The sequence below is a fragment of the Triplophysa rosa genome, linkage group LG1 (genome assembly GCF_024868665.1).
Source record: "Triplophysa rosa linkage group LG1, Trosa_1v2, whole genome shotgun sequence".
Classification (NCBI taxonomy): Eukaryota; Metazoa; Chordata; class Actinopteri; order Cypriniformes; family Nemacheilidae; genus Triplophysa; species Triplophysa rosa.
In genome coordinates this window covers 21,826,723-21,970,901 of record NC_079890.1, presented here as the reverse complement: position 1 = coordinate 21,970,901, position 144,179 = coordinate 21,826,723, and the positions used below count along the sequence as shown (strand labels likewise).

Genomic DNA, 144,179 nt, shown 5'->3' with positions numbered 1-144,179 from the left:
CAAAAGTCTTTGCACTGAAGTATTTTGTTAAACTGTACTGTACAAAAACTGTAACTTTTGACCAGCAGATTTTATGGGATTCTGCTAGTTGTATGACTGATGCATTGTTAATAATGCATTTGAAATTAAACAATAATAATCTTATTTTTATGAGTACATTTATATTTTTATTATAAAACAATTAGATAATAAAATTGCTAATAAATACACCATTTAAATTAAGCAATGGACTTATATTTCAAATGTGTGGGAAATATAATGGTAACACCAGTTATGAACATATGAACAAATATGATTTATGGTAAGCTTCAGAAAATATCTTTAATTATGTAAGAATATTTTGTGATGACTGCTGCTGTCTATTTATAAAGGCTAGGTTCTTATTGTTTGACTTTCTTATTTCATAATTTCCTTCTTTCAGTCCGATGTTGGATCAGAACATAAATGACACAAATTATTCAGGTGAAGAATATACCTTTGAAATGACTTTTCATAAAAATTTAACACTGACTCGATGTTCAGGTTGGTTAAATTATGGCCTCTCTTTAATCTCCTTCACTAATGATTTACCCCAGCGACTCATCCTGTTGGTTAAAGAAAAAATGGAAAATATGATTCTTGACCTTTCAGAGAGGTCATTTCACTAGCATGGGTGCAAAGGTCAAACTGTGAATAGCACAAATGAGGCACATGTCTTATGATGAGTTTGAAACATGGTGGATATGACCGGACAGATAGAGAGAGAGAGATTAGAGTAGGGTGGAAAGAAGTTAGTCACGCTGAGTAAAGATGTTGGCTTTATTTGTTTAATACGCATAAATAAAAAAAGGTGGGTTGACTTTCCAAGAAGAAACATTTCTTGTTATATGACGTCTGACCACATGCCAAAAAAACTAAATGCAAGATTGTTTTTGTTATAATTAATTGAAACCAATTGAGCTGTTTGATATGCAAATTCACTGAGGAAAAAATGTATTGTGTAATGAATGTTAAATCACTTATTTGTTCATTTGTGTGTGAAGGGTCTTTCCGTATTATTTGTGAAATTATTGAAAATTAGATTGTTTTGTCAAATGGTGCATTACAGAAGCATCTCGTATGCATGTGTTTGTGTTCACATGATAATGTACTTCTGTGCAGGTTTGGGAGTGTTCTGCTACCTCATGCTCGGTCATGTTTGTGTGTGAACTTCCTTCCCTCAAAGATCTGATAGTTTAAAGTCATCATTGCTGCAGGCTGCTGTCCTCTGGCTCCACAATCACTCTCATAAAATGTTGGCATTAACAGTGCCTCTAATTTATGTTCTTGGACACATTAATTAAATCACATTAGTGAGAATTCACAGTCTCTCTGATTTGTATAAAGTAGAATGTGATATGTTGTTTGTGTTATGATCAGCTTCAGTTTTGATGATGATGTGTGTATGATTTTGTGTATATTTTCGACAGGCAAAGACTGCAGTGTGAAACGTTTTCTGGGGTTAGGATTTCATTCTGTATTTTCATAATTTCCCTTTACTGTAAACATGGCACAAAATAATCTAACTCGCACAATAACTTCAAATGATTGAACCCAATGTTAAGTTGATTTTGCCATATTTATGACCAAATCATACATATTTTTAGTTGATAAAGCTTTTTATATTGCAAGAACGAGGGACACACACGCCTGGCCCAAAGTGATAGTTCACCCGAAAATGAAAATTCTATCATCATTTACTCACCTTCTTGTCATTTCAAACTTTCATGACTTTCTTTCTTAAGCAGAACACAGAAGAAGATATTTTGAAAGAAGTTGGTATCCGAACACCAATGGCCCCATTCACTTCTATTGTAAGGACACAAAACCAATGCAAGTCAATGGGTGCCAAATAACAACATTCTTCAAAATATCTTCTTTTGTGTTCTGCGGAAGAAAGTCATACAGGTTTGAAATGACAAAAGGTTAAGTAAATGATGACAGAATTTATATTTTTGGTCGAATTATCACTTTAACTTCCAGTCTGGCTAGTAATATAACAATTTATTTTATATTTCATTTATATTAATAATTTATTGTACAAGTATATTAATTGTATTAAATGACATTAAAACTACTCAACAGTTATTTGCAGTGGTCTACCGGAAGTTAAGTTTGACCCCTTAACATTTGTTTATGCTGTTGTCGCTGAAACTGTCTATGTGCTTGGTATAAAAAGAACCTACAGTGGAATTTCTAGGCCAAAATGTTTTTTATGGTACACTGCGCAGGAATATTTGGACACAAAAACTGTGTGAGTTACTTGTTCACAGTGATGTAATTATTTCAGTTTTAAGTTAAATAATCATATGCCAACTTCACCTATCAGAGATGTTAATTATTGAAGTCTATGTATGTGTGTGACCATACTGATCAATATGGGTCTTTATGTGTATGACCCGACTTATCATAGTGTGTCTGTGTTCTCGGCTTATCAAAATGCCCTCTGTCTGCCGGCAAGTATCTCATCTGCGTGTTAAGAGCAGCCTTTATCTCGCTCAGCTCTACCTTTGCACCCAGTGTCACTGCGTCCTGTTTGTCCAAGCCCATATCTGCATTCACAGTCTTCTCTCCCCCCTCTCTCTCTTTCAGCGCACACAGAAACACATTCCCTATCACTCCCTGTCTGTCAGCTTGATATTGATGAAGAGCTTGTGTTTTTGATTGTCGACTGAGAATGACCATTGCACATGTAGGTTACTTTGCTTTGCACTGTTTAACACATTATTTGCTAAAGATCAGATGCATGAATCATCTTGTTGTATTGTTTGCTATTCACTTGGATTTGCCCGGCGTTGTTGTTAATTCACATTAATCTGTTTAATAGTGAATGTTTAAGTCTGTAGATTTATAATTTGTTAAGATATGAGCTGTTGAAGTGTGCCAGAATTGCGCTTTAGGGGGAGCAAAAGGTTCAGTGTGTGGATGTCTATAGGACACTCTTTATAAAGACTCTGCTGCTTGTTGTTAGTATGAGTTTATGACATAAACTGTATTCATGAAGCCAGAAGCTGAGCTCTGACAATATTACAGCAGAGAAAATTGGAAAAGCTTGTTAACGTTCAGTAAGTTCCAAATGAACAACTTTTTCAATAGTGCCTCATTATAATAATTAAAAGAATCATTTTGAATTACAAAATCAATTTGTCAATTTTATAAGTAATAACATTGTGATTAGTTTACATCTGATCAAATTAATATTATTTTGTGTAAATATCTATGAATGTACACGTTTGTGGATTTTCCCCATGTGCCAGCTGAAGAAATGGGCTTCCCTTATTGAGACTTGGTTACATGGGTCTCCTCCTTAAACATATTAAATCGTTTTTGCTACTGTTGCATAGAAGAAAACAGGGATATTTGTATGGGACTATATTTTGTACAGCTTCTAAGACAAAGTCTACAGTTTAAATACACTCTTAAAAATAAAGGTGCTTAAAAGGTTCTTCACAGCGGTGCCATAAAAGAACCATTTTTGATTCCACAAATAACCATTCAGTCAAAGATTCTTTAAAGGACGATTTCTTTCTTACCTTTTTATAATCTGAAGAACCTTTTTTTTCGCCACAAAGAACAAGAAAAAAAAGAAGTTTTTCAGATATTAAAGGGTCTTTATGAAATAATTTAGAGAAAAATTTTTTTGAAGCACCTTTATTTTTAAGAGTATGCCCTGTATCAAAAGTGTTCAGTATATTTAATAATACCAAACTTCAGTGTGCAATACAAATTATTTTGGGCTATAAACACTCGAGAGAGAAATGTTAAGTTTGTCTGAATCTGTGCCATTGTTCTTAAATATAAGACAGAAAGAGATGTTTAGTACAGAACCCATGCTCTTACCTGCCAACACTAATATTTCATTGATCACACCCCTCTACTTACCCGTCAGCACAGATCTTTCAGATCTATCTTTAATTTCACACACGCAAAGTGAGAGAAAGGGGGGAGAGAGAGAGAGAGAGAGAGGGAGCATTTTATTTATTTTTATTTATCTTGTTTGCTTTGACAGAAGTTTATTACAAATATTGAAAAGATGAGTATGACACCTTAAAACACCTGATATATCTTTTAATAATAAATCACACCGTTTTAGTGTCTCTGTAGGTTTGGTTTGGTCCATTAAAGGGACAGTTTACCCATACAAATGTTAATGGACTTTTCAGTGACAACAGAGCTTTTTTAATCACATTTTAACACATACTTTTTTAATGTGTTTAAATGTATTAATATAACTGTGTTGTTGGTGTGAGCTGGCGTATAGTGGTGTGTGTGGTCGTGTCTGAGATGTTCATCATATGTGAGTGGAGGGTTCAGTGGAGAGCTGATGGATGGTACTACAGAGGCTCTTGATGTAACAAGACAAACAAGTCAGAGCAGAGTAACAGAAGCATGATCATTCTTCTCACTGTCATTTTCCCACTGAAGTGATGACATGGAAACAGATCACCATCATACACCCCACCATCTGCCAATCACCTACATTCATTTCTGTTGTGCTCTTAACTGGTCTAACAGGTCTACGTTGACATTAACTCCAGCAGACAGACAGACCCCCCCCTTCCAACACCACACCGCACACGTCTTAACAATCCTTCCCAAGCATCTGTAGTCTCCAAACGTATAACACATCTAAATTATTTTTAATTTACAGTTCTCCCAAGCATCGCAAGCCCTCCAGCAGCCCCGCCTCCCCGCAGCGGCCCATCCGGCATCGGCGCCCTCCCAGTCGACGTCCCGCCAGAGACGTAGACCCCCGCGGAGGAAGGCTTCAGCCCCCCGTCAACAGTCCGCTAAGAAGACAACTAAGCAGCCCTTACGGGATGAGCCCAGAGAGAGTAACATCTGGCCCGACCCCTCCGGCCATTCCATCACCGGCAGGTCGGAACGGGACGCTACCTGCTGCGTCTACACTAAAGCCGGGCCTTTTTCAGGGCCTGGCGCCCACTCTCTCACAGAAAGAATTGGGTTTTTTCCTCTCCCCTCAGCACTCTCAACACGACAGTGTCTCGGGCGAGTCCACACTGCGCTGCCTTCCGCAACCTCCACTGGACGTTGCGTCAGCCGGCGACAACAAGCAGGTAAGACGCAGAGCTGTCAACCTCCCCGGGGTTGCGCCCTGCGTGAGGTGACCACTCTGCTAGCCACCGAACCACCCCCCCACGGGACGGTGAAGCAGATCGTCTCTCTAGTTTCTCTGTCACGGTACTTGGGTGCTTGGGAGCGCACCAGCCCGTCGTGGTGGCTACAGAGAATGATCCGTCTCGGCTATGTGATCCAGTTCGCCAGACGCCCGCTCAGGTTCGGGGCATTCTCCACACCTCAGTCCGAGGGGAGAACAATTCCGTACTGAGGGCTGAGGTCGCCGCTCCTCTGGCGAAGGGTGCCATAGAGCCCGTCCCTCTAGCCGAGATGTCTTCCGGGTTTTACAGCCCGTACTTCATCGTTCCCAAGAAAGGTGGGGAGCTGTGCCCCATTTTGGACCTGCGCTCCCTGAACAAGCACGTCCACAGGTTGCCGTTCAGGATGCTGACTCAGAAACGCATCCTGGCTTCGGTTTGTCTCCAGGATTGGTTCATGGTAATCAACCTGAAGGACGTGTATTTCCACTTCTCCATTCTTCCTCGACATAGGCCGTTCCAAGGTTCGCGTTCGAAGGGTGGGCGTACCAGTACAAAGTCCTACCTTTCGGTCTGGCCCTGTCTCCCCGGGTTTTTACCAAACACGTGGAGGCTGCCCTAGCTCCCCTCAGGGGACAGGGCGTGTGGATACTCAACTATCTTGACGATTGGCTTATCTTGGCTCACTCGCGAGATCTGTTGTGCACGCACAGGGACCTCGTGCTTTGGCACTTAGACCATCTGGGCCTTCGGGTCAGCCAGGAAAAGAGCAGGCTCTCCCCAGCGCAGAGCATCTCTTATCTCGGTATGGAACTCGACTCTGTCCCTCTGGCAACACGTCTAAACAACTAGCGCGCACAGTCGGTAGTAATCTGTCTGAAATGTTCAGACAGACACCAGCGGTCCCCCTGAAACTTTTTTAGAGGCTCCTGCGGCTTGATGACGCTGTGATGGAGCGTGGAATGATGAGATCTGTTCTCTTCAACTCCACCGCTGATGGCCATCAATCAGATGGGAATGTCTGTTAGCAGATGAGGTAAAGTTTTATAATTGTTGCGAATAATTGTGGTCCATAAATAAGTGACTGCTTTAAACAAGTTAGTGGCTAGCTAGATGCTAGACACAACTTCCGCATTTGTCCACGTCACTGTTGTTATGCGGTTTCTACGTCAGTAAAGGCTGTAACAAAGGGGAACGCGGATATGACGCCATTGACAGTCGACTGCACAGCCCCGTGTCACTGTTTAGAATGGCGATTTTCTCACGATTTACAAGTAGTTGGAAACATTTGAGATATTGTAAGTACTCAGCTGAACAATTTTACTGCAAAATTGTTACAAACTGCACCTTTAAGTGGCGCCTCTTCTCGTCCTGGTGCTCTTCCCGAGGTGAAGACCCACGGAGATGCCTGATTGGGTCAGTGTTGTCCTTCCTGAAAAAGACTCGAGAGCAACCTCTCCCCATCCACTCTGAAAGTGTATGTAGCTGCTATTGCCGCTCATCACGATCTCGTGGAGGGTAAGTCTCTGGAGCAACATCAGGTCACGAGGTTCCTCAGGGGCACGAGGAGGATGAATCCACCTCGAATGTGTTCCGTACCCTCTTCAGACCTTAATATGGTCCTACAGGGCCTTTGTAGGGCCCCTTTCAAGCCCCTGAGAGATGCCAGTCTTCCTCATTTAACGATGAAGATGGCACTCTTAGTGACGCTTGCCTCCATCAAGAGGGTAAGGGACCTCCAGGCATTCTCTGTTTCTCACGAGTGCTTAGAGTTGGGCAGGGCGATTCTCACGCTATCCTGAGATCCCGGCTAGGGTACGTGCCCAATGTTCCCACCACTCCCTTTAGGACCAGGTGGTGAGCCTGCGGGCACTCCCCCTGGGGAGGAATACCCAACCTCTACCGTGTTGTGTCCAGTACACACCCCGCGCCTCTGCTTGGACTGCACGCAGAGCTTTAGGAGCTCTGAGCAACTCAGCTTTGTCTGTTTTGGGGGACAGCACAAGGGAGGGCTGTCTCCAAACAGATATTGGCTCACTGGATCGTGGATGCCATTACTTTGGCATACCGGTCCCAAGATCGCCCATGCCCGCTTGCAGTGAGAGCCCACTCCACAGAGTATGGCCTCCTTGTGGGCACTGGCCCAGGGCGCCTCTCTGGCAGACATATGTAGTGCTGCGGGTTGGGCTATGCCCAGTACCTTCATGAGGTTTTACAATATCTGTGTGGAACCACTGTCAGACTGTGTCTTACACGTTACCAGCAGGTGAGACCAGTGACTGGGTGGGCGTACGCCTGCGAAAGCGCCTTCTCCGCCCTTCGTTGAGTCAATGTGTTATTGAGCCTCCCAACTTCCCCCACAGGGCGAAGTATAGGCATTCCATCCATCACTAAGCATTGGTAAGATTGGTAGTAGACCGGGCAGAGCGGTCTGTTATACCAAGGTTATACCAAGTCCAGTTGTGGTAGAGTCACCCCTATTCCGGTGACCCCTGTACTTGGACTATTGCCCCATACGTAGTGACTCCCCTGCAGGGTCGTCCCATATGTCGACTTCCTCACTCACCTGGGTCATGTGCTCCCTACTCGGGCTCGCGCATCATATCCCATGTAGTTCTCCCCACTGGTGAGACCATGTTAGTGTCTCCACATGTAACCTCCCCTTGCGGTAGTGTGGTCTCCGTAGCACACTCTTTCAGAAGAGAGAGCAGTGCTTCCCAGTGTTCCCTTATGGTACCGGGCGGCTATCTCGCTAAAATAGAAAACAACGCCACCGCCCCCGAGACTGCCGTCGATACGATCCTCTCAAAGTATGCTACTAGTTACCGATCCCACTGGAAGATTACTTCTCGTGGTAGCGCTCACTTGTGACTCGCTAGTCCAGTCAGTGTCGCTCCGCTTGAGCTCGTGATACGGCTCAGCGCCGTGGCGTATAGGACCCCAGTCTGTCTCTCAACACAACGTCGAGAGACCGACTGAAACGGAACGTCTTCCGGCCACAACGCTTCGTCGGCCTGCTGCAGCGACCGGTAGATGTCTCTCATGTTCCTCAGCCCAAAAAGATGAATGAATGGGCGCCGCCATCTCCTTTTATACCCGTATGCATGGGGCGGAGACTGGTGTGCGCGTGCCATTCACCAAGTTCATTGGCATTTTTAAATTCCTCTTGGAGATGATAGGTTCTCAAGATCAAACCCCAGTCTGTCTCTCAACACAGCGTTAGGCCTATAACATGCATATTTTGGTTTTGGAGTATTCTACGAGTTTTGGATTTGACATATTTGATTCTGTTTGTGTAAGCCCTAAATAAAGATATGCAACTCTGTGCACTGTCAGATAATACGCTGAAGTCACTCAATAAGTCTTCTGAAAGAGTCCAGCGAGAAAAGAATAAATTTTTTGCACTATACATCATCGACAGCTGTAAAATCTCTTAATGGCTTGCGCTAATTTGATTGCTACCAGCACATTCCCCAGAGGTGCAGGGTAACAGGAGAGTACATGAGTGATTTGTTGCTTTTCTGCATTCTGAAGCTCACATAATAATTCTGTCCAAAAACCATAACTCAAAGCGGGGTGAGGGCAGAAAGGGGGAAGAGAGAGTGAAAAATATGTATGTAGAAAGAAACGGAAGTGTAGGAGTATGTTTGCCAAAGGGAGTTTTCTTTCAACGCTGTTTCTTAACTTTTTGAGTCTTGAGATTCAACAGTGAACCCCCTCAAACCCCCCCATCCCCCCAACCCTCCTGCAACTTTTCTTTCTTTTTGTACTACTGTGTCTTTAAAGAATGATAAATGTATTATTAGCTATTAAGATCATTAAGTGCAATGTTTGTTTATGTTTAAAAAGTGTTGTTTGAAATTGAGACCTCCTCATTTTATACTTATTTTGACTTTCTCTAAAATAGTGAGGAATTGCATTTCCACTTACGCATGGTGTAATCACTGTACAATTTCACGCTGTTCCCTGCATCAAATTCTCAGCATGGTTAGCTCAGTGCTTTCCCAGTAGTTAGCGAACTAGCTAGTTGTTAATATTTGCTACAACAGACGCATATACTGTATTTACCCTTATTGATATTTGGGCAGGCTTTCCTATTCTGAATTCATATAGCAACACAGTGGAAAAAGAGATCATAACAGCGCCAACTGGCCCACATCGGCACAGAACGGCACAGTTTCGCAACTAGAACCGTTCGGCTCGATGGTGGAAGAGTGCTATTTATGTTCTCATCTAAACACAAATGTAATGCACAATTTCTCTGCAGTTTCATAATCAGCTATGATTGTGCTACACTGGTTAGAACAAAAGTCATCTGAGGTTTTTAATCTGAATTGATCATTTTTTTATTGGATCAGTAGAGTCTGCAGCAACCATATGGCTGTAAGCCACTTTGGAAACATGGAAAAGTTGTGGTGTTTTTTAACATATTTATTGCTGCAGTCTCTTTAGCATCACCTGTGAATTGACATATCAAGACACATTACATGAATCAGTGTAGATCAAAGACAATGTTCGAAATCTGTAATTTCACTTGAAATAAGTTGCATCAAACCTGTGGCTGTAGGTTCAGCATGTTACTACACAAGTTTTGGGGGCAAATAGAGGAATGCAGTGATCCATACAGTGATTCAGTAAAGTGCAACGTTTGCACATTCGACTTAAGAGATTCACATTTCATTTAGTGTACCAATATGTTTATTTGAAGGATCTAAATGGTTCATTTAAAAAAACTGTACTTGCAACACAATTTCAATTTTTTTGTGTTGAGAAAGAGCGGGTTTGGCACCTGTATATCCCTTATGATTTCACAGAATTGCCAAAGTGAGTTTAGAGATTTATAGATTTCTGACCATTTGAAAGAACTGTGTCCGAATAATAACTTTAATATTACAATATACCTCAGTCTGCATGACAGTTGAAACAAATACTGTGCAAAAGAAGGCTCATACATACACATCATACATCTTTGTGGCAGGTGCAACACACAGCTATAGGAACAGCACAAGGTTTGATAGATCTTATTAATTTGTGCCTTTTGTGCATTCATATGTGAATGTTCTCAAATGTTCAGATGTGCTGTGTGTGCCTATATACAAAATAGAAGCATTAGGGCCTGATCAGACAGAACGTGTCTTTTGCTGTGAGATGCGCCTCTTTTGAATTGTTTTCAGTTGGCAGGGAGCGTTTTGCGCGCTGCTTATGCGCACCGGGCGCCTCGCGTTTCTGCCGCCTGCTGCGCCTCGCGTTTCAAGGCTTCTTTATACTCGACGCGTCCGCAGGTTCGCTAGGGTGCGCGCGGCAAACATGACGTCATCTCGGTGTTGGCGGAAGTTCGCTTTGAGTGCGCGCGACCTCATTTCGCGTGGCGGTGTGAACGAGGAGTATACGAATCTAGCCGAGCAGGCACGTCTATACATGCATCTCAATGATTAATCCACGCAGAACAATGCAGACTCTTTATCCAATACATTTTAAATAGCATATGTAAAGTTTAATATGTGAAGCACTTCTTATGAAAGGTAACTATGGTTTTACTATAATACAAGTGTAGAAACATGTTTTTGGGGGACTGTTCTGTTTATATTACCATAGTGTTATAAGAAACATCATATGTGACCCTGGACAACAAAACCAGTCTTATGGGTCAATTTTTAAAATCGATATTTTTATATAATCTGAAAGCTGAATAAATAAACTTTCTATAGATATATGAGTTGTTAAAATAGGACAATATCTGGCTGAGAGACAACCATTTAAATCTCTGGAATCTGAGAGCGCAAAAATAGGGGTCTAATGGTTAGAGAGTCGGACTCGTGACCAGAAGGTTGCCGGTTCGATCCCCAGGGCCGGCGGGTAACGACTGAGTTGCCCTTGAGCAAGGCACCTTACCCCTACTTGCTCCCCGGGCGCTGCAGTGATAGCTGCCCACTGCTCCGGGTGTACGTGTGTTCACCACTTGCTGTGTATGTGTTCACTACTCTCTGGATGGGTTAAATGCAGAGTCACATTTCGGGTATGGGTCACCATACTTGACAAATAATTGAATTTATATTATTATATATTATATTAAAATATCTAAATATTGAGAAAATTGCCTTTGAAGTTGTTAATCAGGGGCACTGTGGCAGACCATCCACTCACAAAAATAAAGTTTTTATATATTTAAGGTAGGAAATTTACAAAATATCTTAATGGAACATGATCTTTACTTAATATCCTAATGATTTTTGGCATAAAAGAAAAATCTATAATTTTGACCCACACAATGTATTTTTGTCTTTTACTAAAAATGTTCCCGTGCTACTTAAGACTGGTTTTGTGATCCAGGGTCACATATAACTAATGTGCCTGTAGTGAGACAATAGTAAATTTGTGGCCACTATTATTTATACTATACTGTAAATACAAAAGTAAAACCATGGTAAATTGCGTTGTTCAGGCAAACTACTTCTCCACGCTAATACGTGCTGGTTAGTTGAATCGATTACTCCGAGTCGCCCTCTGTTGTTTCAAAGAATAGCACATCGGCATGCGCGTCAACTATAAACGCCTCGTCCGTTTGCGGAGGTACGCGTGCAGTCAGCGGAGGCACGCATAGCGGACCTAGGCGAATGTATAAATATCGCTTTAGGCGGAGCGCTCTGAGCGCCCTAAGTTGAAAGAAACTCAACTCTGAGCAGAAAAGCGCTTGACGTCATGTGCGCTTTTTTCATTGTCCAATCGAATGAGTGGAGAGGCCCTTCCCTTGTGGCAACGGAAGTTTACAGATGCTCGGAACGCCTGGAGACATGGAGGAGAAACTTGTTGTGGCTGTTTCGGGTTTCCCGGAGCTCGCGCTATAATTCGGTGGTTACCTAGCAACATAAAATAAACGCTGCGCGCTGCTCTTTTCAAAGAGTCACCAAAATAGCAGCGCGGCGCGCCTCGCATTTTCGAACATGAAAAGCGCGTTCTGTGTGATCGCACGCTTATGCAACAATAAAAACTCAATTCCAAACATCACTTTAGCAAAACTGTTTTTTTTATAAGTAAAAACTGCGCTTGGTGTGCTCTGTTACTGCACATTGTGGTAAACAACAGTAGGTCCCCAAAGGATTTCATAGAACCAGAATATTTGCATAATAATCTGACGCATTTGATATACAGTTATATCATGCAGCAAGTATGACCCTCACGGCAGCTAACACGACTCGCCCGACGCCTCCTCCAGTGGAGTCCGCAGGTGAGCAGATCCCTGCGAGCCACACATATCCCAGGCGACCTGAACCAGACAGCCGATGCGCTCTCTCGTCAGTTGACGCCTCGCGGAGAGTGGCGACTCCACCCCTGCGCAGTCCAGCTCATTGGGTACAGTTCGGGCGGGCTCAGGTAGACCTGTTCGCCTCCCTGGACACCACCCATTGCCCGCTAGGGTACTCCCATCCGAGGCCCCCCTCGGCACGGATGCTCTAGCGCACAGCTGGCCGTGGGACAACCGGAAGTACGCCTTCCCCCCAGTGAGCCTCATTTCACAGACTCTGTGGAAGGTCAGGGAAAAGGAGCATCAAGTGTACTAGTTGCGCCATACTGGCCCAACCGGACTTGGTTCTCGGAGCTAATGCTCTTGACGACAGCTCCCCCCTGGCCGATTCCCCTGACGAAGGACCTGCTTTCCCAGGGGAAGGGCACGTTATGGCATCACGGGCTAGACCTCTGGAACCTCCATGTCTGGCCCCTGGACGGAACGAGGAGATCCTGAGTGGCCTAACCCCTGCGGCGGTTAAGACCACTACTCAGGCTAGGGCCCTGGCCACTAGGCGACTATACGCCTATAGTGGTGCCTCTTCTCATCCTGGTGCTCTTCTCGAAGAGAAGACCCGCGGAGTTGCTTGATCAAGTGGGTGCGGTCCTCCCAGAGACTCGAGAATAATCTCTCCCCTTCCACACTGAACGTGTATGTAGCCGCTGTTGCCGCTCATCACGACCCAGTTGCTGGTAGTCTCTAGGACAGAACAACCTGATCATTTGGTTCCTAAGGGGCGTGGGAAGGCTACCACCTCACCCACGCTCCGTACCCTCTTACGACCTTGATGCGGTCCTGGAGCCCCTCGGAGATGCCGCTCTTTCTCACTTCACGATGAAGACGGCTCTCGGGAGGACGCTCAAGAGGGTAGCGGACCTACAAGCATTCTCCGTGTCCACAGATTGCCTAGAACTCGGGCCCGGTTATTCTCACGCTATCCTGAGACCCCGGCCCGGCTACGTGCCCAAAGTTCCCACCACTCCCCCGAGACACCAGGTGGTGAACTTACAGGCGCTCCCCACCGGGGAGGAAGACCCAACCCCATCCGTGTTGTGTCCAGTACGTGCATTGCACCTCTGCTTGGACCGCACGCAGAGCCACAGGAGCTCTGAGCAGCTCTTTGTCTGTTTTGGAGATCAGCAGGGAGGGCTGTCTCAAACAGAGATTGGCGCACTGGATCATGGACGCCGTCACTATGGCGTACCTGTCCTAAGATCGCCTATGCCCACTGGGTGAGAGTTCTCTCCACATGGAGTACAGCCTCCTCATGGGCACTGGCTCGAGGCGCCTCTCTGGCAGACATCTGCAGAGCTGCGGGTTGGGCTACACCCATCACCTTCGCGAGGCTGCGGACTTTGCCAGGGGAGCGAGAGCATGGACGAGTACATGGAGAGGTTCCTGGACGTCGCCGAGAATGGCATCTTCGGGGATGAGGAACTCGCGGTCCTATTTAACTCCGGTCTTAGGGACCCACTTTCGCGGGCGGAGATGAGGGCATTGAGGCCGCTGGACTTTGATATAGGACTTCGCAGTCCACGGCCTCAGCACATACCAGCTACCCATCTCCACTGGTCACGATCCCTGAGTGTGGTTCCCTGCAGATCGGGGTTGTGGGCACTGCCACGCCATCCTCCCCACTCTCGGCAGCCTCTCCATGTCCACCAGCCTCGTTGGCAAGCGGGGGAGGCGAGCATCCTGGGGGTCCACGTCCGAGGAGTCCCAGCCGGAGCCAGCCGTGCCATTCGCCTCTTTCCTTCAGCCGACCTCCAGGCGGGTGGCTCGGCTGAAGAAAAAGAGGCAGCGGCGGGCAGCGCGGGCCTCTTCCCAGCCGGTGCAGCAGCCGGCATCCCAGCCGTTGCAGCAGCCGGTGCAGCAGCCGGCGTCCAGTCAGGTGTCCAGTCCAATGTCTAGTCCGGTGTCCAGTCCGGTGCAGCCGGCGTCCAGTCCGGTGCACTGTCCTGTCCGGCCGGTGGACCAGCCGGCCTTCCAGACAGCAACGCAGCCAGCTCCCAGCCTTGTGCGGCCGGCCTTCCAGCCGGCACCCAGCCTTGTCCCGCCGACGTTCCAGTCGGCGGTTCCCCCCAGGACTTCCCGCACTAGGTCCCCCAGAACTCCGCGCCCGCAGGCATACTCGGGGACTAAGACTATTCCCCCCAGTCCCAGCCCCTTTGGACTTCCCCCTATGAACCCTTGTCCCTTGTCTGTCCCCACCCCCCCTCCCATGTTTGTTGTTTTTGCTGTTCCACCCCAACCCAGTTATTGTATTTTTTCTGCATTGCCCTTGGTTGTGTTTTCTATGTGTATTTGGTTCTTGTCTATGTCCCAGTCTGTCATGTCTTGTTAGTCGACCCCTTGGTGAACACCTGGGGGTGTTCATTAAAGGGGGGGGGGGGCTCTGTCACGGTCCTGCCTTCTTGTTCATGATTTTCTAGTCGTGTGGCAGGATCGGGACAGATCCCTTATGTTTTATGTGAGAAAGCAACATTGTGTTTATGTTATGTGTGTGTTTGTGCGTAACGTTAGCCATGTGAAGGAAACTGATAAGTTACTGAAGTGTGCTGAGCTGAAAGAAAACGCAATAACAGGTAAGACTTTTAAAGAGTTTTATGGTTAGACATTTCATATTCTTTATAAGATCCATTGCAGGGCAAGCTGCAGCAACCAATGTCTGAGAATAAAGGGGGCTTTGTGCAAAAAATGCCCTCAAAATTCAACATAAAAGGCCAAAAAATGCCCTTGAATAATACATCTGAAAGTGTTATAACTGTTATGATTAAAATTAAATGTGAATAAAGTGTCTTATTACATCTGATCACTGTGCATATTTCTTTTACATGTGTTATCACAGCAGTGAGCCTTACAACCCAACCCGGTCTCATGAATTGCATATAAATAACATGCTGTTGCATTATCGTGTAATATGTACGCCATGAATGTAATGGCTAGATGAGTCACCGCTTGCTTATAAAAACAACAGGTTGCAGATACAATGCAAATCAGATTCATTTATTATAATGGAAGTTTAATGCAGTCAACCTCATTAATTATAACATGAGATTAAAACTGCAGTCATTTACTTTTTCAGTTATGAGTTGTTAAGTTTTGTTTATTCCTAGTTTGAAAAAAAAACGTTTTTATGCTACTAGAAGAAGATGTATTAATGCAAGAACAGCAATATCACCCATACACTATTTGTCTTTATAGTCAATAAGAATGAACTGTATGAATGGCATGCTAAACAATTTTAACGTATTATATTATTTGACAATAATCATGATTAAAATATCAACAGTAATATTAAGATAATGTTTTTAATATTTCAGTCCACTGCAAAGAGTGCCTGTTTCTTATATTTATTACATGTGATATGCTTCTCTAACTCAGCTTAAAGACAGCATCAGCCTTAAACTTTGTTTTTGTCTTTTTTTATCTTTTATCTTTTCATAATGTATTCACATGCATTTAAAATTACATGAATCTTTATTGGGTTGTAGTGTAAATACAGTTAAATACAGGTAGTCTGTGTAATAAGCCAGATGCAGCTTCAGCAGATTGAACATCACTGAATATAATGACTCTATGGATGCATCCGAAATCGTCTACTTCCATACTATATAGTAGGCGAAAATGAGTATGAGTCATGAATAGTATGTCCGAAACCTCAGTATGCAAAAAACAGTAGGCGAGAAATACCCGGATGGTCTACTACTTCCGCCGAGATTCGTGAGTGTGGATCGGATGGACACTTATCTATCCCAAGATGCCACGGGAGCTGAGCAACGGTCAAATTTAAAAAATAAATCAAATAAATATAGCGGAAAACTTTAACGCGGACGTCCGTTTTTAATGTAAGTGCCAATAAATGAATTTCTCCTGACTAAATTATGTTTTTATCAACGCTCACGTGTAGATTGTTGTTAATACATCATAGGTCAAAGAGCATACGGGTCACATGACCATAAAACATGGCGTAAATGTATTCATACTACTCCCACTCATACTAGAACGTACTGTTTTAACGGCCGATAGGCAGGTACTTATTCAAATTCAGTAGACTTCAGTCCAGGAGGATGACTCCAGTTAAAACATACAGGACCAGAGTCAGTTACAAATAATGTTTTTTTCAATGATACGTATATTGTATAGATCTAACAATGTTGTTTTTTATTATAAACATGTAATGTATATTATATCATTTTAAAATGATTGTGTTTTATACATTTTTAATTTTACAAAATAAAAAAATATATTTACAAAATAAATAATGTTTACATGTTTACAATCTATTTTTATGCCTTTATGCATTGTCACATGAGAAATGTTGTAAATCAATAAATGTCATTTTTGTGGTAAAAGTGGTGTCTTTATTTCACAGTACACAAAAATTAATGCAGTAATGCATGTTACACTAGTGTAATAATTGCTGTGATAAAGAACACAGCATTCTAATACTCTAATTGCAATTACAGAACTGTGATTATTACTGTAATAAAGAATTACAGTATTTAATAGTACTGTGATTAAACTTACAGTCAGCATACTGTGGAATGTTTTACAACAACTTACTTGCCAATTGCTGCCAGAAAGTTGCTGTAAATTACACAGTATTCTTTTTACAGTGAAGGCTTGTAAGCCGCAATGCGTCGGTGCACATGTGTGATGTGTTTTTAGATAAAGCCATGTGTTAATAAAGGCTTTTTAACTTTTCATTTTTAGGTGAATTATCCCTTTAAAGGCAGGAAAACTTATACTCTAGTATTGCAAGTTTTAAGAAATAGTGCTTATCAATTAAACTTTCTCTGAAGAGAATGACAAATAATTTCCTGTTTTGTAGAAATCATTGAGATTATTTATTTGATGTCTCATTCTGAGGCGTTACTTTCCATGGGAAAGTTACACTGGTCAACTTTTACAAGTGTATTTCTTTTCAACATGATGTCTATTTGCAGGAAATGGCTACGCTACTGTTTCAATAAGCTTGTGCTAAATGAATCCATCTATTCGATCCAGAGGTTTTTCATGTTGAAATCTAGCACATTTACAGTGGCTTGCAAAAGTATTCATCCCCTTCATTTTATTCACATTTTGTTATGCTGCTGCCTTATCTTAAACTACTTTAAATTTTTATTTTTTTACATTAATCTACACTCCATGCACAATAATGACAAAACAAAAAACAGATTTTTGACAGCTTTGCAAATTTATTAAAAATAAAAAACAAAAATAAGTACATTGCATAAGTATTCATACCCTTTTCTGGGACACTTGAAATTTAGCTCAGAAGCATTAGTTTTGCTTGTTGATGTTTATACACTTCGAGTGGAGTTAACCTGTGCCAAATTCAATTGAATAAGTATGATTTGGAGCGGCACATACCTCTCTATAAAGGGTGCAACAGCTGAAAATGCATATCAAAGTAAAAACCAAGACATGAGGTCAAAAGAACTGCCAGTAGAGCTTTGAGACAGGATTGTATCAAGACACAGATCTGGGGAAGACTTCTGAAAAAAATCTGCTGTATTGAAGGTTCACAGAAGCATGTAGCCTCCATTAATCCTCAATGAAAGAGGTTTGGAACCACCAGATCTCTTACTTGAGCTGACCTCCTGTCCAAACTGAGCCATCGATGGAGAAGGGTCTTGGTTAGAGCGGTGACCAAGAAGCTGATGATTACTCTGGTTGAGCTCCATGATCATATATGGAGATGGGAGAAACTTACAGAAGGACAAACATCACTGCAACACTCCACCAATCTGGGCTTTATGGCTTAGTGGCCAGACTCAAGCCTTTGCTCAGTGAAGACACATGGAAACTTGAAATATGCAAAAACGTACTTCAACGAATCTTTCAAACTGTCAGAAACAAGATATTCTGGTCTGATGAATCTCAGATTCATGCATCATGTCTGGAGAAAAACAAGCACTGCTCAACACCTGTACAATACCGTCTTAACAGTAAAGTGTAGTGGAAACAGCATCATGATGTGGGGGTGTTTTTCAGCTTCAGGGACTGTACACAAAATACGGAGATAATGATCATGAAAACCTAGCCCAGAACATTCAGAACCTCGGACAGGGCAGAAGGTTCATTCTCCAACATGACAATGATCCTAAGCACACAACTAAAACAATGCAAGAGTGGCTTATGGACAACTCTGTCTATGTCCTTGAGTGGCCCAGCTAGTGCTTGAACCCAACTGAACATCTCTGTAGAAACCTGAAAATGTTTGTCTACTGATGATCTCTATCCAACCTGACAGAGTTTGAGAGGATCTGAGGAGAAGAATGACAGAAAATTGCCAAATGCAGATGTGTAAAGCTTTTCACATCATACCCAAAAAGATTTGAGTCTGTAAAGGCGCTTTAACCATTTTCTGAGTTGAGGGTATGTACTTATTTTTGTTTTTTATTTTTAATAAATTTGCAAAGCTGTCAAAAATCAGTTTTTTGTTTTGTCATTATTGTGCATGGAGCGTAGATTAATGTAAAAAAATAATCATTTAAAGTAGTTTAAGATAAGGCAGCAGCATAACAAAATGTGAATAAAATGAAGGGGGATGAATACTTTTGCAAGCCACTGTACATGTATCGGAGCAGGAATGATTTCTCGTCATTTTTTAGTTTTCTTCAGTTCTGACATCATTGCTTTTATAACACCAATAGTGCGTCACATGGAGTGACATATCCAGCTGATTTTTTATGGCGTGTAATGTTATAAACAAATTGTCTCATAATCTGGACAGTGTGTGGGGGGTGTATGACTGTAAGCAGTAGGACATGTCAGTCCTCTGTTTTCTGTGTTCTAGAGATGCTTGTGTGTTCAGATGCCTGGTGTGAATATGCATGGTAAAGTTTATGTGTTAGGCAATGTTTGTATTTTCTTTGCTGAACACTGCGGGTGTTTGTAGCTTTGCAGGGAATGATTAAGTGGTGTAATCATTGGCTGACATTAAAAGATCTCAATGAATTGCTGTGATTGGGGTTGACATCAAGTACGTCATGCTGTGGTGGAGAACTGCTCATAGTGCTTTTGCTGTGAGTGTGTCTGTGTATAGATTTGGCCATACTTGTGAGGGCCAGTCTTTACAAATATAGTAAAATATGTTGAAAACGTAAGAAAATCTTGCTATATCGGTGACCAGTTTAGTTTCAGAGGTCTGATCTGAAGATTTGTGTTGTTAGTTCTGATAAGAACATGTGTCCTGGATTAGTGTCTGATCAGACGCATGCACAGCTTTTGTATCGCTATACTACTGACAATTCCGTACATTTTCAGTGATTTCACACCAGGCTAATCCTATTTTCTATTTTCTATCTTCTAAATGAAAATTATATGATAATTAAATGATAATGATATCTATTGATAGGGTAAGTATGTTAACTTTACAGTAACATTTGAATGAAGTGTTACTATAAATATTTGATGGTATTGCTGGCCTGTTGATACTGTCAAATGTAAAAAGTGTTTAAACTAGAATTGAAAAATTATATAGCTAAAAAATTTAAATTCACCATGAAATGGAAGTTGCGATTGACTTCTTTTCCGCATCGTAACATTTATCCGAGTGAAACGGCTTCTGATGTTTGAAAAAAAAAACCTAGGGCAGGGCTTTATTTTCCCTTTGCCTTTTTTGATTGGTTTGTTGTAAGTTGGGCCTGGAGGGGAGGGCTAAAAATGCCTGCAGTATAGCCCTACCTCTTTTTTGTTACTGACGTCATGTGGTGAAGAGTTGTTGTTGAGATGAGGAGAGGAGCTTAATGTTTTTGATTAAAGATTACAAGTGCAAATTAATTTTGAAAAAATAATGGTGTGCACGGATAAATAATTTATAATAATCACTGCAACTCTGTGTAAAGCACTTAGAATTTTCCTGTTTGATTTCATGGTGACTTAACCCAGAGAAGAGCCTTTGCATTATTTCAGAAGTCCTGATATTCACCTGCTGCATTGCTGTAACGTGGGAGAACTAGAGGAAAGCCCTCCCAACAACTCGACTAAAAGATTTACAATCAAATGATTGTTCATCATGTACAGCCATGTTTTGGAATACACATCTAGAGTCCCCGAGTTCCAGAGTTAGAACATGCTGTGTCACAATGGAATCACAGTGCGTGGGTATGACCAAACACCATGTGGGTGATATGAAGTCATCTGATACCAAAATATCCACTGACACATATACTCATGTGGTCATCCCCCACCACTTCTTTTTAGTTTTTTATTTCAATAATAGAGAGTTTACAATGAATTTGGGTTTATCCATGTATATAGAAAGAACTGCATTAAAACACAGAATGTTTCTTTCTTTCTTTCTTGGATAAACATTGGCAAAGACCTGATTAGAGACACATAAGTTAAACCTGTTTAGTTGCTTTTTCTGTTCTTTATATTATTGTAGCATGAGCATTAGGTCAGCACTACATCATCTTATTTGCACCTTCTGGCTGTTTAAATGATTTGATGAATATAAACATCACCCAGTGAAATGATCAGCATTACAAATGCTTTAAAACAGGACTAGTCAGGGTCAGTGTCCTACAGAGTTTAGTTCCAACCCTAATTGAATACACCAAGTATAGAGGGTATGGACGTGTCGTCACTTTACCACTTAGCATGCCGGAGCTCGCCTCCGTGGGTGGCAAAACACTCAGCTTACAATATCAGGAAACGCAATTCCATGCAACATTTCAGTGTCCAGGAACACCTGATTCCTTTGTAAGTCATAGGGAAGTCGTAAGGATCACAATGCTTGGTCCAGCTGCTTGTAATTTCAGTCCCGGTTTCTTTGTTTCTCCTATTCTCCTCAGCCATTTTGCTGGGTGTTTTGCCACCCAGGGGAGCGTGTCCCAGGGTTGTTTACATGGGAAAGTGACGTCAATGCATACCCTCTACTCAGGACTACTTGAAAATTATGGCCAGGTGTGTTGGATTTGGGTTGGAACTAAACTATGCAGATCACTGGCCCTCCAGGACCGGAGTTGACTAGTCCTACTTTAATATAATATTATAGAACACATTTCTACCAAAAACAGAGTCATCACTGGCCATGACTCTCTATGATATTAGAACTGTGGGGGGATGACATGCTGATGTCATCAGAACAGAATGTGTCATTCTGTCATGAGGCTGTCATTAGCAGCTGTGTGTGCGTGCGTGTGTGCGCGTGTGTGTGTGTGCGCGCACGCGCACTCTATAATGGGACTGTTGCTTGTTCTGCAAAGGGGTAAGACTTAATAGCACTTATCACATGCAGAATAAACAAGCCGATTCTCCATTTTCTTAACTCCTGACTTATGCATGTTATCTTTCACTTTGATGGATGCTGCTGGCTAGGACATCAAAGATAAACATAGAGATTTACTATTTGAATGGCAAAAGGAAACACACACACGTATTCTATGTTTAGTAGAAATAAATGAGAAAGTATTTGAAAAAAGAGCATTAGGAACAGGTTCCTCATCGTTCATAGCGTTGGCCTATGATGAGACACCTAAGAGGAAATGTAAGTGAGCTCTCAGTGATGAGGTCGCTGCTCAAACTCAATAAGAAACACATGCATGAAGATGGGGGCCACTGGTGTATACACACACACACACACACACACACACACACACACACACACACACACACACACACACACACACACAGGACAAAGACACACAGATATCTAGCAGAAAAGCATGTATGCAGTGTAGATTAATAAAAAAATATTTGAATGTTAAAACACATGAATTTGCTTATTGATCCCTAACCAGAGGTATTCAGTGTGTTACAGAACCTCTGTATTGACGTGTATATGCGTGATTTGATAAAGAGGCACAAATCATCATTTCTGATTCACTTCTGTAGAACACTGAACACTGTCATGTTTAGGCCGCCGCCGAAGTATTTTAATGCAGTGCGTAAAGATATATAATTTATTAGCATCAGGCTGAGAAAGACAAATAACCTTGCAAAATCATTTAAGAATGATAGCATCAACTGTCCTGAAGCTGGATACTCTCATGCACAGGGGGAGGAGTATGCAGTCTCAGACTGGTCACTTGGTTGATAGTAGTCATAGACTTTGATCACAGCAGAACGGAGACTTTTCACTGGATAAAGTTGTTTCATTTGTAGCTTGTAATTCATTGGAATATTTTTTGGAACCTCCTTCAAATACACGATGACACGACCAGCTTCTGAATTGACCCGTTCAACCAGTGGTGCGTATGAATTGGGTGGAGTTCAATGAGAGAACTACAGACCGGTATCTCTCCTCCCCTTCATTGCTAAAACTCTTGAACGTGTTGTATGTAATCAGCTCTCATCCTTTCTCACCCAGAACAACCTCCTGGACAGCAACCAGTCTGGTTTCAAGAGCTGTCATTCCACTGAGACTGCGCTGCTCTCTGTCATTGAAGCCCTGAGACTGGCAAGAGCTGCCTCTAACTCATCTGTACTTATGCTACTGGATATATCTGCCGCCTTTGACACCGTTAACCACCACATACTCCTGTCGACCCTCAAGGCTATGTCTCTGGATGTTTCCGGTCTTACCTCACAGGTAGGTCATTTAGAGTATACTGGAGAGGTGAGGTCTTTGAGTCCCAACATCTCGACACAGGGGTGCCTCAGGGCTCAGTGCTTGGTCCATTGCTATTTTCTGTATACATGACATGCCTAGGCTCTATCATTCGGAAACATGGTTTTCCTATCACTGCTATGCGGATGATACACAACTCCACCTGTCATTTCAGCCTGACTATCCGACTGTTTCTGCACGCATTTCAGCATGCCTAGCCGACATTTCACTTTGGATGAATGACCATCACCTGCAGCTGAACCTTGCAAAAACAGAACTGCTTGTAATCCCGGCCGACACATAGATTCACCACAACTTCTCCATTCAACTGGGCTCATCAACCATCACATCTTCCAGAACGGTCAGAAACCTGGGAGTGGTGATCAACGATCAGCTTAACTTCACAGATCAGGTTGCCAGCACCACCCGGTCCTGTTGATTCATCCTCTACAATATTAGGAAAATTAGACCTTTTCTATCCGAGCATGCTACTCAAATCCCAAACCAGGCTCTTGTTCTGTCGAGACTAGACTACTGCAATGTGCTACTGGCTGGACTTCCAGCTTGCACAACCAAAACTCTACAGATGATTCAGAATGCAGCAGCAAGAGTGGTCTTCAATGAACCAAAGAGAGCGCACATCACTCCTCTCTTCATTAAGCTACATTGGCTCCCTATAGTCGCTCGAATCAAATTCAAGACTCTGCTCCTGGCCTACAAGACCACCACTGGTTCGGCACCCCCTTATCTTCACTCGCTAATTCAGATTTATGTACCTGCCATATCCCTACGCTCTGCAAACAAACGACGTCTTGTGGTGCCATCCCAAAAAGGTAAAAAATCTCTCTCACGTACCTTCTCTGGATCAGTTCCACATTTATGGAATGATCTGCCTGCTGCTACAAGATCAGCAGATTCTGTAGCCATCTTCAAGAATCGTCTGAAAACACATCTCTTCCATCAACACCTGACTGATCAGCTCTGACTTCTATCTCTTTTCTACTCTTTAAAAAAAAAACTTAGCTCTGTATACCGTGGTAGGCTATATGAGACCAGTTTTTATTGCACTTATGCTTTTTGTTGTCCTTATGTTGTTCCAATTGCTTCCATTGTTTCTCTCATCTGTAAGTCACTTTGGATAAAAGCGTCTACTAAATGACTAAATGTAAATGTAATGAATGCTTGACACCCTCCTAAAAACTTTGGCTGGGGCAATTGACAGCGTTTTTTTCAGCTTAGATACTTTGGTTGCTATTAAACACAATATCCCAGAAATCTGATTTTGTAGGTAGTTTGTTTACAGGTCCAGTGTATGAAATTTAGCGGCATCTAATGGTGAGGTTGTAAATTTCAACCAGTGGCTAACTCCACCACTCTCTTTCGAAGCACTACGGTGGCTGACACAGAACTAAGATGTCTTCACATTTTTGCTTCTTTGCCGAAGGAGATAATGTATTTACAAAACGCTCTGTAGTGCAGTGTGTTAAGGGCTACTGTATAAATAACATGGTGAATTCCATGCAAGGGGACCTGCGGTGCATAGATAGAAATAGCTCATTCTAAGGTTATAAAAACACAACGCTTAATTACGTAAGGTCTTTATACACCTCTGAAGACAGAGTTATGTTTATTATATTGCATTTCTGTCAATAGTTCCTCCAAAAAATACACACACAAATCAACAAATAATAACATTGTGGCAATCCAGTGATGTTATCTGGTTTTCAGTCATTGTACACATACAACTAGGATTTTCTGACTGGTTGGTGTGGTATTTGTCCCGCCCCTCCTGCACTGTGATGGGATGACTGAGCATGCGGCCCAACTCCTTGTCCAGGCCCTGGTAATCTCAAGGCTGGACTACTGCAATGCTCTCCTTGCTGGTCTTCCTGCAAAGGCTATCAAACCACTCCAGCTGGTTCAGAACGCATCAGCACGCCAAAAGGGCTCATGTGACACCCCTTATTATCTCTCTCCACTGGCTACTGGTTGAAGCCCGTATCAGATTCAAGTCACTAATGCTTGCCTAAAGGACTATCACTGGATCTGCACCGGCATACTTCCACACCTTCCTACACTCCTACACCCCATCAAGAACCATGCGTTCAGCAAACCAACGGCGTCTTGTATTGCCTTCTCATAAGGGCAGTAAATCGCTTTCCCGCTCATTCTGCTTCACAACTTCTTCCTGGTGGAACATTCTTCCTAACTCAGTCCGGTCAACCACATCTCTCACAACATTAAAAAAACTACTTAAAACCCATCTCTTCTGTGAATACTTGACAGAAAAATGGAGAAAAAAAAACGAACCCTCTCTCTTTCCCTCAACAGGTATTGGTCTAGCTTTTGTTGAAACTAGTAACTTTGTGTTGGCACCTATTGTTTTATTGCTCCTGTATGACATATTGCTTATTGCTCCCTGAACACTCTGTAAGTCGCTTTGGATAAAAGTGTCTGATAAATGACTAAATGTAATGTAAATGTAAAAAGTGACATCGATGAGCGCAGTGCTTTTCCCAAAGTTGAACATATTTCACATTTCTGGAAAAATATGGCCTCCAAAAAAAATGCTTTTGGACACATGGCCTAAATCGGTATGACAAAACTGTTTAAACTGTAGTGTTTTCACTATGGACACTGCGGACACTATGTTTTAATGTCATACAGACATCTGATCTAATACACTTTACTTGAATATTTAATCTGAGTTAGTGAAAGACATAACAGGTCTGCCTTAATCACTTCTTCACTACTATACAGGCACAAATCACACCACACACAGACATGCATACACACGCTTTATATAACCAGTTGTTTCTGTACGATTGTATAAAATGCCAAGTTTTCCCTACATGTGCTTGTCAGAACACATTCTCTTATTCTCATGTTATTTGTCCTCAAGACAATCTTATGAATCTCATTCTCTGACAGCAGCTTTTGATCAATGCAAACAATCTGATTTGGATTGAACTGGATTTTTTCATCTATTGCGAGGAGGGGAGGGAAAGGGTAAAGTTCTTGACTGTGGTACACAACGGGCCACATATGTGCTGACCCAGTCTGGTGCCAGGCATTTCTGTGTCTGCACATGGCACAAAGCAGGTGTACATTGGGTCGGTACAGATGCTAAGAGTCTTATGGACTCGGTGATACTTTGATAAAGATTGGGAGGGCATTCCAGTGCACTACAACACAGTGATTTAACAAGCTGCAGTGTACTGGATTAAATAATACGTCACAGTTGTCCATTGTTCTTTAAACATTGAAATGACAGTTTCAGCCAGGTGTTGATATGAGCAGAGACCTTTTTGTAAAGATTTTTGAACAAAGGAAAAAGGTACAAAAAGGTTCTGCACGTATGCCATTGCTATTGATAAAAAGTGACAGTTGATTCACTTTCAAAATCACTTTACACAGGCTGAGTGACAACATGCCAACGTTTCAAAACACATGGACAGTTATATATGTCTCAGGATTGAATGTTGCAATGCATTATTGCTCACTATTGTGGTTAACCAAGAAAATCGCTAAAATAAATTACATAAATATATCACTGATAATTAACTGAATGAGAGTATACACTAACTTTCAAAAGTTTGGGGTAATTTGACTGAAATGTTTTCTATAATCTTAAAAATATTTGCTTTTAAGTATCCATGTAAATATTTGCTTGTATGTAAACATTTTCTTGTATGTAAATTTTTGCTTACAGTATTTGTATGCTTGTATGTAAATATTTGAATGTTTGCTTAAATGTTTGAAATTGTTTGGGTAAACAAAGACTATAATACAAATTTAAAAGCATCTCAGGGTAAGTCATCAAGAAGCTGGTCGATTAAATGGTTAAATAAAAAGTAAAAAAAATATGTGGATAAAATATAGAAAATGTATGTTTCTAAAAGAAAATAATAAAATATAAAGTTTAAATGAAAATAGTAACAAATAATGAATATACAGCATCTCACAGAAGTGAGTACACCTCTCACATTTTTGTAAATATTTTACAACACTGAAGAAATGACACTTTGCTACAATGTAAAGTAGTGAGTGTACATCTTGTATAATAGTGTAAATTTGCTGTCCCCTCAAAATAATTCAACACACAGCCATTAATGTCTAAACCGCTGGCAACAAAAGTGAGTACACCCCTCACATTTTTGTAAATATTTTACAACACTGAAGAAATGACACTTTGCTACAATGTAAAGTAGTGAGTGTACAGCTTGTATAACAGTGTAAGTTTGCTGTCCCCTCAAAATAATTCAACACACAGCCATTAATGTCTAAACCGCTGGCAACAAAAGTGAGTACACCCCTCAATGAAAATGTCCAAATTGGGCCCAATTAGCCATTTTCCCTCCCCGGTGTGTCATGGCTCTGCCCTATGTTGTCTTGCTTTTCTTGATCTAGTGGCAGAAGCATGACAGAACCTCTTGTTTCATGTGGAGAGAGGCATTTTGGCCCTTTTGGCTTGCCATACTCTTTTCGGTCTCGTCTCTGTTCCCGCCCTCTCGTCTCCTCATTATTGCTTGTTATTGATTTCATGCCCTACACCTGTCCCCTCTTGATTTGATCCCTTATTTAATGCCCCTTTGTTCTCTGTCCTGTGCTGGTGCATTGTGCATGTATGTGTCACTTGTATGGTGAGTGCCTGGTCTGTGGCAGTCTAGTCTAGTCTAGTCTAGTCTAGTTCATGTTTATGTTAATCTTAGTCTTGTTAGGTGTAATTAGTCTTAGTCCTGTCCTGTTGTAGATTTCCCTGTTTTGTTATGTTACCCCCACGGGGGTCTTTGTTTTGTATTTTTGTTAATAAATGTCTTGTTAATATCCCTTACTCGCTGTCTGCTTTTGGGTCCTCTCTCCTTGTCTCACCACCCGTTCATGACACGGTGTCATGACAATTCTCCCCGGTGTCAGACAATTCTGGACTCTGTGAGGGCCAAGTTGGTGAAATGGTGCAGGTGTGCAGTGATCAGCTATTAATGCCTTTAAACTCATGTGAGATCAAACTGAACAGACTGCCGTCCATTAAACTGCTTATCAGAGGTTGAAAACCAGAGGCTAGTCAAAATGACTTACACTATAAGATTTCAAACTGATTTTGCAACACCGTATCTTCTAAAGTTTATTTATGCTTTGTTAAAAAGCAATTAAAGACTTCACTTGTAGTTTTAATGTTTAGAAGCATATGCTGCTCACTTATTCAACCTCATGTCATTCCAAACCTGTATGACTTTCTTCTGCAGAAAACAAGAGAATATTTTTTGAAGAATGTTGGTAACCAAACATTGACCCCCATTGACTTCCATTTTATAGATACAAAACTACAGAGACATTTCTCAAAATATCATCTTTTGTGGTCCGCAGAAAATGGTAACATACAGGTTCTAAATGACAGAAAGTTGAATAAATGATTTCAGAATGTTCATTTTTGGTTAACTATCCCTTCCAAGCCAATCTAATCGGACCTAATGATTGGTTCGCATGAGCCGTTGTTGCTGTATCTGGTTGGTCGGGATGCTTAGAAAAACAGAGCATTGTTTTGAGTGCCATAACTCTTTTAGCATGTTACGCTGGTATTTTAACATCAAAAATACACACTACAGCTTTTTATAAGGCTATAAAATTGTGTCCCACACTAATATGTTGCCTCTGTATTTTGACAGTAATTTATGCAGTTTTCTTTTTAATGTGATAGTTTATGTTTTAAGAGTTTGTGGTTGTAAAGTGTTTGTTGCTCAGTGGACTTGTGAATCAGCACAACCTTGCCTGCCACACTGGGAAGTGGTTAACACTTCCTCTTTCAGTCTAACAGAGGAGAAAGAGAGGGAAAGAAACAGACAGACAGCATGGCTAGTCTCATGATTGAAGGCGGAGGGGTTGTTTATAAAAACACTGTCTCCAGTCTGCAGATATGTGTCTGTTGAACAACACACACATATGCACAAGGTTTACTCCTCACATACTGCTGGATATTGTTCACATTTGTTTATTTGGCTCTACAGGAAGTAGATCCTCTTACAGAGCATGTGGTCCTGCATCATCACACTGCTGTGTGTACTGTACCGTTTGCTGCTGATCTTATTAGAGTCACAGTTACATAAACTCGAGAAGAATAGCTCCAGTATAATCTTTCCTTCAGATCCCTTTCCATTACTGTGTGCCATTTCTGCTGCTTAGTAATGCCGCTATGTCTGGTGTGCATTGGGCGGCTGCTCATCAGGGTGAAAGTTGACAGGAGAAGCATTTAGAATGCTGTGCAAAGGTTCGCTTACTCATTTTTATGACTGAATAAAAATAAATATTCTGTCATATTTATTCTTAATTTGTTCCAGACCTGTATACATTTCTTTGTTCTACTACAGTAAACACAAAGAAAGATATTTGGATGAATGTTAGCACCATTGACTTCCATAATCTCCATTATTTGGAGATTATCTAATTATCTCCAAATAACAGATATTTAGACATCTCCAACATTAATCTAAATATCTTTTCTTTTTGTTCAACAGAACAAAGAAATTTATACAGGTTTGGAACAACTTGAGGGTGAGTAAATGATGACAAAATTTTGGGGGTGGAGTATCCCTTTAAAGGTGTAACCTTTTGAGGTGTACCTTTGCCCTATGGTGACAAGCCAAAAATCCAAATTTGCATATTTTTTCAGACATGTTTTTTATCACCTTTGCAATGTTTTGGTGTGGTCGTTTTATGTGAAAATCCGGGCTTGACATCAGGTGTACATGTACTCCCCCACATCCCTCACTTAACCACAATGAGCAGCTGCAACACTTGTTACTATGACAGCAGTAAAGGGAGGATTCCATATTCCTAACACCCCTTCCCACATCGGACAAGTGATAAGAGCCATTAGGGACTGATGATGGGATCCTCCTACAACAGAGAGCTATGAGTTGGACGTGTGGAATGGCCTCTTGAACCAAAGCATGTGAGAACAAGGTTTTGCTTTTGGCAGACGATGGTATAATTCACAGAGCGCTAATTCAGCAAACATGCCGCTGTGTTATATTACATATAGCTGTGCTCATTTGATAATAAGTATATTCTGGATAGGATCTTTACTGAGTTACAGGAAGTTCTGTTTTACATGATTTATACAAACATGTTGGATGGAAGAGGCTTTTTGGATGCGTGACATTCAAAACGTTCTGTACTTTTTATGTTTTGGGACGACGTTGGAACGGCAGGCTTACTTATCCATCCGCGTATTCATTCTCTGAATACCAAAATCAGGGCCTGAACCGTATCTGTTCAGTGTTATAAAATGTAAAAAAGGAAATATTTTTCGGGAAAAAATAAAAACTTGAAAAGCCTCTGATCATCGTGTTGGTTTATCTCCTGACCACATATCCAGCATAGCCTTCAGGGACAGCACAGGTCATCTGGCTTTGTTTGCTCACGTTAATATTTATCCTTTGAAGTTCATTGAAGGGTTGGTCGAGAGAACATTAGTAATTATTCTGATGAATTCCTCACATCCAGACGTTAGAGAACAAAAAGACAAATGGAAAAAATCTGTATGTGATACTGCAAAGTAACAAAAAGACAGAAGATGATAATCTGTGACAAATGAATACGTTTAATAACGTTGTGGTCTCACGTGAATATTCGATAGAGTGTTACAATGTGCTAATGCCAATCATCTCGGTGTGAGTTTGGCCTTTAGGAGATGAGGTTTTAGTGAACTTTCGTGTTTCTTTGCTGCAGTAAGGGAAATAAATCAGTGTCATCTGCAGAATGATTTTGGAAAGCTTTTCTTCTAATAACCCAAACTAGCTCTCAGAAAACAATGGGGCCTGTAAAAACGTCTCTTTTTGAATTACGGCATGTTTTAGTTGCACCAGAAAAGTAAGCATTGAGGGTTCAGGAATTCTAATAAAAATAATTGAGACCATAATATATATATGTATGAAGGCATTTATAAGTGATAATATTTACATGTTACAGAATGATGCTATGAAAACCGCACAGGGTGAGAAAGAACTCTAATAAATATATGATATAATCTGATCAGATAACATCTTTTGATATGGTTCAAATAGTTGTCCCGTGAAGGACAAGAGCTAATTACCACAGCTGAGTTTCCTTTTTGAAGAAAACTAGCCTGAGATAAAGTTTTCATATGTTTGCGTTGCTTATCAAAAATCAATTGGGTCTTCTGAACAGCCCAAATCAAGCCCACATGGTATAAAGCTTATGATGTCATCATCTAATAAAGTTTCAGCAGCGTGGAGCCTTTGTGGACATTTGCTGTGCAAGCGCTTCAATGTGCTCTCATTGCCATTCAAAGCTCTCCAACCCATTCAATATATTGTGTTTTAAACATGATTGAATGGATTGGCAGAATCTGCCAAAGCACACAGGTATGCAAGCTCAAATCTGGAAATGCTAACTGTCCTCTATGCAATTTAAACAGATTTATTTCCCACCTAAGATTTCGCATTACAAGGACGAATAACCATAATGCGCCGCTCAGGTCTAAAGAATCTCTGTGCGCCAACTCATGTTTAAAGTCCAGCTGAGCTCCTGCCAGAGAATGTCAAGCCCACGCCCTCATAGCCAAACACTGGAAAACCGCCCGGAGAGTTTACACGATAGGCCAGCTGACTGCGGCCCTTTTAGCCAATCATTGCACTTGTGGAGCTGACACACCACCACCCCCTACTCACTGGGCACCCGGGAAGGGGCACGGGGTTGAAAGAGGTTACTAGATCGGTATCGGTCTAACATGGTATTTTGGCATGGCATAGAGTATGCCGATGCACACTGTCAACCGTATTTTTAAACCCTACAGTCAGCTCAGTACATTTAGATAGATAGATAGATAGATAGATAGATAGATAGATAGATAGATAGATAGATAGATAGATAGATAGATAGATAGATAGATAGATAGATAGATACCCAAACCCATGATTTGGTATGGAGTCAAAATTATTTGATGTCTGTCATCGCAGAGCTCCTGTAACATTCATGAAGCAGTGTTACATATCTCACGCTCATTGAAGCACACACTCCTACACCCTAACCGTGACTACTTACACCTTTATTGCCAGGTAAACGCCAGTCAGGCATTTGGGCAGTTCACCGCTTCAGACCCTCATAACAAGCAACCCGGACATAGTACATTTCTCACAGCACAACCCCGTAACACAACTACTTCACAGTTCACAGGCCCCATTATTCAGAACGTACTTTCACAAACCATCAGTGACACATACAAATGCACCCGCACAGCATTGTTCAAACAATGTTCATTAATTAAGTGTTATTATGTGATTTTTCTGACCATAGAGACAAACATCACCCACTTATTTTGACCCAAACAGCCTTCTTTCTCTTCTTATATAAGACAATTCGGTTTATTCATCTGCCTTTCTCATTGTGTCTCTTGGATCAAATCTCTCTATTGTAAGGTTTTAAGACAGCAGTGTGTGTGTTCTGATTGTGTTATAGTGTTTGTGTGGGCACGATAGTGGAGATGTGGCTTTAGTATAGAAGTTACTGTCTCATAAAACAGTGAGCAGCTCTGCTGTTTAGCTTGTCATGTAAGTAGACCCACACGGATCTACGCCCACATTTAACTCCACACGCTCTGCAGATTTCAGCAGAATTCAAATGGCAGTTATTCACAAAGTTCTGCACATCCTCCAACTCTTGTGAGTTTATTAAATGTTTTGCCTTTTATTAAATAACTTAATTATTCTTTTACCTGCCAATAAATCGAGATTCTCAGCTGCATTTAAAAGCCTGCCATGTTCAAACCTGTTACACAGAAGTCTGCTGTTTCATTTTGTGTTAAACTCAGTGCAGAAAATGCAGAAAAAGATTCAGTTTGAGCTCAGTCATGAGACACAAACACGAGCCTACAACCATGTGCTCTACAGCATTCCCACTGCGTGTTTTATTTCACCTTCCATTACTTGCTCTATTCAGAATAAACACACCAAAAACTCAGAAGAGAACACAACTCTTAGCAAGTTATGGTATAGAGAGATCGAAATGTGAAATAAGGAAAACTAAAACGTTTCAGTGATGTATACAAACATTCAACCCCAACTTCCTTTTCTCTTACACATTATGTCATTAACTTAACTATTGTTTATGAACCCCATCTATATGCATGTGACTCCAACAGAGTTTAAAAGGTTAAGACACAAAACACACAAGCATGCACAGGCAGTGAAATACACGGTGAATGTTAACTCCATTCCTAAGGGGCTGATAATGCTCCGTGTGTGTGAAATGACTTACATGTAGCTGCCTCTATAGTGTACAAGTCTTGCCCTCAGAACTAATGCTAACACCTTCAGCACAATTAGGCCTTAACTCTTTTTAAATCGCATTTCCATGAACAACGCTGCTAATGCTAATCTGGTTAAAGGTCTTGCTATCATGTGGCCAGCGTCAGAAATCATCCTTTCAGTCATGTACACTGCACCAGAGATAAAATCAGATATTAATACCATATTACTGATGATACTATCTATACCATGGTATCCATTATCCGCTTTTTTCAGCAATTGACCTCTGACCTCTGAAAGCAAAACATTTAATAAGGATCATTTTAAATGATGTTTACATCAGCGTACATATTTTGCTAACGGCTCAAATCTAAAATGCACTTACCCTCAAGAACTTCATCATACGGTCAAAATAGCTATTATCTAACACGCTGCTATTACATTATGAATAATATATAATAATATTAATCCATTCAGCTGTTGGTCCAACAGACCCCCAGAGATTTTAAGCATTGTTTTTCTCTGGAAAGCGAGTCACGTGAATCGAGGATATCATTTTCCGTAAATCAAGAGTTAACCTGTCTGATCAGGTTTTGGGTGTATGAGTGATGCACATTTTAAAAATGACATTAAAATTCCCTCCTACGCTGAGGTCCATGATCACACTATCAAGCATGAAACAGATCATCTGCACTAATATTTTTATTCAGAGGAGAAAGAGGTGAAGACCAGCTCACTCTTTCCAAATCGGTGCTGTAGTTCTTTGTTTCTGCAGCTGGATGAGTGTGTGTGTATTGTTGCTTTGCTTTAGAGGTCAGATTGAAGCCATTAGGGCAACAGCTGATGGATAAACACAGGGAAATTGAAACAATTAAACCTCATCTGTTCATTGGGCCACTCTTTTTCTCTTTTTTCTTTATTCTATGGGGCTTGAAAATAAACTGTCTTCTTTACGTTTCATAGTAAACAGCTTTGCTTGTTATAAGGATACACAGGCCCACATACATGCCTTCTAACAACATAAGTGTTTTATCTCACTCTGTCTCACTTTCTCTTTTCAGAATGAATCACTCCAAAACTATGTATGAACACACAAATAAAACATGAATAAAAAAGGGATTCCTCTGGTTTAGTGAAATAAGAACGTGTGGTTTGATTTAATCAGTTAAACTACTTTAGCAGGCTGAAATCTGTTAAAATGGACTTAGACCACAAGAGAGACCACTACAAAAGAAGAAATCACATGAAGTCAAGGAGTTTTGTGTTGAATCATTTGCAGGGTTCGTGTTTTCATTTTGCTCTGTGAGATTGTGAACATCCGTTTAAAAAAGCAGAAATATGTTCTGTCGTCTTGTGCTCAATGTTTCCACTGTGGTGGGGGGTTTTAGACAACAACACACCAAAACATATCCTCTGCAACTAATTATAATGTCCTATGCCATTTACTTTCTGAAATGAAGAGCCATTTATTAAATCGTGCAACCTAGTGCAACAAGGAAGACCTAAAAACTTAAAGCACTGTTAAAGCAGATAAGACTGATCGCAGATGCTAGAGGAATGTCTGGCCTATTTGTTTAACTGAGATGAAAAATTGGGGTTGTAGATCATTCACCTCTAAACGGCCAAATGGCCAATGCCCATCCGCCAGAAGAGCCTCTCACTGCAGCACAGCTCTTCTTTGGCTCATGAGCTTTTGTATATTTCACCAAGCAGATGTATTTCATCATTGTGCTGCACTGTTTGTCCACAAAATCTGAAAAAGTGTGAAATTGCTGTGGAGGGGTTTTGCCAGAGTAACGTAGAGCAACATTTCCATCTAGAGGTGAGAGGAAGTACTGTAAAGTACTGACCCCTAATGTTCCTTCAACAGACATGTGATAGTGCTGTGTGTGTATACTGCATATATTATGAGCAACATTTCAACTTTAACCTCTGTTAAATCATAAAGACTGCATTTAGAACATATAAAACTTTAGAATGTGTATGTGCGTCATAAAAATGTGTTTATTAGTTCTTCAGTCCTTTGTAGATAAAGAGCTGTTATCTCAGTGAAAGAACACCAGATGCTGTGCCAGAGAAAACCTGTTGGATCAGGAATCAACCTTTATACACTTTAATAGGCTAATCCAGTTTTTCAATGTGTATTGCAGACTGAGAGAGAGAGAGAGAGAAGTGCTTCATAATGTTGAAATCCTGAACTTCAAACTGTATGCGATTTTGAAACATGCAGATTTGTAATGAAGTATGGGCTCTGAACTTTTCTTAAGCTCTCTCTCAGGACAGTTGCTGGGGTGAGTTGCCACGAGCTGACTAGCAGTAGGGGATCTGGAAAGGAAGACCCAGGGTCTCTAGCTCTCATTGGACACACATCGGAGTTAGGAGAGGTCAAACGTGTGGTGCAGCCAAAACTTACTTCATTGAGAAAGAAAGAAAGAAAGAAAGAAAGAAAGAAAGAAAGAAAGAAAGAAAGAAAGAAAGAAAGAAAGAAACTACAAATAAATTAAAAATAATTTTGAATTTATAGAACAATCTAAACTGCAGTCATGTTGAATGCTGGGGCATACAGGGAATGAAAAAGCATGAAATAAATCCTTTTTCATTCCCAGATTCCTAAAAGGGAATGCAGAAGATCAGACAGATTATAGACAGCAAAGGGTAGAATTTACTTACTTCAACACTGTTAAAGATTAGACATGGACTCTCCTGAAGGACTTTGTCTGTAACAAGATCAAATGCGCTTGCTTTTGATTTATATATCGTTGAGCGATTGGATCTTAGATCGAGAAAACAGATGACTGGTTTTTGACCATTCAACCATAATTCCCCTGCCAAACAATACGATTTTTATCAGTTCCCAATCCTCCCTTCGCTTTCACACCCACTTTCAGCTGCATTCCGTTTCTGACCCACTAGATGGAGCGCACGTTTATTTTTCGACACTTTTGCGACAATGTTTCACGCTATACGGTAGCGTTCGCTATCCACATGGTCGCTCGTGTTGTTGGCTTGTTGGTTATTCCATCGTAACTGATATAATATTTAAAGAGTAAACCCAGCACATAAAACACGTGTAAATGGGAAAGACGAAGAACACCAAATTCAAACGTCCGCAGTTTTCACCTGATGGCATTGCGGTAAATTCAGCTAATCAGTCTGTTGACGAAATAGAAGATGATGAAGACTCTCCTGCCGCGGAGTTTCTCGATAAAGTAAGCTGCTATGAGTTTAACGTGCTCCCGTGACAGCTTTGTTGTTCGGCAGTATATTCGGTTTATAAAGCAGAATCTCTAGAGAGACCGTATTGGTTAAATAAATAAGCACGGCGTATGTAGTGACAGCACCAGCTCTTTAAATGACATGGTGAATAGAAGCTAGTCAGCAAAACTGCTTCACACGCGAACGTCTGTCAGAAAAGTGGAAGCATTTTCTCCATATATTTATTTCTGAACCAGACAGTCTTTATTCTAACATTAATATAGAGTGTTTATAAACTATCGTTTGTTTTTCTCCGTGTGTTTAGTTGGAGAGTCCGTCAGCAGATCTGCGCGAGTATGCCTGCGCGAGTATCTCTCGTGTTGTACAGCAGAGTCAGATCATCCCAGGATTCCTGCAGAGAGATGCTGTTATAAAGATCGGACCCTTACTGCTGGATCACAGTCTGGCCGTCAGAGAAACAGCTGCTGGGGCACTCAGGTACTAACAGACACTAACATGCGCACAATCTGAGCTTTAACACACACACAAAAAAACAGACACACCATAGAGGAATGCGATCACATCCAGCCCATTGATCTTAACTACACTTTTCTCATAAACAGGCACAGGTGTGGTGTCAGTAAAATCGGAATGTGCACTAAAAGTGTCAAATTAGAGTGTCTGACGTTTGCTTGAGATTACTTTGTGAGATGGGTCATGGGTTATGAGTTCTATTCCCAGGAAACACACATGCTGGTGAAATCACTTTGGATTAAATTGTCAGCCAAATGAATGCACGCATGCATGTTAAATTATGCTTTGGTTTATTACCTTTTGCACTGGTTTAAATGAGACTGTTGTTCATTAATACCGTCTGTACACGTGTACAGGAATCTGAGCGCATGCGGAGGCCCTGAAGTGTGTGAAAACATGGTCAGACAGGACGTGCTGACGCCTCTCATTGCCCTCATGAGGGAGGTATGTATTTTTAATCTATACAGCATTAACACCTAATATCTTATTATAAGAAATGATGACCATTTTACCATAATTTACACGCCCTCTTGCCATTTTAAACCTGTATGACTTTCTTCTGTAGAACACAAAAGAATATTTAAAAAAAATGTAACAGAAAATCGTTGGTCCCCATCGACTTGTATTGGTTTTGTCCCCATACAATAGAAGTCAATGGGGACCAACAGTTTTTGGTTCCAACATTTTTTTAAATATCTTCGGTGTTTTGCAGAAAAAAACCACACAGGTTTAAAATGACAACAGGGTGAGTAAATGAAGACAGCATTTTAATTTCAAAGGTGAACTATTCTTTAAACAAAATGGATCATATTTTAGTCAGTGTGCTTGTGATGTATTAGTGCTATTAATTCATTAGTCATTATCCTATCATTTACAAGTGTATTGGGATTGTTTGATTACTTGACAAACTCCAGTCAATCTCAGTAAAATTCACCCTCCTATCTGTCTGTTTTTTGTTTGTTTGTGGATAACAGTGCTGTGCTGGGTTTGACGTGAACCCTTCTCCTGCTAAGAGAGGACAGAAGCACACGGTGGAGCATGTTGCCAATGAGGCTGTGAATTTACTTTGGAACCTCTGGTAAGATTGAGCTCAACCAGAGACTAGGATCATGTTTACACCTGGTATTAACAGCTGTGTGATAAGTGTCTCAAATGCATCAGATTGGTGGAGGGCAGGTTTTTTTTGTGACTACACTGTGAGCATTTTGGTGTCAGGCATACAGAAAATGGACAAAACAATTGTAACTGGGTTATAACCCAAACTAAATTGTCTTCGATATGCTAACAATGGATCTGTGTGTGTTTTGTGTTTTGCTGTGTGTGGGTAGTGAGAACAGTAGCACAGCAGTGTCCGTGTTTAACAAAGCTGGACTTGTAGATGCTCTTCTACATTGTCTGGAAATGCATCATCAGAATATGGAGCTGGCTCTGTCAGCAGGTATACATCCTCTCGAATAGACACAGAGACGCATGGTGATTTCTATACATTCTAATGCTTGTTTTGTGTGTGTGTTATTTGTGTAGCTCACTGCTTGCACACTGTGTCAGAAGAAAACTCAGACCTTGTGTGTGGTGTGAACTCAGCAATGTTTGGTGTCTTGGACAGAATTTTGTCCTCCAAACAAATCAGTATGGAACACACTCTACTGCGCACACTTGCTGCAGGTAAGTAACACACAACAATGAATATAAGTAAGTACATTTTATTTATATAGCACATTTCCACATAGCAGAGCTACCCAAAGTGCTGTACAATGTAAAATAAAATACCAATTAAAGGGGTCATATGACACGGCTAAAACGAATATTATTGTTTGTTTTAGATGTAATGCAATGTGTATTCTCGATTTAAGGTTAAAAAACGCTGTATTTTCCACATACCGTGCATGTTTGTATCTCCTCTTTGCCCCGCCTCTCTGAAACGTGTGGATTTTTTTACAAAGCTCATCGCTCTGAAAAGCGATGTGTGCTATGATTGGCCAGTTAACCAGTGCGTAGTGATTGGTCGAATACTGCAAGCGTGTGACTGAAATGTAACGCCTCTTACCATATTTGGAACATCAGGTTCCAAAGCAATTGTACTGACAGGTACGCCCACCCTACTTGCTTATACATTTGGGCGGTCTTAGTCAAATCATACCACGAACTGACGTAGATTTGTGGGGGTGTGGTTACACGAGGCGTTTCAGGCAGGTCTGGGTGAGCATTCGCTTTTAGATAGAATGCATCTTTCGTTCTGACACTTTAATTTTTGCAATTTTACGCATCTAATACATGCATGGGCAACTTATAACACGCAAAAGACACATAAAAACACGTATTCGCGCCAAATAACCCCTTTAACAAACAGACAAAACAGACAGCAATCAAATAAAGTAAAATAAGTTTAAAATGCCAATGAGAAAAAATAAGTTTTCAACCTCGATTTAAAAACAGTATGGAAGATGCAAGACAGATGTCCAGAGGGAGTTGGTTCCACAAACGAGGGGCAATGACAGAGAAAGCTCTGTCACCTTTAGATTTTAACCTAGACTGAGGGACAAATAACAGAGCCTTGTCAGTGGATCTTAAAAGTCTGGAAGATGACAAAGGGATAAGAAGATCTTTCAAATAAGATGGAGCTTGCTCATTAAAAACTTTAAAAACAATCAACAGAATCTTGAACTGAACATTAAACTGGACCGGAAGCCAATGAAGCAAAGCTAAAATTGAGGTGACATGGTCATATTTCTTAGCCCCGGTTAACAGCCTTGCAGCTGCATTTTGTACGTGGAGGCGTTAAATTGATGACTGAGGGAGACCTGAGTACAGCGAATTACAGTAGTCTAAATGTGAGGTAATAAAAGCATGAATGACCTCCAAATCTTGAAAAGTTTAAAATATAATATAAATGTACTATTTTATGTAAATTGTTGAAGCCTTTTTTCAGGTATATATGACCCCAGACATAGGTTTCGTTGTGGACCTTAATATAAGATGCCTCATGTGTTTATAAATGGCTAAATGCATGCAACTCACTTTGTGTTTGCTTTACACATCATCTTAAAAATGAAACAGTTTTGGTAAAACACATGGACTAAAAGAAAACTTACAGTACAATCCCAGTTATTATTACCTGCAAAATGCCTCTAATTCATTATAACTGTATTTTGTTAATAAGGTGTTTATTGAAAGCCATTAATTAGTATGAATAATAAATGTTGTAGTAGTGCTATATGAGGCTGATACACTTTTTAATGAGCCTTATGGATGTTTCATATAGATAATATTTGTTTATTTGTTTCTAAGGCTCTTTATGGAATCTGAAGAACAGTCTGTCTTCAGCACAGCAGTCTCAAACAGTCAGCGCACTGGTGGCCACTCTCTCACACAGCCTCAGTTTGGACGCTGGAGAGCTGATCCCAGATCTGTGGCGTGCTGAATCTGCCCGTCTGTCTAAAGACAGCACTTCTGCCACAGAGTCAAATCACACAGACGAACAGGCTGCAGGGCACATGGCCGAAGCAGAGATGATGGAGGAGGATGGGAAGATTAATGGAGGAAAGGCAAATGGCAGGAAAGCCAAGAAAAATAATGATATCTCAGATTTGTTGCCTGTAAGTTATAGCTTGTATTGCTTGTCTTTGTAAGATGTTAAGTTGGCACCGTAAAGAAAATATTTGCACTAGGGCTTCCAAAGTTAACATGATACTTTATTCGATTAGTAAATTTAATAGAATTCAATTGAACTATTTGCTGTTACTGCCATCTCATAATTATCTAAAAAACAGTCTGTGTTCAATAGCATCAGTCAGATACCCTCTTTATTATCAGTGTGAGAAAAGAAAGATCATTTTTGTCAAATCATACATATAAAGGCATATGAAATTTTGGGAAGGTGACATAACAGCTCAGTATCAACTTGAACCCTGCCTGTTTTTTAAAGAGAAAAATGCATTTAAATTCAATGCATATTGTAAAAGAAATAAACATTTTTATGAAAATTTAAGATGATTAGCATGAATTACTAAAAGCATAACATAATTTATATAATACATTTAATGACAGCCCTAGTTTGCACACATACTGTAAGCTAAGAAGTTTATACAGAGGTCAGCAGTGCCCTCTGACAGTCGGTCTTTACTAGATTCCAGTACATGATGGCTCTGTCTTACCCTCTGGGTAAATGTTACATGACTCACCATACTGCACTCTCTCTGTTCTCTCTGTTTACCCTCAAACCATCTTTACCATGTGATGGCACATCTGTCCCTTAGAGCCATATTATGTCTGCTGTCTCTTAACGCAGAATGACACGTCCCTTTCATGTATGAGTATGTATGGCTGCTGTAACCTCTCTGAGCTCCTGCTGGTTAGTCCAGAGGGCATCCTGGGGCTTTACATATCTGGATATGCATGGTGTGCTTTGATGCAAGCGCTTCATGTATTTGTGGCCCTGTTTACACCTGGTATTTATATTTGTTTCAGGTAAAACAACTGCAAAATATTTGGGATTCTGTTTGCGCCTATTTTTAGTTTTAGCAAACTTGAGTGTATTGCTTGAAATGGATATTGATGCCAAATGTAAAAAGGTCTGAAAAGAAGCAAAACATCTTTTGCATTTTTTTTCATTCTTAAAGGTATAGTTGACCCAAAAATAATAATTCGGTGTTCATTTACTCACCCTTGAGTTGTTCCAAGTAGGTATAAATGTATTTGTTCTGATGAACACAGAGAAAGATATTTAATGAATGCTTGTAACCAAACAGTTCTTGGCCACCATTGACTACCATAGTAGGTTTCTTTTTTTCCTTTGAACACAAAAGAAGATATTTCAAGTAATGTAGGAAAGCAAACAGTTCTTGGGCACTTTGGACTTCCATTGTAATTTTTCTTACTACACAGATTTGGAACAACTTGAGGGGGAGTAAATGAAGAGAGCATTTTCATTACTGTTCCTTTAATTTCTTTTTTTCAAACTGCCTTATGAAGGTCTCTCCATCTCTTATATTCATCAAATGTAAATTTGTTTTGTGGTGTGTGTGTTTTTAAGAGAGACAGACTGGAGTTACAGGAGGCCAATGCACTTCTGTCAGCACAGCAGACGTCCCTGGAAATCATTGTCAACATGTGCTGCTCTGATGGTGAGTGTGTGTATAAAAGGCAAGCAGATGCTTGAGGGAGCTACATAAATATGATGCCCCTCTGCAGAAGACCAAACAAGAGTAACGGGATGAGTTATTCAAGTAAAATTACTTCTCTCAAAGGATTTAAACATCTGGATTGACAATATTGATGTTGTCTAACATGTTCATTTTCAGTGAGTTTTTGTTGTGTGTGTAGAGCCGTCAGATGATGAGTGGGAAGAGATGTCCAGCAGTGATGAGAGCGAGATGTGTGCCGATGGAATGACAGATACTAACTCCTCCCTCTTCTCTCCTCTCTGCCTGTCGGCCGAACTACACACAACCCTGCTCAACCACAGCATACCTCAACAGGTAACACAAACGTGGTATTACAAATTAAGCAAAACCTACAACAGCAGGGGTCTGATTTTATGGGGATGTTTTTTTATGAGCGTATATGCTGCATTGCACTGCATTTTGTCTCAATTGTGTTAAAGAGCTTTGGTAATTATGAGGTTGACAGATGAAGAATTTTGTGTAGCATATTGCTTTTGTCAACTGTGCTAATTTGATTTACTTAATGCATTTTAGGTTTTAAAGAAGGCAGAGTTCCCAAGCCCCGCTGCCCTTGAGATCTGTAGCAAGCACCATTCATGGAAATGCCTCTTGAAAAAGTATTTAGTCCACACATTCTCTATTGTTTCTTGTATTGAGCACATCATCATCCATATGTATTTTTACAGGTGGTCGTTGCGTGGTAATAAACTATGAAAATCCAAATCTTACATGCTTGTTTTGTTTCTCCCAGGATGCACCGGGTGCAATGTCGGGCTCTGACATGTCTCCATAATATTCTTGCCTCTATGGACACAGATTCTCTTGGTGGTGCTTCAGGGCTCCAGGCTGTCACTCAGCACCTCTCCTCATTGGTCTTCAGCTCATCAGGTCGGTGCCAATGGATTCCATACAAAATCTGTCAAGCCATTAATATGACTAGCCAAGCTTACTTCAGGGTGTAATTTGTTGTGGTTTCATTTCTAGAGGCATTAAAGGATGAGGAGTTCCTGGAGGCTGTGACCAGTGCTTTGCGCTCTCTGCTACAAATCATGGCTTCCAAAAACATGCCTCAGGTGAAAGCTTTGACTGGTTTTATCTTTTAGTACATAATTGTTTGTAGCTGTTGCTTGTATTTTTTTTACTCTTTGTGTTTTTTCATGCAGTGTATGACTCCTCACCAGCTAATGAGTTTTTGTGAGGCGGCTAGCAGGTGTGAGCTGGTCAGTGTGAGAGTTAATGCTCTGGCCGTTCTCGGCATCACAGGAAGCTCTCTTGCCAAAGAGAAAGACACTGCGGACACTCTACAGGTAATACTGATAGTGATAGAATTCAGATCATATATCAATCAACATTTATATTCTGTAATATTACCTGTGCAGTATCTTCCTCATTATGCAAGCGCAATAAATCTTTTCATTTTCAAATTTTAAAACAGGGTTTTGTTTTGGCATAAAGAGAATAGGTGAAATTAAAGACTGTTCATTTGCTCTTAATGTTTTCAAAATTAAATAAGAATAGATAGAAAGCTACTTGACGGGTTTCATTTACAATAGGGATTATTTTGTTTAACCATGCTTTAGAATTAAATGTTTAACAAGACACAAATGTTTAAGACATAGAAGCAACTAAGGTCAAGCATTGAGTAATGGCCTAGCTGTTCCAGTTCATTCTAAAAAATTTCAAATAAGGGATATGTGATGGTAAAAGCTTAGTAAAAATCTTCCTTTGCAGCTGATTGGAAATGCATTATTAAATGTGGCAACAAAGGACCCTAACCTGGTGGTGTGTGGAGAGGCGCTGGACGCCCTCTTTGATGTGTTTGCCGATGGAGATGAAGCAGAGAAAGCTGGAAAACATATAAACCTGCTCTCATCTCTCAAAGCCCTTCAGCCGGGATTCAGGGCCAAGGTATCACAGAAAGGCTATAAAGGAATATCAAACATATGCAACACAATTACACACCTTTACAATTTCACTATAATACTTAGTTTCAAATCCATGTTTAATATTGACCTCTAGGTCAAAAGCACAGCTTTACAAAGCCTTTCTTTGAAAAGTAATTCTTAATTTATAGTAAATATATATTACTGGTAAGTGGTTGGGTAATTTCAGAAGTTCCACTGTGGAAAAAATGTACATTTCTGAAATCATAGTCGGGCAATTCATGGGACATTCATTGCTATGTGTCTGTATTCTAGTATGTTCCAAGGCCTTTAGATGACAGCCTTTTCACAGTTTGACCCTTTTGTGCTTTTACAGCTGCGAAAGGAAGGAAGAGGAAAATACAGCCCTGATCAGCTTTGTGTTCTGGACAACATAAGGATCAACCTCAAGCGATTCATCGGCTACCTAGAGAACCTTAAAAAATGAACAGTACATATTCTCAGTTAACGGCGAACCTTATTGTTATTTAGCTTTTTATGTCTTAAAATTTTATTGTTGAGTGTTTGTGTGAAAAGCAAAGAAATTTAAGTTTGATTAAATTAATTTGCCGTTAATGTTTGTAAAAAAACATATTGGTTCTTTAATTAAACCATAAATTATCATAAAGGTCTGGTGATGTTACATTTTATTTTAGATTGATGAGACAAATCAGCTGGGTTTTTTGTTACCTAAGCCTGTCCAGAATGTGAAATGTGTTTTTGATGTATGCACACTACACTAACCATCACACTGAACTGTAAGGGGCTGTGTCCACCGAGACGCATTTACGCGGCTGAAAACGGCAGGAGCTCGGCTGAAAACGCCCGCTGCAGGCGCAGCGTTCTGCCCAAAGTTGAGCATTTTTCAACTCAGGGCGTTCGGTCGAACGCCGGCGCTGAGCCTGAAAAAAACGCATGGCACCAGTGCACAGCGCGGAAAAAAACGTCAGCTGATGGCTTTTTTAAAAGCGCGGCATTTCCATAGGAAACAATAGAAAAAACACGCCGGCCGCAGGCGTAAACGCCTCGTTGGACACAGCCTCTAAATGTGTGAATTTAAAACATGTCACTGTAAGAGTTAGATCGCATTTTCAGCCTCTGGTTTTCTGGTTAAACCGTTCCTTGTCTTCGCATTTGAAAAATGGTGACTGATCAGTGCCCAAGGGTTACTGTTATAGACACTATGTTGCCTGCCTTCCGCTGCATCCATCCATGGCTCTCAGCAACAACAGATTAACACGTGTTCGCAAGTTGCGTCAAAATGTCTATAAAGCTGTCTAAAGGGAAATATTAAATATCTCCTAGATGTTTAGGTTAGGTATTTAATTCTCAATGTTTATTTTACTTTTTAGTCCAATTAATTATCATTTTATGGACACAAAACCACTGAAACGTTACTTAAAATATTTTCACAGAGAAGAGTCATATAAACGACTTGAGGGGGAATAAACGATGAAAACATATTTTGGGGGAACTGTACTTACATTGACATAACAGTTAAAACATAAACCTGATCATTGGTATCACGTGGCGAGACATGGGGTTTATAATAGACGTATTCAAGTTACTACAGGAGTGACCCGCTATTACGTAACAGAATATGTAATGTGTGCTCTTGCGTAACACGCTCTCCGCGCGCGTTCACGCCTCTGGCTCGCTCCCGCGCTGCCGGAGCATGCGCAGTAGCGAAGCGTATCCGCCATTGAGAGGACACACGATCTGAGATAGAAACAGTTCGGAGGCAGTCACACAGACGACAGTCACGTTTCTCTATATCCCGAGCTCTGAAGTTCGACGGTTGCTCTGCTTCTTTTAGCTGAACATCTATTTACTGCGTCTTTTCTTATATTACGGCGTCCTTTTTTCTCGCGAGAGACGTTGATGGACCCTCACAGTACCGAACGGATATTTTAGTCTAGGGCGACGAGAGCGAGCGTGTCCCTCAGCGCGAAGCCTGTTAGCGGGTTAAGCGAACCGAGCCTGGCTCTGCTCCGGGGCCAGCGTGCCTACAGCAGCTCAGCGTTTGATGGATCCTAGAATCGCCTGGTTTCAACCAGAACAGCGCGGACCTGCCAACAACCTGTGGATGCACGTCTGGGAAACGACACAGACGCTGGGAAATCTCTACTTGAACAACAACTGCAACACAGCCAGTGCCAAACAGACCAACAACAGCAGCGAGCCCACGGATCAGCAGGGGATGTCTAGATCCAAACCCGACAGTGAGGTCGCCGAACAGCTTAACTTCATCCCGCTGGAAACGAATAACAATAATAACAGCAGGGTTGTGGTGGGCATTGGAGTCGGCGGAGGGGGGCCAGTAGGTGGAAGTGAGGTCGTGGGATTGGGAAAGGGGATCCCCAACAAGAGGAAAAGAGACAACAAGGCGAGCACCTTTGGCTTTAATAGGAGTCTGCTGCTGACAGCTGGGGAGGAGCAGATATACACGGGCACGCCGTGGAAGAAACGAAACTACTTCGAGGGCATAGTGGGGTGAGTTCTGACATTTGAACTTGTGTGTGACAGCCTTTCAGCCTCGCAGGGCCCTGTTGTTTGCTCGGATCAAAGGTTAGGATTCGGGAGGTTGGCTGCATGTTTTTTTTTTATAATAAAATTTAGGTTTGTTCCAGAATTAGACTGATGAACAAATGGTGATCGCCTCATCATCAGTAGCCTACAATATTTAACTTCAATCCTATAAAGTGACAAAAAGGGCCATGTATGTTCAATACACTACAATAATTCTAAGGATCTCACACATTTGTCACTGCTTTGACATCCGAGCAGCTTCTTTACCATATTTGGCATGTCTGGAGTATCCTCGCAATCCTGCCATCTAAACGGCCTGCGTTGGCTTGCCAGATGCTTGATCCCAAAACCACCGCAATAAGTAAAAACTTTACTGAAGTTCTCATAAACTTCTATGTGGTGATTTGTCACGGACCCGTTATTTGTCACTTAGCATAAAACCCTTACGTAAACGTGTCATGAATCATGACTCATAATTCATAGACACTTCACGTGTTACAGCAGTAAAGTTGTGTTAACTTTGTTTAGGCCAACACTGTCATTAAAAAGTAAATAAAATATCAGAGACGATTCTTACACTGTTTTACAGCAGTAACAAAAGGAGTTTTGGTGAAAACTGGTTACCAGGATAACTTTTTGTTTGGAAGAATCGAGAAGGTTCATCGTGCAGTGGAATGTTTGAATTTACATTTGCTAAATTAATTTCTTGTCTCCTCCCCAAAATGTACAAACCAAACTAATAGTGGACAGTTAATAGTTATCAGTGCTTATGTAGCAAGATGTCAATCTATTTGACTTTATATACAAACTTGACAGTGTATGAACTGCAATATGCTTATTCTACTGTACATAATATGGTATCATGCACACTGCCCATTAATCATTATCTTCCTCCCTGTCATTCAGTTAGTCCCTCCCTTTCAGGTTACTTTAGCTATTCAAAGATCTGAAGTCATGCTGACATGCATTTTCGTCCACATTTTTATTGACATCACTGAAATTTTCATTTTATGCCCAATTTTAATTTTTGTTTGAGACTGTGAGCTGTATGTCATGTTTTATAGTTTAGAATATTTTTTGTTGTTGTCTTAAGTGTTGCCTGATGCGTGAAATTAAAAATAACCAGCATGCTCCCAATCTACTCTTATCGCTGGCTAGATGGTTGTGTTTAAAAGCATTAAATGTCAATATGAACACCTCCCAGCGTATCAGAGAGGTGCACTTTTAAATTATAAGTTGCCATTTTAAACAAAGCTGTTCAAGCTAATTTGGATTCTGTAGTGGTGTGATGTTAGAATGAGGTGTAGTGGGTGGGGTGGTGGTTTGGTAGGTTTTTGGAAAGTGCAGATGTACTCACTTTGATATGTGCAGCAGCTTGTGAAGCCCAGAGCAAAGTACACTGCAGGCAAACCTTATCCTCATTTATAGTAATGTTAGCAGAGTGTTTACTTAAGAGCATTCCTTTGTGATTACTCTAATACTTCAGCCCACACCTTACAGACCTTCTCACCTGAACTCCCTTTCACTCTTTTTTGCTTTTCTTATATATAAACTCATGGCAGTTTAGACTTGCAGACCTGCGTTAAAAAGTACAGATTTATATACTCGCACAACAGCTTTGTATTCATCTAGCATATTTGAGGCGTCTTAAAGATTGTATTCTGTTTATACGAGGGAACAAAACTAAATTTGTTTATTTGTCTGCTCCTTTAATTCAGTACGGATTATATCCAAGCAATGCATCCGTGTTTTGTTTGTCCTTTTTTTTTTAGCTCTTTTCTCAGTGTGTATATGCGTGTTGGAACCCGGAGGTTGATTTCCCACTATAATCATGTTGGTCTGTGATCTGCATAAGAAGAGCGATAGTTTTATGGGTGTGTCTGAGTGTATGTATAGAAAATTTTGTTTATATTCTCTGTGTGTTGAGCGAGTTCCTGCCCCTTTCTACCCAAAACAAATGCTCCCCTTTCCATCTGACACACGATCCCAGTCTGTGTGATGTCACAGTTTTTCCCACCAATCAGCTTTCTCTGAGTGAATTTTGATCCTTTATCTGCCTGACAGCTATGCTGCATTGAAAGAGGATTTCCCATAGGTTCTTTCTCCACTTGATTGTGCTGCTGCTGAATTTTTTATGTTGGGGCTGTCTGAATGTTTTTTGAGGAGGATGGTTTTAGTGTACTCTAGAAACACTGAATGAATGCAAAGTTTAGTTTTGACACAAACATATTCAGAAAGTGCTGCTAAACAGATGGTGTCGTCCTAACATCATGTCTGAATAGTTTTTGGTCATGCTTAAACTTTTTAAGAATTTTAAACGAATGCAATCTCACTCACCTTGGTATTTACTACGGTTGCAGAATATAGCAGCATGTCATTACAAAGCGCAACATTCTGGTTTTAGTCTGCTGCCTCTTCAATTAAAGCTGTATATTCAGTCTGTTTTTCTTTGATCACTGTCATTAGGTACTAGTATAATAACATGGGACATGAGGGAGGCATTACTAGTTGGTTGACAGGCTAAATGGAAAAGAAAACCAGTGCTCGTTGCCAGATGTCCTTAGTGGTTTTAAGATATTATAACAGTAATATCACTCTCGTGTATTTACCTGTTATTTACTGAAGCTTTGGCACTGGCAGCAGTGTTTGGGTGTGTGACAGTGTTATAAGATGTATGACTGTGCCAGAAATCCTTACCAAGTTAATGCACTCAGTCAGTCAGCCTCTGACTCATCACTAGGGCTCTTCCTATGGTGGGAGAACATGGTTACTCCAGGTCAAGGACAGTTTGACAGTTGTGTGCCCAAGAATGTCTATGACTCATGTTGCTCTAATTCCTTAAACAATGGCAGCAACATAACAGCAATAGCAGAAATGTTAAAGACAACATGTTATTGATAGTTTGTCACCTTGGAATAACTTTGTATCTGACATTTTGTCAAAATTGAGTTATTCACATATTCTTATTCTGTGACTTATTTACATAACGTGATGTTTTTTCTTTACGTTTTCTTTACATATTGGGACTTTTTTATAAAACAAAAAGGTCCACTGAGTCAAAAACTGAGCAACAACTTTTAAGTTATACAGTTTATCTTAAAACTGTTCAGAATGCAGATAGTACCTTATAATTCCAAGGTTTATAATTAGGGCTGGGAATCGATTATGATGTTCCGATTCGATTCGGATTCACAAGCTCTCGATTCGATTCTCGATTGAAGTCAGTGATTATAGATTTAATACAAATCCTATAGATATATGAACATCAGATTACAATGGTGATTTCAAAAAAATGAAATGAAGAGCCACAAACCTGTATATTAAACTTTTAAACAGGATCCGGTTATTTTACATTTAAGATGCAGTATAACAAACAAAATTTCACAAAATTAGCTGTAAAGAGGGGCTGCAATCATATGAACCGCATATGAACCGGCTATGATACGGCACACCCGTATCCGCCATGTTAATTAAAGTGGAAGTTCACCCAAAAATCAACTTTGTGTGATTTTTTTACTCGCCCACATGAAGTTAAACATGTTTAGAGAACTTCCGGCATCTTCGGAGCACAAATAGAGATATTTAGGTGACATCCGAGAGAGCTTTCCAGGCCTCCTGATTGAAACCATGGTGTCGGTTTTTGCCAAGGTCCAGAAAAGTACTAAAGACATCGTTAAATTGGTCCATCCGCGCATAGTGGCTCAGTTGAATTTTTTTGAAGCGACGAGAATGCTTTATGTGCGAAAAACAAACCAAAATACCAACTTTAATCGATCTATATTCTCCTCTGTCTTGTCAGTGTATGGCGCGCGTTCACGAGAGCACACAAAGTTGATTTTTGGATGAACTATCCCTTTAAGCAATGAATGAACGATATGCTCCCTGTTATAATATCCACACATTGTAAAAAGAAAAGTGACATCTTGTGATATTAGTTACAGACACATTAAACAGCAGTCATTATGCTAAAGCGTTGTCGAAAGTATTTAAATTAAACATATGTTCAGAACTAAAATGTCCATTTAGCGTACTGCCAAACGTGCAGCGCTTTTAAAAATGTTTTATCTCTTATGTATCATATATTATGCATGCCACATCTCTGTAATTTGTTTTATTTAGTTTGCTGGAAAGCTGCTTAAGAGCACAAAACTACAGCCTGACAGGCTAGACATCACATGTGTAAAGTAGCCTCTTTCACATTGTTGCTGTGTGCAGATTGGATAAAACTGAATGTCAAAGTGTATTACAGGCTTTTGTAACAGAAGGGTGGCCAAATGTAGTGCATAAGATCACAAATGGTTGAGTAACTTAAATGAGCATAAATGATTAGGGTTGGGTATCGTTTTGTTTTTTTCCGATACTGGTGCCACATCGATACTTTTAAAACTGTACCGGTGCCTAAATCGATACTTTTCAAAAAAAGAGTCACAAAACACCAGTGGATGACATTAAAGAACAAAATGTTCAATTAAAAATATTTATTAAGTAATAAAAATACACAAATTCACAATTAAAGTGAATGTGAAATGAGCATGTACATTAAAGAGTAAGTAGCATGAGATCATGAAAATTACATTTCATGCAGTGTTATGTTGCTGTGTTTGAAAGTAAGCTGTCTGCCAAGTTGTAAGTCCGAAGGTGAATAAATAACAAAGTTATTGGTTTGTAAAAATGGGAGTCGACTCTGAATCATGCAAACAAGACATGAGCTAGTCCGAGTCTCTAACCGCCGCGTATCTATGTCACTAGACATAGTCCCCGCCTACGTTTTGCTGTGACTGCCGCGAAAACTTCACCCAGTCTCCTCCCCCAAAACACTGTCGCTCGTTCGTGGCCATCAGTCAATCAGTCAGCATTTAAGTGGCACCGAAATCTGCGTTTTGATTCGGTCCAGTTGCATACCGGATACATAGGTACCGGAGCCATATTGGCACCGGGTTTCGGTCCCACAACCCTATAAATGATTGGCTTCGGGTTTAGTATGGTTTTGTTATGGTCAGCCGAACGCTGAAGCCGCAAAGGCTTCCGTATGTTCTCATCAGTCCAAAGCCCTCACATGCCTGACTGACAGGAGGTCATGCAGTGCCTAGCAACATGAAATGGATCACTTGTTTTTGCCCAGCAGCATTGCATGTCCTGAGCAATTCATTGGGTTTGGTCAGACCTAAGTTGGGTGGTGAGAATTGGGTGGTGTACTTTAAATTATGTAATAGCTTGAAGGCCAGTGATTTGTTCCAGAATGTCAGATATGCCTATGTCTTGTCAAGTGAATGGTATGGATGTTAGAGTTTAGATGTTATTATGGCAGTTGACTAATTGTAGATCATACACCTAGTTGATTAGTTGAAGATAGTTAGGGAATATGATAGATGGCAGGTATGTTAATCCAGATATACCATTCCAGGTTACAGGCGAGTTATTGTACTTGCATGCCAAGAGAATTTGCAATGATATCATAAGATGTATCTTAGCAGCACATGCTGAAAAGGAATGAAATGGTAAATTTGTAAAGACTGCAGTTGGAACATTACAGTAAAATCAACGTTAACAGAATTTACAGAACCCTAAACTAAGCTAGTGTCAACTGTCTCCCAGTAAGCACGCTAAAAGGGCAACAATGTAAGGAACCAAAACGCTGATGTATAAGTGAAGAAAAAAACAAACTCAGCTGGGAGGGCCAGTTCTCTTCTGACATGTTGCTGCAGTCTTTAACTTTTAGTTAACAAGGAAATCTTAAAATAATTATTTACACAGCCAGCCCAGGACTATGTGTAAAAACTATTTTGTTTACAGCACTCATAAAGAACAGACAACTAGATAATATTCATAATATAGTTTGTTTGGGTGTTGATTTCAGTTTTCAACAGTGTTTCTAAGACATCGCTTACTCCACTTTAACACAGATTAGTCGTTCAATTTACCCACCGACTAGTGGATTATGGAAATTGGTGGTTTTGCAAATCCCTAGAGCAGTCAAATTTAGGCAATGTTTTGGTACCTGCAACCATTAGAAATTGTTGACCATTTGGGTTTTTGTCACAGAGGTCAACATAATTTTCACTACTTGTTTATTGTGGCCAAAAAAAACCATGATATTGCTATTATAGCAATATCCATTGAATTTAATAGTTAAATAATGATATCAGTCAATTCGTTTTTTTGTCTATTCTCTTTTATGGACAATGTTTTGGGTTGCATGGTCTCACTCTCACTGTGAAGGGTTTCCTAGTGACGTAGTCTGCTAACTGATTAGCTATCAGTGTCTGTAAACCGCATGGTGCTCGTGTGTGATTGGAGGTTACAGCAAGCTGCTCTGGAGAATTGAAAGGAATCTGAACAGCTTTCCTGTGAAACGAAACTCACTCCATGTGAAACACTCAGTATGTGTCTTTTTCCCAAAGTCAGACTGGACAACAGACAGGTCGAATGTTACAATGTCTGTAAAACAGCCTGCTAGTAATAAAGCCCAGGTGCTTTAAAAATCTTGATCTTGTTTTAAAATTGATCAAACTTTGTATGGCTACTACAGCTTACTGCTGGCTGTTCTCTGTTTAGTGTCAGTGAAGATAATATGTGACCCTGGATCACAAAACCAGTCTTAAGTAGCACGGGAACGTTTTTAGTAAAAGCCAAAAAAACACTGTGTGGGTCAAAATGATCGATTTTTCTTTTATGCCAAAAATCATTAGGATATTAAGTAAAGATCATGTTCCATGATGATATTTTGTAAATTTCCAACCTTAAATATATACAACTTTATTTTTGTGAGTGGATGGTCTGCCACAGTGCCTCTGATTAACAACTTCAAAGGCAATTTTCTCAATATTTTGATTTTTTTGCACTCTCAGATTCCAGAGTTTTAAACTGTTGTATCTCAGTCAGATATTGTCCTATTCTAACAACTCATACATCAATAGAAAGCTTATTAATGTAGCTTTCAGGTTATGTAAAAATCTCAATTTTGAAAAATTGACCCATAAGACTATTTTTGTTGTCCAGGGTGACATATAGTAAGAGAAGGTCATTCAAACCCTTCTTTCCTCTTTCTGCTCCTGCTCTCAGTTCTGTTATTAAACTGAGCATACTTTGTTTCTCAGACACACAATTCACAGATGTAGACGTGGTGCAACAGTCGACACAATAATTAATTTCTCTTAAAGATAACTTACTCAAAGATGCCCTTTCCTAATTCTGTATTATCTGTTCTGTGTTTAGGATGCTTTGGTGTTTCTAATTTTTAATGACCATAGTCATTTTTATTCCTACTATGGAAAGTCAACGGGGACCATTTTTTGGGCGAACTATTCCTTTAAAAACACACAGACCCACATGCATGTGTGCAATCTTCATTGTGTGTCGACAACAGGTGTGTTATAAGTCCTGTTGCCGTGGTGGCCGGCTCTGATGAATGCTGTCCGATTGCTTGTACAGAGTATCTGTGTCTGTGAGCTCATGGCCAGGGCAGAATTTCTCATGCACGGTCAGACAGATGCTTTTAGACACCAATCAGACCCTCACCGACCACGTGTGCATGCGTAAAGTTTTGCATGACTCATTTGTTTGTGTAATTTGGGTGACCGGAGGTACTAAAGACTTTCCTTGACAAATGTGAGTGTTTCCTTTCAGAGTTTCCACTCAGATAAGCACACGGTTAGCAATTGTATTTTTCCTCAAGTGAATGACTGCCTGTTTAGGTCAGCTTTACTTTCATGCAACCAGTTCTTTTGTCAGCACAAATAAAGGTGTGAATGTGATCCTTTAGTTAGTGTACAGTTTGAACAATTCCTGCTATTTTTGAAGCGAGACTCTCATTCTTCTGTAATAACGTGAATGGAATTCCCAGGGTGCAAACTGCAAAATGATCCTTACAGCAGGTTTAACATGTGCATAGGGCTGTCACGATTATAAAATCATCCTCTCATTGAGATTGTTTCAGATTGTGTGACCTCATCGCGATGGTTTCAGATCATCGCAATTATTGCACATCTCTATAGAAGACACTAGGGGGAGCTGTAGTGCCTGCATATTGCATATCTTAGTGTGTACATTGTAACTAAAGCATGGTTATACTTGTAAAATGTACCACCACAACACCATCACTTTAAAAAAAACTAAAGCATATACCATAAAAATAACCTGCAGTATGATTTAATATTATTTATTATTTAAGCTAATCTCAGTGTGAGAAGCAGCCTACCAAAATTTCATTAACATAGAAGTAAAAATTTATTGTAGTCTTTTGACTGATAGCGTTTTAATGGTGGCTTCAATTCACTCCTGATCAATTTACTTAATTTACAAGTAGGGCGGAAACGATTCCTCGAGTAATTCGAATACAAAAAATCATCGAGGCAATTTTTGTTGCCTCGAAGCCTCGTTCATTTAACTACAGTACACACGGAGCACAACGTTTCCCCACGGCCCGTTATCACTGATGCACAGCCTGCTAAACTCTGTTCATGTTACAGGGCTCTCAAGTCTCATGCATTTTAGTCTGTTCACATGCTCACATGTATTTCTCATGCTGATAAATAAGTGATAGCTTATTGAAATGGTGAACTGCTTTTTTACTTAGTTTTAGTCTATTTTGCGAGTGAAACTTGTTGTCCGGCTGCATTGAGTCCATAAAACTAGATGCGGACTAGTGGATGCTGAATCATGTTATTTACACATGCCATCTGTCTGTTCTGCGTGTCTGCGTGAATGAACTGCACAGTTTAACGTGCTACACGTGTGATGCTCATGATTTTGTCTGCGTCTGCGCTTTATGAGGACATGAACACATGGACTTCATCTCCAGAGTTGCTCTGAGAGTTAATTTCAGAACATTTTACTGAGTGAAGCTAACACACAAAAAAATAAGTGTCTTCCGACGACCTGCCAAAATAAAAGTCCGGTTAACTCTGTATTTTTATGTGGACAAATATATTACCATTTAATAGTAAAAAAAGGAACTAAAACTAATTTAGATAAACTAAATGCGTCATGCATAAGCTGAAGTTAGTTGTTTACCTTTGAAATGATTCTTTCTATTTTTATTAATGTTTCATATGTATACATTTGTATTAGGCCTATATTGCATTTTGAATGTAATATGGCAATGAAATGTACTAAATGGGTTTAGTTTTCACAGATATGAATGTATGCAATTTTAGCAATAAATATGTACATTTTTCTAAAAAGGAAACAAATTAATTGTTCATTTTAAGAGACCTGTCTTATTTTCTCTTGTATATTTAGTATTGCTCTTTATTAAAGATAAAGTACCTATTATCCGAATACCCGATTAATCGATGGAAAAATCAGTAGAATACTCGATTACTAAAATAATCGATAGCTGCAGCCCTACTTACAATATCTCAAATGTTTCCAACTACTTGTAAATCCTGAGAAAATCGCCATTTTAAACAGTGACACGGGGCTGTGCAGTCGCCTGTCAATGGTGTCATATCCGCGTTATCCTTTGTTACCGCGTTTACTGACGTTGAAACCGCATGACAACAGTGTCATGGACAAATGGCGGAAGTAGTGTCTAGCTTCTAGCAAGCCACTAGCTTTTTTTGAGCAGTCACTTATTTATGGACCACAATTATTCACAACATTTATAAAACTTGACCTTATCCGCTAACATGATTTCTCAACCCTAATGCCAGACATCACATACATTTGTTGTGGGTTGTCTCGTCTTTTGGTTTATACCCTTCAAGTTCCAAAAGAAGCGTGTAGTGAAGTAGATTTCATTTGTATTTTTTAAATAAAAAATTACCTTGTTTTAATTGAATTTCTAGCACACATACAGTCGTGATGAGACTGTTACCAATGTAAATGTAAAAATGTCTTTGTTCACTCCTACGTAGCGATGAATTCTATTGAACAGACAGCATGTGTTGTGTAACAAGCATAATGCATACTAGGCTGCCCCCTTTCAGTCGACTATTCGTTATTTGACTAGAAGACACTTATTCAAACAAACTTTTATTAGTCGATTGTCTGCATATCATTTTAAATGCCGTTCGCTCTAATACTACCGTTAACTTGGATAAAGGAATACTATTATGAGTATGTTTAAATGTTTATTTGTCCTAGGGTGTAAGAGTAACATGGTGGCTAAAAATGAGGAATATGCAATCCTATGTTTGCCAGATCTGTTGAGCACATGCGCTGCATCCCTCCGCCATCTGTGCGCTTCTAATAGCAGCCGCATCGGCTTCATTGTGTGCGGGACACGGAGCTCAGTTTTCCTGCGGTGCGGACAAGCTTGGGTTCCTGCGATATTCCAAAAAGCTAAATTTGGCTTAATTCATTAAGATTCAGTATCCACCTTAATAAAGCGTATTATGTAAATAAACGCCTAAGAGCCTGAACGTGAACGGAAAGCGCATCAATAAAGGATCACAGGACAAAGTGTGAGCGCTTTGCATTCATGTTGGAGTGTTTAGTGTTTTTTTCATTTAGTGTTTTGGAATAAATAAATTTGAACATAAATTTGGCCTTATTGTTGGGAAAACTGATCTCCGTGAAACTGGTGCGCCTGTCTTTATGAAGAAGGGCATGATATGGCAGAGACGCAGAAAACAAAGGAAAAACTGCAGGCGAGTTAAGTTAATGGTCAATATTGTTGTAGTGTTTTTTTACTGCTTTACAATTCAATGTATTGATATTTATTTATTCCTATTTTTTTGCGTTCTGACCTCATGGATTTTCCACTGATATGTTTTCTTTTAAGTGCTTCAATTTGCTGTATTTTTATTTATTCGTTTATTTGCAATTTATTTTATATTCTACGTTTAAAATATTGCTACCATTGAATTTTGTTTTTGAAGAAAATACTCACATTACAGGCTATTTTTCACATTATGGGCTTTTTTGCGGTCTGATCCAGAGAAAAAAAGATTTTATTAGGCCTTTTTATTTTTTACACTAATATTTTAGTTTGTTAATATGTTAGTTTTGGTTCGTTTGCCTTAAATTGATATTTACTCCATCTTATTTTTTCAATTTTCACTAGAAAAATATTTTCTTGAGACGTTTAATCATAACTTGCGGCAGTGTCACAGCGGATTGCATTATGCGTGCGCTTGAGCACTTAATTTATATTTTAAAGGCTCATTATAATGGTTTGTATAGCTCTATATTTTATGTAACATTGCTAACATTGTTCTAAGTTACATTTTTTATACATGAAGCTTAAACCATCATCTGATGCCCCCATTCCCCATGTATTTTGAAATATCATAAACGTGCGAATAGTCGACTAATGGCCTAAATGAACAACAACTCCAAAGAAATCTCTAGTCGAGGGCAGCCCTAATGCATACATGTGTAGGAAGTATTTAAATGTCAATGTATTTCTCTCTTCATTTACATTTGCAGTATGTGGCAGACACTTATCTTAAGTCACTTAGAGAGCATTTTGAGCTATACATTTTAATCAGTATGTGTATTTCCTAGCCATTGTAGCTATTACCTTCATGTTGCTAACGCAGTGCTCTAGCGAGCTACAGGTTGCTCTTTCTCCATGCTCTCTGTGATTTTAGCACTACGTAGCTGTGCTGTTTCACTTAAACCATTTCCCTTGTCTTACGCAGACACTCTCGGCACATGCATAGAATTATGTCATGAAACCACGTGCAGTGTGTCCATGAAGAACAGAGGCCAGTTTGACAGTCACGTGGAGTCAAACCTGGTGACGAAATTGGAACCCAGCACAATCATACAGTCATACAGTCAACATTATAACTGGCAGGGCAGAGAACTAGAGGTTATATAGCAGGTGCCTCATTGCTAAACATTCCCTGTGTGAGATTTCAGTGAATAAATTCTAGCTTTTACAAGCAGCAGCGTGCATGTGTAGTATTACATTATATCACATACAACGTAAATGTGCAGGTTCAAGTGCACTTGAATTGTTGGCTTAGGTTGAGCAGTGTTCTCTAAGATGTGTAATAACGAGCCGTCACCTGCTGACATTCTTGCTCTCCCTGAATGTTGTAGTAACCACCATTTGAATGTTTACTTGAGCGTAACTAGGGTGTGAGTCGTGTTAACCTGACAGCACAGGTGCATTCAAACTAGAAAATGATTAATTCTCATGGTTATGATCTAATTATTTTGGATTTAATTCATCCATTCACACCCATATTACATTCACACTGCTTAGTTTGAGTTTTTGTTGGTTTAGGGCACTGAGCTCAGCTGAAAGAAACATTGCTATAGGCCTATACTTTCATGAAGCAACACAGTCACACACTCCAAAAGGTCACTGGGTTTATCATAAACACCACCTGGTTCTCATAATATGCTGTTAACGCGGTTCTCTGGTAGTCCTGTAAAAATTTTTTGAGCTTTTTAAAACCCTTTTACACACAGAAGTCACTACAGTGGACAGCTATTTAAAAAGCCATTTATTGCATATGCTTTGGTTTTGATGGCAAAGTTACCCATCAACCAGTAGAGGGGACACAAGTGTGTCATCTAGTTCCCAAACATTTTGAAAGCAAGGCACCCCTTTGTAGTGTTTTTTTCCCACGGCACCCCAACCCTGATTTAACTAAATGTACATACAGTACATATATAAAATTAAATCCAGATGAGCAAACAACGAAATGAAGTATAAACAGCTGCATGAATTTATTACAAATGCATTACAACGGACATTATATGAGGTGAAACAAATCATTTAAATTAACCATCTGTCATTTACAACTCGATGACGCATGTAAACAAATCTTATAGACTGATATGAACCATTTGCTGTATGTGGGAATTGTTGGAACAAAACACATTAGAATAAAGATTGATACTTAATTCTTTAAATAATAATAAACAACTTGCATTACATTTTTCTTTAGGTTCTTATTTGCTTTGTTCAAACATGACCTTACAATCTAAAAAGAAAACTTAAATACCTGTGCATGGAACTGTGTTATGGGTATTTTAATAGTATACACTTGCCTGCTTTTGGGAGCACAGACTCTTGATAGATTGTGGATCGTGGATATTATTTGGTAAAAATGTGTGCTTGTGTGTGTGTTTCACTCACTTTTCTGATGAGCGTGACTGACACACTCCAAGCAGAGAGCTGTATGTCTCATTTCTGTGTGCCGTCTTACTCTGAAACGGACATATACACACAAAATAACGTCAAAATTCCCATATTAACAAGAAACCTTGTAAAGGTATTCAGTTTCGTGACCAAACAGTTGGGAAACAAAAACGCATGTATGTTCCAGTATAGTGCGCAAGCTCTTAAAGGGGCAGCAGCATAATAAAGATCTCTGTTTATAATGTTCATCAAACAAGAAAGAACGCGCCCAAAAACACTCACTGATATTAAACGAATTATGTTGTCTCATAGGAGTGGTTCACAACAAATAAAGGAAGAACGTACTCACTAAAAACAGTTGGGTTAAAAATAACCCAACATATAACCCATGGATGGGTTACTATAGCACCGACCCCTTGTTGGGTTATTTTAACCCAATATATTGGGTTGCAAGTTTTACCCAGTCAGTTGGGTTATGAAATAACTAATTTGTTGGGTTATTTTTGCCAACATGTTATTTGTTGTTTTCTTATTATTGTTATATTTGTTGTTTATTATTTTTGGCCATCCTATTTATTATTATTTGATTGCAGTGTAAACAAATAATGCACAACATAGAAATACCTTTATAAATCTTTATTTCCAATACAATAAGATTGGTTGCAGTTGTTTTATTAATGTACTTCCTTTGATCATAATGTTACTAACAGTTAAGTATCAATTTACAAGAATCAAATAAATAAACAGAACAGAGGCTAGTCTAGCTTATACAATTATAAAAAGTTACAGCATCACCAGGCTTGGCATACTCCAAAATATAAATATACAACACCTATCAACTGCTTGTAAAAGACGGTCTTCCTCCAGCATCATTCTTCCCACAATAACGAAGACTTAAGAGGAACCGGCTTTATCCCCAAGCTGCAGAACATGAAAGTCTTCTATTGCTCCTGATGAATGATGTTTGTTCCAACCTATAAACAGATATTCTCTTTTGTAAATATACATACATACACATTATTATTTTTATTATTACAATAGTTATTTATAATTAAAACGGAATTGTCAAAAATGATGTACAGTCCTGTGGAAAAAGCACATGTTGATACCACAAAATTCATAGGTCTTTACATCTTAGCCTGATGACCTGTAGGGGTCACATTTTTCCTATTGACTTTAATTGTAAAAATGAGCACACAGTGTTCATTTGATGTGTCATATGATAGATTATATTAACTTATTATTATGTACACGTTTCATTACGTATTTGTTTAAATATGAAAAATGAAACATTGTTGGTCCTTTTTCACACGACTGTACTAACAAGTTTCAGACATTAATCTCTTACCTGCAAATTTGTCAGTTAAGGCTTCAGGCTCCCACTTCTGAAGATTTCCTTCGCATATAATCTCTAAAAGATAGATCAATATATTGAAAGTTTGTCAATGAAGGCCAATGCTGCAAGTCTAGAAAACGAAAATGCCACTGAGGCAAGCCCCCTCGTGTTTTGTGGTCAATGAACGCCAAAATAATGTATTTTCTGCTATTTGCTTTAAACGTATGATAAAGGCAATAAATGTAACGAAATAAAATGAACACACTCGTCATTTGAATTCCGGTGCCTTTGACTGAGTGGTAGTGGTGGGCGGATCGATCCTGAAGTATCGATACTTTCGATACTGAGGTTGTATCGAAAAGGATCGATCCTAACATAAAAATATCAATACTAATGTGTTTTTAGTTTTTATTACTGATTTTATTTATTTACTAATGTAGCTATTAATTGTATAATGAAGAAAAACTATTTCCCATACACCTAGTTTTGCACACGTTGCTCCTCCCTGCCCTGCTGTGTTTTGTAGTCCGCTATCACGTGACTCAGCAGTGCCAAGCGCAAGCACGCAGACGCTGCTGCAGCCAGCGAAAAGAAGAGGAGCATCTTGTGGAGTTTTTTCACCTCGGTGAATAAAAACACTGCGAACTGCGATGTATGGCAGTGGGCCTTTGGGGTTAAAAAGCCATAGATTGAAAGTACTTTATTGTTTGAGACACAAAGTAAATAAAGTGCTTAAATAATAGTGTGCACTTTGTTTATTAATTCACTTAAAAAAGTGTAATGAAAGGGAAACATGTTAATTTGTTCTATTATTTTGTCTAAACATAATACTGAACAAAAACGGAAAAGCAGTTTTAAAATCTTTGTTCTTGAGTAATAATTTTGTGCACTTTGTTTTTTTTTAAAGCTAGAGAAGTAGTACTGGGATAACGAGAAATTGCTTTGTTATATATCGTTTTTCTGTTCTGTTAATCTGTTATTGTTACTATTTTCCAGTAATACTTTGGAGCAAAGTTCATGTTTGCAAATTCGATTACAGGAATAAATAACTAAATAAATAGATTTATTTGGTTTAAATGATGTCCAGTGTTTTAACATCTACATGATTAATTAGCCTTCAGGCACATTAAGAGCACAAATCACAAAATATTTTAGTGGTCATGAAAATGTATTCAGATTTAGCATATTAATGATGCATTCATCTGATAAATCATGACATTTCATTTACAGGAAAGTAAATGTAAGTTCAAGTGAATGCTTTTTAAAAGTAAAAAGTATTGGTATCGGTATCGAAATCGGCAATACTGGCCCTGCATTTACTTGGTATCGGATCCATACTAAATTTTACAGTATCGCCCACCACTACTGAGTGGCACTGCAGCGGTTGGAGTCCTGACGCTTCCGCTGGGTCCTAAATTCCGCATGCGCTGCCAAATATCTAAAATATGATTTCCACAAACGTTTATGACTTACCTATAAGTTTCGTACAAAGAAAAACAAAGCGAGGGGGCGTCCCAAACAATTATTTTAATCTACTTTTGAAATAGGATGGTTATAAAAAGCAAGTGTTGGTGTCGACAGTCATGCAGATTATACAAACGGTCTACAGAGATGTACGTTTGTTTTGCTATGAAAAAAACACGGCATACAAACATGTATATATATATGCACACACATGCACGCACTTTTTATTTAATTAAAGTATTATTAATATTAACTTACCTCTCGTCTGTCAGCAGTGGCGCCGGTTGACCGTTGAAATTTAAAATAACCGCTCAAGCAGCTCAATTTTAACCCTGCTGGCTGGGTTGTTACAGAAATTACCCAATGAACGTCAGAAATAACCCAACAAAACGACCCAATATCTCTAACCCAACTATTGGGTTACAAAAATAACCCAACGTTTTAGCCAAAGTGTAGCTTTAAAGAAAGATGTGCTTTAAATATGGTAAAGTTTTGAAAGAGAGTTTACATATACAATAAAAATAATTCAATCATAAACAATTATTTGTATTAATTTCTAATTGATTTATTAATGTATTAAATACATTTTAATGAAGTTTTAGTGATTCTTTTTTCTTACCTCACCCCACGACTCTGGTGCTATCAAATTAAGAGCTTGTGCCACCAACTGAATAACTTGGTAGCACCAGTGCCACCTCTCTCAAGTGTTAGTCTAGAGCCCTGGTGTGGTGTCATTTTTTATTAAGTGGGGAACTGAATAGCGTTTTGTAACGTAGGCCTATACAGAAAATACAGAGTCTGGAAGTTGAGACGTCTATGAAATGCTTTAACATTATAACATTATCTATATACTTGGGATGCCACAATACTCAATATATTGAACCGTTCAATACGACCTCCACGGTTCAATACGTGTAAGTGAATTGCGGTTTTCAGGTTTTGCGTTTAAATTATTTCCGTGCGCTCAATTACACTCTGAACTTGGTCTGTCCGTGTTTGCCTGTATCTAATAGCGAGTGGTGGTCGGGCAGTGAAGCGAGGTTGCCTGCAACACGAGAAGCAATGTGCTGTTGAGAGATGCGGGCTGGCTTTATTGCATGCCCGTTGTACTAAAGTGATAATCTCCGAATTTGGCACATGTCAAGAAATGTATTTTTACACTGCATACAAAAGCAGCACGCTCACGTTGCTCTCACCCAGCACATGCAGAAAGAGCTTCTACGGCACTATGCCAAAGTCCGTTTAATGAAAGTCATGCCAAGTTTTGCATTACGTTATTTTAAATACTTTGATGTGCAAAACCTCTTCAAGAATCTTATTTTACTGGCATGTTGATAAACAGTAAACCAAAAACTGCGACGAAATATCATGTGATTTATGCACAGCTTTTGAGTGAAGTACGGGAAAATGCTGTTGCATCCGAAAGCCAGAGGGCGCTCTCGTGCAGAAACTCCAAATACGCACTGCAGAAGAAGACCATAACACGTTCAAGAATCTAGGAAATGCCTATGGACATCTTTTTATCTCTGTTCCTCAAGCCTCATCAGGTATTTTTATGATAATAAAGTATATTTATAATTATCATGTGTGACGGGTGTTGCTTTTTCAAATGCACATTATAAGCAACTCAAACTCGCACTGCTTTTAGATCGAGCAGCATTTCCTACTGATCCCAAAGACGTGCTTCACGGACAAGCTACGTATTAAAAAAAATTGACACATTGCATATGCAGCCAGCTCGATTACCACTAAATTTAGTGGTATCGCGATAAATTGTCATGCAGCCCTAAAAATAAGTAAAGTTAAATAAAGAGAATTTCAGTAAAATTGTTTTTTCTTCTTAACTTTTTACTTTTCCTGTCACATAAGCATAGAACAATGAAAAAACACTTCAATGTGCCAAGTCATCAGAACCTAACCGAAAACCGTGGGTGAAAACCGAGGTTATTATTGAACCGTGGGTGAGCTGTATTGTTGCATCCCTACTATATACAGAGACAATAGGCCATTCCGCGATTTAATGAAACTATACAAATGGCTGATCTTGTCACTGTCTAGTATAAACGTGTTAAAGTCTCTACTGAATACTAGGGCTGTCACGATTATTAAATAATCGTCTCATCGCGATTGTTTCACCTCATCGCGATGGTTTCAGATCATCGCAATTATTGCACATCTCTATAGAAGACACTAGGGGGAGCTGTAGTGCATATGCATATTGCATAATTTAGTGTATATATTGTTACTAAAGCATGGTAATACTTGTAAAATGTACCACCAACAACACAATCACTTAAAAAAAACTAAAACATATACAAATTACCTGCAGTACAATTTAATATTATTTAAGCAAATCTCAGTGTGAAAACCAGTCTACCAAAATTTCATTAACATACAAGTAAAATTTTATTGTAGTCTTGCAAGTGAGAAAAAAACAGACTAGAAGCTTTTCTATGACTGATAGTATTTTAATGGTGGCTTCAATTCACACCTGATCAATTTACTTAATTTACAAGTATTTGGTGGTTGTATTATTGACAGGTAAAAGCCTAAACCTTAAATATATGATGACCCAATTTTTTCCGATGTATTTCCAAGAAAAAAACAGTCTTGTATTCAGAACAATATGGTCATTTCAATCGCTGAATCAAAAATGTATGAGAATTAAATGTCAAAGCTCAAAAACAGACAATTAATCGTCATAATCGCCAAAGCCCTAAAATGGACAATTAATCGTCATAATCGCAATGATTTATTAGACAATTAATCATCAATCAAATTTCATAATCGTGACAGCCCTACTGAATACATGCATTTAAATGAACTAAAACCGCAACATGCAGCGTTTGCTAAACGCTGTATGAATGACGTAGATGCTCCATCTAGTGGCTGTGCATAGAAGTCTTTTAATGAATTATTGCTGATTACAATAAAATTATGTGGGCCTAATATAAGCTACTCAAGGGGGTGGCATTTGTTAATGCCATCTTATTTGACATTAGCATAAGATATTTGCACAAAGCATCAACCTATTTAATTAAATGTTGTTTAGGTGACTGTTAAACTAATAAACATTTGAACAGATATTTCCAAAATTGCCAGTCAGAAAGAATTGGGTAATTATAATAGTTTGTTTTTTTGTTGCTAAGTGAAAAAATATATATTTTTGGCAAACAGTTGCCTGTTTTTAATAATGTAACATTAGTAAGATAAAATCAAATTTTGGGGTGGGATTGGGTGAGGGTGCGTGCAGTCTTGGCCTTGGCTGATCACATGCCTGATACAGGTCTGGAACAACTTGAGGGTGAGGAAATGAAGACAAAGAAAGATATTTGGAAAATGGTAGTCAATGATGTCCCAGAAATGTCAGTTGCTAACATTTTTCCAAATATCTTTCTTTGTGTTCAGCAGAACAAAGAAATTTATACAGGTTAGGCTGAAGGAAGTTTCATTTTTGGGTGGAGGATCCCTTTAAAGGGTTAATGAAGAAATCAGTCCTTCAGTAATAGAATATTCTGTTTTACTCTTTCTCCAGGCTACATGAAGAGATAAAGGACTTCTATGACTATATCTCTCCTCGTCCAGAGGAAGAGCGCATGAGGCATGAGGTGGTGGCCAGGATCCAGAGAGTCATCAAGGACCTGTGGCCCAATGCCGAGGTTAGTGTTCCACACACACTTTGAATTCATCTGATTGTCTACATGAGGTTTATATTATTTATCAGTATGGTTGGAAGATCAAAATGATGCCCAACTCTACAAAATACAAACATGTGTTTACTTAAAGATTTTCAGTTCATCTTTTTAATTTCCAAGAGCATGAGTTTGTTCCTGCAGTTGTTCACAGTCATTGTCATGCAAATATACTATATAAAACCTTAATGGATTCCATTTATAATCTCAGGTTCTGATTGGATCCAGTCAATAACACCGTGTAAACTCTGACTGGTTATCCACCATATTAAAAATAGTGTTTATTAATGGAGTTAGCATACTGTAAAATTAAGGCAACTAGATACCTTGGAGCCTATGGATGCTTTTTAGTTGAAAAAGAAAGAATAGATACAGAAAGTAGTAAAATAAAACCAAATGTGTGAAACTTAAACTACAGAAGTTCTTAAGGACTGATTTTTCCTGCGTAGTCTGAGATAACAGAGTTATCATCATCTCAGTACGAGTGTTTAAATATGGTTGCTTTTGTAGTTTCTGAATCCCCAAATCCTAATAAGATCCTTTCTCCTCTGAACTAAAAACTATTTAGTGGGGCTAGTGGGTCACAAACACTCGCTCAGTAACCGACCAAAAGAACTTTAGTTAATAGTATGTAAGCAGATTGAGTAATTAACTGAGCAAGGAAAGGCTTTACCTGCTATTTTTGAACCACACACTGTTGCCTCACTAAGCCTATGCACATCACTAGTAGGGGTTATAACGATAGCGATAACAATGACAATATAAATGCTGTCTTATACTCACATTTAAAATAACGTAATACGAACTTAAATTTTTGTACTGTATGAAAAGGCAGTGGTGATGTGCGCGCTATGTGAAAGCACATATGCGCTTCTGACAGGAAGTTCTGCTCACGCATCTAGTATGTATGAAATAGGCAATAAATCATATTTACCAATTTGTTGAAAGCATGCGCGCACACAGCATCTAGCTAATGTTTGAATAAATACATCAACCAAACTAAATGTTGTGGCATTTTAATGTATTATGACTATCAACAAATATGTAACAAACGAAGTAAATGAAACGAAAGTAAAACTAAACTTTAATTCGGATGCATCTACAGTGCCATCCATCACAAGAGGCAGAATTTCTACCAGTATATCGCAAACGATATAATATTATTTGATGAATTTCAGCTCAAAATGATTAACAAATGCATGCACAGTCATCCGTGAACGTGATATAAGTTACACTTGTATTTTACTATTCACAAACAAATGCTGTATGATTTGAATCTGTGAAATTTAGATTGTAATAAACATGAGGCGATTTGTACAAATAGAGACAGATTTGTGAATTCAATGTTTTTGTATCCTGCAACGCCATTCATCCTGTTCTGTGTATTTGGATTTTGAGACGTTCTTTACGCGGTTTTGCATTGGACAATCCACACACAAACAACTTCAGATCCACGCACAAACCGTGCATAAACTACGGCCTACCACTAGATGGCAGTCTCACGGATCGATGGTCTTTTACGGTCTTAAGTAATATTCTAATTTTCTGAGATACTGAATTTGGGATTTTCATTAGTTGTCAGTTATAATCATCAAATTAAAAGAAATAAACATTTGAAATATATCAGTCTGTGTGTAATGAATGAATATAATATACAAGTTTCACTTTTTGAATGGAATTAGTGAAATAAATCAACTTTTTGATAATATTCTAATTATATGACCAGCACCTGTATATACACTAAAATATGTAATATGCAGATGCACTACAGCTCCCCCTAGTGTCTTCTATAGAGATGTGCAATAATTGCGATGATCTGAAACCATCGCGATGAGGTCAAACAATTGCGATGAGACGATTATTTAATAATCAGCCCTTGTGACAGCCCTTTTTTCACCTATCTTTATTCTTAAAGGTGTCATGAATTAAGACATCAATTTTAACCCGAGCTTTTGTTTTATAAGAGGTAATCGTATTCAAGCGAACATCCTATAAGTGTCAGAACTGAAAATGCCCTTGTTACTGAAATGACAACTTTTATTGACACCAGGCCCAGCAAACGCCAGGTTCTGGAATGCACCTATCTGTCATTGATAGGTTGAACACCGCCTCCACACCACCGACACTCGCATAGACGTCCGTTGGAAGAATGGAAAGCGGGAGTAACTTGTGTCATGTAGTGACCAATAGTTCAAAACACTGCACTAAAGCCCATTCATTTCAATGTCTCCCAAATGCATTTGCTGTACAGTTGGTGAAATAACGGCATGATTATACATTTTAAAAAGTTGTCAGACATACCGGTTTCGCGTTTAAAGAATTTCCGTTCGTTTTATTACTATGTTTTCTTACGGAATGGCTCTGTCTGTGTTTGTCTTTATGTCTGCGTGCTGATGAGTAAATTTCTAATAACTATGCCCAAAAGTTAGGTATGCTTGCGATGCTGGTGACAGATTTCACACAAATCGAGCGGTGAAGCGAGGCTGACGAACAGACGCGGGCTGGCCATCGGAAGCCCCGGAACCTAGTGGCTTTTTTTTGTCCATTGTACCAATGAGATAATGTCCGAATTTGACATTGTATTTCATCTGTTTTACACTGCATTCGAAAGCAGCACGTACGTATTGTTCACCCAGTACATGCAGGGGAGAGCGTCAACAGCGGCGTACCAAAGTTCGTTTAACCAAAGTTGTGCCACTTGGCGGCTTTTTACGTCATATAAGACAGCAGACAGATATTTCTGAAATCGCTGGTAAAAAATCTGACTTAAATTGCATATTTTTCCGATTAATTATGAATCCTAACATGAACTGTACCCTAACTTTGGTTTGTTAAGCTTAAATTGCGCTAAAATCACCTTTTTCAAGCTGCCACATTGAGCGTTGCATTTCTCCCTATTTGTTGTAATGGCAGTGGCGCGTCTTGTTAATATCTATCATCTTTGACCTTGCCCAATGAGCGCTAGTTTGCAGTGTTAAATGCGCACCGTGCACTTGTCTGTTTACAGCAATCGCAAGTTTGCATTGTTATTTTAAAAACACTGATGCGCAAAACCTCTTCAAGAAGCTTATTTTACTGGCATATTGATGAACGGTAAACAAAGAACTGCTGTGAGCTGCCAGTGTAAATCTTTAATATATCTTTATTATATATTATTCAATACATCAAGAATTGTACAAGTTGATTTTTGCTTAAAGAGAATAAAAATAAAAAGTAAAGTGAAGTAAAATAAAAAGAACTGCAATAAAAAATAAAATTCTTCTTAATTTCTTACTGTTCCTGTCACATAAGCATAAAATAAGGGGAAAAAACACTTTAATGTGCCAAGCCATCAAAACCGTGGGTAAAAACCGAGAGTACATTACGTATCGAACCGTGGGTTAACTGTATTGTTGCATCCCTAATATCTTATATTCATAGATCTTATATTCATATTACTCCCTAGACAAAATTCTGCTATAAATGTAGTCAACGTGTTATTCACAATGTGCTAATATGGTTAGCGAAATGTATACAAATATGGTTGCTGTCTGTCCCTCTAAAATCCATTAAAATAGGTTGACAGCATGAATTTGTTTGGAACTATTGAGCGCTCCATGAATCACGTGACCACGCTGCGGCGAGATCAAAGTGTGTCCCAACTCTGTTTTTCAACGGCTCTGGTTGTACCTATTCTTGTCACCAAGGCAACAGAACACTATATTTCACAATCAACCTATGTATCCCATGAGGAACCTGAAAGCAATGTGGAGGACCACAGGCCAGAAATAGTGCCGGCTGGGTTTCTAAAGGCTTGTGACATGTATTGAGCAGGTTTTAGATGCATCAAAGGCCGTAAAAGTGCTCTGATGTGAAAATATAAAATAAACTAACACTGCTGCCCCCAGATCAACAGAATGCTGAATAAATGGATATTCTGCTATGAAAAGGTTGATCCAGCATCTTATAAAGAGGTCATTCTGGCATCCAGCTGCTATATTATGAGTGAATAGTCCTTTATTTGAAACTCACACCTATTGTGAGTTTCAAATAAAGTTTCAAATGAGTGACTTGTTATGCTTTCTTTCAAATCCTAATTGGGTATCTTTGCATGTATTGTGTGTATTGTTACACTGCATGAGGTTACATTGTAAAAGGTGCATTCATTTGCAAGTAGAAACTCAAAACGTCTCATGGGAATATTTGCGTTTCTTTCGTCTTTTCAGTTTTATGTCTGCACAGAGGATGAGTATTGTGGGTGTTGTTTCACAGTTTCAGTCTAACCTCTATTCTTTCTATTGGCAGGTTCAAGTGTTTGGCAGCTTCAGCACAGGCTTGTATTTACCTACAAGGTAATGACTAAAGGTTTTACTCATACTGCGTTTTTCACTACGAACAACATCTGTATGATGTCGTGAATGACCTCGAAAGTATCTATTAGTGCAATTTAAATGTCAGAGGAAAATGACGGTATGTGGAAGAACAGAGCTAAAACAAGCTTACATTGTGTTATAGGGTTTAGGTGTGTGTGTGTGTTTTGTGTACTTTGCTTATCTATTTTGTTACCATTTATGAATGTGTGTGTCTGTGCAGATTAAGATTTGTAATTTTAGCTCTGCATATCCCATGATCCACGAGAGCCAGTCATTTACATTTACAGCTGTCATTTACTCTCCCCTTGGATTACTGAACCATGGCTTACTTTAATAAGTCTGTATGTGTATGTGTATTTATTTGTGTGTGGGTGGGTGTATACACGTACTTGTCGCTAGGGATGCACCGATAACAGTATCGGTATCGGCCCGATACCAAGCTCATGTACTCGTACTCGTAATGACACACGTGACATACATAGAGCCCTATGATTTCCGCAATGCGGAAAACGCGGACAGAATCGGGGAATCCGGCCATTTCCTAACAAGAAATTAGCGCTGAACAGCTAACGGCTAACGTAACAGTTAACGAAATATTCAGATACTGTTTAAATATATATTCTGCTTGTTTTACGTTACCGTGTGTGAAAGAGTGGTGCGGTTGCGTGTACTGAACGCATTTTGCTTGTGGAGCTTTCAGCCCCAGCGTTTCACTGCACGAGGACACGAACACATAAACAAACACCATTTGCAGCGATCCGTCAAAATAAAAGTCCGGTTAACTTAAACGAACGCTCTTTGCGGCGTCCCGTCAAAATAAAAGTCCGGTTGACTTGAACAAGTTATAATACACTCACATTTTACCACACCACCCTCCCTTAAATTTTTTATAAATTGACCACAGAGTATATTGTTTGCTTTAGTAAACTAAAGTAAATGTGCTAGTAAAATTGTGCTATTTATCATAAAAAATAGAACTTGATTAAAAATAGTACTTAAATTTAAGTAGACCTAAATACAAAAGAAAAAAATAAAATGTACCAGTAAGATACTGGTTTATTAACATTATTGTACATTATACAGGCATCGGTTATAGGTATCGGTATCGGTGAGTACCAGAAAAAAATATCGGTACTCGTACTCGGTCTTTAAAAATGGTATCGGTGCATCCCTACTTGTCGCTGAAGCAGTAGTGTACAGTGCTCAAAGTAACATTTTGTTTGTTGTTGGTTTATTAAGTAAAGCCATTGGGCATCCAAAGGGACTCTTCATTTTGTGCTAGTTATTAAAATAACTTTTATGTATTTACTTCTTTTTAACCAGTGACATAGACTTGGTGGTGTTTGGGAACTGGGAGACTTTGCCTCTTTGGACTCTTGAAGAGGCGCTACGCAAGAGACAGGTTGCAGATGAGAACACCATCAAAGTCCTGGACAAAGCAACGGTACGAACACTGCTAAGCATCATGGGGGTCTTTGTGGTTGTTTGTTGTCTGTTGCTTGTGTTTAATGCTCTGCGTGTGTGTGTGTTGTAGGTCCCAATCATTAAACTGACAGACTCATGCACAGAAGTCAAAGTGGACATTAGCTTCAATGTGCACAGTGGTTTGAAAGCTGCAAACCTCATCAAGGACTTTAAACAGGTGTGTGTGGTGCTAGTGCATGCTGAGAGGTTATTTTTGTGCTTCTCCCACTCAAGCAGCAAATTAAGAGTGAAACAGATGCTGCGTAGGCTTCAGATGCTGTAATTTAAAATCAAGTACATTGGATTTTTACCAAGGGCATGACTATTCCTTAAACAGATGCATGTTTTAACGTATTTGTGTTATTGTGCGTTTCCAGCAATACCCCGTGTTACCGTATTTGGTGTTGGTTTTAAAGCAGTTTTTACTGCAAAGAGAGCTGAACGAGGTTTTCACTGGCGGAATCGGATCATACAGTCTGTTCCTCATGGCTGTCAGCTTCTTGCAGGTAACGCATGCCATTGAACCTGCTCTTGCGTTTAAATACACATGCATACTACAAACTCACTCATGCACATTAAAATGTACTTAATAAGTCATAATAATTACTTTCTTATTTTCTAGCTGCACTGCCGAGAGGAAGTGAGCAGTCCAAATCCAAACCTGGGCGTGCTGCTGATCGAGTTCTTTGAGTTGTACGGTCGGCATTTTAACTACTTGAAGACTGGGATCAGGATCAAAGATGGCGGCTCGTATGTGGCTAAAGATGAAGTGCAGAAAGGCATGTTGGATGGGTACAGACCCTCTATGCTTTACATTGAGGACCCTTTGCAGCCAGGTACACACTGACATGTGGTTGCTTTCATTTGTGTTTAGAAGGCAAACATTTCATAGCATCAAATGGAAAAAAGCTTTCGGGTTTAGATGGTTTAACATTTGTTTGCGTGTCATAGGAAATGATGTTGGACGGAGTTCTTATGGTGCGATGCAAGTGAAAGAGGCTTTTGATTATGCCTACGTTGTCTTGAGTCACGCTGTATCCCCCATTGCCAAGTTCTACCCCAACAACAAGTCTGAGAGGTGAGACAATACATGTAAAAGATTCTGTCTTTGAAGAAAATGTGTGTTCCTGATTCATTTTATTGATTTTATTTTTGAGAAGATAAAAAATGTTGAGCATCTTTTCCCAAGTTGAGATGTTCATGTCAAAAATATGACATATGTTGTTTAAATGGATAGTAACACTCAAGTGTGACTAAAATAATATTGTGACTTAACTCAGTGTTCTTTATTTTCTCTCTCCCACAGCATTCTAGGGAGAATAATCCGTGTCACCCAGGAAGTAGCAGAGTATCGTGACTGCATCAGTAAACACTGGGTCCAGCAAAGCAACAATGAGCATGTCCTCAACTGTAATGGTATGACCGTTTATCTGTGTCCCGTGCTCTTTCGGACGTGTGGTGTTCCTCTGTCTTTAAAAGATGAATACCCTTCATTTGTTTCTCTATAGGAAATGAGGTCAATCTGCTAGTTGAGACTGAGGAACTTGATGAGTGTAATAATAACTTTTCAGAGGACGTTGTGGTGCTTCCTCCAGTCCCACGGAGTAAAGTGTCATCCAATTCCTCCTCTCCTTCCCCCTCTTCACCTTCATCACCATCACCCTCATCATCGTCTCCATCTTTAACTGCTTCCAGCTCAAGTGATGGGGTAAGCTTGCCATACCCATGCAAACACATGTGTTCAATCAAGTGATACAGAATTGTATTGGCAAAATGCCATGCATCATGACCGTCTTTCTTCAGGACTCTGATGGAACGCCCTATAAGACAGTGAAAGCGCTGAGTGGGCGGGGCTCAGAGAGCACAGAGAGAAATCTGTCCAATCACAGATCACAGAATCATTCAGCGACAATACCAACTCCCACTAATAAGGGCAGTAAGGTAAGAGCCTGTTGACATATATGTATTTGCAGACATTTATTTAAAATTAAACGCAATATTTGATGTGTCTTTTATGTGTTTTACCTAGAACCGACAGCGTGTTAACAAAAGCTCTCAAGGGCCACAGAACAACCCCAACAAGATGCAACAAAACAGCAGGCCTCATCACAAGGCCAATGTAAAGAAGAGGAAACCTCAGCGTGAGGTAGCGCACGAGGACCTGTGTAGATAAGAGGCGCTGCTCTTGCAGACTCGCAACCTGCTCTTACTTCTCTGACCACAGATTGGTGCTGGTGGTATCATTTATCTCTCTTGTCCCACTGTTCAGGGACTGCGTGACTTTGTAGCTGGAAAAGAACAAAAAAAGATGGGGTTTAGTCCACTGAATTTAAATCATGTGGGAGAGTTTCGGCCTGGACTCCACTGGCTTCTGCACAGCTTCTGTTCACTGCCTATAGAGGAGCTGCTCTGCTCTGCTGAAGGACTCTCACTGGCATTGTGGAGGACCTGAGAACACAGGAGAGAGAGAATTTAACTTGAGCAATACCTTGTGCCCCAGACTTTTGCCTCAGAGAGGAAAACTGAAAAGACTTAAACGACAAAAAAAGTTATATTAAGGATTTTTAAATGTCTAAGAAACAAGATGTTGTTATTAGTACAAAAAGAAATTATGCATGTTTTTTTTTTTTTTTGAAGAGTGGTTATTTTTGGTCGTATAAGATAATATTTGTATGAGAAAAAAAAAACTTACAAAACACACAAAAGCATAAAAAAAGGATAAAAGAAAAATATATGATCAAACTTGGAAATGGTTTCATAAGACTTTTATAGCATTGTTCAATTTTGCCCATGCTATTGATATAAACATTAAAATGATAGTTCACCCAAAAATGAAAATTCTGTCATCATTTCCTCACCCTCAGATCTGTAAATTTCTTTGTTCTGCTAAACACAAAGGAAGATATTTGGAAGAATGTCAGTAACAGAGCACATCTCGTCCCCATTTAATGCCATAGTAAGGAAAATAAATACTATGGGAGTCAATGGGGGACAAGATCTGCTCGGTTACTGACATTCTTTCAAATATCTTCCTTTGTGTTTAGCAGAACAAAGAAATTTACAGATCTGAGGTTGAGGAAATGATGACAGAATTTTCCTTTTGGGGTGAATCCCTATCCCTTTTAACACTGCAGCTCCTCCAAGCTATGGTACGGGTTTGGGTTCAATTGCCAACAACTGTCATCAGCCTCTGTTATTATACTGTGTTTGTGTAATGTTGTGGTTGGGCAATGTCTGAAAGAGCGAACGTTATTAGTAGAACTGGTAGTCATGTAAACACATACAACTCTGTGCACACTCTGTGCATGTCTGTATTGGAGTGCAAGTATAAGTTTTGCTATCTGTCAAGCTGAGAGCAAGTGTGTTGATCCTAGCCATTTAGAAAACACTATCAACATTGCCACATCTGAAAAATTACAGATGTCAGTTCTCGGAGTCATTTGCCCATTACATAATAATAGTAGTAATAATTTGTATTTGTTAATGTATTTATTTTTTATCAGTAACATAAAACAGTGATGTTGGATTTATGTATGCTTTCGGTAGAGGCTTGTTTTGTGTCCAGTCTTACGGCAAAACATGATTGTTTCTTGTCATGTAGTGTGCAATTTTTTTGAATGTCAGGTTTTTTCTGATAACCACTGAGTGACCAAGTTCATTTCTGAAATCTCAAAGTACCGTTTTAACAGAGATATAGAAAAAGTGGTTTAAGTATTTTAATTTGTGGCTGGTCTACTTAAAGGGAGATAGGACTTTTTTGTGTGATTTTTATTTTGTTTATTTTATTTTTTCCATTCAACTGGATCCTGATGTTTAGCAAATGAATGCCTGTGCTCTGGAAATATTAATGCAGTTCTTCAGATAAACAGTAGATGGTGGTACAACCCAAGTTTATTTCATACACTGCAACTCCCTTTGAGTTTCTTTTTTTAAGTTTCCATATACTCACAGATCTCTGGTATCTGATTTTAAGAGATGTTGGCATTTGATGAGGTAATATTAGTTACTCAACCTGTATTGTTAAATGTATATGGGTTTATGAAGTATCAAACCAGTAACCGGATGGATAGCATTGGAATAGAGGAACACAAACAGTTTGAAGATCTTTAGTGCCACAGCATATGCTCTGACAGTTTTATTTACATTACATGTATCCATTTTTGGCTCTTTCAATCCATGCAATAAAAAGTACAGCACAACTATCATTTATCAAGGTGGTATATTTGCTATTCCTGACATTTTTAAACTTTTTTTTGAAAAGTTGATACATATTTGGTAGTGTCCTAAAGTAAATATACTACATGTTCTTTTGACAACTTTTGATAATCTATGTCTTGATACAATTGTTTCCTGACATTTAGCAAGCTAAATGCCAGGATATAGCAGAGCCATTGACTAATGCCTCTAATAGGCAGACAGTGCATCCTTATGCAAACCTGATATTATGTACACTGTCCAAGATCAATAAATGTCGTTCAGTTAGCTGTAGGTTGAGATCCAAGGCAGTTTATGTGTTACAGTGAACAGTGCCTGCTTTCAACAGCACTTTCAACATGTATCATCAGGTTCAAGCAACCACACATTACTGAATATCCAATGCCTCAGAAATTTGCAAGTACATCAAAATCAACAAGACTGAAAGCGTTGATAATCTTAAATTGGTTATTCTGAGGGTCTTCATAATGTTGCAGACACAGACCTCGAACTGAAGGATTGTGTTATCATTTATGTAATGATGCAGATTATTTGTACAGGCTGGACTCAGATGTTTCTCTTCTGTATTGTCTTTGGCATGCAAATAGTCATACTTTGATATTTATGTGATGTTTGGCTTTGGTTTGGGAACAATTGTTGCTGCTTTAGCGGTCATCTCATGTTCAAAAAGCAGAATTACCAAATAGTTCAAAGGCAGAGATACTGTTGCATAATACTTTTTGTATATTTCCTACTGATAGAGTTTGTGGGAAGATTTAAACTATTCCAGCTGGATCACTTATATGCACAATTTGCAGTTTTTCATAGTGTTTTATTGACAATAGTCTCATCTAAGACCCCAACATACATATTCATAAACAATTATATATAAACAATTAAATATACTTAATGATATTTTATTATTATTTTTATAACATTTTCATGATTGATCTGTGATTTGGAAGATTTGTGTTGAGTCATTGTATGGCGGTGTCACTTATTTGAAGTGTCATAGGCTCCTATTAATGTTTTGTATATTTTTGTGTACATAAAAATGGCGGAAAAGCTCAAATTGTACCTTTTACTTAATCAGAGGGAAAGTATGTATTCTACAATAAAAATGCACTTTAAAACACGAAATGTAGTTGTGTTAAATCAATGAACGATGTACAACCACTTTTTGGCAGAGGCTTTCTCATACATAAACTAATAAAAAGTAACACAAAACATTTAAGAGCAAAAGTCAAATGTTTACGATTGCATTTAATAAATATTTACAGAAAATGACACTTGAATTTCTATTCCTCGAAATATTAATTTATTGCTGTTTTTTAACCTTTGTGATAGCACACAAACCGTCATGTGTACATTGCAGACAATACAGTAACACTGTAAATCTGAAGGATTGTTGCACGCGGGGAGGCGCGCGCAGAACACAAATGTTTCGCGCCTATGTTTCCGTGGTGCGCGCACAGTCAGTTATCTAGCTGCTCGAGCCTCCGCGAAAGAGTCGAGACAGATAGAAGATTTTACAGTGAAAAACAGGACCGGAGGCCAAAACAAAATCTCTTGTAGGGGTGTCGGCAAGAAAGATCAGATCTTACACTGGACGATAGCGGTCAGGTAAGTGAGTTTTTTTTTACTCCAGTGGTTTTGATAACTTACCTGTAGAGTTTGGTTACCTGGACTTCTGAGGGAAGTTTCTCTTCTGTGCGTTTTCTTTAAATATTGTGATAAAACGTGTTGTTTGCCTTTTCAAAACCACGATGAAATGAAGTCTTTCCTCTTTTGTCTCGCCTTTTCAGAAGTCTCCTCTCATGTCTGTACTGTAAGGCATCAGTGCAGTTCGGTGAAAAAAAAAACATTCCTGAATAAAAACACAGTTTAATGCGAGTGTTGTTGATGCATGTGATTGTGTTGATACATGTACAGTGTAGTCCAAGTTTAACACATTTTATGAACACGTCATTTGTTTCCGATAGAGATCAACCAACTTCATTGTCCTGTGCAACATGAGTTTACACAAGGTTTCTATGATTAAAATGAAATCATGGTCATGTTGACAGATGTCAGGATGAAATTATGGTGTACAGTATCTACCAACAGTGTTAATTATTGGCAAATCATATGAAACTTTAAAATGCTATACAGTAAAGTATATACAGCAAAGCATATATAAATTATCAACCATTGTTTGGGGATAGTGAAAGCAACCCCTGTGCATTTTGCAATTGTCACTGCACAGGAAATACATATATTAGTTTGCATGAATCTTGATGGCCTAAAGCCTTATCATATGCAGTGTATTGTGAGTAAACAAAGCCACTGGGTTTGCCATCTAAATGTGAATGGAGGAGAATTACTGATGAAACAAATGCTTAAAAATCAACTTTAGATTTCTAAATTCAGTTTCAGATCTTTAGAGTTGAATTTACTAAGTTCAGAATAAACTCAATTGAGAGGGGAGCATTTACAGTCATTACTTTCTCTGGAGGTTATGCACAGATTACAGAAATGACTAAGAACTGTAGAAGTTTAGTTTAACTTTATCTGACTTTGTGACATTTGTGTTTGGGAGGACTGCTCAGTACTATTGGAGCTGCCGACTTTTTTGTGAATAAGACATTATCTTCTGACCGTTGATCCTGTGCATATCATATATGGTTAAGTTACCAGTAAATGCAAATGCTCTGGTTGCAAAAGCTAGATTGTTGGGAGGTTTGTTTTGTATGTAGCAAACAAATTTAAAAAGGCTTGGATTGAAGATGAAACCATGCATTCAGAAGAAGCATTGTCTTCTTTAATCTGTTGACTAAATAAATGTTAGTGCTGTCTAAACTGAAAATAGCTTGCACTGACAAACATTGGCCTAATTTAACTAAGGCAGAGCATATAATAGGTGCTGGTCCATGTCATATGTAAAATGTAAGTCTAAAGCATTTTTCAAAACGAAAGTGTTGTGCTGAATACAGTTTTACCAGTCCTGTCAAGAAAATAGGTTTATTTAAAGGTCAAGTGGATGAAATTTAGCAGCATGTAGTGGTGAGGTTGCAAATTGCAACCAACATTGCCTTTCAAGCACTACGGAGGCTGACACAGGGCTAAAAGGCCGGGTATACTTAACTTTCCGCGTCTGTGTCTATCTCGCGCACAAACGCGTCCACACAGCTTCTTGAGCATACTCAATCGCGCTGATAAGCGCGGATAGACGAGTTCGACACATGCGCAGTGCATCACCGAGTGGACTCGGCCGATTCAACATTTTTTCGCGCATGTGTGTTGTACACGTTCCGGACGGGGTGTGCGGATGGCGCGCGGACAGCCGGACTATACTTTAGCCTTAAGATGTGGTCATGTTTTCGCTGAAGGCGATAACATATTTACGAAACGCGATCTGTAGAGCATTTTGTCCATTTAGGGCTTCTGTAGAAGCAACATGGCGAATTACATGCATGCAAAGGCACCTGTGGTGTGTGTAGATGGAAATAGCTCATTCTAAGGTAATAAAAACATAACGCTTCATAATGTAAGGTCTTTATAGACATAGTAGTGTGTATTATATTGCATTTCTGTCAATAGATCCTCCAAAAAACTACACACAGCACCTTTAAGCCATCAAGTAAAACTATGCTTCAGAGTGGTCTCAGTTCTTCTTTGTTGTCCCCTGAGTTTTACCCCTGTCCTGTGTGTTTACCACTCCCTTCCTCCTGTGGAGATTTTCTGTAGTTCACTCTCCACATATCCACACAGATATGTCTCTTCCACAGAATGGAATGTGGTACGCTTTAGGGAGTGACTTCCTTAACTTACTTCTGCCTAAAGTCTTCTTAAACACGTATGCACATACAGCACATCTCTAAACTGTTAAGTAACTTTAATTAGTTTTTTCTTTGTGATATTTCTAAAATGATTCCCATTTTTATTTTACCTTAAATCCCCCTACCTTTAATGCCATATCAAAGGCAGTTTTGCTTTAATAATCTGTTCAGTGAAGTTTTAGTACTGGGCAGAATGACTTCTGCTGTAATGGCGATCATTATGTTATGAGTTGATGACTATTGATTCCTCTCATCTCACCATGTTTTCTTAGGCAATTACACAAAATCAATCCATCCACTAATGTAATCACCAAGCCAATATGAGACGGAACGGTGCCATTCTGCTCTTTAAAGGCTTTAGTCAGATATGTAGTTTGGCTGATCATTACTATTTTGTAGTTTTGTGTGCAGACTGTCTCCTGTGCTGTTTGACTGATATACTGGGTCCATCTTAGCTTACTTTAAAGGAGAATAAAACATATGCCAACATATTGCAAATAAACATCATTTAGAAAGGAGATAGATTATGCCATTGATGTCCATTGACAACATGAGACACATGTTGTATTAAGTCATTAAGGAAACAGTTAAGCGTAATTTATAGTAGTGCGTAGGACCTACGCCGTAGGCTGTGCGTGGCCTGGTGTGCACCTCTCCAAAAATGTAACAATAAGTCAACTCAACCGTACGCAGACCGCATGCGCTGTGATAGGTCTGTTTGAACCTCTCTCTCAGGTCAAAAAAATCATGTTTACACAAACGCATTTCTGAATGAATTATCTAAGTAAATTATTTGTTCTTCTGTATTTAACATCTCAAGCTGCAACAAAATAGCGGATAGCGGTTTACTTGCCTCTATCACTGCTAATGCTTCTTAAACCATAGACATATATATATTAACTAGATGCCTCATTGTCCGCTGGATCGTACGTCAATGCCACCGCCATATTGGTGAGTGCAAAAGCAGACTACGAAGACATACGAGTGAATGGTGGAGCTGCAGTTATCTGGATAAAAACACAACATCGTTTTCATTTCTCAACTAATTTCAATACTTTTCTATTTACGTGGCGTACAGAAACGTTTTGGCTCCAGTTAAAGATGGTTAGACTTGAAAATGTATTTATTGTCATACGGAACTGTCAAAACTCAGGCTTGTCAAGCAATCGTTTAGGCTTAATAATTGTGTACACATCGCTAATGTGAAATAATTTAAAGTAGATTAAATGCACATGATCAGAACACAGCTCATTCACTTTAAAATCATGGGAAAAATCAAAACAATTCGTCTTTACTATATGACTATATACTGCTATTTCATACTTACAATGCACGGCAGTGTTATTTGTTTTACTATATCACATACATCATGTTTTACTGCTGTAACGGGTTTACCGGATAAATAAAAGAACATCTTTTATCTTTTTATTTTCTAAAATTATTACAGAAAAAGCCATTTCCACAGTGAAAAACATTCGTTTTTATATAACTCGTAAATTAAATTATATTACCTTGGGTGTTTTGTTCGATGATTCAAATAAATCTCAGAAACAATCTCTAGGCTACATGTCTGTTTTATTCTCCACTACTGCAACCAACGTGGTTATTTATTATGTTGCTTGTCTTGTCTACAACATATCACTGAACATGGTGCCATCTAGTGAATTCTCACGAATAACAGGCACAAATAATGGATTTCACAAGCAACTAGAGACATGGTAAATTTGTACTCTATACGTATATCGTAAACCATTTAAATATGTTAAGAAATGTAAACTTGACTGTGCTTTTAATGCCGAAAAAGCGCAGCTCTTCCATTGGGTTCAGTGGGCTTTTAGTGCACTCTTGCCCTCACCAATATGGCGGAGCCATTGACGTATCGCAGCAGCGGAGCAAAGCGGCCAATGCAGCGTCTAGTTTTATATATATATACGTATATATATATATATATATATATATATATATATATATATGTCTATGTCTTAAACGAGCTGCTTCTTCTTCGGCTCTTGTCTTGGATACACAAGCAACACGCACAAGTATAAAGGAAAACCGACGTAGGTCCTACGCACGACTATAAATTATGCTTTAGTCTGGTGTGTTCTCAGCCTGACTGTCATTCAGAAGGTCAAAGCTATTGCCCCCTCAGTGCACTTGCTGTTCTGGCTCTGTGGGCTGTGAAGCATGTGCTGTATGATCTATTTTAAATTTGGTCTATTTAAGATTCTCTCTCTTACGACCTGCTCTCACACTGCTGGAGGTCAAGCTGCCAATTTGTTTGGAAGAGTTGTAGAGTTTACTACCATCTATTGAAAAAGCATTCAGCTAAGCTTGACTCCACTTCTAAAACTCATCACGTGATTGATAAGCTAAGCTTCAGTGTTTTCTTTCTTTGTTATACGTTGGGGAGCTTAGAAGGAAGCTCAGTTGAACAAAACATCTGTTCTGATATTTTGATAACATCCATAATCATAGGAAAGTTCAAAGTTTGTTCAACCTTTCAAATATTGACGTTTGTTAAAACTATTCACAAAATCCTTACATGGGTTTATTTAGTGAAGCTGTTGAGAATACCAAAATCCATTCTGAGGTCATAATATGTTATGTGAAAGGCTTCAATATGAAGAAGCATTCTTCAAAGAGTTAAATGGTAGGCCTGTGAAGATGGGATTTCATTTGCAACGTCTTACTGTTTGATCCTCTCATATAAGACTGTTTGATCCTTTTATTGAGCTAAAAGAAAAACCTGTTGTCTGTTATTGCATTTTTCCTGTAACCTCTCTCTCTCTTATTATTCTAATTTTTCCCACCCTCCCTTTTAAACCTCGTCTGCCGGAGGTTTCTACTGGTTTGTTTAATTGTTGCATATTCTCTGCCCATACCCTCAAAAATCATTCTTTCTGTCACATTGACACAAAGGTTAGCATTCCAACAGTAGTCAATAACCTCAAAAATACGTAAGGGATAATCTCAGCCAGTAGTTAACGCAAATCAGTACACCAGATAGGAGTGCATGTTACATAAATTAGTAACAAGAGACAAAAGATTCATTTGTAATTATGTAATATTGCATGATCTGTTTTTATTTTATCACATGAAACAAATTAGTCGTGGCAAAGCAGCTTCAATTCAGGATGTGTGGTGGAGGTGGATGGCATGATTCAGGGGCGTTGCAAGTCGCGTTTCAGAGTAAGAAGGCATGAAAGAGAACTCCGTTTAGTATTTTGTGCTCTGACTCTCTGGGCGCGCGCATATCTCATATAACCCTTGAGACCTTAAAGGTACTTTGCGGGATGTTTTGTATGATCTATTAACAGAAATGCAATATAACATACAAAACTGTGTCTTTAGATGTGTATAAAAACCTTACGTAATGAAAAGTTATGTTTTTATTACCTTAGAATAAACCAGTTGTATCTACATAGGGAGCTGGCCTATCTACATGGAATTTGTTATGTTGCACAGCCATGTTTCGTACAGTAAGCTCTAACGGACAAACAGCTCTACCGAGCGCGTTTCGTTTTGGTCTTCTTCGTGTGTTTTTTTTAGACGCAGCTTGCGTCATCACTGAGTTGAAGACGCACAAAGTAGTAAGTCTTATTACGGAGAGAAGGAGGAGTAGTCGTCGTCTAGCTGAAGCAATTGATTGTTCTTTCTTAGAAGTTTTGATAAAATGGAGGACCATGCGTATTGTGCACAAGAGCCGACAGAGCGTGAATCTCCGTCGTCAAAGAAGCGCAAACGTGATGCTGCCAGACGAATTAGAGACAAACGGCTGCAGAAATCCAGGATAAACATTGGTGTATCTATTACCAGATGGAAGGCACTGTTGAAAGACAAATGTTTTCAAGGCGATGCCGAAGTTTCTGCTAGACTGGTAAGATAATTCAACATTTTCAATGTTTCCACTTTTTCAATGTTTACCAAACAACTGTTTAGTAACGTTAGCATTTTATACAAATGGCCATATATCCTCCGAATAATAATGTTTTTCCGTCCCTGCGGTACGTACTCCGGTTGTTCCTGACTTTACAAAGGGGGAGACAAACGTCTACTAACTTACACCCAACTGCCTATGTCGCTGTCAGATCAAACACTTTGAACAGTGTTGCTATTTACTATTAGCTAACTTTAGTTACTTCACTACTCTCAGCGTGTACTAGATAGCACGCAAGAAATATATATAATTATAGAATTGTAACAGTAACTTTCGCAATAGAATACATGTTAAATGATTAATTACGTTAATATATTGCCTTACCTTTGTAAAGAAGGTAAGGCAATATATACCTTTGTACCTTTGTTGCTTGTATCACTACTATCCGCTGTCTCAGTGGACGACATCTTACAGAAATGAGATTCAGTGCTGTATTGTAAATAAATATAACAATTTACTTAAAAATAGCCTGGAGGGGCTCCACACATTGCCTTTGCACAGGGCACGAGATTCTGTGCTATGCCCCTGGCATGATTAACCAATCAGAACAGAGAATTCCAGAGCGCTATGTAATAATATTATTATTATTAATAAAAAATATATTGTGATGTTGATGTAGCAGACACACATTCATTCTTTTCGCAGTATGTGCTGGCTTGCAGCACTGATGTAATGTTTTGTCTAGCCTTGTCTTCATCATGTCTCCTTTAGACGCGCTCTCATCCTGAGATGGAGAAGTGGGCATTATTCCTGGTTTGTAGTCGAGTGCATTGTGGACTGTGTGGAAGTTCTCCTGTTCTTGCCCCTTTTCGTGTTCTTGCCCGTTTTCGTGTTCTTGCCCCTTTTCGCGTTCTTGCCCCTTTTTGTGCTCTTGTCTCTTTTCGTGCTCTTGTCTCTTTGTCCTAAAAGTGGAACTGGCACTTGAGGGATCTTCTGAAGATCAGGCTTTTCAGTTGCCATTGAAGGTATTTCAGGTGATTATGTGAAGCTGTGTATAGCCGCAATGATTTTTAAATGCTTTAACGCTATGTATCGTGTATGCTGTTTTTCCATGTGAAACGCTGATTGTCGCATGTATGTGCATTATGAATTGCATTGTGTTGATTTTGTGTGCTTTTTGCTCAATATTGCACTCATAGGACTTCACTGTAGGATTGGGCTAGTCAGATCGGATAGACAATGTCACATGTGTTAGTACGTGACTGTATGTTTTTTGTGTATGGTTTTCGTGGTATTTTGTACAGATTCTCTTTTCTAAATGGTATGTGATGAAACATTGGTAAGAAAACTGCTCCTGTGGCATATTTTTGTTCATTTCTTTCCATTTTCTTAAAGGCCCACAGCAATGCCTTGGAACGCGCAGCATTATTTGATGTGTTGACGTATTTTCAACTGAAAAATGCAGAGAGCGAGACATATCGATTGGATCCGCCCAGAGGTTGTGCTAGACTTTTTCATGGACCGTTGTTCTGTCACCGGCTCGTAAAAAATCTGTCATAATCTATTTTAAAATAAAATGTTAAATATAACAGGGCTGCATTTCCCGATAATGCTGTCTCTTAGCGTGCTACGAAGACTCTAAAGCAGGCCCTGATTAACACAGTGTAGTGCCCTAGGGTGACCATATTTGAAATGCCCCCCCAACTCGGATGTTAGTGTAACATGAACAGATCTCTCGCCCTTGCAGTTGCTAACGGGAATGGTTAAGAACAGTCTGAGTGCAACATGTAGTAATTTAGCAGATGCTTAGGGTCACGCAAAGCCACTTGCTGTTGCGATGCATTAAAAAAGTTTATTCCAGTAACTGACAATTACTTGTTCACACGTTTATTGCTTGGACACTGGATGCGCAAGCGGCGCATTTACAGCGCATTTATCTTCTATGAGATAACGCTAACGTGAGCTGCTGCATAACGTGATGCAACATAAAGCCAAAAGAAACCAGCGCTGTACCGATTAGAGAAGCGATGGAGTCGTACTGTAGATTAAAAGAACCAAGTATGTGATTTGCATGATTGAAGAAATGTAATGCAGTTTATGTAATATGTCTTTTTGAAAGATATTTCTCATTCATTACTGTCTCAAGCAATTGAAGCAAAGACAGCGCAGCTTCAAAGAGACACGAGCCAATAGCTTTTGAGTGTGAGCTCTGTCAGAGCGTTTCATTGGTTGAATGTACTGAATGAATTTACCCTTCACTGAACGAATGAGTCAATTGAGTCAAAATGAGACTGAATGAACTGGTACATGTCGTTCATGGTCTAATATTCTCTGTGTTGTGACAATGCATATCCAGTAGTTACTGAACTTTTCTGAAAAATAAAGGTAATGACCTGGTTTAATTTAATTCTAAGGTATAAAGTAAATGATGTCAAAACAGTTAAATCTTTGTATGGAACATTTAATTACACCATTTAAATTAGTTAAACCATATAGATTTTAGTAGACTAAATATAATGTGGATTTTGTCGACTAAAACTAAAATGATGGGGATGACTAAAATATGACTAAAACTAAATTGCATTTTAGTCAAAAGACTATGACTAAAGCTAAATCAAAATTTGCTGTCAAAATTGACACTCAGTGACAAACCTGCAGTACAGCAGGTTCAGTTAAGCCTTAAAATGTTAAAATTCTTTATTAAGTTGTATGTCCAACAAAAAAAGTTACTGAAATTGTTAATATTTAGAAAATAAATGTTATTTGAATTTCAGTTTCATTTTTTAATTTTGTTCAAAATATCGAGATGTGTATCGTATCGTGAACCCAGCATCTAGATATGCACCGAATCGTGAGCTGAGTGTATCGTTACACCCCTAATTACAGCAATTGCAAGTTTTGCATTACGTTATTTTAAATACTCTGATGTGCAAAACCTCTTCAAGAAGCTTATTTTACTGGCATGTTGATGAACAGTAAACCAAAAACTGCTGTGAGCTGCCAGTGTAAATTTTTACATTTATTCAATACACCAGGAATTTGTACAAGTTGATTTTTGCTTGAAGATAATAAAATAAGTCAAGTAAAATAAAGAGAATTTCAGTAAAATAGTTTTTTTTCTTCTTAACTTTTTACTGTTTCTGTCACATAAGCATAGAACAGTGAAAAAACACTTTAAAGTGCCAAGCCATCTGAACCGAACCGAACCGAAAACCGTGGGTGAACACCGAGGTTTGTATTGAACCGTGGGTGAGCTGTATTGTTGCATCCCTACTATGCGTGTAAACACGTGAAAACAGGTTTCTTTTTAAGTTGATTTTTGATAGATATCTGTTTATTTTGTGCATGTAAACGCACTCAATGACGGAGAATTTTCGGGTAATGCGACCTCTGGCCCCGCCCACTTTTAAAATAACCAATAGTGTTTCGTTTACGGCACACAGTCAGCCTGGCAAAGCTGCAATTAACAGCGTAATAGCCACAGTGGTGTAAAAGTGTATTGGAAAGTATAGGAAGATCAGTGATACCAGTGATGTGTCATTTGAAGCTTGTTGTTTACGTTGGTTAGTGACATGGGCGTTTGTCTTCTCCTTTACTGATCAAGGCTGCTATGTCCGATCTCTTCCATAGAGCCTTAACATTCGATATTCTGTGTATACTTGAAACGGGTCAGATACGTTTTGTTTTCTCAGTGGATTTGCGCGTATGATCGCGCAAATGATCAGCTCTGTGCTATCATGTCTCTGAACCAGAGGACACTCACATGCAACCACTCGCTTGACACTAATGCAAAATTAAGACTTTAATGTTAATGCTTACACTGTCTGGATCATCCCCCATCTCCCATCGAGTCCAATTTGTTTCATTCACCATGTAGGGCATAAGAAATGTGCTAACAACTGGCTGAGTTGAGGCGCCGCTTCCGCAGCTCTCATGTGAAGGGGGCAGGACTCTTCCGATTCAAAAGCGGATTTGATTGGACGAGAGCTTTGACAAGAGGCTGAAGTGTAGTGATGTCATGGAATTTCAATAAAAAAATTTGTGCATGTACCTAGGGTTGGGAATCGAAAATCAATTCCAATTTGGAATCGGAATCGATAAAATTGAAACGATTCCCAACCCTACATGTACCAGACTGTCAGTTTTGAACGCTTATATCTTCTAAATGGGAATTTTGTCTGCACGTAGGAGTATATCAGTTTATTGACGTCCTTAAGGCTAACTTATTTTTAATAAAAGGAAAAAAAACTTCATTTTGATTTCACTGGGGCTTTAAATCATCCTTTTTCGTGTTTGGCATGTTTACACTGCTGATGTTTTTTCACTCGTATAGAAGCTTAGAGGCATAAAATATCAAATAAGTGGGGAATAAGTAGGAGGGAGCGTATTTAGATTTGAAAGCACCTGAAGGCCAGAGGAAGTGATAGTGTGTGTATGCTCTGTAAGAAACCAGGTGTTGAGGTCTTTTTTCACATAACAATCTTTTATGTGACAAGTGAATTGCAGAGCTTGGGAAAAAAATTACTCCCTTTCATAATAATCTTTTAGAAAAAGGTTATTTGTTTTTCAGATGCACTACCTCTCAGCTCTTTTGCTTGTAATGCAATGCTTCAGTCTTGTTGTTAGGGAAATGAGTCACAGTTGCTAAGGAAATGAGTTGGTGTGTGGTTAGATTGAGTAGACATCTAAGGTTGTCCTTGATGAGAGTTTCTCTGCTTAGAAAATGGTTGAATCTGTCTTCTGCATTTTTGTGTGTGTCTGCAACCGATTATTTAAGCGTCCACTCACAAATGGCTGCTGTGCATAAATACTGATTTGTCTCTGTGTAGCATCTTTACATCGTCTAACATGTCTAAGCACATCCTTTGGATGTATGTATGTGTGTGCACTGTGCATGCATGCAATGCGTTGGTTAAAACGATGTTGGTGTATTTTTTAAGAAAAGCTTATGGTCTGAACACATCGAGCGAGTTTTGTGAGATGGGAGTTGATGCAATAGTGCTTGTTCTTTGTTCTTGGTTTTTCAGTAAGAACCAGTAAGAGCTGTTTGGTTGTAAAAGGGAAGAAATAAAAAATATATACATATTTTTGGGTTGCTCTTACTGGTACAGATGTCATGTGCATTTTTCTGTATGTGTGTGTAAGAGCAAGAGAATACGCCAAAATAGGGTGTATAAGTAGATGAGTAATGTTAAGAAATTAAAAGTCATAGTCCACCTTTCAGCTTTACTCACATACTGTACACATGCATGCACCAGTCACAGATCTGGTATTGGTGTCTATTTGAAGGCTAAGCTGACACATGCTTAAATACTGGTGAGTAATGTGTGCGTGTGTTGTGTGTGTGTGTGTGTGTGTGCGTGTGTGTGTGTGTGTGCGTGTGTGTGTGTGTCTGTCTGTATGTATGGCAGAGCTGCACATATTCCTGGCTGTGATTGGGAATTCTTTTGCCTTGTTCCAATATCCATAACTATGGAAAATGGGACGGTGTCACGATATCGTGTAGGAAAACTCACAAACACTCAGCTAAGATGTCCTTGAAAAGCTCCACACAAATGCACACACATGCAAAAACACTCCTTATGATTTTACACACACACATTCTTAGTTGAAACAGTGTAATGTAACACTGGGGCAACAGTTTCTTAAACAACGACTGCTTTCATTGAAAGGAATGGGGGGGGAACTGATACGTGGAACTAGAGGGAGCTTTATTGTAAACAAAAAAGTTCATAAAACTGAATGTCCTGCCTTTTTGGTGGGGGGGTTTAAGTTTGTTGAGCACCAAAATCATTGGCTCCGTTGAAAGTTTCAAAAATCTATCTAGGGGATTTAGGAAGCAGAACTGAGAATCAACGCACATGCAAAAATACAGACTGTGAGATGAGTCAGACATCTAGTCCCGATGAAAGCTCCTAATGAAAGAGAAAGACCAGATCGCCGGTAGTTACATCGCATATAATTACACACACAGTAATCAGAGAAGGGAGGTGTGGAATGGTTGGGCGACCTGACTCTAACCTCAGATGGAGCGTAATAATGCTCTCCTGTGCCACACTTACCTGAACTACACATCACATCAGCCTGGCTAATAATCATATTCCTGAGTGAGTATGAATGTTACTCTATAATTCACCAGTATGACCTTGTTGTGTGTCCAGGTACTTTTAAGAATAACTCATAAAGAGAAAAGGAGACAATGTAACCTCCAAATCAGTTCCTAGTAAAGTTGCTTGATATACCGGTGCTACGGTAGCCTGACTATGATATAATTTTAATACGTGCGATGCCACTCTATTTTTTAAACGGTTGTACCATAGTGGCGTGAGTAAATGTTGCATATGCTTATCAAAGTCACCATGAAATGGAAGAAGCGATCGTCGTCTTTTCCATATCGTGATATATATCGTGAAACGGCTTCTGAAATGAGAAACAAATGTAGGATGGAACTTGATTCTGTCCATTGTGAACTGGTTGGATCATTGGAAGTTGAGCGTTGCTAACAAATGGAGGCAGATTTGAATCCCAGTTTGCTGTCAGTCAGTCACTGGAGCCATGACCGGAAGTGATGAGAGGTTGTTTTGAGGGGGGAGGAGGTTAACGTTTTTGATGAATGATTATGATGGTGCACAGATAAGGCCTTTATAAAAGCACTACAATATTCCAATAAAAATATGATTTTTCAGTTTTGATTTCATGCTGTCTTTACATTTACTTACGTTTGCAAAAGCATTTTAAAAAGCCATGTTGAGTGCCTTTGCTTTGTTAAGCAGACAAAATATGCTGTTTCGTTTGTAAATGAATCCATGTTTTGAACGATTTGGACGATTCAATAAGTCATTCATTAATACACAATTCGTTCTTAAACAAATAAGCTGTTTTGAACAAATCTGTTGAACAATTGAAAAAAATGCCGTCACCTACAGGCCTTTTTAGTTAAAACAATATTGCTGTATTGATGAAATGTCACACATTAAATTAGTTCTTACCATAGTAAATATTAAAGTATACCACAGTATTTACTACAAATGACTGGTTAACACACAATACTGTAGTGTACATTAAATGCTTAACATAGTCAACTTGTCAAAAAAAAATCATTTTGGCGTATGACGTAGTATTGCTGTGCTCAATAAACTCCCCCAAGGTTCCTATAGGTTGAAATTCCGTTATGAAACATAGGAACATGAAATTCCGTTATGTAACAACTTTCTTAGTCCCTTATTGGGCAGTTCTCTCAGAAAAGCACGTCCACGCGTCAACCAGTGAGAGTAAGAGAAAGAGCATGCGCACATGTCAACCAGTTAGAATGAGAGAAAGAGCACACCCATCAATGTGCTTTGCAGAAGTTCAGCTGTGTTTGTTTGTTCACTGTATTTCGGTGGGTCTCTCCACGATTATGATTGGTTGAATGGTAAGGTTGAATCTGATTGGCTAAACAGGATGACAACTCAAGTGGGAGGGACAGCGCTGCCAAGAGAGTCTCAAAATACACACACACAAATCCAGGGCGATTCACACGTGAGTGACGATTTGCACATTCAAATTCAATGATAAACTTGTACATTTTAAACTTTCAAAATATTTGTGCACAGGTGTAAGTCTGTGAATTGTTTTAATCATTCGTGAAACATATTTTATGAGAATATATTTTTATTTTACGCACGTGAATTGTTTTTTGTGAATGTACATATATAATTTTTGCACGTGAATTAGGTTTTATGCATGTGAAACTGGCTACGCAAGTGTACATCGTGTTTTATGTGTGAATAATTAATGAGACTAAAATCGCTCCGTAGATATGTCTCTCCGTGCATGCGTCTTTCCGTGCCGCACAAGTTGCCCAGTTTTAAAGTGAATTGTTTCTCTCCGTGCAGCGCGAGGTGCACAGTTTTAAAATCAAACGTGTCTCTCCGTGCAGCGCAAGGTGTGCATTTTTAAAGTCGAACTTGTCTCTCCGTGTTGTACAAGTTGCGCAGTTTTTAAGTCAGACGTGTTTTGCATTCAGCTCTTCAAGCCGCGCAGTTTTAAAGTTTAAAGGGGAGAGGTCTTTTAAATGACAAAATTAATTATATTAGTAAAACCCAATTAGTGGCAAAATACTCTGATTTGGGGGTTTATTTGGTTCAGAGGTGGAAAGTAACAAAGTACATTTTGTCATGATTCTGCCTCATCATGTCATGTCTTTCTTGGTCTTGTGGCAGGATCATGGCAGAGCAGTTTTGTGTAGAGAGAGACATGCCATTGTTTGTTTTGACATCTCATGTACTCTCTCTGGTCTCGTCTTTGTCCCCGCCCACTCGTTTCTTCATTATTGCCTGTTAATGATTTCATGCCCTGCACCTGTTCCCCTCTTGATTTGATCCCTTTATAATGCCCCTGTGTTTTCTGTCCTGTGCTTGTTCACTGTGATTGTATGGTGCGGTCCTGTGTCTAGTCTAGTCTAGTCATTTGTAAATTATGTCAAGTGTTAACTTTAGTCTTGTTTAAGTGTAGTTGGTCTTAGTTCTGTCTTGTCATGTTATTATATTCCCCTGTTTTGTTATTTTACCCCCCTGTGGGTTTTTGGTTTTGTCTTTATTATTATTAAACGTCTTGTTAACCCCTTACCCGCTGTCTGCACCTGGGTCCTCTGTCCATGTCTCACCTCCACGATCATGACACATTTATTTGTACTGTACTTAAGTACACTTTTTGTGTGTCTATACTATACTTTTTTCTTTATATTTTTTTCTAAGTAGGCCTACTTTTTACGGTTTCACTACATTTGAATGACAAATATCTCACTTTTCATGCCACAAAAAAATAATGATTTCCTTGGCCGACCGTCCCCTCCCTCCCACATTTGGGAGAGACTATTGTCAGCTGCTTCTAATATGACATACTTGAATCAACTCATCAGCCTTGGTGTGTTTATTAGGGAGTCATCCACAACATTTTGGGAGAAGGTTAATGAGTTCAGTTGTGTATACTTTTCTCATTTCTGATATAGTTATAAGCAATAGATCTAATTAGACTTTTTATCTGTTTAATTTAAAAAATAATCGTCTAACTAACCGATTATCATGAACACATGGAAAGCCTTTTTGTTACTTTGTATTTGATAATTAAGATATCTAACAAAATAAGGAATGGATAGTGAAAAATCAAAGACTTTATACAAACATTTTGCAATTAATTGTTATTTCATTCAGTTTACTGGGCCTCTTCATTTAGGGGTCACACTTGGCTCCTGTAGCTATTTTCAGGAAAATTGATGTAATATATTTTTGTTCAAGATATTTCTTATTTTTCATTTGAGATCATTTTATGGTACTGATAAATATTTGTGCTATAATTTTTATCCATTTTACTCCCCATTGAAAACAATACAATTTATTAGATTCATTTTTTTACAATTTTGTAAAATATTTTTCAATATAATTTTTCAATGAATGCATTATTTCAGGTTATACAGATACCAGACCATTTAAATCCAATCGTTGAAAAGCAGATTAGTGCCATCTGGTTTAAAAAAAAAGTAAAAACGTGTAATGGCATGGTGTAACTTCTAAGTTCCTGTGTACTCGCGTATGCGCGCATGTCTGTGTCAGAGTGAGAGAGAGCGAGAGAGAGAGAGAGAGAGAGAGAGAGAGAGAGAGAGAGAGAGAGCCTCTTTTGTATTTTTGTTTCATTTTTTATTTTATTTAGCATATTTTCAAAGTTTGCTCTGTTGCAGCCTTACCAGTTCATTTTTTTGAGTGTGTGTGTGTGTTTGTGTGTGCGTGTGGGTGACTATTTTGCACTCTTGATATTTTAGAGTGTCACCCCTTGATTGCTGTATACTTTTTTTCTGCACAGTGGCTGATTTGTAGTTTGTACCACAAAAAGTTTCTCTGAGTTTTCATATTTTTTCATATTTCCCATTCATTTCCTATGTTGGTCATTTTTGACCGCGAAGGAGCGAAGTACGACTTTTTTTGCCCCTTTACCATTAACAAATCATGTCCATAATTTTTTGGCGTGTTCAGAGAGCTAAAATGACAAAAGTGTTCAAATGTAATCTCATTCCGACGAAGCTACGATTTTTAACATTTCAAAATGTACAATTTTTTGGTCAAAAATGACCGAAGAGTCCCAGAGAGTTAGATTAAGTTATTAAAGATGTAATTTTAACGTTTTTATTTAGTCACAATTTCACATTAAAACATCTGTTAAGTTCCTAAAAATACCCTGCAACAAAGACGGAGCGGAGCCATTGTAGTGCTTGTTTTTTTTTAAATAAAAAATATACTGTAATATACTACAGCTTACTACAGTTTACTATAGTACGATACTAAAGTATATTAATACAGTATTTATTCATGTGGATTGATTCATGCCATTTGTATGATTGGTCTTCATTTTTTCTTAAAGAAGAGTTTTCATCTAAATGCCAAACTTTTCACTAACCAACATGAACTGTGACATTAAAGGCAGCTGACTGAGAACAGGGAGAAATATTTATGCTTTTAAGATCCCCTTAAAATCGATCTGTCACTGATTATATATATGCTGCAACAAAATATTTGTGATTATATTTTGCTTGCAAAAAATTTGCACAGGATTCATCTCACTGAATACAGATCTTTGTACTTTTCTATCAAGTCACTTGAATTTGTTTTTGTGTCTGAACAACGAAGGGTTTCCAATGTACAAATGAGTTTTCCGTGTGCTTTTATTGAACAGTGGCCAATATTTTGTGGACATCATCATAGGTGATAGGTGAAGGGAAGGGTGGGGTTGCTTTGAGACACACTACTTCTCCACCTACACCAACACTACCAGAGTTTCTTTGTAGCTTGACCTTGCTGTCCCACGGGTTTCCGAAGCATAACAGTGATGTCTTGTTATGAGAATGATGCTGGAGTATGTTTCCTATAAAGAGACTATTTCTCTCTGCAGGGTGCTATTAACCACACCTTATCTATGAGTCAACAGAGAGTGTGAACATACAAGAAGATGAAACAGAGGTGATATCTTGTTAAAAATGAGTCTATGCTCTATAAAGTCACAAATTATGTAGGCCCCACTGCTCGCCATTGTTGTGTCAACAGTAATAAAGGAAGAAACCATTTAGCAGTAGAAAAGTAGAACAGTGTTACTTGCTACAACACACTTTTCAGATTTTTTAGTTAGGGGAACACTGTTAGTATCAACAACACATGATGAATGATGTTTAAAACATTACAAAAAACAAAATGTTTATGTTTGACATGAAATACACGTACATGATTAAGATATGCATGATGTGTAATTATACAAGTTAAGTTTGAGTTGGATGTATAGTAGGATGGTGTCAGGTATTTAATTTAAGCATCACATTCATTCAGTACAAAATAAAGCCACTTCAGTGACGTCTGTGTGTATATATGTGTTTGAACATCAAATAGGGTATATTTATGTGTGCGAGTGGAGAAGTCGACCATGTGCCTTTGACAGTCTAGACTTCCTGTGTTCATCACAGCTGCATTAATTAGCCAGACCAGCCTCGGATAGCATCTGACTAATCAAATCACCCCTTCAACCCCCCTTCTTATACCATCTTCCACATTAGTGCAATTCAATATTGCAATTCTCAGTGCCTGAAATTCATGTCTGCTTTGTGTAACCCATACACAATGCAGTTGAATACCTTTATGTCCACAGAACTCAAGGTGTTAGACATGTAACAGGTGTGCTGTCGGGATGATGAAGTAGGTTGGTTTAAGTAACCCTTTTACATCCTTTTACAAAGAAGCGAAAACGTGACAACATCTTAGTCCTGTGTCAGCCTCTGTAGTCATTTGAAAGGTAGGGGTGGAGTGAGCTGTTGGTTGCAATTCGCAACCTCACCACTAGATGCCGCTAAATTAACTTTAATACACTAGCCCTTTAAGCGCATTCACACATTACTTGATGCTGATCCCCAGCCCAGAGGTCAAAAGTGTGGTGTCTCTGAGGAGGTTGCATACAAACCCCTAACACTGTGTCTACACCGGACGCGACCGGCGCAACGCGACACGACAAAAGATATTAGTAACGCATTAGAACACATAATTTTAAATTTTGTCCACACCGGATGCAGCACTGCGCGATGTTACAAACCCATCAAGAACAAGCAGGTTGTCATGTCGCGTCGCGTCCGGTGTAGACCTATTATAAATAAAAACTCCAACACACTTGTTTTAGACATCACTGTGACGCTGGACTCTGAATGGACACAAACAGAATCCAATAGCACGAACTGAATGAGGTGTTTAGAGAGATAATGAGTGTAAATAGTGTGTTTGTAATTGATTTTGTTGGATTACCAGAATGGGATGTCTCTTGTGTTGAAAGGCAGCTGGCCACAGTGCTGTCCTGGGTTCAGCCTTAAACAACATTAGTTCTCACATCACATGGAGTTGATGGAAATTCAGGAGTTCTAGTGTTCTCTTTTCTCGATCACGTTTTCCACAGAAGCAGCGATGCATGAGATGTCAGAGAATGACCTTTAACCCTTGATGCGTAAGCTTTTACAAGGCTGAAAAATCACTTGAACCTTCACCTTTCCTCTTTTTAGCTGACAAGTTGCCTGGATAAGAGTAAATCTGATCTTAAACACTGTTCATCTGTTTGGTGTTGAATGATGATATTAAAGGTCCAGTGTTTGAAATGTAGCGGCATCTTGCGGCTCACTCCACCCCCCCTCTTTTCTAAGCACTACGGAGGCTGACACAGAACTAAGATGTCGTCACATTTTTACATATTACACGGTGTAGAGCAGTTTGTCCGTTCAGGAATACTGTAGAAACAACATGGTGAATTCCATGCAAGGGATCCGCTGTGCATGTAGATAGATATAGCTCATTCTAAGGTAATAAAAACATAACGCTTCATAATGTAAGACTCTGAAGACATAGTTATGTATATTATATTGCATTTCTGTCAATAGATCCTCCAAAAAATACAGTTGTTACTGTAATGTGTTTAGTGTGATGTCTTGATGAATAAGTGACTTGATTTCTCCTGCTTGTCTTTTTGCTTACTCTTCATGTCACAGTTTTAGGCCTAGTCCACACATACACAGGTATTTTTATAAACAGAGTTTTTCCCTTCTTTGTTTAAAAAAAACCCCACTTCCACACGAAAACGCAAAAACACTCTATCAAGCGCTGTCAAAAGCATGCCAAACCAACAGGTGGCGATATAACCCGAACCATAAAGTACTGCGTTTGCGTGTGGACGAACGGCCAAACCGCATAGAAAAAACTGCGCTTTTGAAAATACCCGTGTTCATGTGTGGACAAGGCCTTAGTCGATTTTGGTTTTGTATTTTGTGTTCCTTTGTCTGAGTTCATCATTAGTTAATTAGTCCCGGACGCACCTGTTTCTGTTCTACCTGATTATGTTTTTAAGCCCTGTCTGTTCCTTAGTTCTTTGTCTGCTGTTGATTGTTACGTTTGGTTGAGAGTCTCTTGTGTTTGTTCCTGTTTATCTATTAAATTCTACTTTGAATTTTACTTCGTCTTCATGCGCTTGATCACAGCCATTCCGTTACAATTCGGTGATGTTAGCTGTCTACCTAGTTACTGTCGCACACCATGTGCACTCCATCCGTATTAAAACTATAGAGTCCTAAATGGTGGAACGTGTGGTCTGGTCTTAAAAATGTGTGGGTGGTCAACATTTAGGCATGAGAATAAAAAATCATATAGTTTCGTTGCAGATATTTGTAGACATACATGACAACAGCTTACATCATTAAAAAGTGTTGTTAAAGTTAAGTATTAAGAAAGTATGTTGGAAAAGTTCACAAACATCTGAATGTTTCAAATACGTTCATGCATTCATTGCAGTTATGATAGACATGCAAACAGTCATATGCATCTGCACGTGTGGGTGAGGTAAATAAAATTGCGTCCCTCCCAAAATAAATAACTGTGATGCTGATATTTTTAATAAGCATTTATTCATGAATCGTCATTGTCCTGCTGTGTCATCGGTCTGTATTTTACAGCGTGCCGCGTTTCGCAGTGCAGTGTTTTGTGCAGCTGCATAAAGTCTGACCCTGAGGAGGCGGGCAGATTATAGAGCTGTGGTTGGGTCATGTTTAGCATCAGATTGTTATGTAGGTTCTGCTGCTGCAGAGCTTTACCACTTCATGACGGCACTTCCAGGAACTACATCAGTAGCCTGTCGAGAAGGACTTGACCCTCCCTGATTACTCACACACACACCACATGGCGACTATTCTCTTTCATTCCTTCCGTCTCTTCCACCGTATTTCTCTCTCTCTCTCTCTCTCTCTCTCTCTCTCTCTCTCTTATTGCCCTACTGGATTGTTCCTTTGCCATGGTTACTTTAGTGTGGGAACATAAAGGCTGCTTGTTGGCTTGGGTGCTGTTGTCCGGGAGAGTGAAACAGTGACACACTGCTGTCATTTAGTTTTGTAATGAGTGTCAACAAAAAGAAAATCAGGGAGCATCCCAGTTCTTTCATTCTCCACCTTTCAATCTCTGTCCCCCCCCTTTCAGCTGTTTTCTATGCTTCTTTTCAGAGGCACTTCAATAGAACAGAGTACTTGTTCTCTCTCTTCTCCTGTCGTAACGTCCTTCGCAGTCTCTCTACTTTCTTTTGCTTACCTTCCATACATTCCTGTTTGATGATACCGTTCGAGGGCAATTCTTGTATAAGAATTTTATATTTTGCTTATAAATTGCATAGGGATGCTTGATAAATTATTGGCCATATCGGTATCGGCCGATAAATTGTCATTTTTAATGTTATCGTTTTGGTCGATAATAAAATTTAGGCTGATATATTATAGCCGATAAATTATAAATCATTTCCTCTGGTTAAACTTCTTCATCTGCACGCTGCTCACAGTTAAAATACAGAACAATACTGTCTTGTCATGATCATTCACTTACTGCTATTAGCAAAACATTGCTGATGTAGGTACAGTATGTATGAATGTGTAAATTATAGGAACAAACGCATATTGTCTGAATCAGATTGCTGTCTGAATGTTTTCTGTCTTGAGACCTGTTAGACATGTGGCTATTAAGAACATTTTTCTGGGTTGCTCTGGAAGAACATCTATAATTTGTTTATTAAATAAAAAATATACCAGAAAACTAGTGTAACTAGTGTGAAGTAGGCTTGGTACATGATTTTAAGGGGAAAAGGAGAACTAATGGTTACCTTGTTTTCTGCAGTGAATGTTTTCAATTAAAAGCAGTTGTCCAACTTTTTGCCTTTTGTTTCAGTCTTAGGGAATTTTATAGTAATATTTAGATACCGTATCGGCCATATATCAGTTGTCGGCTTCCAATGTTTAAGAATGATCGGTTATCGTTATTGGCCAAAATTTACATATCGGTGCATCCCTAAAATTGTATTACAGAGTAGGGCTGTGACGGTGGCAGTTTTTTACCACCGCGGTGGTAATAGACAAATCGACCGCGGTGGTGCGGTGGTTGAGAAATATATATTATTTATATAAATAATATTTATATGATTATATTTGCATGTAGCAACCACATAACGAGTGGAAGAGAAATATAGACCTTATTTAAATACTTAAAAATGTTAAATAATTGAAATATGATACCTGAAATAAATGAGGATGAAACATCCGTCAATGTTTAACGTGCAAATCCATCAGTGAAACGGCACACTACAGCATATAAAACATTTAAATAAACATCAGTAAATAATGAAAACTTAAATGATATAAGAAAGCTAAATACTAAATAAAAACGCTCTTGTTGCAGTGACAACTTCAGTCAGTGGCGTAGTAACCCTTACAGTCCTTAACAATTCCATTTGAAACAAACTCAAATCAGGTGTCATATTTGAGACATGTTGTCAGCACTGCGTCAGCACAGCCAAAAAATCAAGGTCACTTGTATTAAGGTTTGCCGTGGTTCGTAGTGCGTGTGTGTGTGTGAGTAAGTGGATGTGAGGCTGTTGTTTACGCTTCCCTGATCATCTGCGTTGCTTCTCAAACATGAATTACCTGCAATGAGAAATCAGGACCTTTGGACACAGTTCATTTACAGAGTCTCGTCTGCTCTTCCTCTGTGGGATGTTGTTCACCTGAAAGAAGATGTGGGATGATGCATTATCGAGATGGACGTGAAGATGAATTCACTCTTGTTTTGCAGTTTTAGCCATCAAGTTATTCCTGTTTACATATGGTTTCCTGTAGGTTGTGTGTGCGTGTGTGTGTATTATGCATGTTTTCTCTCATTGAGGGATGTAACTTTTAAAGTAATATTTGAGGGGCTTTTGCCTTTATTTGATAGGACAGTGGAGAACAGACAGGAAAGCTTTGGTTAGAGACAGGGGAATGGAACCGGCAAAAGACGCTCGAGACGGGAAACTAACCACAGGGCTATTGGCGCCAACGCTTTTTCCCTCTTTCTGGCGCTTAGGCGTTTGCGCTCCCTTGGGGTCTGCTCTTACTATTTGAGCGTGATTGACGCGCATTATCATTTAAATAACAAACCTGAGTAAACAACCCGATGTCCAGTAATGCGCAACGCGGTCACGAACAGACGGAGGTGGCGTCAAAGGTTTAACTGCTACGCCACTGTATTCGAACACGTACTGTATTTGGAGGTCTCTGGGCTAAGCCCCGGATATCCACAGGTGTCCAGTCTTCACTCACATTTGTCTTTAGTAGCGAGCTCTGCGTGTCTCGATGTGTCTTTCTTTCTGTGTGAGTGTAGTTGAGGTTTGGCTGAGGATGCCATGGAGAGCAGCCATCAGCATTACGCTCTGTAATGAAGAGAGAACTGAATCCACAAATGTTGAACTCTGCCCAAAATCCTTTTTACAGATGCTGAGAGCAGCCAGCGTGGGAATGACTACACAGAGGAGTGTTTATAGAGACCTGATAAGCTGACCTGAAATTGTTCTCTAAACTTTCATGAATTATTTAGCCGCTCTTAAAATGAATCTAGGAAGTTTATAAAACAGAAAGCTTACAGAATGATTACAGAAGGTGACAGATTTGTGAATCTTTCTTTATGGTGCATCTAACAAAAATAATTCACTCTCTTTTGTTCTTTGTGTTACAGGAATTTTTTGGACATGAAAGCATCTTAATTGCATCGTATCCCCTGTCACCCGACATACACACAGAACGATAGCCATCTGCGGCAGCACTGGGAGGCACCTAAAGGGTCCATACGCTCTGCCTGCTATTACGGAGTGAGGAAAAAAGAATAGGAAAAGTGAAAGACGGAGAAAACATTTCATAAAGGACATGAGCAGAATGGTCCTTTGGAGGGGGGAGATGAAGTGTTCTGCTCTGGAATGACCTCCCACACACACTTGTGTGGTTTCTATGGGGATTTCTGCATAGCCGCACTCTTCTGGATGGAAGGAGTTGGATTTCCGTGCCATCGGATTGCTCTGCTGTGATTGGTCAGTTTTATTCGGCTGCCACACTGCCGCTGGTCAGAATGCCAGCAAAAGGGAAATACTTGCTGAACGAGCAGAAGTTGAAACAGGAAGCGCTGTACAGAAAATTTTCTGGCATTAGCCAATATCAGCCGTTCGTTCTGTTGCTGGGACTGAGCATGCTCACATGTGCTACACTGCTTGTGTTCTTCTTCAGCCTAAAACTGGTGAGATGCCACAATCATTTCTCACGCTTCCTTACTGACAAATGCTCAGACTGACACACACGGTTGCAAAATAACCTCTAAAAATAAACGGATACAGTGTAAATAAGTGTATTCATTACATAACATGCAAAGGTGTATAAAGTTTTGTCTTGCGGTTCAGATTCACTTTTATCCGTCCTCAGCTGACCTGCTGATATTTAAAACATTCTCTGTTATATAATCCTGTGACAGGTGCTGATCCTCTTTAGTACCACAATTAAATGCATAATGATCCCCGATGATCACAGTGCTGGAAAGCAAACAGGAACTGGCTGTATCCATGACAGGAAGTTGTGTTTTAATGGTTATAATTTGAAGTTTGTGCCAAGTCCATTAAAATGTTTTATTTTCTTGATGAGCAGAACATCATGTGATATTCTCTCTCCCACTCTGGGTGTATTTGGCATTTTCTCTTCTAAGTTAGGTACACACATATTCTCTGGAGTCAGCTGTTGTGAAAAAGGGTCCAGAATGCTTCTTGCATACTGCCATTGTTCATTTCTCTAGCAGATAAGCACTATACCATCTGTGCAAACTTCTGTAACCTCCTCCCTCAACACCCACCGGCCGTGGGAGGGAAAGAATAAGTCAGTGTGGCTCTGTGTGTGTGGGCATGTGTGTGTTTTTATTTTACTATCTATGTGAACTTTCACAAAGTCTGTAGGATGATGGGAGTCTGTGTGGGTGTGCATACAGTATGTGTGTGTGTTTGTGTGTTTTTGGACTGGAGGTATGTATGTCTGCTCCAGCTGAAAGTTAAGTCAGTAAAGTAGCTCAGTGATAGTTCCACATATGAAGAGAATGATTATTATAATTGAGTGATGATGAGTGGAGGACTCACTGCAGGAAGTGTGTACACGTGGGGGGTTGGTGAAAGGATGGGTCGATCTGCAATGCTGCTTCACCCACACGTCATGGCTTTTAGTTTGATAGTGTCATTGAATCCTCTTGCTTCATCATTTATCAACCTTTAAGTGTACTGTATATTTAAATGCAATCTTTAGAAAGATAGGGCTGTGCGAAGAAAAACGTGATAGATGATAAGTTGCTAAATGATACGCTTTAAATCTGTAAAATCGACTTAAACTACAGCTTCGGAAAAACTGAGACCATTCCAAATTTTTATTTAAGCAGCATTTTTATATGTATTGTGGTCAGTCCAGTCCAGTGTCTGTTGAATTTCAACAAAATCAAACCTCAGGAGTGACAAAATCATCCAACAGCAATGTGAAAGACTGACAGCATGACAAGACACATGGAAACTGTGATTACAATCAAGGTTATCATATAAAAGAATATTTTATACTTTCCCTAAATACATGTACATATATATTACTGTAGTTTTGCTTAAAAGTGAATATGAACTTGTTTTCTTTGCAGTATTTGAGGTCTGAACAAATACAGAGCATCTTTTTATTATTTTGACCTGTTCCTTCAGTGTTCATTTTCTGCAAATAAAAACAGAAAATAATATAGTCTCTTCTAATTTAATTTTTAATTTTTGCTGTGGCTGTATATCAAAATATATTGAAAAAAACCTGAAAGTTATACAACCAACATACTAGGGATGGGCATTTAAAGCAAAAATTATTATTCGATATTTGCTGAGAATTATTCGAAAATTCTTCGACATCCGCATGAAATGTATCAGGCTACACACACCATTCACGCTTTCCATCTGTATAATGACAAACTGTTTAATTCATTAGGGAATAAGCTATCTTAACTCTAGCCATATAATTATCATCTTAGGATAACGTGCTGAAACAAATTAATAATAAACAACCAAAATATGGAACATATTACGAACAGCCTGAATGATGGCACTTACAGTCAGCTGATCGGAAGCATATCTTTAGCGATCATCTTAGTGATGAGGGCCGTTGTTTGGTCTGCCCGTCTAGTATTCAACTTGGTTGATCTGATCATGAAACTTGCCGATTGCTGCTGACCTGTGGATGCTTCGCCCTCAAATGAATGTGCATCCTAGTATTTTTACCTATGATAAGCTTTTTCACTGCACTTAATTTCCATTAATTTTATAAAGGACCCCATACAGAACTCATATTTAACATCGTCCCAAGTTATCGTATATGCCACACAAGTCTACAGTGTGCGTAGCCTACGTAATGTTAGCGAGTGTGAGACTTCTTCAGTTGTCTGTTGACCGCTTTTAGTTGCGTTATTAGCAGCGCCACCGTCTGGTTACATGAACGCGTCACCACCACATTAACATGGAAAACCAAGGGAATTGTTTTTTGTTGTTTTTATTTTTATTTATCTCATCCCTACAACATACAAGTTTTACATTCTTTCTAATTATTGATCATCTTCCACACATCAGACACAGTCTGCTCTCTGCATCACCTTGAAACTTTGATTAAACATAACTTTGGAATTTTTAAAATTATTTAGTTATTGAACACAATTGCGATATTGTAATATGCACATTTGCAATATTCCGTTAATTTCAATATAAAGTGCAGCCCTATTGATAAGAGACTTTTTGTTCACACACTGGTGAAACCAAATGTTCATGAGTCAGAGGATTAGGATCAAAAGTACAGGTAAAACCGCCAATTAAATGACAAACATTTGACCAATCAAGTATCACACCCTTTATTAAGAAACAAGAACAAAAGAAAGTAACTCGGAAATCCCAGGTCAGAGTTTCTACATGCCCGTCAGACTTGTGTTGTTTACTGTACGTGTAGTGATGTGGATGTATCTCCATAGATTTGAAAATAATTCTGAGATGTGGCAGAGGGATGTTGACCTCTCTCTCTGGACCAGCTTCCTGTTTCTAAGGTTGATGGTGCTGTTATGGTGAAGTAGTTACATAATGCAAAATCTGCCACTTTCATTGTTACTCAATCTCTGGTTTGATGCCGATATTGTGGTGTTATGATTAGGGTTGGGAATCGAAAATCAATTCCAATTTGGAATCGGAATCGAAAAGCTAGGAATCGGATCGGAATCGAAAGGAATAGGAATCGGATACTTGAGATTAAAATTTGAATTCCTCTCATCAATTCCTGTGTGCATATTTTCAGAAAAGTACATGCGTTGCATGATCTGCTGATATCTCAATTAAAGCCCTTATGAAAATTAGCGATATTTTTTACTATAGTAAGCATAGTTTAGCTATAGAATTTGCATTAAAGCACAGGAATCACAAATTAACCATAGTTGCATTATAGAGTAACTGCAGTTTAACCATGATGTAGTTCAACTATGATAATACAAATTGTAATAAATCAGAAAAGGTGTGTTTCTATGTGTAAATATACACAAAACGCTGCTCATAAATATATATATATTGCAAACAAGTCAATAAGCAGGCTAAATGACCATACAGGTTGATATCTAAATGTTTTACTTCAACTGTGGAATCGAAACTGGGAATCGATAAGAATCGAAATCGATAAGCAGAATCAGAATTGGAATCGGAATCGATAAAATTGAAACGATCCCAACCCTAGTTATGATGGAATCAGGAATAGAGAGGAAAGCACAATGTCTTTTCAGGCTCTATGGCAACCAGTGTGAAAACAAATGCTTCCAATGAAGAGTGCATGTACCAACATGTAGACAAATACTCGTAAAGTTTTTCTTGAGAGAGGCCTAACACAATTGCACTTTAACAAAGTTTTCTTTAGTAAAGATATCCATGCACACATATACAAAGCTTTGAATGATCTTATGTGATGTGTATTTGGGTCTTAACGATTTGCCTCTCTGTGTGTTTCTCTTTCAGAACGCACACGTTCATGGGGCATTCGTGGGCGTTGTGGGAGGAGCATTGTGTTTGTTCTTGGCTGTATTTGTATTGGTGTGTGCAGAGACCCTCTCTCAGAGATGGAGAACTTTGCTTGGCCTCGCTGTGTGGTCCACACATCTCACAATGGGCTTCACCTTTATTTACAGCGCAGACCAAATACTACCATGGGACCAGGTAAAACATAACTATGTACTTATACATTTTTAGATACCACAAATGAACCCAGCAGGTTTTACAGTAGACATAAAAGCATGTAATATGGCCAACAATACGCATTTTAATACTTGTCAATTTTTGTATTGGCCAGTATAAACCATACTGATCCAGAAGCACTTCCTGTTTCAGTTTTTTATCTCACATATATAATATGTTTTATAAAGATCTCAAATATGTGTTTGTTTAATATTTTAATTCAGTTCTAACTATTCTATTGGTTTTATTTTGTGTAGTGCTTAAAAACTGAAACAGGAAGTGCTTCTGGATCAGTGTGTTTAGATCTTGCAGAACTCTCTACTGTATATACCTGCACTATATAAATGTTACATTTTTCCTCTTCTCTCTCTCTCTCTCTCTCTCTCTCTCTCCAGGTGCCCTTCTTCCTCTTCATCATCATCACAGTTTACACCATGCTGCCATTTCAGATGAGCTATGCTGTAACTCTGAGTATCATCTCCTCTCTGTCTCACATCATTGTTCTGTCAGTGCACCTCACAGTGATCCAGAAGGACGTCAGGCCTAGACAACCCATAACCAATCAGGTAAACTCAAACGCAAATGGAGATTCTCATTGGGTGAAAGGAGCAGGTTTATTTAAATATGTTTTTAAGTTTTAGGAAAACCTATTAGCACACAAGCTGTGAAGGATGTAACACCTCTATGTTAAAGTGTTGGTCTCTATCTCTCTTTCTCTTTCTCCTTAGCTGTTGTCAAATGCAGTGGTGTTTGTTTGTGGAACTGTAGTTGGGGCATTTCATAAGGTTTTGATGGAGAAAGCTCTTCGGCAGACGTTTCAGGATACTCTCCGCTGCCTTGGCATTCGCATGAAACTGGAGATTGAAAAGAGACAACAGGTGCTTATACAACTTTATTTCTACACACATTCACACAGACACAGCAAAAACAAACACATAGAAAACATGATGCTAGTATTTTACACACATCAGCCTTCATTTAAAAATGGATAAAGGAAGATTATTGTGTCAGATCATGTGTGCAAACATTTTTAAAGGAGAAAGTAAACAGGAACCGTTTAAATTTAATTTAACCATTTAATAAAAATTTTATTTAGTTTTTGTTAGCTTGACAAAGGTAACATACTGTTATGGTACTAACTTGAATTTGAATTTTGTTGACTGTATCTCTAAACTTTTTTCAACGTCCACCAAACTGTGCACAGTCTGTTGTTCTGACTTTGCTTTTTTTCTGATTAAACTAGTCTATTAATCAACTGCCTTTGCAGCTACCTAGCAACCATTTAAAACACCATAGTATCCGCATAGCAACCACTTAGAACACCTAAGCATTTACTTTGCTTGGTTCTAGCAACCTCCCAGAATACTGTAGCAATCTTTTAAAATATAATTCTGTGTTCAGTATGCACAAGATTGAACAAGACTTATAACATCCAAGAATGTTTTAAAGTATTCAAACGCTTTAATTTAAGCCTTAAAGGTCTTTGCACATACAGTCCGAAATTTTCGTATGCTTTTTTTCGTATTTGCCTCTCGTTTGTACGGTGTCTCTGAATGGTTAAAAAAGGCCACTCAAAATGCTTGACTGATGCGAAAACGCAGAAAATCAAACCCGGTCTGAATTTTTTTATGACGGACGAAAATATCGGAGGCAGTGTGTAAATGTGATTGACACAACGTGAGGTCGTATTTATTTTTTAACGTGGGGATATTTCGGAAATTTCGGACTCAATGTGCAATGGGTTTTAATCTTTAAGGCTTCTTTTTAACTTTATAGAAAGTCTCTTTTAAGCCATGTTTTTAAGACAACATATTGGGGCAGTTTCCCGGACAGGGATTAATTTAAACCAGGACTAGGCCTTAGTTAAATCAGGATATTTAAGACATTTTTAAAAACATAATTTACAAAAAAACATTAATGGTGTACGTTTTGAGACAAAACAATCACACTTATATATTTTAAGATATGTCATTGCAAGTTGTTTTCGATCAAGAAACTTCTATCATTTAAGTAAGTCTGGGACTATGCTTAAACCCTGTCCGGGAAACCGCCCCTTAAGGTTTGACTTCATAAACCTAACCTCTAAATAAATATGTCAACTTTGGCTTTCCGCTGTTTTATAGTTTTTTAAAGATATTAAAAATGAATCAATTTTTGTGAAGTAAGTTTATGCCATCCCTAATTCAAAATCAGTTCTTTCCTCTTTAAATGAGTCATTGGTTCTCAGTTTGTTGGGGCTGTTGTTGAGGAAGTGACATCACATAAAAAAGCACAGTTTTTTTGCACAGTTTCAGTGTAATTGCAGGCTGTTCACCTCCTTGACGGTGTTTAAGAATAACCAAGATATATTTTTTTCCCAAATGGACAGATGAGAAAATCCCAGAACAATAGTGAGCGCATAAGAAACAGTGTCCTTAGAAAACACAGCGAAGAAAATATAAGCACTGCTGTGTACCTCTGAATGATATGATCTGTCGGTTTCCCATTACGCTCTCTCACAGTCCAAATCACACAGCCCAGTGTTGCATTACAACAACAGCAGAAAGTGAGAGTGAATAGGACACTTGAGATGAGAGAGGGTCATTAGGATTGCTGTAATTATGGATTCATAGGTTGGGTTTGCGCAGCAGTAAACAGCAGAAGCAAACTAGAGACATGAAACAGTGAATGTCTGATATCAGAAGTGTTATCTTACATTTTTATGTGTGTGTGTATTCATGGTGCTATAGGAAAACCTGTTACAGTCAGTGCTTCCTGTATACATCTCCATGAAGATGAAACTGGCCATAATGGAGCGCTGCAAATGCAAAGACAAAGAGGAACAGCAGCGTATGGTGCGAGACAACAACTTCCACAGTCTCTATGTGAAAAGACACGAGAACGTCAGGTAACACACACAGAGTCATTTCAGAGTCTCTAGTTTCTCCATTCTCATTAAACCGATCCTGATATTGAATGAATGGTCAGTCTGTTAGACTCATTTCCCACTGACCCCATGAGTAGAAATGGGGGGAAGGGGTGCATCTATTAATATTTTTTTATATGTCCCATGCACAAAACGGTCAGTTCTCAGGCGATCGTTTATGTTTAAATGCATGGTCCACCTCCGTACAGCTGCCCGGTCAGGCGCACTCACCTGTGTGTGTGCTTCAGCAAACAATAGAGAGCTGTTCCCCTGCCGGGATTCAGACGCTCGGCTGTCTTTCTGAACCTGTTCATTAGGAGGGTGATGACATGCTATATGAGTGTGTGTGTGCGTTTGTTCTTGTAGTGTGCACTGAGGACAGCTAAGTCGTAAAGGTTCATTTTCATGAGCCCTCTTTATGAAGTTTTTGTTCATCCTGGGTGTTCAGACAGCTGTTACACTGAGCTGCTGCTGTTCAACACAGTGTTTTCTTGTCCTCAGGAAAAGTCATGTCAAATCTTAAATCTCTTCTTATCTGATCTGACTCAAAAACATTTTTTCTTTTGAGTTTCAGGTCAAAAGTAAGCTAGAATAACAAGTAACTGTCTTCTTTGTCTTTCTGTGACTTCCTCTGGCATTCTTTTAGTATCCTGTATGCTGACATTGTGGGTTTCACACGTTTGGCCAGTGACTGTTCTCCCAAGGAGCTTGTGATCATGCTGAATGAACTTTTTGGAAAATTTGACCAGATTGCAAAAGTAAGTATCATGTAAATGTTCCATTCATTGTGATTAGCATTCTGCAGGTTGGCTGTGAATTGTGCATTGAAATAAGTGAAGGTTCAAATGGATGTCTTTTTCCTATAGGAGAATGAGTGTATGCGAATAAAAATTCTTGGTGACTGTTATTACTGTGTGTCTGGCCTGCCCGTTTCTCTGCCAAAGCATGCCAAAAACTGTGTAAAAATGGGCCTGGACATGTGTGAAGCCATCAAGTAAGTTTGTATACAAGCACACACAAACACACACAAACACAAACACACACACACACACACACACACACACGCACACGCACACGCACACGCACAGCACGCACGCACGCACGCACACACACACACACACACACACACTGTTTCTCTATATACTGTAGTCAAGATACTGACCAAGATACTATTGCAGAGCCTGAGCTTTGTCTATTCCTCACTTGCAGGCAGGTGCGGGAGGCAACAGGTGTGGATATAAACATGCGAGTAGGTGTGCACTCTGGAAACGTCTTATGTGGTGTGATTGGCCTACGGAAGTGGCAGTTTGATGTGTGGTCACATGATGTGACCTTAGCCAATCATATGGAGTCTGGAGGGTTACCCGGGTATGAACGCTTAAATCAGAATCTCTTTTTTTTCATAATTTACTCACCCTCATGTCATTCCAAACCTGAATGACTTTCTTTCTTCTAAAGAACGCAAAAGAATATATTTTAAAGAATGTTTAAGTCTTGCATTGTCTTCCTCTGTATAGACACAAAACCACTGAGACAATTCTCAAAATAGCTTCTTTTGTGTTCCAAAGAAGAGTCATACAGGTCAAACAGCTTAAGGATGAATGAAATAATGACAGAAATGTTTCTTTTTGGAGGGACTATTCCATTAAGTCACTTTACCTTGTTACATTTACACTTAAGTAATGAGAAGACAAATTTAACAACTGCTTCATGTTTCTTTTTTTATTTGTCTCTTTTCCCACTAGCCGAGTTCACATCACGGAGGCGACTCTAAAGCATCTGAACAAAGCGTATGAGGTGGAGGAGGGGAATGGTCACCTGAGAGACCCCTACCTTAAAGAGCTCAACATCAAGACTTACCTGGTCATAGACCCACGGGTAAGAATTTGAGCTCGCACATTAGTAGCGCCTTCTGCTTACTGTATATTTGTGCACATTTGTCAGTTAAATGTGACAAATTCAGTCCTGTATATGCACACATATACAGGACTGAATGACTACAGACCCGTCGCTCTCACATCTGTGGTCATGAAGTCATTCGAGAGACTGGTACTAGCCTATCTGAAGGACATCACAGAACCCTTACTGGACCCCTGCAGTTTGCCTACAGAGCAAACAGGTCTGTTGAGGATGCAGTTAACATGGGGCTGCATTTTGTCCTGAAACATCTGGATAGACCAGGGACCTATGTGAGGATCCTGTTTGTGGACTTCAGCTCCTCTTTCAACACCATCATCCCATCACTGCTCCAGACAAAGTTAACCCAGCTATCTGTCCTGGCTCTATCTGTCAGTGGATCACCAGCTTTCTGACAGACAGGCAGCAGTTAGTGAGAATGGGGAAACTCACATCCAGCACCCGCACAATCAGCACTGGCGCCCCCCAGGGGTGCGTTCTCTCCCCACTGCTCTTCTCCCTGTACACAAATGACTGCACTGCCCAGGACCCTTCTGCCAGACTTCTGAAGTTCGCAGACGACACCACACTCATTGGCCTCATCCAGGATGGTGATGAGTCTGCGTACAGACAGGAGGCTGAGCAGCTGGCTGTCTAGTGCAGTCATAACAACTTGGAGCTGAACACGCTTAAAACAGTGGAGACGATTGTGGACTTCAGGAGAAGCTTTACTCTCTATATCTTTATCTTATGTTTATTGTATTGTATTTCTTAATTTTTTATACCCATAGGCCCTTATTTAAATCATTGTGTACTGTATTCTATTGTGTTATGGTCTCTTTGTACTGTTGTTGCTGTTTCTGTGTTCTGGATGCTCCTGTCACCAAAACAAATTCCTTGTATGTGCAAACATACTTGGCAATAAAGCTCTTTCTGATTCTGATTAATGCGTTATTTATATTTGTGTGTTTAGTCAAAAGAATCATCGCTGATGGCTCCCAGCGTTACTAAGCCTCGTGTGAGCGACGGTTTGAAGATGCGAGCTTCTGTGCGGATGACACGCTTTCTGGAGTCGTGGGGGGCCGTAAAACCCTTCGCTCACCTGCAGAGCCGAGAGGAATTCAGCGCAGATGCCATGGTCAATGGCAAGGGTCGCTGCAAGGTCAGAAACATGCACACTTTAAAAAAACAGTTCACCCACAGAAAGTCCTTCCCAAAACCTCGTAGAAAGTAAAAGCAAACAGTGAATCGTAATGCGCTCACTTTGTGTGTGTGTGTGCGTGTGTGTAAAATTGTCAATGACGACTTGAACTGTGCGCATCTGCGATGGCAGCGGGAAACATCAGTGACGCGTGACCCACGGAGTTAACTAATCACACACACACAGCCTACACTGTTGGGGTTCTAAGATCTACTCGTCTTTCCACATGAAATAACAACTGGAAGAAATTCCAAATTTGTAGGTCGTACATGCGCGAATAGGCTACTTGTAAAAATGCTGATGCTGTCTTGAAAACTGGTCGCAAAATGCGATTTGGTCGCAGTCGGGGTCCCTGATATAATTGTTTTTAATGTTTTGGCAGATAGCCATCTAGCAAACTGATATAACCCCTGCCTCGCCCCGCCCCCCGATGTCATCATCCGCAATGTTTCACTGTAGGCACAAAATCACAAAAATGGAGATTTTAGAAGGACAGCAGTGATATGGTTTCACAAGACTTCTATCACTTTATATGTTCACGTAAGCACATGAGTAAACTGAACTTCCTTGGTGGTTATTCGGTCCTTTTGGAAGGGCTAAAAACACTTGGACACTATGAACTGTATGGAAATGAGCGGAATGTAGATGTTAATATAAATTCTAGCATATGAGTTTGGAACAATTCAAGATGCAGTAAATGGATAGTCATCATTTGGTTCATTTGAACATCTAATACAGATCATTTTATTAAAGATGATACATGCTGATAAAGATATACGGGATACAACTATGTGCCAAAGATTCTCACATTTGTTTCTCTCCTCAGGACATCCCTCTTCGATCAGTACCGACCAAAATTACAGAAAGGTGAGCTGTGTTTTCTTTTATTCCAACTGCAAAAAAAGAAGTCACAAAGACAAAAAATGTCTATATTCCCATTTGAATAGCTAGGTAAACTAATGTGAAGAACATTTCGTTTAACATTTAAGGAGGTAGGCCAGAGCCTGGTTTTGTATGACCCACTGAAGAAGCAATGTTGAAGTTGTCTTTCTCACTGTTGCTCTCTGACAGCTTTGATGAGTCTCTTGAGGAGCCCTTCTCTTTACCTGCTGCTCCCTTGAGCACACATAAGTGAGTGTAGCCATACAGACTCTCAGTGACCCAGAGTTTCAACACTAACAATGCAATCTCTCATTGAGCCTCTGCCACTGGTCACACAGTTAGCATGACCATAGCTGCAGTCCCTCAATGTAACTCAGGGTGCCTTTCTGTTTTCACAAAAGATTTCCATGTGCTCCTGGCTTCCACAAGTGTGTGTGTGTGTGTGTGTGTGTGTGTGTGTGTGTGTGTGTGTGTGTGTGTGTGTGTGTGTTTTGCTTGAAAGAGAGAAAGGGGAAATAGCATTTTTCCTTCCTGAGCCGTGTTGAGGCACATTGCAAGGGGACTCTTGCAATTTCTCTCATGGGGTTTAAGCTAACACACAGTATCCTGCCTGCTGTAGACCTCACACACCCGCACACAAGCTGTGAGCACACCTACTCTAAATGTTCTTTTTTTGTAACTAATGCTTTAGATCTCTAAAGCATTACCACTAAAACAACAAGCTGAAACAAATCGCACATTTACCCTTGCTTCCCACAGTATGTGTAGGCCGCACTGCAGGTCAACTCAATAAGCGCATGACCACATCTATAACCTTGTCCTCTGTCCCACAATGCCCACGTATAGATATCACTCTATACGTGTAAATAGACATCTAAATTTTGTTTACGTGCATTGCTTTATGGGCCAAACGTGTCTAAGAGTAATACCGTCCTCTTTAGGAATAAATCTCAGAAGACGAAGTTTGATGAAGAACTTCACGACAAGATGACCACCACCATCAATGACCTGAGCTCCAGCAAGTTAGTCTTTATACAGTTTGACACGAATGCATTTAATTATTGACGCAATACAGTATAGTTTTGTTACAGAAGCATTGATTTTAAGTTGAGTAAAGAGAGATTTGATGCATGCATGTGTGCAGGCAGTGGGTGAACTCTGAAGAGATCTCTGGCCTTACGCTGTGGTTTACAAAAAGAGATCTAGAAAAGCAGGTGAGTCTTGATTTTAATAATTAATAAAACTTTCAGCATATGTATGTAATAATAATCTAACAAAAAATGTATAACTATATTTGAATATGAATGTGTGTTTGTGTGGCTCTCTCAGTACAGGACTATAGAGATGCCAAACTTTAAATACTACATTGGCTGCGCCACCTTCATCTTCATCTGCATCTTTATCATCCAGATGTTTGTTACCCAACAGTAAGTGGCATAAACACAATCAAAAGCTCTTAAAACAAGACTTTTGTAGTTCTACAAACACCAACTATGATGCTGTCTCTCTCTTCTGTCAGGCGTAAAGAGCTGGGACTGGCATTTGCAGTATTGGCGTGTGTTCTTCTTTTGACCCTGTGCATCTGTTTTGCAGGTCATATTCAGGTTAGACCACCACTGCCTTCCTTTCCTCAAGACACACACACACACGTTCATTAATAGCTTCTGGTATATTTGTGGTCCCTTCGCGGAGGGTCTTGTATCACACTGAAGGGGCTTATTTCGCGATAACAGCCGGCTGCTTGTATATTATCCCGCTTACACGGCTACTTGCCAAATGAGAAAAAACTGGACATAAAATGTGAATTTGAAATATTTTTAAAGCATTTTTACCAAATGCAGACCTTCCGCGAGGAAAAGCCGTTTATTTTCAGTTTTAAAGTAAGAAACGACGTTCAAACGTCACGAACAGGCAAATTGGTTTAATCATTTGTAAATATAATGTCATATATGTTATTAAAAGACATATTTATAATTAATACATTTTTGTGTCATATTAAACTGCCCCTCTCAAAATGATTTGCAGCATCCGGGTTACAGGGTGTTATTAGTTTTGAGCGGTTGTTATTTGAAAATAAACACTTGGAATGTCGCGACTGGCCAATCAGAATCAAGCATTCAAATGAGCCGTGTAATAAAAATACATATACAGCGAGAGAGCCACACACACACACACACACACACACACACACACACACACACACACACACACACACACACACACACACAATGCTCCTCACTGCGGCTGGCCCATTCAAACACACTGACGCCTTTTTTCAAAACATTCAGACTTTTAACCTTGAATCCAACATTCTCTCTCTTCTCTTTATTAACTGATATTTCCCTTCTGTTTCTATCTCAGAGAATGTTTCCAGAGAAACTGAAGTCCTGTATGTGGCTGTCGGCTCTATCGGATGCAGTGGTAAAGAGGCCTTTTGTGCGCCTCCCATTGGCAACTTTTGCTACCGCAGTCATAGTCATCCTCGCCATGTTCAACTTGGTAATGCTCAGTTTCTCATATGCACAACTTTTATATACATTATAAATTACATTTACATTTATGCATTTGGCAGACGCTTTTATCCAAAGTGACTTTATACATTTGTATCTGAGTATATATGGACTAAAACACTGTTAAATGTGTTGTGCATGCGCTGAAGCACTACAAACATCAGACCATCTTATTCTGACATAAAACTACTCTCATATCCCCAGTATTTTAAAAAGACAGATTTATGTGATACTCCAAGGCAAAATAACAGCAATGTTTCGGATTCTTATGTGGATGATCTTTCATATTTGCCTGTGAGTTGCAAACGCACACACATATACACCTGTAAATATTATTTTGGTTCAAACTGTATCAACAGCTAATGACAACTTCTACTTTATTTCCAGTACTCAGTATATAATTGTATATTGGCGTTGATCGCCTGTGGAGTGTTTTTGAGAGTGAGCTTGGAGCTCAAGGTGGCCTTCCTCTTCATCGTCTCTACTGTTTACTACATCATCATTCTCTACTCTCAGGAGAATCTCTTCCACAGCTACAAATGCCTGCATTTCACTAACCACAGCGGGTACACACACACAAACACACACGTACACATTAGGTTTCATGTTTTATGGGGACTTTTCATAGACATAATGATTGTTATACTCTCTCTACAAACTGTATATATACTGTATAAATCTTCACACTACCCCTAAACCTATTTACTGTTTACATTTTCAAACATGGTTTTATAATCTGTCTTTTTTGATGTAATAATTGTCAGTGTTCATCTGTTGCAGTGAGGACGACAGTCTTATACTGTCCAAATTAGGACTTATGAAGCACCCACAACACATGAGCTGCATCTACATCACACTCTTTCTCTTTACCATGCTGCTCATATCCCGCCAGGTACAAACCCTATACCCCATATAGGCCTACATCCATATTATACTATACTAAAATATATGTCTCCTGTCTTCTTCTCAGATTGAGTACCGCTGTCGTCAGGACTTCCTGTTGAAGAACAAGAACCAGGCTGATAAGGAAGAAGTGGAGCTATGCGAAAACCTGAACCGCCTCCTCCTGGAGAACGTTCTCCCTGCGCATGTGGCTGCACTCTTTGTGGGGGAGAACAAAAAGAATGAGGTGGGGCTGCTGTCCACTATCTCTTTACTAAACCAGAAATACAAGGTAGGAACCGCCATGAAGCGGCTGGGATGAGTCTGCATATCCACCCCTTTGTCTCTCATGCAAGAACAAACATATTCTAGTGATTCCCAACCAGGAGGACATTTATGAGTGGTTCTGGTGGTGTGAAGAGATACTAGCATTTAACTGGCGGGGTGTTTGGGAATGTACAGTATGTGAAAAAAATGGTTGGGAAACACTGCCATATGTTCACATAAGACCATCTCAGGATGTAGTTCATTGTATCATTCCAATGTCATACTGTACAATCACATCATACACTATACAACGAATCTTAAATTGTCCCATATAGTATTTAAAGTAACCTCCCGACAATTTCCCACTAGAGCTTACTGTATATAGAAAATACAGTGACATTTAGAAAACGGGCTGATATACGAATTTGCTCAAGAAATGTTTCCTCTACGCATTGTGGACTGTATTGGAAATGTTTGATCACAAAACTGCCATCGTGTATCATATATGTCCTCTATGAATCTGTGGATGTTCTACAATACAACTTTTTTCCCCTTATTTATGGTGCAAATGACTGATTGTAACATTGTGTGTGTGTGTGTGTGTGTGTCCATTTCTCTTCTCCAGGACCTCTACTATAAGTCGTATGACTGTGTATGTGTGATGTTCGCCTCTGTGCCAGACTTCAAAGAGTTCTACACTGAGTGTGACATCAATAAAGAAGGACTGGAGTGCTTGAGGCTCCTCAATGAGATCATCGCTGACTTTGATGAGGTCAGAGTGATATCTTGTTTCTCTTAGCATATGTTTGTTCTACTTTTATATAATCTCATGATTACCTTTTCACCTCTTATTCCCCCAATAGATAAATCAGTGAATATACATAGTGCTTGCATATTTGAGCATGTCATCTGATGCAGACGCTTTTTGTAATGCTATTTTACATTAGTGTCATAAGCCTTTGCTGGACATCACAATAGTTCTGGTTGCAACTTTTTCCAAGAAAATCCAGGCTAGTGTCATGCTTGCTTAGTTTTTGCTATTCAGTGTGGAAACTCTTGCTCTCTCTAACTTTTACTGTAGAAAAATAATTGTTTAATTAGTTTCTTCTGCTCGGAACTCTGGCACTCACTTTGCTCATTTCCTTTCCTCTGCAGTTACTATCAAAACCTAAGTTTAGTGGTGTGGAGAAGATTAAAACCATTGGCAGCACATACATGGCTGCTGCAGGACTGAGTGGACCTCCTGAGCAGACCAACCAGGTGATGCAGTGAACTCTTGAACTTATATCGTGTGTCAGTCATTAAAACCCTAAATACTGGTTACTGGAGTACTGGTTTTGAAATGTAAATCTTACTGCATGTTATAAAACCAAGTGAAAGTACCAACAGCATTTCATTTTCTGGTTACCCAGCATTTTCTGGAAGTGACACATTAGCTAAATTTGAGTATCCCTGGTGCAATGTGCAGTTTGTTCTGCATAGAGCTCTAAATGTATGTGTTGTGTGTGTGTGTGTGTTGTGTGTGTGTGTGTCCGTGTGTGTGCGCGTGTGCGCGCGTGTGTGTGTGTGTGTGCTCTCAGGACCGTGAGAGGCAGCATGCACAGATTGGAAACATGGTGGAGTTTGCCATCGCTTTAATTGGCAAACTGGATGGCATCAACCGACACTCATTCAACACGTTCAGGCTTCGCGTGGGTAAGTCTGGCTGCAAAACACTGTCACACGCAAGTCTCTCAACTCTATACTATTCTTAATTCTGCATGCTGCTTTGTTATTTTTATTGGTAATAGGGCAATTCCACCGTTATGGATGTGACACTTGAAATGTAAACTCTCAGAATGTATTTATTACCAATAAATTGAACCATCTGTTTATATTTTGCAAAACCACTGTTGAGAGAGCGTAAACATTAGAAAAATATCAGTCTATACGTTTTCTGTTTAAGATGAGGAAAATAAACATGTTATGGATGTGACAAAATGGACACAAAAACTAAAACATTCTGGGAGACAACACATAGCCACAGAAAAAATTAAGAGACCGTTTCAAGTTTTTCAGATTTTAAAATGTATTTACATTTTACATTTATGCATTTGGCAGACCCTTTTATCCAAAGCGACTTACGACTTAAGAAAACAAGTTCATATTCACTTTTAAGCAATACAACAGTAATATGTGTACATGTATTTAGGAAAAGTTCAAAAATATTTTTTTAATGCAATAACCTCCATTTTTATCAAAGTTTCCATGTGTCTTGTCATGGTGTTAGTCTTTCACATTAGTGTTGGATGACTTTATGTCACTCCTGAGGTTTGATTTTGTTAAATTCTACAGACACTGGATTGGAATGGCCACAATACATCTAGAAATGTTGATTTGAAATGAAAATTTGGAATGGTCTCTTATTTTTTCCACGGCTGTACTTTGTAGGATTTCTGTGAATTAAAATGCACAAACCATTTTCATGTGCTTATTATGAGGAAAATGGACCATTATGGATGTGACAGTTCTGAAAGCAGCACTCAGCCTACAAAAAATCATGCTTTTACAACTTTGAGACCTCACATGGGTATTTAAACCACCAAATATTGACATATGAGCTTTAAAACCTTTTACTGTTTTTTCATGGTAAGGTTGACCTTTGCAGTCAGCTGCAAATTGTATATGAAGAATATATTTTAAGATTATATATTATATATGATTCATATATTTTAGATTTGATAGACCTATAGAGTGCATTAAGAAGACATTAAGACATTAGAAAACTTTTAAAAATGTCTAAATAAAGGGTTAAAAAAACGAAAGCAATATGTACATGATGCGGCTGAAAACAGGCAGCTTATAGGAGCATTTTCAGCAGGTCAGGGATAAGAGACGCGCTCAATAACTGGCTTGAAATGCTTTATAAACAATGCTTCGGATGCTGAGAACAGATCATGCATCTGCGGCACAGATCAGAGAAATTATAATAACAGACAGAAATCCCTTAATACTGTTAGGAAAAGACATTTATTAGAAAGATAATAAAAGCACATTCCAGCAGTCAGTCGTTCCAGGTGCTCGGAGGCTCACTGAAGAACTACTTTATGATTTGAGTGTGTGGATGCCAATTATGTGTTTGAGCCACAAATTACAGTGCGCTTCAGAGAGTCTGAGCTGTAAACAATAGTGCATTCAGAGTAAATGTTGGTTAGGCATGAATGCAGTTATCCTGCGAATGTATGTGCAGGTATAAACCACGGGCCGGTTATTGCCGGGGTGATTGGAGCCAGGAAACCACAGTATGACATTTGGGGAAACACTGTGAATGTGGCCAGCCGGATGGAAAGCACTGGAGAAATGGGCAAAATACAGGTATACTTCACTATGAAGCAAAATCTTTCACATCTGAACAAATCCCCTGCTCTATTTTCCACTGATTTGGTTCATTATGACATGCTTTATTTCTACAGCTAGATATGCTGTGTAACGGCTTAAAACTAAATGAAAAGCTAATTGCCAAACATTTATTTTCAATTGGTCCCTGGGTTGTTTGTGTTGTAGGTGACTGAGGAGACATCTGATGTCCTGCAGAAGCTGGGTTACTCATGTGAGTGCCGTGGCCTGATAAACGTAAAGGGCAAAGGAGAACTCAAAACCTTCTTTGTGTGCACAGACTCCAGCAAACAGCAGGGCATGGGTCTGAGCTGAGACTCCCACTGACAGATCCACACACACACAGACTCCGGACATATATGTGATCTTTAGTTTAATGTTTTATTGCTACTGGATATGTTTTTATTAGAGCATGTCTAAAGAACTGCACATTCTCTGAAGTGTTCGCTTGTTTTGACAGCATGTGAAGAGCTGACACTTTCAGACACAACCATCTTGCATTATATACATTCAAGTATTTTACACATGACTATCCTCTTGTGGGAAACAGACCACGAGACACTGGGTAACTGAGTTCGCTGAAGGAAAACTCATTCCCAGTATTACTTGCAGACTTTCTGGGTACTGCTGTCAGTGTGCCCTTGATCCAGTTGGATTTAGACTGATTTGGGATGACTGAGTTTTGAACTTACATACACTCTCATCTGAGACTCTCATGGACCAACACATGACCCACACAAACCAATCAAAGATAATAGCAAATGTGAAAACATTTAGAATTTCTTCCATTGTTTGATCTTATTTTAAAACATTTTGTCAAGCTCAAATAGTTGAATCTACTATTTGCATTCCTTTCTAGCATTTTCACAAGGCCAAATGTTCATGCAGTGCTCTCTTGCATTGATTTGCTGTTGCATTGATTGTGGAGGTTGGATATCAGCCTTCGCTGGCTTCATAATTTCTTACAGATGAAACTATCAATGAATGTTTACTTCTACATAGACAAGAAAAAGGAACTTACTGATATACAAATCTTTTATCGCTTCAGGATTAACTTAAAGCAGTGGTAGGTAATGTTGTTCATAAAAACAAATGTGTTATACTAATTGAAAGTCTCTTTACATCAATAAAGTTATATATGTGGTTTTATATTTTTTTGTAAGTATCAGAACCACAGAAAGTTTGTTCAATCATTGCATTCAGTCCAAAAGGAGGGTGGGATATTTTTCCCTTTTGTCTTCGAAGCTAGGTTGCTATTTCTAGCTACATGAATCATGTTTAAATCATCTCGACTCTGAAATTCTGACCAAAAGGCTCTGTGACTCCTCCCATTTGAGGTTGTATATTTGCTATTCGTTGTATTCAAACATTTTGCTGTGCATCTTGGTCACGTTGTATTAGTTTTGCTCAAACTGTGTAAATGTTTCGTGAAGGTGCCATGTGTTTGGATTCCAATTCGTGTTTTATGAAGCCTTAGGTTTAACTGTTCAAATGAGATTTTAAGACAATCGTATGTGCCTCTGATGGTTTTAAGCTCTCTTAGTGACCATAACAGTATGACTGAATTGACAGCTTTCTGTACCTCGTCTGCATTGTTTATGAGAAACATGACTGCGATCTCCATTTTGTACGCAATGTCACAGAATAAAGTTTACACTTTCTATGCTTCCCACTGAAGTTGTGATGAACTGTGATCTACAACATAACCCGACAACCAAAAGGACATGCTGACCACAGGACTTTGTGGTGGGGGAAGTAAAAGCTAGTTCTATTCAGGGGCAAGCCTGTTTTTAAAGACTTGGAACAGTACATTTGTGTGTCACAAAGAGTGATTCAACCACATTCTTGTAACTTATATTAAGAAATGTCATAATCGATAAAAAAACTGATGTTTATTAAATGAAATGCAAAACACACATCAAACAGAAACAGCACCATCCCAGGGCGGATTTAGAATAAGCAGAACAGATTGAAGACTGCCTTTATGAAGGCTCTCAACACACTCCCTCCATGGGTTCAGCTATATCTCCCACTGAAACCGAAAACAACCAGAAAGTCAATTACAAAAACGTTAAAGCTTAATTTGCCTAGTCAATAAACACAAGGTATGGATGAATTATTTCCAGAAGAGTGGGCATGCTTCTATTACCTGTGTTCAGGTTTATAAAGGTGTCCTCTACAGTGCTGTTTGGGAATGAAATACCCATGGCCTTCCTGATACCATATACACTGCACACCTCTCTAGGGGTCACCTGACTGGTCAATTGGGTCAGATTACCCGTAACTTTCTCCGCTGCAGAGACGGGAAGGGGAGACAAACACATTTATTTTGTTATAAAACCTGGTTAAAAAGCACAAGGTTACACATGATCACATTACACAAAGTGTATCAGCTTCTAAAATGACTTTCAGATAAACAGGTCTGTTAATGTGCAACACCACTGAACTTTTAATGCAAATGTAAATTAGGGCCTAATCAAAACGTACTATCAAGATGTTCAAATTGGAAGGTAGTAATCAAAATACATTTTCTCAGCTGAAAGACCAGTGATACAATTCACTTGTAGGTGCAGCAAATTAAATTTAGCTACTCATGTGAAAAAATATGGTTGGTCAGAGGAAGGTCACCAACATTAAAACTAGCCCTGACCAGGATTCAACCCAGCAGCCCAAAAATTCCTGGAATGAAGCCTGTGCCATTGCAGTCATGGGTGCAGCAGTAAAAACCATCGAGCAGATGATGTATAAAGAGTTTGTGTACTAGTGTGTGTGTGCATACCAAGCTCTAGTTCTTTAGCAGTAGGAGCCAGCAGGCAGATGATGTTTGGTGGCTGTTTAGCACTTAATCTTTCTTTCTGAGCCTTCTGCAACTCCCTCAGCAACACTGTTGTCTCATCCAGCTTCTGCTGAAAATGCTCTGCTTCTAAGAGCGAGAAGGAAGAAGAATTAGTTAATTCCTATCATCTGGAATTGAATAGGATGGAAACAGATGAAGCTAGCTGTTCATTTAAGAACAATATTTTTTAAAAACAAAAAAGCAAGAGGTCTTGATGAGTCTATAATGAGTTATAATATATTATATTTCCCCTCTGAGAGGAGGATCATCATGATTTTTTAAAATGTAATAGAGACTCAAAAGAGGATCAAGAAAATATTTATTTAATTAATATTATGCTAAATATTTAAATCATAGGAGATTCTCACCTTCAGAGTCAAAGCTCTCAGGAAGAAGGTCGAGATTCGAACCGAGCACAGAACTGAGAGCAATCACATTTCTACTGTTAGGCTCTGACCCAACAACCTAAAGAGAAACACGTGACAAAACATACAAAGAGAGTTGAGTTTACTATAACTTGACATTCAGAAAACAACAGTCAAAGGAAACCTCACCCAAAAATGAAAATAATGTTTTTCCAAATCATTTACTCACCATCACATCATTTAAACCTGAATGACGGACCTTTTTCTGCAGAACACACAAGACATTTTGAAGAATGCCGGACCCCATTGACTTCCATTGTATGTGCACAAAACCACTGAGAGATTTCTCAAAATATGTTTTTTGTGTTCCACAGAAAAAATTGTCATAATGATGGCAGAATATTTATTTTTGGGTGAACCTTCCCTTTAAACTCTCAAGTTTGAAACAAGTAGCACCATCAGTCAAAGATGCCCCCATACTTACCTTTCCCTACAATACTCACTCACACATGTGTGATTTAAGGAGGAAGTCGAAACCGAAGGGAAGGTCTATGTAAATATTTCTTTCATTAGTGTGTATGTGAGTTGGTTGGTGTTGTTGACACAGCTGCTATAGTTCAGCCTGTGTTCCTAACACTGCTTTTAAATACAATACTTGTACGTTTACAGCCACTCAGGTTGGCTGTACACTAGTACTGCACTCTTTATACTTGTATACATTTGACTTGTGTTCTTTTGGTGAGGGTATCTTACCTCGTCATCTGTTACGTCTGCTTTCTCAGCAGGCTCCTCCTCTTGCAGATTATCCTAAAGTAGACAAATTATGCAATCAGTGTTTACAAACATGTTGATCAAAACCATTAAAAACATCTTTAGTCCTTCATTACATGTTATATACAGTATATATATATACATATTAGTGCTGTCAATCGATTAAAAAAATTAATCGGATTAATCACACATTTTCTGTGATTAATCACGATTAATCACACAACAATAATATTTTAAAATATACTTTTACATTTTAATAATTTCACATTTAATCTTCAAATTGATGTAGAAACAACATATTTTTTAACAGCGTCATTTTATGAATGAAAGAAAACATTTTGATATTAGTACTGTAACTGATGTCTCTATTAAATTGATTATTTTAACAATAATTATAGTCATTCAACAATATAATTGAGAGCTATCATGAAATATACAGAAATTGAAGGAAGTTCTCAAACACTTTACAGTCTTTAATGCTAAATTATCAATTAAATGCAGAAGAATTCTCATTAAAGCTACAAAATCACATTGATTTCTTCTTTTATTTTGTTCTTTGATTAACGTTAGTGACAGGAGTCAGAGCAGCACGTTTAAGAACGTGGCCCCTTTAAGAGCTGTCTCAGTTCGCAGATCTGACCGTCACCGCACTCCCATTTTCACAACTCTTTGCATTCATTTAAGATTTTATTTTACACTTAAGTCTTGCTTAAGAAAATGCTAGACAAAACGGGCTTTCTGTCATAATCTTGTATGGTTTTATCCATTCAAGCACGAAAGAGAACTTAACACGGATGCGCTGTCTGACAGAGATTCACCGACGCAAACTTCAGCCCATGACTGTTTACATCAGACTGGACCTTGCGTTGCGTTTTGCCGCGTCCCACAGTTTAGAAGCTGTCTATCTTCATTGAACGTGTCAAAGCAACTGTTTAATATCACGCTTAAGTGGTTTAAAAGCCTGTACACGAATAAGAGCGTGATTACATAATGTAACGCTAGACAAAGAATGTCAAAACAAACGGATGCTGCGTTAATTGCGTTAAATATTTTTGACGCGTTAATTTGAAAAAATTAATCGCATGCGTTTACGCTGACAGCCCTAATATATATATATATATATATATAAATAATCTCTCTCTCTCTCTCTCTCTCTCTCTCTCTCTCTATATATATATATATATTACACGTGTAGTACATTTCAACTTATTAAGTGAGGTTTCTTACAGATTCTGTCTCCTTCAGTTGTCTGGAGTGTTGTCCACCGGTTAAAGCATCCAGCATATTATCTGCTAACCTGCTCATGTGCTCCTCGGATTTGACTAGGTAATCTGCAATGCTACAAATATAAAAAAAACATTTTATATATCTCCTATCAGCACACACATGTGGGTTACAATTTTAAAGCAATATCAATCTCTGTCCTAATTTAATAAGTAGTTAAATGCTTACAATTGTGATATTGACCATAAAAATGATGTAATATTACATAATGTAAGGAAGAATCAATCATTTGATTATGTATAGCCCCACAATAGATCCAAGCACACGCACGCACACACACCAGGGTCTGACTGTATACGGAAATTCCGGGACTTTCAAGGACTTTTTCAAGCACACATTTTTCAAAACCCCGTTTTCAAGCACTTTCCAAGCACACCGTTTTCAAGCGCTTTTCAAGCACACATTTTTTTTTAAAAACCCCGTTTTCAAGCACTTTCCAAGCAGTTTTCAAGCGCTTTTCAAGCACACCGTTTTCCAAGCATTTTTCAAAACCCCGTTTTCACATATTTTTTTCAAGTGCTTTTCAAGCACACATTTTCCAACCCGACTTTTTAAGCATATATGCTTTGATTAAAATGTTTTGTCAATGTAAACAAACAAACAATGTATCTTATCAAAATAGAAACATTAAAATAACCAGTAATACTTTATTATGACAGATACATCAATTTCCAGTTCAATTTGAAAATTGATAAAGCAATATCACCTGCGGCCTCATGCCTCTGGCCTAATCACAGCCAATGATATAGAGCCCTATCTCACGACACATTTATACAACAGTTTGGCGGCACAAGTGTGCAGATAAATCGGAAACAATATCGGAGTGTCTTTAAAAGTCTACGGTTTTTAAAGGAACTGGGGAACTACTTTCTTCCGCCACGAATTCCAGCCCAGCATAACAGCTGAACAAACCTCCTTTACTAATTCCAAATGTAAAGTCTTTTAAATTTGCGCTGTGCTGCTTCCCAGGTGAAAAAAGTGCACTTCTATAATGTACTTAAAATGCTCTATTTTCGCACACTAATTTTGTACTTAATAAACTAAAATTTGATCTTTAGTACTTATGATAATCTTAAATCCATCTAAGTGTACTCAACTGTGCTATTTTGAGACACCATGAAAATGAACTAAAATATGCTTTTAACATACTATATCTGTATTTATTTGTTGCACTTGAAGTAAACTTGAACACACTATTATATGAAATATGGGTTCAAGTATCCTTCAAGTGGTAACTCAATACATTTTTAAATACAGAGATAGTATGTTAAAACTGTAGGCTGTAGGCCTACTTCAACCTGTAATCCTTGACCTCAGTTCTCGCTGATGATTAAGTAACTATCGCGGGGAGAAAAATCTTAGGTCTGTCATTTGGTCTATCAGACGGAAAGATTTTTGTTGGAAATGTGACCAAAATATTTAAGACCCGTAGAATCTGAATTTAATACTTTTTAAGACTTTTAAAGGCCTTTTATTAGGATAACTTTAAGATGTTTTAAGCCACCCTGTTCAAGTAACTCTTCTGTAAATAAGGTTTCCAGGACTTAAATTTAAAGGCAAATTTTATAACTTTTAACACCTTTAATTAACTCTGACACACACATACCTTTCATAGCCTGGCTCACTGCTGTCCTCTCCATAGAAAGAGTAAATAAGATCAGAGTCCTCTTTGCTGATATTGGCAAAACTGGAGTCATATGTAGGTGCATATGAGCTAAATGGGCCATAATTCATATATGTAACTGCAAAAAGATAAAGGAAAAATGTGAGGAGTTTATAAAATGATACACTATTTGTAGGATTTTATACACATTACAAAACTTCAGACAGATTCTAAAGATAGCAGTTATATTATAAGAATGTTTTCATTTTTGCAAAGCAAGCCATTAGACTGCAAGTACAACTAAACACAGAAGAATCTAACAGACACTGAGAGCTATAAGAGAGCATGGACTGAAGAAGGTCACATTAAACTGCTAATGCTTGTCTCCCTCCAAAACACATCAACTCTCAAACTCAACTGAACTGCCACAAAATTCTGATACACCTACATGAATAACACTAACAACTTTTTTAAAGAACAAATTTGAGTAATGCTTGCCAGTGCAAACCTGGGTGGTTACAAGAGAACTGCTATGCAACTGATCTGAGACAAAGGAGTCCATCACAAATCTCTATCTTTCACCAAACGACAATAGCAAAGCTAATCGCTTAGAAGAGAAACAGCACACCTCTTCATAATATCATTTAAGACATCATTCAGGTGCGTAGCACAGACGGTACGGGGTGGTTTCAGGCAGAGGTTTAGTACGCGGAATTAGGGATTTGAACAAGTATGAACAATAATAATGGTGTAGATGTTAGGGGTGGGAGAACAAATCAATTCACATATGAAATCGATTCAATCAGCTAGCGATTCGAATCGATTCACAAATTTGAAAAATAGATTTTTTTGAACGTAACTAAATATAATAACGTGACGTCTTTGGAACAAACAAGGCGGAAGTCAACTGCAAGAGCGGTGCAGCACCCGTACCTTTTACAGAGTGCACACCTCGAGCGCAAACATAGCGGAGCTTACTGGAGCAGTAGAGAAAGAGAGAAAACCAAATACATTTAGCCCTGTAGGACTAAACTGCAAGATCAACGAAATACATTTTTAGGATGGTCTTTCTCTCCATTTGCTCTGTGCGGTGAGTGAGCGGCAGGGAGAAAAAGCGCATTCAATTTACTATACCGCAGCTGACTTGTTAGTAAGTGCAAAATAGCATTTCCCAAAACCTGTCACTGTTTAGACTTAAAGGAGTCATCGGATGAAAATCCAAATTTTCCTAATTTTAAGTGCTATAATCGGGTCCACTGTGCATCTAGAAACCCTGAAAACGTGAAAAACAAGATCCCAGTAAGTTTGTTTTGATGAGCCTTTCCCTGCAAGCATGTGAGAAATCGAGCCGTTCAGATTTCGCTCCTGTTGTGACGTAAAAGCAGCATCTTATTATAATATTACCGCCCCTTAATCTACACAATTCCACCCACGGCGCTGCCGGCATTACTGTTTTCACAAGCGACAGCGGTGTACGTGACGCCATGGCTAAATTTCGTGGACAACATGCAATGTCGAGTCCTAAACCCTGAAGAGACAGGAGTGGATTTATTTTATTTTTAGTGGAAATCCCTCAGAAACCATAAGTAAAAACCTGCTTGTTTGTACGAATCACTTCAAGCCGGAGTGCTTTATCAACCTGGGACAGTACAAGCAGGATTAGCTTCAAAGTTGTTCCTCAAGAGGGATCGAGACCAACTGAACGAGACAAAGCTGCCGATGTAAGTAATGTTTATCAACAGTCTGAATTGATGTACATGTACCGTATATATAGGAGGATAACGTTGATGCATATGATAGCAAAGGGAGCTAAGTCAGTCACGGGCTAAATAGAACATTCAAAGCCAGTGTTAAATTTACTCTATATTTATGTTATTTGGCAAATGGGCACTTAGCTGTGTGTATGTTAATACATTGTGCATTAATATGTTCAGCTGCGGCAAGCTGTTTGTTTTGCTAATGAACAGTGGCGAATACTGCGGTTAGTTTAGTTTTAAACATCACAAATCATTCGTCCTTAGGCTGAAAACTCTGTCACAGCATACTAGTTATGCTCTCACGTTGTGTGTGTAACATTATAACTTGTCAATGACAAGCGCTAAAATCCACGCAATTCCGCTGAGATCTGCAAGTGCGCATTCCGTGGATTTTAGTCAAGCATACACGCACAACGTGAGCGCATTAGGATGCGCTGTTTGCTGTGATGGATTTTTTAGTCTCCGGACTAATGATTGGAGACGTTTAAAATTAAACTAACCGCAGAGGAGTTCAGGAAACATAATTTAGCTAAACCATTGCCATGGCAGTACTACATGTGTGTTGTGTTGACTCGCCGGACAGAAGGGGGGTGGGGTGCGCTGCGCTGTAACGTAACTCATTATTAGTTAAAGAGACATGCACCAAAACAGGTTGCTGCGAGCATAGCTGTTTTTGACGAGGCAAAAAGGGTTTTGTTTACACAGCCATTGAGTGTTTTTAAGCAAAATATGTTCCAGAAATTTCATGAAGACCCTAATAAATCATACCAACTTGTTGAAAGTGCTCATCCAATCAGTCCTTTAAGAACATGAACATACTTCTGTAAATATGCACAGTTTGTTAGCCATACGGACGCGCAGGGTGCTCTGCACGGGACTAATACACTAATATTGGTAAAATAGCCGCTCTTTTAATGTATGTGTGTATGATGATTAGGGTTGTGCAAAAATATCGCTACATGTAACTACCACAATATTTTTTTTCAAATGTATCGATAGTAGAGGTATCACTATCTATAATTTTTTTTAAATCATGTCATATACATACGGCCAAAAGTAAGTGGAAGTGAGTAGGGATGCACCGAATGTTTGGCCACCGAAAATGTTCGGCCAAAAATAGCAAAAAACGCAAGTTCGGTTTTCAGCCGAATATGTGAAGTGGCCGAATAAATTTTACCGAACATGACTCGTGATACTATCAAGCAGCAACCAGCGCAGAAAGAGAGAGAGGGAGAGAGAGAGCGAGAGACATGCGTGCGCTTTATTACTGCCGCAAACATTTTGGCAGTGCGTGTGTGTGTGTGTGGAGCATTTTAAAGTGTCAGAGAAAGACACAGCACGGGACTTGCCGCACGGAAGTAAATCTCCGAATGAAAGCGTCTTTACCGGTCGGTAACTTTACTTCAGACGGAAGCGGGCTGTCTGACAGTAGCCCCGCCACTCGCGACATCCTTTGACATCATACAGCGGTGGCGTGCACACAGTTCCCTGAACTAAACAACTTGTCAAAGTATGTTCTGTGCATCCCGGCCACGAGTGCACCATAGAACAGTCAGCTTCTGTGGGCGGAGTTTGGAGGAGAGACGTGAACTGATATGGTTGTCAGTCAGCAATGCATCAGTCAGAATTGCTTGCATTGGATTTATTTTTTCTTTAAATCTTTTTGCAATGTAGCCTATAATAATCCAACAGTTTTCTTTTATTCGTATTTTTAGTTTATAGGCCTAATGTGGAATGACACTTTTTAATGAAGTGTTTTGTTGTAGGGGTACAGATTAACTTACATTACATTATTTTAGCAGTCAGTTATAGGCCTAATTAATATAGGCTATTCATGAAGGGAGAGGGCTCAATTTTTTGTTTGAATTTACTTTGTTTTGCTCAATTTTATATTAAGTTGTATTGTATTTTATTGAAAAGCAAGACAAAATAAAAAAACACATTTTGACTACTCAGTTTGTGCAATAGTGAAAAAAAGGCTTAATAAATAGAACCATGTTCGGTGTTCGGTATTATTCGGCCTTCGGCCAAGTGTTTCACATCATGTTCGGCTTCAGCCAAGAATTTTCGTTTCGGTGCATCCCTAGAAGCGAGCATGTCGAAGAATATAAGAACGCTTGCAGCTCTCAGAGCTGATGTGTGGGTGTGCTTTGGTTTTCAAAATAAGTTATGGAGTAATGAGTTATATAAAATAATGCTGTTTGTAGGCTTCTCAAGTCATGACACAAGTCACTTGGCTACTGCAGTGCATTAGACAAAAAGTTTATTAAGAAAAGTAACAATGACATTTATTGTGCTTTCACGGATGTGACACCAGCGCATTTACAGCACGGATGAACCAGAGGTTTTATTCTGCCCATGTTCATTGTTTTAACTGTAATGCACCCACAACAGCCAAGTGACTTGTGTGAGCCACCTTATTCCCCTGCGCTACCCACTTGAGGGGCGCAATCAGAATCAGAATCAGAAGAGCTTTATTGCCAAGTGTGCTTGCACACACAAGGAATTTTCTTTGGTGTTGGAAGCTTCTAGTACAGACATTCAACACAATGACAATACAATATAATACGATTTACAGTCTAAAACATTCTAAATTGTGCATATATAAAATAAAGACTATTTTACAGAAAATGGGGGATAATAACATATAAGAGACATTGTACAGGGTAGTATATAGTAGAATAAACAGTTTGAGAACCCAAACCTCTGATCTAAAGGTCCATGCATCGCACATCATGGCCACTCTGCAGAGGTAAGGGATGTTTTTACACTTTTCCTTACAGAAAACCCCAGGTGGTGCACAGCATGTTGTATTTCTAGCTCTACTTTTTACATTTTCTATTTAAAGTATTGCAATATATCGCAAATGTGTATCGTATCGATATACATAACAGTATATTGTATCCAGGATTCCTGCCCCATCTATCGTGGTATGTATCGTATCGGGAGGCACTTGCCAATACACAGCCCTAATGATGATTTCGTCATACGATGTGGCAATGCGTGGAAGTGACTGTCGTTTAACATACAGCACTAATGAGTGACGTTTCATTACTATTATGTACTTGTTTTAATGTCGGACAGCAGAATATGTCCATGAGAATGGCTTTACTAGGCACTCAGTTCTATTAAATACAATATGTGACATTTCTAAGAGTAGAAGCCAAAGAACAAACACTAGTCTGACTCTGAGTGCAAATGTGACACGATGACATCTTAAATATGCTAATTAGTACATCAAGAATCGATTCTGAATCGAATCGTGAGGGACCAAACGATTCCCACCCCTAGTAGATAAGATCAGTAGAAATCACAGCCCAACTGATCCACCAGTTAATTTTTTCCTATTGACAGCAGGAACAATAGAATTTTTCTGGCACATAACATAACATTCCACCGGCAGCAGAGGGTGTGCAAACAGAGATTTTAATACACCCTTCCCATGATCCTCTTCACATCACAAAAGTAAAGTTCACTGAGTGAATCTCATCCCTATAGACTAAACATGACTTTCCTCAAATCTGTAATTGAACTAAAGTGACTGTGCATTACCTGGAGTGACCATGTTCCTCTTGTCCTCTTTGAAGCCCTGAAGAGTGTTGATACCAGTTTGAAGTCTTCCTCCCATCATGCCCAGTTTGACGGGGCAGTAACCTGGATCTAACATAAAAGCATTGTACATTTAGAGAACACGTTATTGCTAAATAAAACTCAATTTAACACTTCTTTGACTCATTTTCACATACCTCCAGCGCTCAGGTCAGCAGGGTTCAGGATGCCCAGAGTGGTTGAACCATCAGATTTCCTTCTCTCAAAATCCAGCTGCTTAAAAAAAGGAAACAATGGTGACCAAGAGTTTCTTCAGTGAATGATCTCTTATGCACGCTATAATATAACACTGATCTGCTCTTACCTCACACTGCAGGCTTCTGTTAGACAGTTTTCCCCCAGACTCCTCCATGAGCTTCTTGATCTCCTCCAGGTCTTTCTCTGCTTGGCCGGAATTCTTCTGAGCTTCATCCTTACCGCCCCTGCTACACATTCAACAAAGGCTTCTTGTCATTATCTTCAATCCATTAAATTGGCCTAAGGGTCATAAGGGTATGAAGATTTCTGGCATAACCATCAACATAAATCATGACAGCATCTCTGCAATTACAGATGCATGTGGAAAGAAGTCCCTCCCATTTCTGGTCTTTGTCATCATCAGTATGAATTAAAAGATTTCATGATTTCAATATATATATATATGTGTGTGTGTAAGAAACAGCTAGAGCAAGAGCCCAACTGTGAACACTGAGGACAAAGCAGCGCCTGGAGAAATACCTACACTGACCAAAATTATAAACGCAACACTTTTGTTTTTGCCCCCATTTTTCATGAGCTGAACTCAAAGATCTAAGACTTTCTATGTACACAAAAGGCCTATTTCTCTCAAATATTGTTCACAAATCTGTCTAAATCTGTGTTAGTTTTAGGAATCACTTCTCCTTTGCCGAGATAATCCATCCACCTCACAGGTGTGGCATATCAAGATGCTGATTAGACAGCATGATTATTGCACAGGTGTGCCTTAGGCTGGCCACAATAAAAGGCCACTCTGAAATGTGCAGTTTTATCACACAGCACAATGCCACAGATGTCGCAAGTTTTGAGGGAGCGTGCAATTGGCATGCTGACTGCAGGAATGTCCACCAGAGCTGTTGCCCGTGAATTGAATGTACTTTTCTCTACCATAAACCGTCTCCAAAGGCCCAGGACCTCCACATCCAGCATCTTCACCTCCAAGATCGTCTGAGACCAGCTACCCGGACAGCTGCTGCAACAATCGGTTGGCATAACCAAAGAATTTCTGCACAAACTGTCAGAAACCGTCTCAGGTAAGCTCACCTGCATGCTCGTTGTCCTCATCGGGGTCTCGACCTGACTGCAGTTCGTCATCGTAACCGACTTGAGTGGGCAAATGCTCACATTCGATGGCGTCTGGCACTTTGGAGAGGTGTTCTCTTCACTGTTGAATCCGGTTTTCTGTACAGGGCAGATGGCAGACAGTGTGTATGGCGTCGTGTGGGTGAGCGTTTTGCTGATGTCAACTTTGTGGATCGAGTGGCCCATGGTGGCTGTGGGGTTATGGTATGGGCAGGTGTGTGTTATGGACAACGAACACAGGTGCATTTTATTGATGGCATTTTGAATGTACAGAGATACCGTGATGAGATCCTGAGGCCCATTGTTGTGCCATTCATCCACGACCATCACCTCATGTTGCAGCATGATAATGCACGGCTCCATGTTGCAAAGCGAAGGAGATGTGTTGCACTGCGTGAGGCAAATGGTGGTCACACCAGATACTGACTGGTTTTCAATACAGTAAAACTGAACATTTTAGAGTGTCCTTTTGTGTACAATAATCATGCTGTCTAATCAGCATCTTGATATACCACACCTGTGAGGTGGATGGATTATCTCGGCAAAGGAGAAGTGCTCACTAACATAGATTTAGACAGATTTGTGAACAATATTTGAGAGAAATAGGCTTTTTGTGTACATAGAAAAAATCTTAGATCTTTGAGTTCAGCTCATGAAAAATGGGGGCAAAAACAAAAGTGTTGCGTTTATAATTTTGGTCAGTGTATGAATCGATGTTATAATAAACAAAATGTTAGCTGGGAATATGCCCAACCCTTTACCCAACTCAGCTGAGCAGCGTGCAAGATGATTCACATTCACTGAAAAGCTGTGTAATGTGTGTGAGGAACGTGTAGCTCTTGTGCTACAGATGGACTACAAGACACAACATGCTATAAACATTCCTTGCAACTGCAGCCACCAAACTGATTTACGCAAGCAACAAACAGAATAAAACAGACAAAGACAGTGAACACCCCAGCAACATCCTGGAATGTGTCACTGGTTCTAGCACAAAAGCAGAATGCCTCTCACTTTAAAGCAGTTACAAAACCAACGTGAATTGTTGCACAACCATGACTTCACTAGTGCTTGACATTATACTCTCAGTCAGAAAACAAAAAGAAGATTTTGACTACTAATTCAAGTTGTTTTAGAGATTCAATCATCAGTTCACATACCATGTCAATAGAACCACATTTTAATATATAGATATGACAAATTAAATACTTTAAATTTAACAAATTAATCTTGATGAGGGTTTAAAATGAACTTTCCCCACCAGTCTCAAATACTTGACGAAAACGTGCAGAGTTGTGATATTATTTATTTCTTACATATTTGTTTTGGTGGCTTATCAACCCATGGCAAATTTTCCACTGAGGTAAAAGTTATCTTAAGCTGTACAAGCTGCAACAGATGTTTCTTTTAAGTAGATCCTTTGTGTCTGTATCTGTTTCTTTTGCAAAACTTATTTTACCGACAGTCAAATGTGTCAGTCTGGCCAAATACTGTTGAATGTGCTAACTAAAGCAGTGCACACTTTACTCACATTTGCCATTTTGAAAGTGTCAATTCCATCCCTGCCTATGATTACACAAATTATTATTAAGAGGACATCTGAGTTAAAGAATTTTAATAACATTTTTGAAGCAACCCCAGGATCAGTCAGTTATGATTACACTTGACGAATGTATGACTCATACCTCGGAGTGTCTTTGTTGGCTACACGGGGTGACTGTAAATTATCACTTGTGTCCATGACAGACGAGTTCTTGTTGGCAGGGTAAGAAGCTCCGCCCTCGTCCTCTCCATCCTCTGTAGACTGACTGGATGTCTGCAGGTCAGCCATGAACTCTATGCTTTGCTTTAAACTGTCGAGTCTTTCCTAAATGTACACACATACACATACGCTTAACCATTTCCCCTGTAAAACATGTTCTAGATGAGCTTACATTACTGAGTTAAACCCCTCATTACAATAACAGCAGAAAGGAACAACACTGCCCATAGCATAACAGTGCCATCTGGTGGCGCACATTGACATTCAACGCATTCACAAAGTTATTTGGCTTACAAACAAACTTACTGATAGAATTTAAAAACAAATCCAAGTCAAATGCACCACATAAACACACTCTAAATCCATTACACTCACTGTGCTCAGGATCTTCATGCCAGAGTGAAGGAGTTTCTTGGCTGCTTTGTAGTAAATGGTATCTGGTTTGTTATAGATCATAGCATTCTCACACATTGTTTTGAAATCCAGCTGTTATAAAAAAGAAAACACACTTCCAGTTAACTTTCTAAAGTCTGCATTCATTAACATATAAATGATGTTCATTTTGATAGTCAGTGATGACATGTAAGGTATTTAGATTAAGTATGGTCTCATTATTTGGATGATAACACATTACCTTAAGCTCTTCAAGTGACTGGTATAGCTCTTTCTTTATTTTCTCCTTCATTGTGCTAAAGTCCATGGGTCTCTTTATGATGAGGGAGTATCCCGGGGCGATCAGGTCCGTCACAGGAAAGGAAAAAAATGCACTGGGGTCCTTCCTGTAAAAACAGCCGGCTACTTTCAACTCTTCTAATACTCTTCTAATTCATTAATACAGACAAGTAATACAGACATCACTATGAACCCAGACCACACTAAAATATGGAAATAGTGGAAACACTAATAAATGCAAATAATAACAGGGAATCCAAGGTAATTGGTGTCAGGCCACAGACACAAAAGATTGTATTCGAGATGAGCACTCAAGAGTCTTAGGTCAGACTAAATTCAACTTCATTTATAATATTGAGAGTGTCTATTCCTTCACACCTGTCTAAACAAAAACAGCCTATCCACCTTATTTTTTAATGCGGAAGTAAACGATGTGACGTACTTCCTATTTGTATGTGACTTCTGTTTTATTAGCTGGCCGGTGGAAAACAATGGGGTGTCGTGGGAGCACGCTCAAAACACCATTAAAACAGCTCTGGTGAATATTTTTCACACCCGCGATGTATTACACAGTGGGAGGATGAAGTGGCCTTATATATCATATGAAGACATATTCAATTATTTCGTATTTTCTCTCGGAGTTGACGGGTCTTCGATGCGCAACTATAAAAGCACAGAGACGTAACGTTATGTTACCAGTAACTTACATGCACATTGGGAAAGTCAGTCGGAATTTGTACATGACATAGACCACAACTTCGTGCTTTTAAAAGCAGATGTGAATCCCAGTCAAAGTGGAGCAAACATTCCTGGATCCTTACAACTAATAACGGAAGAATGGAGACGGCTGGTTGCTCTTGTATCACAGGTCTCGACTGAGCTGCAGCACCCATCACAACTTTCTAAAAACAACTCGAAACATATTAACCAGTAACTGTCTGTTTTATATCTATTAAATAAAAATGATTTCATGTTGTTCATTCTCTCCCTTGTTTACTTCAGCTTTAATCTTCATTGTAACATGACCTGGTAAACTAGGCTATCAGTACTGTTTAGCGTGTTGACAAAATGTTAATTGTGATTTGGATTAAAGCGTCTGCCAAATTAATGTAATATTCTGTAGCTGTTAATTTAGTCATGCAGCTGCGATCCGCTAGCAGGAAGGTTTGCTTTAGCCTGTTAAGTTTTAAACTGCTAAAAACATATAAAAAATGCGAACAGCTAAATTTTAACTGCTGCTAATATTATAATACCACTTTACCATTTGCATACTGTTTATTTAGTTGTGCTAAATATGTTTTGTTTATATATAATCTATGATATATAATAATTATATTTTTCTACATTTAGTGTCACTCTCGCCATAAATGCCTGCCTTTGAACTATGTTTATTAGTTATTGTTGTCAAGAATGTAAATTGTCCAGGAGAAAGGGCATTCAGTAGGCTAAAATAATGGATAATGGATGCAGATCATAGGGTGCGCGACATCTATATTAAGCTCTGGTGCGTGTATTAAGGGAAACACAAATGTTTTGTAGACATTTTTTGCATTTGTAGCAGCTATTATTGCAACCTCTAACTGCACACAGTAAGCTTGTACCTTTGGGTTCCATAATAAATATTAACTAGCCAGTCAAAACACCACACTTGTCTCACTCGCAATACGACTGCCATTAGTTATAGTGGCTCACCTGAAGCCTAAACACAAACAGCTCAAAGATGTTGGCGCCCACGTTTACGCCACAAATAAGATGGATAGGGAAAATATGGTCATACCTCTGGAGCTGTCGAATGAGCTGACTCAAAGCTTCCTGTAGAGGAGTCTGCTCTTTTTCTGAAGAGTTACAAATCAGTCATAATAAACAGATAATCAGCACAAAATACACAATCTCACTACTCATCAGCAAATTCTTAAATAACTAAAACTAAACTAAATTCTCTGTAAGGGTGCATAGCACTACCTTCAATTTTGGCAAGTGAAGGGGTGAGGGGCTGGGAAACATCAGAGCGAGCAGGAGTTCTGCTTTGCTCATCAAAGTCTGGATCCACAGAGTCTGGCCCCTTCCTTTTTTTGACCATCTATTAAACAAACAAACATTCTATTGTTTAGGGTCTAGCAAGCATGTAAACATCCACACCAATAAAGCAATCGCAAAGCTCACCTTTTTCTTTTTCTTCTCGTCAACTGGTGAGACTGGAGGACTGTTTCTAGCTTTCTCTTCCTTCTTTTTCTTCTTCTTTTTCTTGTCTTTATGTTTGTCGTAATCTATCGGGTCGTCATACGCGCTCTCGAGGTTAGGGCTGCCTGTGGTGACCTCATTCCCAGCCACTTTTAACACCAGCTTCAGAGGCCGCTCAGTGAACTCTGCAGGGCAGTAAAGATCATATACAACACAAGACGTTTTATGCAGAAAAGCTGTTTGGTTACTGTTTATTTATTACATGCCTGACTTATAGTAATAACTCCATATTCCTCCAAGGAGCAGCTTTACCTATACCTAACCAACATAAACAGTTATTGCGCATAAAGCAAACTGCTAACCAGCCGGCTAGCCTTAAAATTAACATAACGACAAATACACGCATTTCTACATAAACAGACTTAAATTCGACAACTGTTGTATTAGCATTGTGTTTAGGTCAGGGATGAAGAAGATACGAGACCGCCGCTCATCTGACAGCATCAGCCTATTCCCTTCTCACGAGTTTATATTCTAGTTTCATTTACGTTCAGCCTTTTTCAACCTAATTAATACATTTTCTAACCTTTTGAATAAATAATAAAAGACCTACCGTCGTGTGTGTGCTTTTCTGATTTGTGTTTCTTGTGCTTTTTGCCCATAATTTATATTAAAGCTACTGTTTTGTCAGGTCAGTGCTTGACCAGTTTGCTCTTTGTTTTGTGTCGGTAAGAGTCAAGACTACAGTGCGCCTCTTCACTGCGCTTCAGAATTTCAACAGCGACACGATGTGTTCGGTGGTGTATACGGCATTTAACCAGCGATAACGTGTTTGTGGGTCCAATGACGAGTTTTAACATAATATGTAGGTGATTGATTGTGGACTTATGCAACTAAATAGGTTTCGTTTAACAGCTCGTTTTATGGTTTTACTTTTTAAATGTATAACTATGAACCGAGAAAATGCAGTTTACAAATCTACCGCTAAGTGGCACCCTTGCTATATGTTTAGAACAACAGTGTTTTTATTAATGCCGTGACATGGAATTTAATTTTAACTTCAGTGTTTGTCCCACAATGAATAGTTTTTTTACAGTTTGTTACAAAACGTGCCACTCATTTCTCTCATATTACAGCTTTCTGGGGAGTTCCACCAACCAGAACAGTTTGACTCACAGGCCTACATCGACAGTATATATAGTCACTTTTAATTAAACAATGCTGGAAAGCTGAAAAAGTACAAGCGAATGTACCTAAAACCACACTGCTCAAAGTTTGTGCATACTATACAGTTTGGGTTAATTTAAGATTCAAAATGCATTAATTTTGAGTTCAACAGTTTCACCTTTATTTCCATTAGGGGGTGTAAACGAGTGAACATCCAGGAAAACAGAAGTTCGGATTTTTATGGTTATTTTGGTCTGTCAAAAGTTATTAAACAATTTATTCATGTGATTTTTATAGACAATGCTTTAACACACATGGAAGCATATTAATGACTTATTTTGTAACTAATATTTTTTTATCATCTGTGTTCTGTGCTGTCTTTCTGTTGCACTGTGGAGCTTCTGTCACTATAACAAATTCCTCGTATGTGGAAACATACTTGGCCAATAAAGCTCATTCTATTCTATTCTAATAAAAAAACTCATCATAATAATAGGTGGCCAGGACACTGCACGCTATGGACATCCTCATCAGGGGGTGTTTCCTCTACCATGATGGACAAATGAAGCAACAGCAGGCAACATATACAAAAGTGACCACATAAAGATGTTCTGTATTATCATGGTTAGCACTCTTAGCTTGTGGTCATTGGTTTGAGTCCAGTCTAACCGATTTCGCTCTTATTGAACACAGGGGGAACCAAGTCTGACAGTAACTTTCATGACTACCAAAAAAACTTGAAAATGTTTTAACAAGCAAACACTAAGGTCTTTTTTCTGTGAAGCAAAAACCGTTACCGCCCGTAGACAGGTTAAGGAGCAGCTCCTGCAGCTGGGCGGCGGCGTGTGTAGTCTACCACAAGCGTTCAGACTGAACAGAGAAACATGTGCTGTGCAGCCTGTGCTTCATGTGTGTTAATCATTTCTCTCATATTAAACATTCAGTTCCCATGTTTTCGCATCGCTCTCGCGGTACTATGTCATTTGGCAGAGCACGGTTTCAACCATGTTACGTGTTCCATACATACCGTATCATCGGACGCGCACGCGCCTGACCCCCAGTTAACTCCTGTTTGTGTTTGGCTAGTGGCTAATAATATAACTATTTAGTTTAATTTATGTTAAAATTAATTTAAATTATCATTTTATTGTATAACAATTGTATTAAATAAACGATTTGTTGTATGTTCGTTTTCTTAAATAAACAATTAGTTGAATGGGTCCTTTGGTCTCATTTAAAGAAACCTATGGTACTGTATATTGACATCTAGCTGTTGAGCTTGCTTGGTATCAGAGTCTAAATTCAAAATATTGGAGAGACTAGTTACGGTTCTTCTCGGTTTCTTTTGATTGTTTTCAGAAATAATCAACAGGCACTCGATTGTTTGTGAATGTGTACCGGAAGTTAATGAAGATAAATCAGTTGCTAAACTTGAGAGCATGTAGATTTTAATTTGTGAACTTGTAAAGTACTCTAAGTATTTGTACCTGTACACTAAAATGTACACTCACAGCCCCAATGTGAAAACTTGTAAAATAAAAAACTGAAGTTGAATGTTGAGATTTGCACTCGTGGACAAAACTCACAAATCTCTCTTCTGAATTTGAAGTTGAAGAAAATTTTTCACAAGTGTGTAAACTGGCATTTACAAAATACATTGGCAGATACAAATGCATAGCACATATTTACACGTTTTCCTAGATTCAGATTTGAATTGCAACCACAAATATGTGGTTCAAACCTTTCACTGCAGTTTCAAATCTTACCGTCTTGACTTTTGCTACTACTTTCGCTATAGGGTATGCATTGACGTCACTTTCCCGCCGGGACACGCTCCCTTGAGTGGTAAAACTACGGCAAAATGGCTGCATTCAATAGGAGGAACTAAAACACGCAATTATTTGCTGAAACTACAAGCAGCTGGACTCGACGGTGATCCTTACGACTACCTTATGACTTACAAAGGATAGGTGTTCTTAGACACTCAAATGTTGCGTTTCCTGATATTGTAACCATTCATTTTGCCCAGTGTTTTACCACACAAGCAGTGTTCACGTGGGAAAGTGACGACACGTGCACTCTCTATACCCGTTGCAAAGCTAACTTGCTAACTAAACTGCACTTGAGAGCCCCCTAACGGCAGGAAAATCTCAATGAAAGGAGTTTTGTAAATCACTAATACAGTATTTAATTTAAGGTGAAACTATAAATCAATAAATACATTTCCCTTTACTAAAATACTACTTACTGTCACTTTTTTACAATAAATTAACTTTTCTATTTGATTCTCTTTTACATTTACTGTAGTATATCTTTGTTCTTAGTTTTTCCTTTATTATGTTACAAAAGTGCGCATGCCCTTAACGTTTGTTTATGTTGTTAAGATGAAACCTTTCTATAGGTTGTTTCTACAAACGTTTAAGAAAAATGGTCTGAATCAACTCGCGTTTTACTTGAATAGTAGACGACTCACTCTCAGTTTGAATCGTTTGTACATGGTTTCTCACTTCAAACAGTGAAGAATGCTGACACAATCCTATGATACAAACAACAAAACCTGTTGTTGTGTGTCTGCAATGATAAAGGTTTCTTTTTTATTCAAAATCTTCATGTGTTGCTTTTGAATGTCTTAGAACTGCAGGTAAGACACTTTGCTCGGAATTCCTCATGTTAAATAGTTTATATTTGTGTATGAAAATTAACCATGTTTTTTTTGTGGCACAATTGTAGTAACCATGTTTTTTTGGTGTATTGATTACTTATGGCAAAACCATGTTTTCTACAGTAACCATCGTTTTACTATGGTTCTTAAAAACACATGGTTTTCATAACCATGGTTATCTTGTGGTAACCACGGTTTTACTACAGTAACCATGTTTTTTTTACTGTAGTAAAATCATGGTTAATTTTCATAAAGGATTGGCCTTACCGATAGGGATGTGCGAGTACAGTATGTCAGGGAAACCCACATAACAGTCTAATTGTTTAGCACTGCTTTTATCTGGCTTTCATAAAATGCCACAGTATATGATTGAGCTCTATCGTATGCGAACAGGGTTTATCCACTGACATACATGATGCCTAGGCATCTTAATGAAACCACTTCATTTCACTTTTTTAAATTCTAACTTGATCTCAAAATTGCATTTTATGCGTATGATCTTATGACCCTCAATCTATCCTTCTCTGGTCGGGCGTAAGCTTTCCAAAGCTGCCATTATCTTTAAACTGGAGCTCCCTAAGGCTGTTCTCCGGGCAGTCTCTGATGTGATTTACCTCATCTCACCTCATGTTATATAGCCTTTGGTCTTATCTCACACATAAAGCTACACACCCCTGCACACATAAAAACACAAACTGGAGATATGCTGTATCTGTTTTCAATAGTCCTAAAATCTGAGAAAGCTTTTCATGTTTAATCTTCTGTAACTCATATTTATTGTAATGCCATATAATCTCTAAGGTTGGTTTGAATGTGATTAATATTACAGTAATAACTGATAATGAAAATTTACCATTGTGATCAATAAAATCATGTCCTTTATAAGTATGAGATGGCTGTTACTCATCCTATTATGATGATATCTATTCATGTTTTGGTGAGACAAACCAAAGCTCGCAAAGCGTGTAGGTGTGAAGCAATCCCGCAACATTGATGCCATATTCTTATATACTAATCTCACCCTCCACATGCTGTTCTATAAAAGCAGGATAAATAATCTTCATTCTTTGAAACACATTCCAGGAACAGAAATTTATGGAAGCGGTCCAGCATACCAGCCATACTTTGGCTTTGTTGAAGAGATTCCAGTTCCAACAGCACAAGAGTGTGGTAGGTCAGTTTCATCTACTCCCGTCAGCCAATGTGTGTGTGTTTGATTCAACTGGCAGGTCTTTACTGTCTTTTCAATGCCATCATTTGGATGGATTTCTCATCAAAGCAGCCACAAACCCAGGAAGACAATCATCACATTTGTTCTGGTGATTCTTTTTACTGTTAATATATAACACAGGACTGGTTTTGATTTTCACTCATCTCTGGACATGAAAGGGACTAATAATTATAACACTACACAGTTACTAATGTATCAGTTACCCCGAAACACCAAACGTACACAATAATCTGTCAAACGCATGTTTACTCAGCTGGTTTCTTCTATAGTTCTATAACTTTTTTGACTTGAATTAATTTGTACCATGTAGCATTTGTTTTCCACGTGCCTTGTGTATATGTAAACACTGCTAATGGGCTCTCTGTCACTCTCTCTGCTCTCTCTGGTATTGTACTGGACATGTTCCATAAACCGACATAATAAAATCTGGTTTTGACTCTGAGGAATTTGATGAATTTTCACCCTGGTGTACCTTTGAAGTTTTGAAGTCCAGCCTGAGGTAACTGTAGGTTTGCTCAGCCTGGCTTTAGATTTATAGCGATTTGTTTTAGCATGGCAGGTTTAAGCTAGGGCCCTGCTTCTGCTTAGGACGGTACTGTCTGTGTCTGGTACTCTTAAGCCTGCATGGAGACAGACTCCTTCATCGTGTGCTTCAGAGATTCAGTGTTTTCATGAAATCTTAGAGCACTCCTCTGTGAAGTCTTAGTTTACCTTGGCTCCGAAACATGGGACTCTGCTCCAGCAAAGAGAAGCTATCTTTAACTCACTCCCAATCAAACGATTAAACACTCATTCAGAGATTCATTACAGAGAGACTAAACTCAGAACACATGCAATGAACAAAATTAGCCTCCTTCCTTTTACAGCAGGTTGTCATACTTTCTAAATAATTGTTCATATAGTTTTATTGTAATGTTTATTGTAAAAACAAGTCATAGATGTTTATTTAATTTGGGCTCAGATGTAGTTGAAAAATATGCACATTTGCAATCTCAAGGCTAGTATAATGAATCATGTTGAAAAAAAGACGACATTTTAATTTAATTACTGATATAAATGGGCAAATATACTGTAGATTGTGTTGCTTTTTATACTGTACAATTAATGTAATTACTTTTGACAAACGCTAACAGAACGTTTTGCATTTTTGTTAGTATTTTTTAACAACATTATTTACATTATTTAGAGTGTTTTAACAGATTTAGCTAACTTCGGGGGACACTTTTTTTCCCAAAGGAGTACACACACAAAAACCACATTAATACCTTATCTCAGTGGAAAAATATGAGTAAGTGATTCCGTTTGCTGCAGTCTGGGTTGAATTTGAATTGTCTAGTCATTGTCTGCTCTCTTCAATGGAATGGAAATTATTATCATTTTATCAGGCCAACAAACAGCGCATTAGACTAGAGCACTGACGTCTGTTCATAGACACACTGCTGTCATTGTAAGGGACAGTGAGACACTGCGAGGATGAAACATGATTCTTTTTACAATCTCTCCAAAATATACGTCTTCATCTGAGTGTGAAAACTAAAGGAATTTTGAAGAAATCTGCACAATTTGATTAATGTT

General features: G+C 39.0%; 4 protein-coding genes across 12 annotated transcripts; 3 read left to right on the top strand and 1 right to left on the bottom strand.

The window, feature by feature from the left end:
• Window positions 1–36,203: 36,203 nt before the first annotated feature.
• Window positions 36,204–44,683, top strand: heatr3 (HEAT repeat containing 3). The gene is made up of 15 exons (XM_057348182.1): window positions 36,204–36,458; window positions 36,770–36,942; window positions 37,335–37,422; window positions 37,953–38,056; window positions 38,307–38,416; window positions 38,503–38,643; window positions 40,267–40,574; window positions 42,011–42,101; window positions 42,301–42,455; window positions 42,675–42,757; window positions 42,892–43,028; window positions 43,125–43,213; window positions 43,304–43,447; window positions 43,872–44,048; window positions 44,400–44,683. Exons 1-15 carry the CDS (start codon window positions 36,324–36,326, stop codon window positions 44,508–44,510), a joined length of 2,046 nt encoding a protein of 681 aa, XP_057204165.1. The 5' UTR covers window positions 36,204–36,323; the 3' UTR covers window positions 44,511–44,683.
• A 1,074-nt stretch (window positions 44,684–45,757) lies between these two features.
• Window positions 45,758–74,852, top strand: tent4b (terminal nucleotidyltransferase 4B). Its single transcript, XM_057342025.1, has 12 exons — window positions 45,758–46,555; window positions 65,972–66,095; window positions 70,413–70,459; window positions 71,804–71,924; window positions 72,015–72,122; window positions 72,322–72,450; window positions 72,567–72,780; window positions 72,896–73,022; window positions 73,251–73,360; window positions 73,453–73,652; window positions 73,748–73,885; window positions 73,974–74,852. Exons 1-12 carry the CDS (start codon window positions 46,089–46,091, stop codon window positions 74,115–74,117), a joined length of 1,929 nt encoding a protein of 642 aa, XP_057198008.1. The 5' UTR covers window positions 45,758–46,088; the 3' UTR covers window positions 74,118–74,852.
• A 2,736-nt stretch (window positions 74,853–77,588) lies between these two features.
• adcy7 (adenylate cyclase 7) lies at window positions 77,589–121,052 on the top strand. 6 transcript variants are annotated; one of them, XM_057338674.1, is made up of 26 exons: window positions 77,589–77,761; window positions 100,903–101,454; window positions 105,251–105,448; window positions 105,862–106,032; window positions 106,195–106,344; window positions 108,196–108,353; window positions 109,018–109,129; window positions 109,238–109,365; window positions 109,581–109,739; window positions 110,117–110,249; window positions 111,241–111,429; window positions 112,295–112,335; window positions 113,292–113,372; window positions 113,495–113,564; window positions 113,680–113,777; window positions 113,870–113,954; window positions 114,712–114,849; window positions 115,065–115,154; window positions 115,248–115,426; window positions 115,641–115,752; window positions 115,831–115,989; window positions 116,635–116,781; window positions 117,165–117,269; window positions 117,590–117,704; window positions 119,239–119,363; window positions 119,553–121,052. In XM_057338674.1, the coding sequence occupies exons 2-26, from the start codon at window positions 101,290–101,292 to the stop codon at window positions 119,697–119,699; spliced, it is 3,255 nt and encodes a 1,084-aa protein (XP_057194657.1). In that variant the 5' UTR covers window positions 77,589–77,761; window positions 100,903–101,289; the 3' UTR covers window positions 119,700–121,052. The 6 variants fall into 6 exon arrangements, with proteins under 6 accessions (XP_057194657.1, XP_057194610.1, XP_057194639.1 ...); XM_057338627.1 differs by having other exon boundaries at window positions 115,831–116,034; XM_057338656.1 differs by lacking the exon at window positions 77,589–77,761 and adding an exon at window positions 84,588–84,858 and having other exon boundaries at window positions 115,831–116,034.
• Window positions 121,053–121,169: 117 nt separating this feature from the next.
• Window positions 121,170–138,291, bottom strand: brd7 (bromodomain containing 7). Of its 4 annotated transcripts, none has more exons than XM_057338721.1 (17): window positions 138,158–138,291; window positions 137,527–137,729; window positions 137,326–137,443; window positions 137,141–137,198; window positions 135,326–135,470; window positions 135,067–135,177; window positions 134,615–134,796; window positions 131,914–132,034; window positions 131,747–131,825; window positions 131,553–131,660; window positions 126,247–126,382; window positions 124,584–124,695; window positions 123,339–123,392; window positions 122,589–122,685; window positions 122,164–122,307; window positions 121,534–121,677; window positions 121,170–121,416 (listed from the first exon to the last, which is right to left on the bottom strand). In XM_057338721.1, the coding sequence occupies exons 1-17, from the start codon at window positions 138,204–138,206 to the stop codon at window positions 121,379–121,381; spliced, it is 1,899 nt and encodes a 632-aa protein (XP_057194704.1). In that variant the 5' UTR covers window positions 138,207–138,291; the 3' UTR covers window positions 121,170–121,378. The 4 variants fall into 4 exon arrangements, with proteins under 4 accessions (XP_057194704.1, XP_057194714.1, XP_057194723.1 ...); XM_057338731.1 differs by having other exon boundaries at window positions 131,747–131,822; XM_057338740.1 differs by having other exon boundaries at window positions 131,914–132,031.
• Window positions 138,292–144,179: the final 5,888 nt, after the last annotated feature.

Excerpts from the sequence above, each read along its gene's own strand:
- adcy7 (XM_057338627.1), top strand. The coding sequence starts at position 101,290 with ATGCCAGCAAAAGGGAAATACTTGCTGAACGAGCAGAAGTTGAAACAG. Across the intron at positions 117,270-117,589 it reads CTCCTGAGCAGACCAACCAG|GACCGTGAGAGGCAGCATGC; the intron begins GTGATGCAGTGA and ends GTGTGCTCTCAG. Across the intron at positions 117,705-119,238 it reads CACGTTCAGGCTTCGCGTGG|GTATAAACCACGGGCCGGTT; the intron begins GTAAGTCTGGCT and ends ATGTATGTGCAG.
- heatr3 (XM_057348182.1), top strand. The coding sequence starts at position 36,324 with ATGGGAAAGACGAAGAACACCAAATTCAAACGTCCGCAGTTTTCACCT. Across the intron at positions 40,575-42,010 it reads ATATCTCAGATTTGTTGCCT|AGAGACAGACTGGAGTTACA; the intron begins GTAAGTTATAGC and ends TGTGTTTTTAAG. Across the intron at positions 43,448-43,871 it reads ACACTGCGGACACTCTACAG|CTGATTGGAAATGCATTATT; the intron begins GTAATACTGATA and ends CTTCCTTTGCAG.
- brd7 (XM_057338721.1), bottom strand. The coding sequence starts at position 138,206 with ATGGGCAAAAAGCACAAGAAACACAAATCAGAAAAGCACACACACGAC. Across the intron at positions 123,393-124,583 it reads AACTGAAGGAGACAGAATCT|GATAATCTGCAAGAGGAGGA; the intron begins GTAAGAAACCTC and ends TGTCTACTTTAG. Across the intron at positions 121,417-121,533 it reads CTTTATAAACCTGAACACAG|TGGGAGATATAGCTGAACCC; the intron begins GTAATAGAAGCA and ends TTTCGGTTTCAG.
- tent4b (XM_057342025.1), top strand. The coding sequence starts at position 46,089 with ATGGATCCTAGAATCGCCTGGTTTCAACCAGAACAGCGCGGACCTGCC. Across the intron at positions 71,925-72,014 it reads AAGTCCTGGACAAAGCAACG|GTCCCAATCATTAAACTGAC; the intron begins GTACGAACACTG and ends TGTGTGTTGTAG. Across the intron at positions 72,123-72,321 it reads TCATCAAGGACTTTAAACAG|CAATACCCCGTGTTACCGTA; the intron begins GTGTGTGTGGTG and ends GTGCGTTTCCAG.